General features: G+C 37.0%; 4 protein-coding genes across 13 annotated transcripts; 1 reads left to right on the top strand and 3 right to left on the bottom strand.

Annotated features, from left to right (window-relative positions):
* Positions 1-35,608: 35,608 nt before the first annotated feature.
* On the bottom strand, positions 35,609-46,399 carry atg4c (autophagy related 4C, cysteine peptidase). The gene is made up of 11 exons (XM_082136039.1): positions 46,263-46,399; positions 45,827-45,950; positions 45,644-45,727; positions 43,997-44,230; positions 42,266-42,590; positions 42,075-42,145; positions 39,637-39,803; positions 38,837-38,915; positions 38,081-38,157; positions 37,377-37,496; positions 35,609-37,042 (listed from the first exon to the last, which is right to left on the bottom strand). Exons 2-11 carry the CDS (start codon positions 45,936-45,938, stop codon positions 36,881-36,883), a joined length of 1,431 nt encoding a protein of 476 aa, XP_081992165.1. The 5' UTR covers positions 45,939-45,950; positions 46,263-46,399; the 3' UTR covers positions 35,609-36,880.
* Positions 46,400-47,466: 1,067 nt separating this feature from the next.
* dock7 (dedicator of cytokinesis 7) lies at positions 47,467-96,159 on the top strand. 9 transcript variants are annotated; one of them, XM_082135988.1, is made up of 51 exons: positions 47,467-47,589; positions 51,261-51,363; positions 51,454-51,629; positions 51,952-52,020; positions 53,082-53,211; positions 53,362-53,574; positions 53,687-53,772; positions 53,862-53,928; positions 58,807-58,956; positions 59,302-59,382; positions 59,483-59,645; positions 59,844-59,986; positions 60,134-60,227; positions 60,321-60,483; positions 68,229-68,346; positions 68,432-68,502; positions 68,732-68,870; positions 70,300-70,401; positions 70,783-70,869; positions 70,957-71,188; positions 71,737-71,901; positions 72,010-72,179; positions 75,235-75,324; positions 75,745-75,840; positions 75,956-76,096; positions 76,619-76,732; positions 76,819-76,986; positions 77,107-77,258; positions 78,174-78,343; positions 78,809-78,963; positions 79,351-79,533; positions 79,775-79,910; positions 80,034-80,130; positions 80,808-80,825; positions 81,941-81,994; positions 82,939-83,035; positions 83,125-83,259; positions 83,420-83,572; positions 83,907-84,065; positions 84,143-84,243; positions 84,689-84,881; positions 84,972-85,115; positions 85,573-85,704; positions 87,435-87,449; positions 91,878-92,003; positions 92,096-92,185; positions 92,282-92,518; positions 93,777-93,920; positions 94,618-94,724; positions 95,048-95,215; positions 95,706-96,159. In XM_082135988.1, exons 1-51 carry the CDS (start codon positions 47,552-47,554, stop codon positions 95,746-95,748), a joined length of 6,378 nt encoding a protein of 2,125 aa, XP_081992114.1. In that variant the 5' UTR covers positions 47,467-47,551; the 3' UTR covers positions 95,749-96,159. The 9 variants fall into 9 exon arrangements, with proteins under 9 accessions (XP_081992114.1, XP_081992121.1, XP_081992116.1 ...); XM_082135995.1 differs by lacking the exon at positions 87,435-87,449 and adding an exon at positions 74,286-74,378 and having other exon boundaries at positions 91,869-92,003; XM_082135990.1 differs by lacking the exon at positions 95,706-96,159 and adding an exon at positions 95,560-95,674.
* angptl3 (angiopoietin-like 3) lies at positions 61,554-65,385 on the bottom strand. 2 transcript variants are annotated; one of them, XM_082136038.1, is made up of 7 exons: positions 64,621-65,385; positions 64,277-64,387; positions 63,839-63,956; positions 63,641-63,754; positions 63,348-63,443; positions 62,832-63,104; positions 61,554-62,747 (listed from the first exon to the last, which is right to left on the bottom strand). In XM_082136038.1, the coding sequence occupies exons 1-7, from the start codon at positions 65,131-65,133 to the stop codon at positions 62,572-62,574; spliced, it is 1,401 nt and encodes a 466-aa protein (XP_081992164.1). In that variant the 5' UTR covers positions 65,134-65,385; the 3' UTR covers positions 61,554-62,571. The 2 variants fall into 2 exon arrangements, with proteins under 2 accessions (XP_081992164.1, XP_081992163.1); XM_082136037.1 differs by having other exon boundaries at positions 63,641-63,956.
* A 40-nt stretch (positions 96,160-96,199) lies between the features above and the next one.
* On the bottom strand, positions 96,200-104,208 carry usp1 (ubiquitin specific peptidase 1). The gene is made up of 9 exons (XM_082136029.1): positions 104,052-104,208; positions 103,483-103,664; positions 103,266-103,392; positions 102,260-102,358; positions 101,302-101,468; positions 100,506-101,176; positions 99,102-99,266; positions 98,789-98,990; positions 96,200-97,877 (listed from the first exon to the last, which is right to left on the bottom strand). Exons 2-9 carry the CDS (start codon positions 103,659-103,661, stop codon positions 97,118-97,120), a joined length of 2,370 nt encoding a protein of 789 aa, XP_081992155.1. The 5' UTR covers positions 103,662-103,664; positions 104,052-104,208; the 3' UTR covers positions 96,200-97,117.
* Positions 104,209-106,859: the final 2,651 nt, after the last annotated feature.

Below are 106,859 nucleotides of genomic sequence, written 5' to 3'. Positions count from 1 at the left end.
TCAGATGACCTTTTGCTGTCATCGCTTCCCTCATTTTTGCTAGCTGGCCAGCAAATCTTCTGCCCCTTGTCCCTCTGATGGCTGAAAATCAAATTATACAGTCGGTGTGCATGCAGAGACAGGGAATGGGACAGCCAGGCAGCCATAATGACATGGCCAATTGCATTGTATCAGGCAACACGGGGTCAAGAGGGGTCTGTGCGTGCAGCGGATAGGGGGCTTTGTTCACCATGACGGCATTAAGAGAGAATTACACGCAGGGTCGAGTGACCGCAAAGACTGGGGGCTGAATCGGGCCCACCCAATCATCAGTTTGGGAGATGAGAGTGACACGGAAACTGACATTATCCAGAGAGGAAAGCAGAGGGGGTTCAGAGATCCAAATCTGCAGAACCCCCCTCTCATAGCCCGAAACGCCCAACATCTCACCCTCTGATAGGCAACAGTGACCCTTCCAAATCCCATTTTAAGAAGGGCAGGAAAAGTACTATTCTCATCCACAACTTAACCCCCCCACCACTGAGCCTCTATTCAGAGAAGACGCTCTCATATGTATACAGATACACTAGCCATCATTTATTTATTTATCTACCGAGCGGATGTCGCTGAAGATAGCAATACTCACTGGCTGATCCTCCTTAAGCCCTCTGGATCTCCAGCAGATAAAGTCCCTGTGCGGCTTCCAATGATTTATCAATTTGCAATGTTTGTTAAGATGGCTTTGAGCTTTAATTCGGGCTGGGATTGGCCAACTGACTGCACCTGTTGAGAGCAAGCGGCCTACTCAAAGGGTCAGTCAATGGAAGACTCGGACAAAGTGCAGACGAGGGTCTGACCCACAACTTCTCCAGTGGAGTCCATAGATCTGGGGTTAAGTTGACTGCCCTGGTCACTCTTCCTTACCTACCCTAATTACTGGACCCGCATTATATACCTCTCATTGCCCTGTGCCTGAGGACATATTGGCCTTTTCCATTGGTTTAGAGAGCAGTTTCCTGATCATCAAGGTACAAATATGGAGTATTTAACTTTTTTATTTTTTTTATTGTGTTTACAGATGTTGTGAATAGGTGCAACTTTGCAAACACTTTAGATTAACATTAACCATCCATTCTATCTAAACAATTATGTATGTATGTCATGTATTTTACTGTAATGTAATACATTTATTTCATATTTAACATATACTTATTTATATATTTAATACATTATATATTAATGTATATATTATATATACATTTTACATATATAATGTAATGCATGTAATGTATATAATGTGTATACTGCTGTTATGTATGTATGAGCTCATGAAAAACTATTATTACAAATAAAATATACATGAAAAATATGTGTAAAATCACTATATTTTTATATATGAAAAACGACATTATATATATATATAGACTACATATTATATTCTCACACACACACACACACACACACACACACACACACACACACACACACACACACACACACACACACACACACACACACACACACACACACACACACACACACACACACACACACACATATATATATATATATAATGTCGTTTTTCATATATAAAAATATAGTGATTTTACACATATTTTTCATGTATAAATAGTTTTTCATGTATATACAAAAAATGTAATACATTTATGTGTATATATAGTTATATATTATATTGAGAAAATTACTTTTTATCAAATTATTACTCTGGGATACCACAACAAAAATGTTCTAAATATTTTTTCTACTTTTTAATAAAAACACATAACAAATATGGTTCATTTACAATTCAAACACGTGAATATTTATAAGGAGCGATCCAGAAAGGCCGTTGATAGACAGTCATTAGATGTTCTATTAGATCCATCAGACGGGCTCTTCAGTGAAACAGACCTGAGGTAGTGACAAGCTGATGATCTGGTGTGTGTTGAAGAGGGCAGACTGTCAGGCCTCAGTGTGAGGTGGCTGTCAAAGCCCTCTCCATGATTATACACCTGACCCCATCATCGCTGCCCGTTACCCGCCACAGACATTTCTGTCACTACGCCTGCCATTTTGCTTTCCAAGGTGCTAGGCGGGGCAAGCGCAGCCACGTTTTAGTGTTGTTTATTGATTTCTGACCCCACGCTTAATAGTTTTCCCAGGCCCCCCAAATGGCTTTTGTAAGCAATAGGGTTTGTACATCTCGCCGATCAATACCTTTTATATTTACAATAAAATTGAAACGGCCCGCGAGCAGACTGCTGGCCCGGCATTTGTCATCCCTCTGCAAGGGAAAACTATGTCATTATCTGAATTAAAACATTTATTTCTGATTAAGAGCGTGTCCTATCTCATTAATTTTTCCCCTTCCAATACAAGGGGAATGGAATCGTATTGATTTTCGCACTTTTTACACATCTCCACTACTGGGAAGATAATTGAGAAGTTAGCCAGAATAAATGAAGTTTCTAGTCTAGCACAGCAAGCCAATACCTTGGAAATGTAAGGTGTTTTTGCAGCACAGGGTTTTTAATTTTGCTGCGGGTATGGACAAGGGGACCGAACAAATTGGATTAAGGTTTGGGACGTGGCGCTGGGGAATAGGGGCCGATTCCACCAGGCGATGGGGGTAATAAGACAAGCCTCAGATTGTCCCCAACTCCAAAAAAGCACTATCACAAAAGGAAGTCTAGATTAAAGAACCCAAAGCCTATTAATGCCAAGTTGCGCTCAATCTATCCCTCCCACAAAGCTTATTGTTGAAGCGGAATTGAGAGATGGTGATCGATGGCTGAACTAGACCCTTCAATGTTGCTTGGCCATTGATTAGGCATTACTAAATGAATGAGATTATAGAGGCTGTTTAGTCTTCATTTTGGGTAAGTGATTTCTAAGCTTTTTGTCTTGCCAAATAGAGACTTTACAGAGAAAACGTATAGGTCCTTTCTATTTATACCAAAGCATGGAGGGATATCTTAATTTGCCTTTTAAAAATTCTTGAACAAAATATCATTATTAAAGGTAAACAAAAATTTGTTGCAGAAAGATTTTTTATGGTGCTGTTTGAGTAATTTACTCAAATGCTTACCTTTAAACTGCTATAGCTGGTAACACTTTAGAATACTGTTCCTTCATTAATGAATAACTACACAGGAACAAATGAGTAACGCACTATTAACATTCTAGTAACTACTATAACATGAAACTCTGATTAACGAATTAGTAGGTAATAGCGCTCAGTTGAATGTGGTAGTTCACTATTAGCTAATCAGTAATTACTATTTTTCATATCTCACTGAGGATTACTAAGGACTACTTTATACAGGTTCATAATGAATATTAATGTTAATAATGTATAATATAAGGTAATGGTAACGCATTAGTAATGAATCAAGTGTTACATCCTTCTAAAGGAACTACTAATCATCAGTATCAGTATTCTAAAGTGAAAAGCTTGATAACTACCTAATATTGACTGAAGTCATTGCAAGATTTTGAGGTTTTTGTAAGGTTTCGGATAGTGATGACTCAAGTGTTACTACATCTTTCTAAAGGAACTACTAATTATTTGGATCAGTATTTTAAAGTGAAGATCATAGGAACACACTAGTAATGACTAAAGTGTTACCAAATTCATCGGAAGGAATTACTATTCAAAATCGTACAAAAATATCAAAAGCTTACAATGACTTCAGTCAATATTAGGTAGTTCACTTCAGAATACTGATCCAAATAATTAATAGTTTCTTTAGAAGGATGTAGTAACACTTGAGTCATTACTAGTGGGTTACCGTTACCTTTTATTATAAATTATGCATTATTCATGATAATTATGAACCTGTATATAGTAGTTATATGGGAGATATGAAAAAATAGTAGTTACTGATTAGCTAATAGTGAACTATTCAACTGAGCGCTATTACTTACTAGGTTACACTTTATTTTAAAGTGTCATTGTTGCAGTGTGATTCTATATTTAAGTACTAAGTAATATTAAGCAACTACATGTACTTACTATATGGTTAGGGTGGGATTGGGATTTGGTTGAGGGTTAGTTGTATGTAATTATGTATAATTTACTGTTATTACTATGGTAAGTACATGTAACATATGTAACAAGGACACTGTAAAATAAAGTGTTACCCTAGTTTGTTAATCAGAGTTTCTTGTTAGTTAATAGTAGTTTGTTAATAGTGCGTTACTCATTTGTTCCTGTGTAGTCATTCATTAATTTAGGAACAGTATTCTAAAGTGTTACCCTATAGCTTGAATGATCAGAAGCTTGCAGTACACAGAGCCTTACGGATACCTGGCCACAGCTCTGGGACGGAGAGAAAATGTTGTCTGACTTTGAAAGGGCATCGTCCATCATGACTTTTTTCAGCCTGTCAGCGAACGGATAGACGAATGGATCTGTGGGAACCCCCCACGTCTTATCTCCCATTTCCCCTTTCTCTGTCCACTGACCGGCTCACTGGCCAGCAGGCTAGACACCTCTGCTGCAGGCGAGTAGCTGATCAGCCAAGGATCAGGAAAGCTGCCAGCTAGCTGCCTCCGAAACAGGCCTGACAGCACATTAATTCAACCTGCGGAAATCACTGCAAATAGGCAGGAGACATTGTGTCCACTGAGAGCGAGGGAAATGGAGAGAAAGAGGAAGAGAGGGAGAGTTTGGAAGGGAGAGATAGGAAGAGAGTGAGAGGAGCCTTTTAATGAGCTGCTATAAGTTACTCTGTCTGACTTGACCATTAGAAGACTGTAATGCGCAATTGGTTGAGAAAATGTGTTGCAACTGTGATATGCGCCCATGCCAAAGGTGGTTTAAATCACGAGGGACATGTTGAGTGTTTCGCTGAGGTGAATTACATTCCTGGGCTGTTTTATTGCTGTATTTAAGGTTCTGTTGAGAGTTAGACTGATTGATTTGACACCTCAGAATTTGCATCCCTTTACCAGAACCATAAAAATGGTAAAAGATCAGTCTGATAAAACAAGATGCAGTGAGTGATCAGGGCTTGTATGTAATGGGAAAGTTAGTGGGTCCTTTACCTGTAATATCAGGAGCATTGTTTCGGAGAGAAAGCATTTACTTTATGTATTTCTTTATAACTGGTAAGACAAAGTCTGTGCATTTAGTTTCTTCCATTTAAGCAAATCCTTTAGAGGTCACACACAGCAGTGTCCATGTTGTGGTGCTATAAGAAACTATCTATCTATCTATCTATCTATCTATCTATCTATCTATCTATCTATCTATCTATCTATCTATCTATCTATCTATCTATCTATCTATCTATCTGTCTATCTGTCTGTCTGTCTGTCTGTCTGTCTGTCTGTCTGTATACTGTTCTATCTATCGTTCTATCATTCTATCTGTCTGTCTGTCTGTCTGTCTGTCTGTCTGTCTATCTATCTATCTATCTGTCTGTCTGTCTGTCTGTCTGTCTGTATACTGTTCTATCTATCGTTCTATCATTCTATCTATCTGTCTGTCTGTCTGTCTATCTATCTATCTATCTATCTATCTATCTATCTATCTATCTGTCTGTCTGTCTGTACACTGTTCTGTCTGTCTATCGTTCTACCATTCAATCTCTCTATCTATCTGTCTGTCGGTCTGTCTGTCTCTCAGTCTGTCTGTCTGTCTATCGGTCTGTCTATCTATCTATCTACCTGTCTGTCTGTATACTGTTCTATCTATCCTTCTATCATTCTATCTATCTGTCTGTCTGTCTGTCTGTCTGTCTGTCTGTCTGTCTGTCTGTCTGTCTGTCTGTCTATCTATCTATCTATCTATCTATCTATCTATCTATCTATCTATCTATCTATCTATCTATCTATCTATCTATCTATCTATCTATCTATCTATCTATCTATCTATCTATCTGTTTTACCATTATATAATAAACAGATGAACACGATGGATATATAAACTATTTTCAATAGCATTTGATATCTCTCTGTCTGTCTGTTTTGCTCTTCTCTTTAGACATGGCTTTATTTCAGCCAGAGTTTAAATACTTCAAAGTCAAAGCCCCTGTTTGTGATACTCATTTACAGTTTTGACTTGGAAATGAGCATTACAATTAGACATACATTGCACAATGTTGTTGTTGTTGTTGTTTTAAACATAAAACTCCAGCCTGACAGTTCCTCTGTATTATAAGACTTCCTGGTGCAAGCTGGGGTTTTTTATTGTAAATTATGCCTGTGTGGCACACATCATGCTAATTCACCTTTGAACAACTTGTTTCTTAAATAGCTTTATACCACTATAGCACTTGTCAAACAATCAATGCATTGAATCATGTTCAGAAGGCGGCATTGAATATTATAATGAGAAGCTCTCTTTTTTTTTGCCTAACCTGTGAGATGACAAATCTCATTTGTTCATTTACTAATACATCCTCAGTGGAGAAAAACAACGGGGAGCCAACAGCTTTATTTGCTGTTGCGTTTCTATGCTTGGAGTAATCTGAGGAGGAATACTCTAAAGGCTGAGAACATTCATCACAAGCAAATCCAAACATAGATGAAAAATTACAGGATTAGCAATGACCTTCCAACCAATCAGCCACCGTAATTACACTCGTTTATTATGGCCTGCAGAGACAGAGCAATACAGAGATGACCCTTCACCAAAACAAAATGTTTATAAATGTACAAGCCAAAAAGGAATGCTAATAGGGACTCATTTTATAGGGCATCAGTGCACAGCCATACATTTATGTGTGCATTTCATTTATAAAGGTTTAGATTAAGTGTCTAACCAAATTATTATAATTCCATATACCATGTGCAGTGAACAAGTGGAGATTATAATGCTTGCAATCTTTAATCATATATATTAAACGATATATCAACAGATGAAATTGCAAATAAATTTTGTAAGCTTTAAGCAGGACTTGTATCTCATTAGGTATTTGTTTTTGAACTTTTGCATATGTTTTGCTTAACACTTTTGCTTAGCCATTATGTATAAGACACAGAGCCTTGAATCTGGCCCTATCTTTCACTGTAATTTCCTGTCCTCTCCTATTTTGTTAATTATTATTATTATGAAAATTGATGTAATAAATAGCTGACATATATAATTAATGTAATATTTTTATTTGGAACTTTTAAATAATCGATTATTAATATCAAATTTTTCTAAGATTTCAGATCTTTATTATTTTGAATTGGGACCTTTCTTTAAATAGTGGTCATAGTCATGACCTGCTATTTATAACATGTATTATTTTTTGTTTAGTTTTTAGTTTTTTGCCATACTCTGAAGATGCATTTAATAAAAAAATAATATTCCTGCATTTGTGCACTTTTCTTTCTTTCTTTTTTTAATACGATCAGCCCTGCCATACATATGGATGTTTGTATTTGCACTGTAAATGAGTTGCTCTCACTCTTGCTTTAGGGACAGAATACAGATCAATCCCATTTTCAAATACAGCCCAAACCTCAGTGGTTGGTAAATCGCTTTTCTACAGGTAGCGGAATAGGCTTTTGTTGTGCATGAATGTGTGTGGGTGAATGTGTGTGTGCTAGACCCCACATCCCCTCCCTCGGCTGTCATTATTCCATGTTCATCGACAGAGAAGTTATAGTTGGCCAGAAAGCTATCAGATGGGCTGGACAGCGGATAATTGAGGTGATGATCGGAGCTGTTCAAAGACAATTGATAGTGATGGAGTCAGGGTTAGCCACGCTCAAGGATCCCAGCCTGCGGAGTCCCCCTTGCCCCGGGAGCGGCACACAGAATATGGAATAACATATACGCTGCTAACGTGTGTCAGGCAGTCACTGGAACACGCCGGGCTTTAGCGCCGTCCGGCCAAACTAAGTCCTCAATCAGCCGACAGGGATATTGCGCCGATCCCTGCGAGCGTGAGAGAAATGACCCCGACTCCATATATCTGTCTGATCCATCCATTTGACAAGTTGCCAAACTTTTCAAATACCCCCCTAAGCCGTTAAGGCAAAGCAAGCTGGGGAGTGATATTTCATAAGCACATGGTTAGGTGAGGTGGGACATGCAGGAAGTCATTACTTTTTTTGCCTCCCAGTGAAGCCTTTGTCTGGATTGGATATGTCAAACTGAGATATCTTAATGGCTTCGACATACAACTCCATTTCTTTTGTTTTATCCTACAATTGCACGCCGCAACCTTATTTCCTTAAGAGAATTAATGCAGCCGAATGTGAGTCTGCGCGGGTAAACCCATGTAGCTCTTCTAGTATGCATGTACTGTAGTGTGATGTCTGCGCTGGGATCAATGAAGCTCTTTGAGGAGTATATCAATAACTCAATAGTCCAAGCATCAATAAGCAAGATGCCATGCCCTCTGGGCTCGGCAATAGGATCAGGTTGGCAGTATGGGATACGGACGGGAAAGAATGAAAGGAACGTGACACCCTTCCATACCTCAGCATCTTGTCATGGGCCTGACAGCGGCAGGTTGGACCGGTGACCGGGGTGGCTACAGGTTGCCACTGTCAGCAAGTAGCAACAACACTGTCGGCCCACGATAATCCTCTTCTCTTCAACTCCTTCAGCAGAAAAAGACTGCCAATGTCTTGTCAACCACCCTTAATCCTCAGCATCCTGAGTTCAAGCCTCTGAACGAGGCCCCCGGGGCTTTGCCTTGGCCACCTTCTTGCCCCTGGTATTGACCTGAACTGTCATCCTGGCCCAGCGTCGACCCCGGTGCACGGGCCAATCTATTGTGGATCATGAGTTCAAATGATTTTCCTCCCCTCTCCCGCCCCTGTTTTCCTAGTGAGCTGATTGCTAATGACAACATTAGAAAGGGCAGAATGGAGATTCCACAAACAATTTGCACCTTGGATTTGCAAATCTAATATCTGAAGATGTTCAAAAACAAGCCTCTCTTACTGATATGAATTAAAATAGAGAGTAATGTTTGTTGTTCAGTGATCATGTACTGTAGGAAATGACTCTTAGATCAAATAAATAATGCTGAATATATATGTGATTTGTAAAAAAAAATATTCTTATTATCTTACACTGCTTCAATTCTTGTAATTTTAAGTACTTTTATATTGTTTTAATTTTTTTTTTAGATATGTTTGAAAACATGATCAATTACTGATACAAAAAAAAAAAAATGTCAGTGCATTAAAAATGAAATACATGGTTTGATCATTTTATTACTGTTGTTGTTCATTGTGTCATGTTTAATAACTTATTGCCTTTTATTACTTAAAATGATCGAGTAGGCAGTGAGCGATCATGATGTTATTGTCAATTGGTTAAGACAAGCACTTTACTTGTACATTGCTTAAAGAAAACATTAGATGATGCACATAATATTTAACATTTTAAAGCCATGTCAATAAAGGGAACAATCTGCTTAGGTTTTTTTTTGATAGATATAGAGCTTAAGATATCTTCTTAGGCTTAATATGAATAGTTAATTTGAATACATTTACTTAATTAATAAAATAATTAAGTAGGTCAATTCAACAACAAAAAAAGAAGAAAAAAAGGCCATGCAAACTGTAAACAGTGAGTGATTTCATTAGTCAAGAGGGAAAATGCTTATGATGATGAAGCCTTGCTACATTTCATACAGCAGCTGGATTGCATTACAGTTTACGGTGACATTCTGCAGTTTTCTTAACATGTCGCCTTATTGATGAACATTGTTTTTTTTCTGTTCCAGGGACAGATTATTTATATTTGGCTCATAGCACGATGGTTGAAATTCTTCAATGCGAGCTTCATAAAGCCCTGTGCTTTCTACATCCCAAGACTGATTACTTTTCATTTGCCGGCTGAAAATACCTTACAGGGATGTACATATTTGTATGCCACGATATAACAAAAGGTAAAAGAGCTGCATGAATCAGCTGAGTGGCTATACGGCAATTGGGAACATGATCTTGATGATGATGATGATGATGAAGATGAAGATGAAGAAGATGAGATAAATCTTACCTAGGTTATTCATCTAACCCAAAATCATACTGTATGTTAGCAAATTGGTTTGCCACAACAGAGCATCTTGTGTTGAGCTCCATGGCCCATTCCCATACTACATTTAAATGGAAATTTTGGGGTTAACCCCCAAGTCCACCTCATGCCTTCCTCTTTCTCAAGCGGGCCCATGGTAAATATTTCATTAATCAAAAGTTACAAACAGACTTTGTACTGTCATAACTCTTTGCCATGGCTTTCCTGTTGATTGATTCCTATACACACATACTGTCTGATTACCATAATGTGCTCTTGTGGTGAAAATTCCAGTTGGGGTTCGGGGGGCAGGGAGCATGGCGGAGCGCCGGGGGAAGTACATAATAAATGGTGGTGGCTCCTCCTCATCGGGAGTGATTTTAATCCAATGCTCCATCACTGCTCATGGTGAGTAGAGTCTTCGGGGTTTAGGCTATCAGTTATGAGCCTATGTTTGCAGGCAGACACAATCATTTCGCTGATTGTCACAAGTCCCAAGCAGTGACACCAGGAAGTGATCCATCAGTCAATTTCCTGTGACATGAGGAGAAAGATGACGCGGGGACCATTGACTTATGCAGAGAACCTCCGTTCTCTTCTCCATGACTCTTTTTACATGCTCCAGGGAACATATTTTATTTCGAACACTTAACCTTCCCTGTTTCACCATTTTTCTGCAAGCCTATTGATTTATTCATTCTGACTGGGCCCAAACAGGTGCTTATGTTGAACTTTTTGCTACCTTCTTTTTATTTTCAGGTCTTGTGAGGAGACCCATGCAAAATAAACTTATACTATTATTTCATTAAGTTAAAAGATAATTTTTTTTACATAAGGTTTACAATATACTATACAAACATTTAAATGGTTTAGTAATTCCAATGTCAATCAGCAATGAGTAATTCTCATTAAGTAATGGGTATTTATACGTATTTACATTTTCATATGTTTGCATAGAAACTGATCATGCATTATGAACATATGGACATCATCTAAAACGTAAACCTTTTTACGTATAAGCAACTTTATGTACAAATGTGTACAAATCCATCCTCATACAGTAGGTTCATATAATACTGAATGCAGGAATTAAAAAGTTGATTTTATTTTATTTAATCAACGTGATTAGTTAAATTCATTTATTAGATCACAAGTCTATATATAATAGTACATTGTAGCTAAAGTGATTGTCACTTACATTTACATTTATCTGCTATGTTTATTATGTTGTTTAGGTTTAGTGACTAGAACACTGAATATTGCTGTAAAACAACATCCTGGGAAGGATGTATTTTTATGCAAACATAAAAGTATTAAAATGATTACTTTCATACTTAAATTTTTTCATTTCAATGATTACTCCCCCCCGCCCCACAAACACCCCCCCCACACACACCCCATATATGCTTCTACAAAGCTTTAATTTCATATTTTGCTAAGGAAAGTAAACTGAAGTCACCTCTCTACAATCTGTGAGTGTTGGACGGTAACTCTATCAATCTAGAGGTGTTTAGAAGATTGCCTTCTGTGCCGGTCGAGGCGGTGTAATCTGTCTGGCCCTCATTGTGCACCTGACCAGCCAAGGGCTCATTACCACCACAATCGCTGGTGTAGCTCACCCTAACATTAGTCCACCTCATCTGTAAACGGCCTCATCCATCACACACATGTGTTCTGCTTATCCAAACAGATACGGAGTGTGTTCTAATAATTGTCTCATCTCTAGGAACGAGGGCGATGATGATCATGTACATGATACTCCCGATGTACAATTGTGTCCTCCCCTTGCTACCTCTCACTCATTCTCTCGCTCGTGTAACTCTGCCTTTCTGGTTATAATATAGTCTTGATGTTGGTTTATTAATCATGTACTAGTCTGATATGACACAAGCCAAGTGGGAAATGGATTGTAATGAGATCAGTTCATTCAAATGCTGGGCTGCAACAGATTGTGCAAGATAAATATTGTAATTCAAGATCGCGATAAAAATCATGATATTGCCTTCTGTTTACCTGATGTAATCAAAAGTCCACCATTATGCTGGTTGAGAAAATCAAGTGTGGGTCATAGAGACTCTAATGGGGTCTTTGTGGTGTTTATTTTGTGTGTGCTTATGTACTTATGCATCTTATGCTCAGCAAGGCTGTGTTTATTTGTGACCCTGGATCACAAAACCAGTGACAAGTCGCACGGGTATATTTGTGGCAATAGCCAACAATACATTGTATGGGTCAAAATTATCGATTTTTCTTTTATGCCAAAAATCATTAGGATATTAAGTAAAGATCATGTTTCATGAAGATATTTTGTCAATTTCCTACCGTAAATATATAAAACATTTATTTTTGTGAGTGAATACAGCACAATCGCGAACATAAATGGACAACTTTAAAAGACAATTTTGTCAATGTTTCGTTTTTTTTTTTTTGCACCCTCAGATTCCAGATTTTCAAATAGTCGTGTCTCGACCAAATATTGTCCTATCATAATAAACCATACATCAATGGAAAGTTTATTTATCCAGCTTTCAGATTATATAAACCTCAATTTCGAAAAATGTACCCATGTGACTGGTTTTGTGGTCCAGGGTCACATTTGATTAAAAATGAAGTAAAAACAGTGATATTGTGAAATATTATTATAATTTAAAATAACTGTTTTCTATCAAATTTTCAGCAGACTTTACTCCAGTCTTCAGTGTCACATGATCCTTCAGAAATCATGTTTAAAAAAAAGTTGCTTAATATTTTTTTGTGGAAACCATGATCAGTTTTATTCAGGATTCTTTAATGAAGAAAGTTCAAAAGAACAGAATTTATTTGAAAGAGATCTTTTGTAACATTATAAATGTCTTCACTGTCACTTTTGATCAATTTAATGCATCCTTGCTGGATAAAAATATTGATAAAAAATCTTATTGACACGACATTTTGAGTAGTGTATTTCGCTTGTTTTTTGGGGCATGTTTTTGCTGTTTGGAGCAATTTATTCACTGATTCTAAACATAATCATTTAAATGTTATGACACCCAATTGAACAGAGTGCTTAGTAATTTTATATTGTCAATGTAATTGAAGGGATAGATCATACAAAAATGTCAATTGTCATCATCTATTCACTGTTATGTTGTTACAAAGCTTTATGACTTTATTCCACAGAACACAAGGAAATATTTGAAGAATTTTTAAATGTTTTCAAAAATATATATATTATATAAAATGTTTCAAAGTATCTTTTTTTGTGGCCCACATAATAAAGAAATTCTTGCATGAGAGTACGTAAATGATGACATAATCTTCTTTTTTTGGGTGAACCATACCTTTAAGTCACTGCTATGTTGAAGTGTACAAAGGGAAAGTTCACAACAGTAGGACTTTTTTTTTTTCTCCTCTGAAAAGAAAATCAATTTATAACTAATTGAATAAACATTAGGCCGTGGTGTCATTGCACAAGGAACCTGATGTGATCTCTGCCACCATAGTCCTCAACCTCAAACTTGTCCAAACAGCAACATCGCATTGGCAAAGTAAAGGTTGCGCTCGAAATATTGAATTGTTTCAGTCAAGAGAAAATGCAAGATGTGCCAAGAACTTGCAAACAACAACATTTACATCTTGTAGAATAGCAGAAAGCGAGAGGGTCAGAAGTCTCACTCTTGAAAGGCTTGCAATTAGTGGTGCTTAAAAACAAAAGGTTGGTTGTGTTTTTAATTGCGATGAAATTATTGATGAAATTATAATATTATAACGTTATGTTTTGCTGACATTACAGGTGCTACCATCATTCATTGGACCTCATGTACAAATAATTGCATTCAATCTTGAAATTTGTAAATATGTTAATGGAGATTTAGTTAGTTTGTTAGTTGGGTAGGTATACCAGTTCACCACAAAAGCACCACCCCTATTCAAAAGAGGTCGTAAAAAAAGTTTCGATATTATTATGCCCCAAACTGCCCAGCACATCTCCATATTAATATGGACCCATTAACAAGGGGTGCTAATTAAAATTTCTTTTATAAATATGTATGTGCCCAAGTCACAACATTATAGAGGAGAGGAGAAAAACACAGGAGACAATGCTGAACGATGAAGATGAAGCCCTGAAGAAAAGAGTGTTCCCAGCAGAAAATTGGTTTAATTAATAGCACATTTTACATAATGATTACAGTGTAATTGCGCCGACTAGCAGAGTGTCATTAAATATATCCTTGCTCCTTTACAACACCCTCTGGCGAAAAATAATGAGTTACATTGGAAATCACTATGCAACAGGTTCATAAATAACATTTAAGCCCATACAAGGCAAGTACTTATAAATAATAAATATTTGCCTTCTGTAATTGAACGAAAAATGACTGCCTCCCTCACTCCTCTTTTTTTCCCGGGCATGCTGCTTTGTCCTGTTATGGCTGTAGAAAGGAGAATTTTCTCATTTTTTCTCCCCTTGTAAGTGGTGAATAATTTATTTCCCGGCTAATAGTCAACACTGTCAACGCAGGGTGTTTAAAATATACCTGTGTCCAGATAAATGTCACGGCGGCTGGGGAAGTGATTATTCCCTGCTTCCAGATATTTTGTTGGATGCAGGCCCTGTATACACTGTAGTAAATCACCCTCTTCCAATTACCTGCCTCCATAAAACAAGCCTGTATTCAAATCAGGTCTAAACCGGAGCCCAGAGACGAGGTTCAGTGCGGTTATAACTGTCAAGGGAGGTTGAAAGAGGGGTGCAGCCTGAGGGGTTGTCTGATGTCGGGATGCCGTGAAGGGCTGAGGGGTCTGGGACGGATGTTTTAGGCGGATGGGTGGAGGTTTTGACGTTGTCTCTGGTTATGATGTTCAGCTTTGGAGTGACACTTTCTTCGGGACCTTAAAGAATCTTATAGGAAGCTTTCATATTCTTATGTTAAAGGGATAGTTCACCCAAAAATGAAAATTCTGTCATCATTTACTCACCTGTTTGGAAGTTATTCCAAACCTGTATGGATTTCTTTCCTCTGTTGAACTCAAAAGATGATATTATGAAGAAAATTAGTTACTAAACAGTTTCTGGTCCCCATTGACTTCCATAGTAGGGAAAAAATACTATGGTGGCCCACAACTGTTTGGTCACCGACATTTTTCAAAATATCTTCTTTTGTGTTCAACAGAAGAAACAAATTCATATAGGTTTGGAACAACTTGACGGCGAGTAAATGATGACCGAATTTTCATTTTTGGGTGACCTATCCCTTTAACATTACATAGTGAATCAGTAAAAAAAAAAAAGAGTTAAAACAAGAGGCTGATTATAGTCTATTTGAGCCGATCACACTCACACTCATTGAATTTATTGATTAAATAGGAATTTAACAAAAGATGATGTGTACATTTGATAAGGTTAGAAACATTTGCCCTTATAAAGGTAAAAATGCCCATTGGAAATCAATTAAAGGGGACAAAAAGGGGTACACCTGTGAAGATGTGCATGCTGATATGTTTATTTACTCAAATCCCCATGACCTGATTTGAGCACCATTATGAAGAACGCATGCATAGAAGAGTGTGAGATCCTTGCATCTGTGCATATGTTAGATGAAAACGTCATCTGTTTTCCCTCTCTCTCCCCTCCACCTTTCTTTTCTTCCATGTCTCATTCTCCCCTCATCTTTTCCAGCGATTCACTGAGCTGATAAATGCCTGACCGCGTTATTATCACACATGTAGATCTCATGTATGTGATTCTATTTTGATCAGCTCGTGGATGAAAACGCGATAGAATCTCTGCGATAGAATCCATTAAACTCTCTCCGCCAACCATAATCCCCATGCGGGTATTTTGCACGCAGACGTTCGCCACTTTTGCGTTGAGTGCATCAATAACAGAAGATGCTAAGAAGTCTTGTCAGGGATCAGATTGTCATCGAGTCAGGCAAAGCAGTCCATGCAGGACTCATTCCGGTCTGCAATCAGCCCTTAATCTGGGAATACATTTCCCGATACCTCCGCTTCCATCTGTGTAGATAGTAATCACTAAGAATGTGCTCAAGGTTCGCAGAAATGTATAAATAATTTTAATTCAAACATATTAACAGTCAAAATATGAGAATCCATCATGGCGTCGGTATGCGAGGGTTTCTCAAGAAGCAATCAGGACCGTCTGGCTGTGTGTTCTTTGTCTTTTGAGCCTGAGAGACAAGGTGCAGATTACTTGCGTGGCTCTCTTTTGCATAATGGCCTTCTTCCTCCCTCTACCACAGACCGATGGCGCATTTAAACTTTCTCTGGCAATCCATTACGTTTATCAAGCCCCTTGTTCTTTAATCTCATGCTTCCCTGGAAAGGGAACCTAGACGTGGGTTTAAAGACCTTTTTATGAAGGCAAGCATGCAGGGCTCAGTTCATCTTGACACATTTATGTTCCATGGACAGGTTATGTCCCGCCATCTTAAAGAGCAAAAACTTGCCATTTTTACCTGATTGGTAAAGAGGTGACAGGGAAAGAGAAGGGCCAACTGCCAAAGAGATGCTATCTGTGGGAAACTGACCAAGCGGAAGAACCGCTCTAGCGTAACTAATGTCATTTCTGAAGAGAAAACATTTAAGGTTTTCAGAATGTGTCAGATTCTGTCTATGAAGTCACATTGAAGCGTCATTCAACTCAGGGTGATTATGATGATCTTGTCATTCAGCTTTATTTAACTGCACATGAATATGGTCTTCTTTGCCCCGTAAGGTCGCAGGTGAGTAAGATAGGATAGCTATTCATATGTGGTAAATTAAATCTCTCCTGACTTGGAAAGCACCCAAGTATGACAGGACATGGACTGCAGTTTTATGTCACCTCGTTTATCTGCAGTTTATATTTTCTATGACCGCATTGTATCTTTCCAGAACCTTTGGAAAATACCCTTGCAGGGAAAACAGACAGTGTCAGACTGGCCCTGTTTTCCTATTTTGCACTGGCAAAAATGTACTTTCTTTTATTAAAATGTGCAGTCATACACTCGTTCAAAATACTAAGGAGGTTGAGTGATATAAATGTGCCCTTACATGCCCTTAACCATACTCATTACAGTTTTTCTCTATATTACATATTTACTAGGGCTGTCAATAATTTAAAGTTTTTCACAGTAACAGTAATTACTGAATATATATAAATATTTTCTGAGAAAAGCTCCGAAATGAAGATAATTTATAGCACTGCATTATTGTGGCAGACAAGTAAATAGTTTATAGATATTACAAAAAGTAGTTATTGAATATATACATAATATTATGTATCCAATTAATATCTCCCAAGTTTTTTTTCTTTTGGTCTATGTACACATGCAAAAAAAAAAATTCTGTGAACTACTGAAATTTTTTGTCAGGTTTAACAATACAAAGGTTGCTCAACAAAGATCCAGTATTTGTATATTCTCCTTGACATAAATTTGCTCTTTATGGTTTATGCTTGTGGTCTGTTAGCTCTAGCAGCGGGTTTGTATTCAAATGACCCTTTGTGTTATTTATTACTGTTCTTAATATGTACATTTAAATGGCCACTAATGTAGAGCACAGAGATTTTTTTTTTTTTTTTTAATAAACGTGTCTTGCAAGCAATGTTAGTTAGGCTAAAGGACTGAGGACACACATAAGCAGTGGAAAAAAGGCTGACTATAGGCCATTCTTTGAGTTTGAATGTTTTATTAAATTGCAAATCAAGACCAGAGCAAACGAAAAAAGAAAAAAAAACTTGTCATATCTGTTCTGTCCCTCTTGCTTTCCCTCGCTCCTGCCCTTCCAGTGTGTGAGGGCGCTTAGGAATTATTGCTCACTGAAGTGCAGTGGCAAAACCTGGGAGATTCATAGATGGCGAGAATGATAAAGTCCGGCCCAGAAGAAGTGCTACCAGTGCAATAACAGCCTGAGAGGGTCACAATAAAGTTTAGTTTAATGACAAGAACAAATAACTCCAACATTTGGCTGGAGTGCTGAACCCTGCACCGGGGAAGCTCACATCTGATATATCAGTGGGCAACTAGCCGTGACTCGCGGGCGATTGTGCAGGCCTGCGTTCACAAGGGCCCCCAGTGATACATGTGGCCGCCGTGGCAGGTGTCCATTTTATAGAGTTATTCAGTGAAAAAGGCTGGATGCTCGGTCCGGTGACCAGGCCTGCGATTATTGTTCCTGTGCAGCTGACACATTCAGCAAACCCCCATCTACCCCTCCCTCTGCCCTAGCCAGAACCTCTGACTTCTATTTAGCTACTGTTAGCATCCACGCCGCTAAGAGCCTGCACTATAGCAATAACAAACCTGCCATGGGCTAAAGGCTGGATTGAAGCCCAGTAGCTCTGGTGAATTTATTTCTAAGCTGCTGCAGCAATTGCTGTCTTGTCAAACGGCTGTACATCCATCAGTGCGCTTTACACTTTGGCTAACCAAACTTAATGGGCTAATATTAAATATTGCAGAACAAAATTATTTGATTCATCTAAACATGATACTGATTTTGTTTTTCTATAGTAAATGCAGAGCCTTATGAGTGTCTCAGCTCATGGTGTTTAGCAGGTTGAAGCAGCTGGCTCAGAATCAGACTTTTCTCTCCTTTGTGAAGATCAGCAGGAGTGGGATCTAATGAAAGAGGAGATGTAACATCGGTTTAGTCTCCCACACTTTAAGGGCCATTAAGATAATACACAATATAGGCCATTTCTTATATACACTGGATCTAGATAAAATAAAGAACTCTCGGGGATGCAGGGTTGAATCTGGCCATCGTGATATCATTCCCATCCATCCCTCTACTTTATGATCTGTCTGGTCTTGGCTGCCTTAGTCTGTTTTAATTGTCATATGCAACCAATTTTATGCCTGTAATATTATTTATTTAATATTTTTTTCTGTGACACTGGATATGTAACACAAATTGAGGGAATTGATTTGATTAGGGATGCACTGATATTCTGCACTGAAAGTTCTGGATGATAGCAATAAGCCGATAATTATCAAATTATATTGTTGTCTAAATTAAATAAAAATAAAAGACTTAGGGCCAGTGCTACCTATCAGATTGTACTGCTAACACTATATTTGCACTGCTTTAAGGGTATAAGTTTAGGGTTTTGGGTAGGTATGGGCGCTAATAAAGCCACAAACCACATTCACACCACATCAGTATTACTGTATGCTGGCATTTATATTATGCTGTGCATTTTAAATTATGTGTGAATTTATGCATTACAACATTATAATGTTCTGTATGAAACATCTATGTTCATTCATTTTGAGATTTGCTAAAATTATATTTATAGTTATTGAATATGTCTTATATTAAAATATTTAAATGGTAAAATTAACAAAATATTAGTGTTGTTATTCATAAAATTTGTCTTAGATGATGGCAAAGATAATCTAAATATATAAAAAAAAGGGGAATGCCTTCATAACTAATTATAAACGTATACTGATGAACTAAAAATAATTGATATTGGCTGACAAACAATATAATAATGAATCCCTATAGATTTTATATGAAGAATATAATGGATCTTAAAAAATGGGGATTACATATTAGAATGGAGCCCAGACCGAATGCGAATTTGCTAAAACAATGCAATGAAAGTATTTATTTGACTATTTGTAAACATTATTCAGGAAAAGGTAAAGTCAAGTCAGATAAAGAGTAAATTACTAAATTTTGATTAAATATTATGCAGCTCAACCTTTTTTTAATTTTTTTTTATTAAAATAACAATGAACTGATTAACCATTTACAATACCAGTAATGTGTATTAAGTGTAAATTAATGAGGCTTCATTTTGAATTCATGTTGACTAAAATAAGCACAACTGTTTGTTTGTCTGTCTAGTCAAAACCAGCATGTTTTCAGCTAAATATCGAGACACCCCAAGTTTTCAGCTTCATTTGTCACCACTGTCGTTTTCAGTTTACACAGACTTCAGAGATCCATTCAGTCCCTCTATTGTCCAATATGGCCAGCATGCTAATCCTTTAGATAGTGTATTGTTGGAAAAGAATAGTGAACACAAAAGAGAGACAAGTGGTGACAAATGATACACCCCCAGAACACAGTTGCCAATCGCACAATATAAGCAGCGAGAAGAGTTGGACACAAACAATGTATCAATCAGAACTGTCAAGACATTGTTAGCACAAAACATTAACATTCATGGTGCAGCGCTTTTAGCCTCAGCCGCTGATGACGCTACTTCAATTTAAGACTTGATGTTCCTGGGAGAAAAAAAGAAAGAACATTTGATATAAAATCAGTTAACCCGAAGAGACGCTTCCATTATTTGTGTATTCCAATGCAACAAACAAATTGGAGCACCGAGGGCAGTAGATAACCTTGGCGTATAAGTGCAGCTAAAATGTTATGCCTACTCTTGACAAGCCGAGGTAATGATATGCCTCAGGGGACTGTTCAACATACAGGCTGATTAGCGATCAGTGTTATAATTAAGAGTAGCTTTGACACAGGCAGTGTTCCAGAAAACCCTCTCAGTGTGTCCCCACCCTCTGCCAGTGTCCATTCATTCATTCCCCGTGCAGCTCTCCTCTGGAGGACCCTTGAGACCGTTTCACAAGGCTGTTTATGGCACCGTCCCATTATCCGACAACAAAAGGCGGCAGGGCCACACAGGCCCCTCGCCAGCTGCGTGGAGCGCCTCGGCACGAGCTTCCCGACACCGATAAAGAGCAACTTGAGTTTAAACAAAAAAAGTTACACCATATTTGCTCAGACTAACTATGATGAAAGGCAATGAAGACAAGGGCTACTCATATAGGAATCAATATAAATATTACTGGAAGGTCAATTAATATGTAAATTAACTCCTCCATTTAATTAGCTATTTAACTATTTTCCGAGGCATGGACATATTAAATCATGCTTAAAGACCCCTCTAACTAGCCTCTTGACAATAGTGTGAGGGAGTCACAGGCTCATAAACCACCGGCTTGACCTATAAAGAGCCCCGAGTCTGCTAATTCCATCCCGGGCTAATTTTATTACTTGCATAAAATAACCATAGTGCTGCTTTGTGGCTGTAAAGAGGATATGGGTGATAAAACTAGCTGGGAAAAGCATCTGAAAATCTCCTCTTTACTAGTGTCCTCATTTATTATTCTATTATTCTTTGCCAGGTGCCGAGCCCATGTGAAAGACAAATGACCTTATTATATTAAATAATTTGTGAGGATATTAACAGTTAATCACACATAAACATCATTTAAAAGGTATTGATTTTGCCACACTCTCAACAGCTTGTAAAATTTATGTCCAATAACAAGATAATAGATAATCAGCGAGACCGGGTCAGTCATGTAGGGGACGAGGGGAAGGTGAGTCCACATACCTGCAGTGACCTCTGTCCGTGACCTCACGTGTCTCTCTCTAGCAGTAAACAAAGGCACATCCTCACCGGTTGAATATTTCAGAAGTGTTTATTTGTGTTTAGCACTGCTAAATTAGATTTTGTAATATTTATGTACATTTATATTGGGTGTGTGCATGCCTATATTTGCTGAGAAGTGCTGTGAGGATGCTGTTGAGAGATCCTCCTCTTCACAATAATGCATTAACAGCAGGGAGCAGCAGAGGACACCACTAGAGATGCAAATCTGTCTTGTGTCCCTTTGGGGCCAGCACTGAATAGAGAGAATGCAAGTTTGCTGCTGGTCTCAGGAGTTAATGTACTAGACTCTATACCTGAGGAGGTATCAAGAATGATGGACATAGAAAATAGACTATTTGTTATACGGCATAGTATTTGATTCCCTTTAGTTGTGTGTGTGTGATTTTAATTTTATTAAAAAAATGTATATTATTATAGTTTTTATATTAATATTGTTTAAGGCAATGAGTAAAATGGTGAATTTGTAATATAGTAGTTCTATTGTCCCTTGTAGCATATTGTAGTGAAGCCTCAGTGTGAAGCCAGGTTCTTACCTATACAGTGTGTGTGTGTGTGTGTGTGTGTGTGTGTGTGTGCGTGTGTGTGTGTGTGTGTGTGTGTGTGTGTGTGTGTGTGTGTGAGAGAGAGAGAGAGAGAGAGAGTGTGCGAGGCTGACACTGGTCTGGCTGATTGATTATGACAGGGCTATCTTTTATTAGCCTTGTAGTTCTTATTAAAATTCTATCTTACCAGGGAAATGCTGGAGCTTTTGCTAGATTAATCCAGCAGATTTATTATTTTAACACATATAGATCGAGGTAATTAAGGCAGACACCCAACTTTTGACAGTTATGTTAAATAAGGTGCTGGATTCCATTTGGGTGTACTGTCAGTCTCTCAAATATCACTAAAGTTCACCATAGTCTTGCTTACCAAAAATACAAACCTCTACATTAGCATAATAATTTATATTTAGGTGCACACATACTGTACATAATAATTAATGGTGACACTTTACACAATAAGGTTCACAATAAGGTTCCGTTTGTTAACATTAGTTAACATGAACTAACAATTTATATTAATTGTTCTTATATGTGTGTGTGTGTGTGTGTGTGTGTGTGTGTGTGTGTGTGTGTGTGTGTGTGTGTGTGTGTGTGTGTATGTGTATGTGTATGTGTACGTGTAATAAACAGTATGCCATTAACGTTAAAGGGTTAGTTCACCCAAAAATGAAATTTCGGTAATTAATTACTCACCCTCATGTCGTTCCAAACCCGTAAGACCTTCGTTCATTTTGGGAACACAAATTAAGATATTTTTGATGAAATCCGAGAGCTTTCTGTCCCCATGTGACTACAGTGGTTCAACCTTAATGTTATGAAGTGAAGAGAATACTTTTTGTGCGAATTAAAAAAAAAATAATAACGACAATTTCTTCTCTTCTGTGTCAGTGTCTGACGTAGAACCCGGAAGCGCTGCACTGTGTTTACAATGTGAACAGCGTGAGAGACTGACAGGGAAGAGAAGAAATTGTTGAATAAATATGTTGTTTTTTTTTGCACACAAAAGGTTTTCTCGTCACTTCATGACATAAGGTTGAACCACTATAGTCAGACATGGACTATTTTAACAATGTCTGTACTACCTTTCTGGACCTTGAAAGGGGTTATGACATTGCTGTCTATAGGGGGTGTCAGAAAGCTCTCGGATTTCATCAAAAATATCTTAATTTGTGGTCCGGAAATGAACGAAGGTCTTTTTGGTTTGTTTGGAATGACATGGTGGGTGAGTAATTAATGACAGAAATTTCATTTTTGGGTGAACTAACCCTTTTTTTTTTAACAAAGATGAATAAATAGTGATTATTAACAGATTAACAAATGTATGCTCATTGGTATATGTTAGTTTATGCTTTATATATATTTGTTTTATTATATAATATGATAATCACTAATAAAAATATAAATTAAATTAAATTAAATAATAATAATACACAAAAAATACTAAAATACAGTTGTTGGTGTCGCAATTTGAAAAGACAAAATCAATAGGTGTGTATGGACAAAACAAATACATCAACAGAAGCTTTATTGTTTAGATATATCAGATACTTTTTAACTTAGTTTTCTTATTCTACAAAAAAGCAAGAAGATTGTGACCATTGTATGACATGTCTTATTATCATATATATAAATTATATAAATGACATAAAAATATGTTTAGAGATGAAAACCTGCAGAAATATTAATAGAGGTTAGCAGACAGCGTGATTGAGTACAGTTCTTCTATCAACAATGGGGAGGTTTTACTATCTTCTCAGGGCAGTGAACAGAAACTGCGCTAAATGAATTTGGAATTCACAGGGTTTGTTACAAGCTGGTCATAAAAAAATGAAATTTTATGAAATAATTTCAATATACTCTGTAATGGCAAGAAAGCAGAATATTACGGCAACATAAACTGCACTTTTAATTATGTAATTCGAGTTCAAACTAGAATTGAAGTTCCTGAACACAGCGCACTCCTGCGGATGTGTCAGTCGGTTTCCAGTGTGTCTGTTTTCTACACGCACTCTGCCGATCTGATCTCACGTTTCCTGTTTTTATGCCAGGCAACAGACAGGCCTTCTGAAGCCGTCGGTGGCAATTTCAGGGCTCGGACGAGTGTGAAGATGGCAAGTCTTTCTCTGCTCAGAGGCTGTGACCATCGCCAGAGCCCAGGAATCAATTCCTTCTGTTTACAGACCATTTCACAGCCCTTTACCTGCAACATCACTTGTGTCAGGCCCATAAATAGCCTTGGATATATAATGGTTGGATTAGCATAATGGTCCGAGCCGCAGCCTCTTGCCAGCACAAAAGGAAATGTCAACACATCCCCCTCTCCGCGAAAGCAATTAGAGGCCCATTATGCGGCCTCACTGGAAACATCATCAAGGTTAAAGACAAGTCCAACACCCCTCTGACCGCTCTTTTATTCCACTCTCTGATAGATGAGCCATAGAAACTGAAATGTTGGTAAACAGTGGCTTGGAGTGCTCTCTTTAAGATCAGCTCCAATCAGCCCATGTACTCAGCATTAGAGAGCTTGTGTTTGTGTGTGCGTGGGTGGGTGTGTGTAAGCGTTGGGTAGAAATGGGAGTATTTCCTTAACTACAGCCCGGGTTAGCCTGGGGATGCTGAATATATATGGAACTACGGACAGAGAGAGTGGAACGAGCACCTCATGTTGTTAGTCTTGATAAAAAGGCTAACGGGGCAACACTTCCACCTCATTGGACCTCAGTGCTGAATGTGAATTTTTAAAGTAGTTTGCAATGATGATTATGTTCCGCTGAACCACATCGTCTTTGTTTAATAGCTCGTTTCATGTGTCATGGAAAGTGGTTTGATTTTTCTTGCTCAGAAACATGCATTTAATTGTGATTAATTGTTATTTTTTATGGACACTGCTGTACTGTACTCGGCATTATAATATACTTAAGTCATGTATAATTTAATATAATATTATATAATATAATATTATATAATGTAATGTAATGTAATGTAATGTAGTGTAATATAATATAATGTTTCTGTGATAATTTACAAGGAGTCAAATTTCAAGTATCAACCTTTGAACAAAATTATTTTCATTTTATTTTTATTGTATGCTTAGGAAATATTAATATTTGAATATAATATAATATTATATAATATTATATAATGTAATGTAATGTAAAGTAACGTAACGTAACATAATATAATATAATATAACGTTTCTGTGATAATTTGCAAGGAGTCAAATTTCAAGTATTGACCTTTGAACAAAATTATTTTTATTTTATTTTTATTTTATGTTTAGGAAATCTTTACATTTGTGCATTGTTTGGCATAATTAAATGCAATTGTTCATTGTAATTCTTACTATGCGACTGATTATCTGATTGGTAATCTGTTCACACTCTGTATCACAATATTACTGTACATACTATGAAGGAAACAGAACCAAAAGTCAGCCCATGTGGAAATGTAAGGATAATATCGGAAAAAAAAATGTGCCAACCTTTCATTTTTCTTTTCTTTGTAATTTGTGGAGCAGTTTATAACAGCTGGCAAGGAAGAGTTAAGAATCAAAAGGCCTTGCAAGTATTGCCACAAAACTGCAAAGGCAAGCAAGGCCATAGAGCAATGGTTCATGACCACCTATCATTCTGTGTGTGTGTGTGTGTCTGAGAGAGTGTGGTCAGCTTAGGGGGCTGTAGTTAGCAACCTAAAGGTCACGGCCTTCAGCACTGAGAGAAAATAAAACTCTGCTGCACTGACCAAAGTTAGGAAGTGGAAAAGCACACAAATCATAATTCCCAGGCCTAAATAGTTTTGGATGTACTGCCTATGGTCCAAACAACAATCGCCAGTCCTATACTGTGCATGCTTTTCATAATTTATGTGATAGGAATTTAGTAGCGTTTGCTTTCTTAAAGGAATAGTTCACACCAGAATAATTTACTCACACTGAAATGAAAGTGACAGTGTTGTTATTGTTAACTACAACTATTACAAATAGATTTTGTTTATTTAAATAAAGCTTAAAAATGAAAAACAAAATATTAATATTAAACTTAAAAACTGACGAAAATTTGATAAACTTAATAAAACAAAATAAGTTGAAGTTCTACAATTACTACAACTAAACTGCACAAAAAAATGACAAAAGCACTTAAAATGACTAAAACTTAAACTAAAACTAAAATTAAAACTGAAAAAAATACAAATAAATCTAAGTCAATATAATATTAATAAATAATAGTATATAAATAATGCTAAAATAATACTGGAAATTGAACAGTGTCTACGACTCTTTCTGCTTCCTATTCACTTTCATTATATGGACAAACCGGCTTAGATATTCTTCTAAATATCTCCTTATGTGTTTTATGGAAGAAATAAAGTCGATCGGCTTTGGAACAATATGAATAATATTATTAATAATATATTTTCAAAAGGATTCTTTTTATTTTTATTTAGCTATAAACAATGATTTTACAGAAACAGTTAATGTTAATCTCTTTGTCTCACAAACAGTCACGTTTGTGTTATGATCCTAGTTCCTTAACCACTGGATTACCTCCACCCCACTGGTAATACATTATAACAAAACAGGTGTGGTTATGTCGCACAGAACAAGATGATAAGTCACTAGGCTGTGTAGTATTGATTGGGGTCCTGGGGACTTACCTAAAGAGGAGGCGGGGGTGAGTGATTGTGTTTTACAGAGGACATTATCAGTCCCTCAGTGGCATTAGAGTCCTGTTCACACATACAGATACACACAGGCTGACTTAGCCAAAGTACATCCGATCTTCAAGCCAAATTGTAGGCTGAAACCTAAATGCTTGCTGTCTGTCCAGGATGTTTTTCATTTCTATTCTTGACCACATATGCAATTGCTATGTCTTACATACCCAGTGGGGAAAATGAAGCGCTGTTATGTCCTATGCTTTTCTCTCAGCTTTATAAAAAAAATGCATCTTCTTTTGTTCCCAGAGTGTGTGTCTGGTTTTAATCTTGTTCACCTGTTCCTTTTATCTGCGAAGATGAAATAGGAAAGGATGACTTTGTCAAAGAGGCTGTGCAGAGCACTGACTGAGCACGGCACGCCGAGAGCACCAGGATGGATAAATCTGTCCATTAGGAGAATTTAAATAACTTTTACAGTTTTATCAGGGTCTATTTGTTAGGCAGGAGATTTATGGTCAGCCTGTGAGGGCGTCCGTGTTTCTGATCTGCCCAGTCTGGAGATTAAATCTGGATCAGCCCGAGGAGAGACCAGCTTGACTGCCACAATCCACAATTGGAGATGATCTTATCTCTTTAAAAATTGTCTCGAGTCGACGGTGGGGATGAGAAAGAGCCTCTCTCTCTCTCTTCGTCCTCTACTCGCAAACCGTATGTACGCCATCTTGCTTTAGCCCTCCCCGGACGCTCCACGTAAACTCCATGTAATCACAACTGATTCCTTGCACTGATAACACTCACGTAAAGCCTCTCTCAACAGCCAGGTGCAATCTGAGGCACGGGCCAGCCTAACAAGGAATTAAATATTTTTTCATGCTACTGCCACCCACTTTAATTGATTGATGCTAAAAGTTTAGCTAATAAAAAGCTAGCAGGTGATCAGAGGCAATCCTGGATGCGTCCTCGGAGGGGAACAGGCTGGATCGAAAGTGACAGCTTGCATTTTCGGCTTGAGCCGGTTCTGTCATCTCAGGGGCTGGATGTGTGGGTCTGCCTCTTCAGACCAGAGCCCGTCTGAAACACACATGTACTGCGAATCAGGGAATCAATAGAACACTTAATGAACAATTAGGGGAACAGCTGTAGACCTGTCAAAGACCCATCTGTACATAGCTGGGAGTGAAGAGAGGGGAAAGAGAGAGGCAGGATTTTTGGTGAGGATGGGGGTCCTAAATGATGATTATTGTGAATACTTGCACATATGTAGTAGGCGTATTGTTACTTAAACATGCTTATTTGAATTTCAAAAGAACATGAACAAATGTAGCTGTGAATAAAAGCTTCAATGCAAGCAAACTGGTGCCTAATTGAAGAAAACATAATGTTTTCAATGTTTAATTGCCTCTGGTAGCAACTTTAGCTCTAACCTAAATTAGCCTTTAGCTTTAGCCTGTATAGTAAATTATATTTAGGAGCTTAAGATAATAAAGCTAATACATGTAATCCATAAATTTGCCCCCAAAAATATTTTTTTTCTCAAAGTAACAATTTTAACCTACTAAAATAGCCTTTAGCTTTAGTATTTAGTAGCCTACAGCTAATAAAGCTAATAAATTGAATCCATAAATTTGTTTTCTAAACAATTAATTCCTAATTGAAGAAAAAGGTTTGTTTTCAGTGAGCTTTAATTAGCCTTTAGCTTTAGCCAAATAGTAGATAATAGGAGGTTGACGCTAATAAAGGCTAATTTAAGGTGGTAATAGATAAATACTAAAATAATTCCAAATCAAATATTTCTCCTAGAGGGGTCAGAACCACAATATCACAATCTGCCACAATATTGAATAATATCTCTCGCCCATTTTCTGTCTTGACTCTCAAGCTATTCATGATGCATAGAGATATATTCCCCTAAGCTGACAAGCACTGTAAATGATAGGGATGAAGTGAGCCTCTTTGTCCACTTGTTAACAGGAAATGTCGACCTTACGTGCCAATCAAAGGGAAAAATAGCCAACAGCGTACACACACACACACACACACACACACACACACACACACACACACACACACACACACACACACACACACACACACACACACACACACAGTAGTATGCATGCACTGACGTGCAAAAACATTTCTGTTAGATCGCTTCAGCCTTCGCTTGCCTCCTCAGACATTATGGATTACTGGTCTATGACTGACAGATATTATGCTTAACTAAGCACAAGTATCTGTACCTGGGGAAAGGAAGATTATAATTGACCTTGGACACCCTCGGTCGTGCTTTATTAAAACTTCATTTAAAAAAGACAAAACCTTGGTGAGGCAAGGAGCCACAGCCATAATGGATTAGATGGAAATCCATTATGCATCGCACACAAGAAAAAGTAGGGAAGGAGACCTGCTTTAAAAATATATTTTTAGTACAGAAAATTAATGCCCCCACACAGGGCCACTGAATCATTTTAAATGGCCTTTTTTAGTATATAGGTATATGTGTTGAGAAGGCCAATATTTCAGCAGCACAGATTAATGGATCATTAATAGATAAATGTTTTTTGGCTTTTTTTCCATTTTCGATGTAGGATGCTATTTTAGGAATTTTTGTGAATAAGTAAAGGGTATTTTGCATTTAACAGAATGTGTTCATCATGTATTTACATTCAGATTAAAAAATGCAAATAAAGTTTGTTAATGTTACTTTGTTGTCAACAATAACCTAATGCTCTTATATTGCATGCAAGCATTTGACTATGTCCATAATATAGCACAGCCTACCATTTTTTCTTGCTTATATAAAACTTCCGGTCCTCTGATTTCATTGCCCAAGCAATGTTCCAAGAAGGCTGATGTTTAGTCCAACAGCTGTCAGTCTGTGTATTATTGTTTTTTTTTTCCATGACCCTTTATACAGGTTACCTGTAGACGCAGTAGACGCAAGTCTTTTTGTGTATCATGAGCGAGTCATGTACGATTTGTTATTAACACTGGCTGTGTCCGAAATCGCCCCCATACCCTTAAATAGGGCACTATTTGAAGGGACGGCCATTTATAGTAGTGTCCGAAACCATAGAGGACATTATCGAGTGCACTCATTTAATCCCATAATGCACTGCAATAACGAGTGTACAACCGATGTACACTCAACGGCTAGAGAATACCCATAATACACATTTGACGGTCACGCCAAATTAATTCCTGCGTCTTGCCCATAGACTGTAAAAAATATGGACAAAGCGTCTGTGACGTCACCCATAGACTTTCTGAAGAACGGTTTTGAGGCCGTTTATGGGGGGGTATGGGCGGCGCCATCTTGTACGATATTTCAATACAATTGTTTAGAAAGGATACAGAGATGGTATGATGTGTTGTGTCAGATCATGGCCGAGACGTCAAATTTCAGGAATTTCACTCGGTGCAGCCTATGCTCATTATCAGCTGTCAATCAAGCTGTCAATCGCCCTTATTTGCCCTTATTTGTCATACATTTTATATCTAAATACGATCGAAACTAACGAGTTAGAAAAAAATTCACCCCCCTCACAGTTGTCAGGCACTCGGAACCTATCGAAAAATACAATAAAAGTCCATGGGACCAACCTGTAAAAACATGAATTTATGCTGTGAAAACGGACATTTTAACATGGGGGTCTATGGACATTTGCTCCCTTTTGGGACCTGCCCCTAGCGTATTTTCGATGTATTGCATTTTTTCGCACTTCCGGGTAGGCTTCATTTTTCAGATTAGAAAGTTGCCGCTTGGTCTTGCCAGAAAATTCATAATTCATAATGTCATTAGCGGCTGTCTCTATAGGCCACTATACAGTACGTAAGCCATCCGCCATATTGGAATGGTCAAAGCCGGTCCGTGAACGTTCAAGTGCAAAATGAGTGAGTGGTCGAATGCGGCATCTACGTATACATATCTATGGTGAACCATCCATCCATCCATCCATCCATCCATCCATCCATCCATCCATCCATCCATCCATCCATCCATCCATCCATCCATCCATCCATCCATCCATCCATCCATCCATCCATCCAAACCACTGGTTCAATGTGGGTACAGCATAATATCATACAGGTATAAATTCCTTTTTAATTGACTATTAAATTGTTTAATTAAGGTTTATACATGCTAATTTCCATGACAGGGTTCAAGATAAATCTTTTCATTACTACCGGAGCTGCCAGTGTGCTAAGTTTTAATTATTATTAAACAGCAAGCACAAAATAAGCAAAGCCGGCAGCCCTTCTGGCGCACTCAGTGTCCGAATTCACTCACTATTCTTCCATCAAGTGGACTATAGTGGAGAAACACAGGGAATAGTGAATGAGGGGGTGATTTCGAACACAGCTACTGATTTGCTCTGTGACGCAGATGGTTGATTCTGCTTTGTTTGGAACTATTTTCTTTGGCAGAGGAAAAGACGGCGAACGCATCGACGTGTGTGGAGCGGCATCTTCATGTATATATATATATATATATATATATATATATATATATATATATATATATATATATATATATATATATATATATATATATATATATGTCTGAATATTTGCATGCCAGATTTAAGTTCTCAACATTAACTTCTTGTTTATAGAACAAGTTGTATAAATCTTACAGTCTGTATATCGGCAAGAACAAAAACATTCTTGCTCTTTTGATTAAATGAAACGGTTACAAATTATTAGCATTTTAATTAAAATATTAAGCAAATTCATTATTAATTTTAAATTGCCATTCTATATAAGAAAGACTAAGATATAGTCTACGACATAAATAAAGATTAATAGTTGTTCTATTGCAGTGCTTATCAAACTTTTGGACCCCATGATTGTTCCAGTTGTTCGTGATTTACTGGATTTTTGCGCACAATTTTTACCAAATGAAATAATTTAGCTGGACATAAATAGAACATTTTGTTTTTATTATATTTAAAAAAAATGTCCATGGAGTTGAAAGGAGCTGAAAGTCTAGAAATAACACTTTAAAAAATGAACAGTATATATTATTTTTTCTTCAAAGAAATAAAATTAGATAAGAAAAATCTTGATATTTACAGTAGTTGTTTTAGCTTATTTTAATGTTTTTTTTATGTCATTATCTCTCTCTGTTTTCCCTTTATTACATTGTTTCATTGTGGCATAAAGCAGACATTTTGAAGACAGTGATTAAGTTTATTCACTGTTGCAATTGCGGTCATATCTCTGTTAATTAATGGGAGACTTTTACAGTGTCTTGTTTTCTTAGATAATGAGACAAGCAACATCATTTCATCTGTGCGCCTAGGAAAATTATTTCAGTCCTAACTTTGATTAAAATGCACACCTTGGATATGTTTTTATGACTGTAAAGGTACACTGGATGACAAAAGAGTGTCTGTGAGATAGATGTTGTGCCTCTCTGTGGTGTAAAGTGTCTCCTCTCATTGGAATGAATGTCTGTGTGTGCATTAGCAATACTCATCTCAACTGTGGAGCACACATAGCTGACTCGACAGGCTCAACAGCAGGCAATATCCCCAGCTTTCAAGCCTTTGCTCCCGCCAGCTCTGGATGGATTTGGTTAGTAAATCGTGACAGGGGGTCGGCCATGCCTGAGAGGAGAGGGGAATGAGGAAACATGTGTTTGCTCCGTATAGCCCAAGAGATGCAGGAAACAGCCCCTGTGATGTCCTGTCACCTGAAAGGCGTATGAAAACAGGCACACACATCTGTTATCTAAATGTTAACTCCGGGCGCCCTGTGTTGTCACGGTGGAGGGGGAACGGGTTTGTGGCTGGCTAAAGGCCCTCCTCAGGGGAGGCTTGGGTGCTCGGTAGTGGGGAAAAACAAAACGATAAACATTTCATTTAACATTTAAAAGTATACTTCACTAAAGTAAAAAGCCTGTCTTTGTTTTCATTCCAGACTTCCTTCTCCGTTAAAAAAAAAAAAAAAAAAATGTTTTCTGAACTTTCTTCTCCGTTTTTTAACAATAAAATAAAAATAATAATATATAAATATATAAATATATATATTTTATCTCCTTGGAGCGTGGTAATGTGGTCTTTTACATGCAAAGCTGCTCTAATCTTTAATTAGGGGCCAAGCGCTGAAAGTGCGTAGGCACCTATTGAAATCGTTGGCGTTCTTCTTCTGTTTCTTCTTCTTCTTCCGTATGGAAGTCCATGGCAGCCCATAGAACCGCTTGCGGGAAAGTTATCAAATTTGGCACATTGATAGAGGACAGTCTGAACAGTCACCATAGCAAATTTGGAGTCTCTAACTCAATCCCTCTAGCACCACCAACTGTCCAAAATTTCACTCATGTTTATGCTAATAACTTTTGAACCATAAGGGCTAGAAACAAAATTCAATTGCATCATGACGTCATTTTCCGTCATATAAATCTTTCCGCCATTTAGATTTTTTTTTAAACCCTACTTTTTTGAACTCGTCCTAGATGGTTGCTCCAATTTTCACAAAATTGTAACTAGATCATCTACAGACCAACAAAAAGTTATGGAATTCAAGTTGATTCGTCAAACCGTTCTTGAATCGTGCAAACTAATTTTATGTAGTGCTTGCAAAGACAGACTTAAGGCTGTATCTCCGCAACACTTTATCGTATTCAGACCAAACTTGGTATATGTCATCACAAGCATGGCTTGAGGCTACATGCTGCGTTTCGGCACAGCGCCACCTACTGGTCCGGAGATACAAAAGAATTATATAAAAGTGGTTTCGTTAGATTCAGGGCGTCATGCCGAGTCGACTGATATCCAATTTTTCCATATCGGCCATTTTGGGCAATTATTTACATGCTTGTAACTTTGGATTTGGTTGACTTATTTTCACGGGAGTCATCTCCTTACATTCCTGAATCCTTGCAGAGTCTAACAATATCAAACATTCTAGGTTTTGCCTTATGGTTAGCGCAATGTTGTATATTAGCGCTTAAAAAACATTTGCCAATATCTTCGAAACCGTTAGACTGATCAAGATGAAACCACCGTAGGAAGTTTGGAAACATAGGTTGTTGGTTTAACACTATTGGCCAAATGTCAACATTTTGATAGTAAGTGGCAAAAAAATCCAATCAAAGACGCCCATTGGTCATTTTTTTAAGCTCTCATACATATAAATGTCTATAACTCCAAAACAAAATGAGATATTTTCACCAAATTTGATACACACATGTATGGGCTCACTCTGAGAACACAAAAAAAGCGGTGGAACCAAGGGTGGCGCTATAATATAACAAAACAAGTACATTGCCATTAATTACAATATAATATCATGATATTAAATGCAACACTTTACAAATGCATTGGTGTACAATTACAAAACTCGGTATATGTCTTGATAATCCATTAAATCATATTTTTAGTTACTGTATATATGATTTTTCAGCCATTTTACCTAAAATAATCTTTAAATGTCTTTAATATCTCATTGTTGCAGTTGGTCTGACACTCCCAGCCATGTTGGCATGTCTTATTGTCTTTGCGCTTGGCCCCGATAATTGCTGCTTGCAGCTATATTTCTCTATACCTATATAAGCTCTATAGTTTCATTTTTGAAAAAATATATATATTTTTTAATAATCATTTTGTAAAATAAAATATTAATAATTTCAAAAAATATTATTATCATTAAATACTTTTTTTTTTTTTTTTTTACAGTAAAATACTATTAGTAATATATTTCTTTATTGGTTTGGTAATTCCAGTGTTGTTTTGAACCCCAGTGACATTCATTGCACAAAAACACATTTTATGAACCTGTTTGAAGAGTCTGTCTGTCTATCTATCTATGTCTATCTGTCTGTCTGACTACACAGACTTTCCTCAACATGGTGTAATAGCCTATGTGTAAATTCGTGTCTATTTCCATCTGGAGGAAACGATCAAGTGCATTGCCTAATTTTGCTTGGGTTTCGACAAGAGATGGTCTTAGAAACTAAAAGAAAGGCATTAAAAAAAAAAAAAACGGAATAAACACTGAACTGATTGTTGATAGTTCTTTCCGAATGAATGACTGCGCTTTCTCCATTACAGCCTGCAGCAAAAAAACTTATGTCATATCCTATCTTGTCAAAATGCATATCAAAAAGAGAGAGAAGAGAGAAAACTTTATTCAATCCAAATTGCCTGCAAAACGAAGCCTCTCAGAGAATTCCGCTTCTTTCATCTGTGGAATGCGCTCGCCGGAGCAGATTAGATTTTAAGGAATCTGCCGGAATCAATGCCTCTATTGGCAGCTGTGCTATAACAGAGAGATGAGGTCTGGTATGGTCCCGTAGCCGCTGCTGAGATACAGAGTTCCCCCCTCAGGAGACAATGATTCATTAATCAAATATTCATACAGGCAGCATCATAAATACGGCTAGAACACAAAGTCTTCTCAAAGCAGCCATGCCTCCCAGCACAAGCGACCTTTCATATAACACTGACGGAAAGGGCGGCATGTTGCCTCACCCCTAATGTCCCAAACTTCCCTTTTCCCGCTCTCCTCCATTCCTTGTTTCCTAAATACAGCCCAAAATGAATTTACTGATCACAGACATTGAGACGATGGGGCTATTGTGCTTCGCTGCTTCTGTCTTCACAACATGTAGTGGCGAGACAGACAGTGACTTATTCTGCTTGCTTGGTTCCACAGAAGGGCAACTTGTTCCCCCAACCAGACCCTATGGGCCATGACCTTATTAATATAAGAATTTGTATTTAACATGAAAATAGCAAAGCATTGCTCAAACGGAAAAGAAACAGAAGAATTAACCATGGCAACACTGAGTCCAACGCAAGGATTTTTACAATTACTTTGCCCTGGAAAATGACATAATCACCAGATACAGATTTGTTCCATGGATGGGTTATGAAAAGGAGTTAGTAAGTGCGGGTCATTTTCATTTGCAGTGTTTGTTGGGAAGATGAGTTAATAAACTGAAAACAGCTCAATAACAAATTTGCTGTTCAGTAAAGAACGGAAGTTGAGCTACTTCAAATAAATCATGTAGGTAATTACAGACCGAGTAGAAACACATTTTGATTATTTAACCATATTAGATTTATTTTTCATTTTTGAACAATTAAACCATTTTCAACAATTATAAAACTGAAACGTTCATTGCGCAAAATGATTTTGGCGATTAAAGTATGGTGTTACTACAAATACATGGTAGTAATTTACACAACTCTTAAAATTGACAAATGGTGGATTTAATAGGTTTGAATAAATAAAACAAAAAAACTAAGATGATGCCAGTTACCTATAATATATCAACATTGTATCAGAGCTATAGTGTTACAGTTTTGTTCAATGCCAAGTGCTTTGGTTCAAAGGTGTTTCTAACAAAAATTAAAGCTATTCATGGCAGTACAGTATCATCATATTTACAATTTTGTTAAAATGATACATCACCAAGAAAATAAAATTGAGGAGATATTTAAATAAGGCATAATTTAATAATAAATTACTCCTTGATTCATACTGGTTTATATCTTCCATTACACCTTAAAAATAACACAGAGAGCTCCCAAAGACTAACAAGATCTTTATAACGCTGAAATTCTGGTTTTTCATATTGGCTACTGTATTGTTGTTTATTGACATTAATTAATCTTATATTAAGCACAGTTTCAGTGCATATCAACGCACTACGACTAATATTTCTAAAAACGCTGGCAGCAGAGAGGGCTTTTCTAATCTAGCTACCACTATATTTAGTTATACGTGATACAGTGTTTTCTACTCACTTGTAAAGGCACATTATCGTTCCAGTTAACATAAAACATAAGTTTTGTGAAGTTAAATCACCATATAATGTAGAATCTTTCAAAAAAGTACACTAGATAGGTGTTTTAAGACATTGTTTTAAGAAATAATTAATGATATGTACCCAGAGAAAAGTAACATGATTCTAGAAAAAAATACATTCTTGTTAAAAAAATACATGTATTAACCACGCATGTCCATTGCATTTATATGAGCACACTGAAATGTTTCCTGGTTTAGCTAGTAAATAAAATTGCAATCAAAACAAATGTGGATGGCCCATGTGCATGAAACACTCCAGACTATGATCACCATCTCTGGATTAAACTTAGCTTTCAAGCGCATACTGACAGAATTATTGACATCAGTATGGGTTCAGTTAAATGTGAAGCTAGTGAATGCACTGACTGGTCTTTTTGTTTAATGGCTTTTTCTGAAATGACATGAGGGTTCTATAGTTTAGGCCCACAGTGTTATGTAAATACAGCCCTGATTTGTGGTGTATCACTTGGCTCTTGGTTAGAGGCTTGAAGGGTTCTCTCAGAGCAGCACAAAGTCTCCCGATGTTGTCCCTGCTTTTCTTGAGTCCCGGATGAAAGGCCATTCTCGCTTTTCTACATCCATCGAAAGTTCATAATCCTTCCCGTGTCCCTTCATGAAGGTGAATGCAGGGTACTTCTCTTTCGATGAGGGCTCCAATATCTAGCAAATTAACAAACAGTTTATCAACTGAAAATGTATAAAATAACATACAACATTTGCCCCTTTAGCCTCTGCTGGGAGCAGTGCCAATAGTTTCACAGTTGCCAATTACCTAGTTAAATGCTGCCACCTGCTGACTGAAACTTAAATAGCTGCCTTTCTACGGCTTAAAAGGGAAATATTTTTCTTGGACAGTTTGTGAATTTAGGCATAACATAATAGAACATTTTAAAATGAAAGTGAACATACCATTTATCATCAAAAACTATGGAACAATTTTTGCTATACTTCAATTTATTAAAACATGAACAAAAGTTTTGAAAGGTTTACCCACCTTTGAAAGTTCGTTGCAAATTCTTTCATAGTGTTCGACATTTTTTGAGTAGAATCCAATGGTACAGCTCGGGTCCATTTTACTGAAAGACATTTTCTTTGGTGATGGACAATGAAAGGACTTTAAAGAAGAAAAAAGATTAAATATCCATTAAAATTCCAGTCAAAAGCAGCAATTTGTTTTCCATGTTTGTGAAATCACAGTGATCCATATGCACATTTATTATACATACATAATATATACATTATACATTTTCGTCTGTAATATCCATCTACAGTCCAATAGGTGTGTTAAACTGTTCAATCCTGCGGTTCCAAATGATGGATGCGTGTTCATGTGAAACAATCAGATTGCAGAAATAAAAGATTTTACTTTTTGACACGTTTTTTGACAAATGTTGAATTCTGCCGGAGATCTGAAAGGCTTAGACAGCCGAGCAAAAAGTATGGCCCAATATTTCTGTCTTTCGCCAGGCCACTTTCTACAGCACGCAAAAAGCGTAAAAATAAGTTATGATGCTGAAATATAAAATCGTTGGAGCTATATAAAATGTTGGGGCTGATACAAAGACCAGAAAAATGTGTAAATCTCTAGTGTTCGGTAATTGAGTGTGGAGGTCTACTTTCAGATTCATACCCTTAAGTACAGAAACTATTAAATTCACATCACTGTGCGCCGGTCAGCTTTTTGTAATTCCACATTACCTGCAGAGGGAAATCGCTTGTGCTGACATCCACAAAAGACTGACAGTAATGAGGATCCATGTAAATCAAGCTGTCATCTGCAAGGACAAAACAAAAGACAAGTTATTCAAAAAACACAGTGATTATTATAATGCCTATCCTTGCCCAATTTCTATGCAGAGCAGCTCAAAGTCACCCACCTCAGTTGGGCTTCAAACAATCAAATGCGAGAATTTTTTTTGGTCCTTCTTAAACTCGGATGGATTAAACGCTGCATAATCGAATCTGGTTGTACAAGCACATTCTTTATGCAGCAAAGGGGGCTGTCATTTAATTTTGGTGTGGAGAAATTACTTTTACAAACATGCAATTATATTACATCATTTGCATATGATGAATGCAGACGACGGGCTGGGCCTGGCAGGGAGAATTTATTGCTTGTCATTTAGACATCATCGCGGAGTGTATTTCAAATTGTTAAAATGTAAATGGGTAAATATTGACTACCAACATGTCCAACTGAAGGTTTCCACTGGCTACTGAAGGTGATGGAGAGTGGGCTACTCTGGGTAGCTCTGAAATCTATGCAAGCTACTTATGTAAGTGGAGAAAGCCTGCTGTTTCAGATTGCCTCACATGATAAATGGTGTAGTATTTTTGATGGGTTCGGAAAAAATAAAATAAGCTTCTCTGATGCCGCTGGCCTTCTCTTTGCATGCATTCTTTTACTTTGTCTCTTGAAGAGTGTGCACAATGACTTCTGAATAAAAAACTAACCTTGAAATCCAACAAAATAGTAGGCCTGCTTAGGCTTTCCTCCAATGATGCCGATACAGTACTCTAAGCTTAATATGCTCTGGCGAGGAAAGAAAAAGAGAACAGTTAAGATCACTGTATTGTAAGTTGATAGCCACATCTTTAACAATTATTTCTCTTTTTTTGTCATTGCATGATCTAGTTTGTATTTGTGCAAAAGGGTGATCTCCAGTGTATGGAAGCTTGATTCCACCACAGAATAAAAATTAAAAAAGGTAATTGTGACTTTTTATCTCACAACTGCGAGTTTACATCTCGCAATTCTGACTTTTTAATCACATTAAAGTCGCAATTGCGTATTATAAAGTCAGAATTGCGAGAACTAAACTCGCAATTGTGAGAACTAAACTCGCAATTCTGACTTTTTTCTCAGAATTGCATGTTTATATCTCGCAATTCTGACTTTATAACACGCAACTGGGAGATATTAAGTCAGAATTGCATGATATAAAGTCGCAATTGCATGTTATGAAGTCAGAATTGTGAGATATAAACTTGCAATTCTGTGGAAAAAAAGTCAGTATTTTTTTCCTTAGAATTGGACTTTATAACTCGCAATTACGAGTTTATATTTCACAATTCTGAGAAAAGATGTCAGAATTGCGAGATATAAACTTGCAATTGCGACATCATTTTGCAATTGTGTGTTATAAAGTCAGAATTGCAAGATGTAAACTCGCAATTGTGAGATAAAAAGTTGCAATTATCTTTTAAAATGTTTTATTCTGTGGCGGAAACAAGCTTCCATACCAAAGCCTCACCTTGACAAAGCTTAAGTATTCTGGGTTGATCTTCTCTCCACCCAATCTCACAGGAATGAGGATGATGACAGCTCTACTATCAGGGGCAGCTCCAGTATTGAGTCCCTGAGGATCACAGTGGCTGCTCGTCCGTGCTGAATGGCTATCAATAACATCAGCACTGTACACTGCAGACAATCAACAACAGAGGTCAAAAACAGGTACATTTCTCTGTGAAGTGGGAAAAATATAGCTGTTACTGAATCTAAGGGTGCTTTCACACTAGCACTTTTGGTGCGCACCCAGTTTGATTGACATCAGACTTTGGTTTGTTTGGATGATGTGAACGCAGTTTCCCGCAAACCAAACCAAGTGTGAAGGCACCCTAATTGTACTTGTACTCTCACAATACACAATTCAGCTACAATTGTATTATGTCTGTGAGTTAGCTTAAAAATATTTGATGTGTGTTAGTTTAGTATTATCTATATCTATCTATATCTATATCTATATATATATAATACAAAATATCATACCTATATATATATTAGGGCTGTCCCCGACTATGGATTTTCATAGTCGAATCAGAATCGTCATGTCTTGCCTATAGTCGACTAATAGTCGAATCATGTGTATGGGGGTGGGGCTGGGGGCGGGGCTTTAACGTTTCAAAGCCGTGATGTACAGAAAATCACACAAAGATATAGAAGAAAATGTATAAAAACATTTTTGATCAATAAAACGAAGAAATAACATAAATAACTCCAGAAAGGCCACACTGCAGATTTGCATTTCACATGCAAATCAAATTAAATCGGCTAAATTACCTGTGCGAGCAGGCCAGCCTACAGCACAACATCGATGCACCGAAAAAATAAACAATTAATTTACTAAATTAAATTAGAACAGAATATACCTTTCTAATAAATAAAAATACAAAATGAAATAAATCAGAATCAAGTCACAGGATGAGGCGCAAATGTGTGCAAAATGCCTGAAAAGCAGGGGAAAATATACAAAACACAAGCCACAAATAGTTAGATTAGATAACCCTGACAGATTAATAAATAAAATAAAAATAAAGAAATTATTAAAATAACGATAGTAGCCAGAATTTTCAACTTTGTCTTTTTAACTGCAGAAACAACAATAAATGCTAAACTGGAGAGGCAGTCTTTTTAGCTAAAAATGTTCACAGCATCCAAAAATAAAATTAGAACCGGCTGAAAAGTTTTGAAATCACTTGTACCTGATCGAGAGAACAAATCCAGTCTTTCACTCTGTCTGTGTCCGAGTCTTTTGTGCGCGCGGATAAAATACATTCTAACGTGAAACCCAGTCTATGCGTGAAACATGTTAACGTTGGCCGGCAGAAGTGCGATCATGGTTTTCCTGATGCTAAATCCAGCCTTGGAGAATATCCTTTCTAATCGTGTACATCCACACTTTAGATTTTCTTATCCCAGACATTGTTAAAGATTTAAATCCTTGCCGCGAAGACGCTCCTCTGTCGGTCACGGATTGAAAGTGAAACTTAAATCTGTCACGGGGTGTTTGGATTTATTCACGCACGTTAAAAAATATTCATTAAAAGCTTCTTTCTTTGCACATTTTTATATAGGCCTACAGCATTATCATAATAGGCTGAATATTAACGTATTTATTACATAAAAGCTAGTTCTATGTGAAATCAGATATTGAGCGCCCTCATATAGCCAAAGTGGCATGATCCTCGTTTCATAACACCTCTGCGAAGATTCGACCGTGAGATCGGTAGTCGAATCAGGCTCCTCCTATCGAAGCATCGAATCTTCGACTAATATTTATACGATATTTTGTAATATATATATATATATATATATATATATATATATATATATATACACACATATATATACACACATATATATACACACATATATATACATATACATAGATAGATAGATAGATAGATAGAGATATAGGTATATACTGTACAGATATATATAGATCTATATCTATCTATCTATCTATCTATCTATCTATCTATAATACAAAATATCATATATATATATACGATTTTTAAGACTGCATTTATTTGATCAAAAATACAGTAAAAAAAAAGTATTTTCTAAAATATTTTAAAATGTTATTCATTCCTGTGATGGCAAAGATTTTTCAGCATCATTACTCCAGTCTTCAGTGTAACATGATCCTTCAGAAATCATTCTAATATGTTGATTTGGTGCTCAAGAAACATTTCTTACTATTATAAGAGCTGAGAATGGTTGTTTAATATTTTTTGTTGAAACCGTGTTGCACTTTTTGCTTATAAAACATTTTTGATGAAAATTTGTAATAAATAAAAAGACAAAGTATAAGCAATTTCACTAGTGGTTTTAAATGTCAGAAGTCTTCTTAATAATCATATTTGCCCTTTTGCTTTTCTGTGAAAGACTTTAGATCGAAATTTTCCATACCGGTGCAGTCCTGTGCTACATAAACACCGATCCCTTTCAGCATTGCATCTGCTGCCCCATCAACGGCTTTTCTGAGGGACACATAGGAAGAAAGAGTGACAGGGTGAGATATATTTGACATACTGAACATTATAATGAGGAATGGGTGACTTAAAAACTATAAAAACATGTATGTATTATGGACTCTTTACCTGAGTATGTGTGCCACCACTGCTGGGCCGTACCAATCTCCTGCCAGTTTTCCAGAAGTCATTCCTAGCTGTACTAGTCTGTGGATGCCCAGCTGGGCTGACGGTCCGTCCCCAAACCAGGACACAATGGTGCGATGATATGCCTCTTGTAGGTATGAGTCGGCCTCCTCAGCCCCTCCTTGAGCAGGACAGAGAGGCAGGGTGACCTGTGCTCTTTCTCCCTGAATGGAGGCCTCTAACGTGGCCACCAGTCTCCGTGCTGCACTGCTGGTCCATGTCTCTGCATCCAGCGGCTCCAAGGTCAGTGCTTCGGACCAGGTCCAGTCTGGTGACAGAAAATTATTAGAAAAAATGTATTAAAAAAAAGAAAAATACTTTTGTGCTTTTAAGGATGCAGCAAGTAAATACTTTTTCAGAGCTTGATTTGCATTTACTTTTAAAAATCATTTGTTAATAATATGCCACTCTCTTAATTCTAATTTCTATTTAATTACCTCATAAATTATATCCATATGGTGCACTAAGAAACAATGAAGCAAAAGTCTTTCAGAACTCCTGAAAGTTTGTCCTAGATTTCTCCAAATGTGACAGACATAAATTTGACTTTTAAATGGACAGTAGGGCTTGTGCAAGAACAAAAGTCCAATTATGATATTCAATGTAGTCAGTATTTCACTTTTACTACATTTTATCCTCACAAACAGAGTGGGTGTCTGAAATGGTGTAGGTAGAAGTGCTGAGGGTCATAAAGGTGCCGGACCTGGCTGTGGGGCCATTAGGTAATGACCTTGCTAAGTGTCAAGGCCTGTAATTGGCCAATAAGTATATTTTATTAGCCATTAGCCTCTTTATAGACAGATATTTCTATAATGACATATTTCATTATAGGCGTGGGATCTGGATGACGCTTCAATGTTGTTTTTTGAATGAAGGTATTAAACTGGCAAATGCCGTGGCCTGTTCAACATATTACACAAAACTGCCCTCCATTAATCATTTGAGAACTCATTCTTTAGAGAGTGACAACCTCTGACACTGAAGTACCCAACCTCTAAAATATTTTTTTTTATAAGAATTTCATTATGTAAATGAGAAAAATTGTGTCTAATTATATTTAAGCAACACATACACCCCAGAAATTTTTTTTTGTGAGCTCTCTCTCTCTCACACACATACATTTTTAATTGTTTTTAAAAGAAGTCTCTTATGCTCACCAAGGCTGCATTTATTTGATAAAAAAAAAAAAAAAGTGGTATTGTTAAATATTATGACAATTTAAAATAACAATTTTTCTGTTTGAATATATTTAAAAGTAAATTTATTCCTATGATGCAAAGCTGAATTTTCAGCATCATTACTCCAATCTTCAGTGTCACATGATTTTATCATTTAATCATTATGCTAATGTGATGCTCAAAATTTTTTTATTATTATTATTATCAATCTTGAAAACAGTTGTGTACAATTTTTTTAAAGAACCTTTTGTAACATTATACATGTCTTTACTGTAACTTTTGATCAATTTGATGCATCCTTGCTGAATAAAAGTATGGATGTTAATCAAATAAATGCAGCCTTGGTGATCATGAGAGACTTCTTTTAAAAATATAAATCTTACCAATCCCAAACTTTTGAATGGCAGTGTATATAAAAGAAAAGTGGCCAGACGCTGAATGCATCTACTCATTTCTCATCATCATCATAACCGATTCTCTCTCCACCCGATCTCACCTCTACCCAAGATGTGAAGCATGAGAGCCTGGGCCAATATCATCTGCCCTGCCCGGAGTGTACAACCCCATCCACAGTCTGAAGTGAGGGTGGAGCCTGGAAGGGCGGGAAACTCTTCTCGATAGGTCAGCCAAACTCGTGAGGTGAAGTCCCTTCGAAATCCATCAACATTGCCTGTGACAACATCGCCATCTAAAGCCTCAGCAGAATGACTCTCAGTAGGACTTTCATCATCTAAGGGCAACAGTTAGCAAACATTTCATGATAAACCCGGTGTGTCGGTGTGAGAAATTAGAGCCATCATTTTCATTTTAAAATGCCAGATATATTAAAGGGGTCATAAACTGCATTTATAAAATTATTTGATATTGTTTCCTGAGGTGCACTTATAAAAAAAAATTCATAATTTTGAAACAGAAAGCCATTTTCTACCCTGATTTAAGCCTCTGATTTGAACGCTCTGTTGGAAGGGGCGTGTCTGCTGTGAGACTTCAGAGTAAACGCCCACTGCTGTGATTGGCTAATATTTGCATATGAAATGACAAAGTATTACATTTGGAATTCTGTAGAAAACTTTTACTACATTTTTACTATTACAGCTGTCGAGATTAACAAATCGTGAAAAGTGTTGATTATTTTATTATATTTAATGTACTTCTGTCGCATGAAATGTTGCAGCGATGAGCATTGTAGCCGATGACAGACATGTCTGTTGAGTGCATGAATGCAGTGATCTCATCATCGCAACTCGATTTCTGCACTCTTACGAATGCTTTCATCATAACAAACACAACGTAAATAAGAGATTCATTGTGCAGTGTAGACAGCGCCATTGATTGGGCTATAACGGGAGTTTTGGCGAGAGTCCAGAACTCAGTCACTGATAAAATCGCGCTGTTTGATTGACAGCATCAGCGATTATAAAGGGATGGTTCTTAAATTGCTTACTGTATATTTTAAATAGATTATTTTCATGCTACTTAGAGAAGTAAAAGTGAAGTTGACCGTTTAGTCACTGGCTCGATTTACTGAAGCATAAACAGCGATTAACGGTTTTGAGACAAAGAATGTCTGACTGTACATGAACCATTACATTTCAGAAATTACTGATCACAGATTAGGCATTAGAACATGGTTACATACATGTTGTGGCATTACTGTCAGGTTCATATCCTGCACCAAAATTGCAACTGATTTATCAAAGAATCCACAGTGAAATGTACCGAACACACAAATAATGCTCTACTGAGATATTCATATAGTTATCTTCCTAGTTTTTTTGGCAGGTAATGCTATTTTAGTCCAGTGATCCTGTATCTCTCTTCTCTCTCTCATCTCACTAACGAGCCAGTAGGCGGGGCCAAATATGTGATGATGTGGAAGTAGGTGTTGATATTCTTCTGCAGAGGGGGTCTTTTGTCGCACTATTACATCATAATGTAACAATGCGATTATTTTTCTGAGCTTGGTTTCAATAAAAGCTGTTATTGGACTACTGAGGAAGTTTTGAGTTCTGAGATGTTTTTACAGTAACATTTTAACAGATTAAAGAAAATTAGATATTCATGACCCCTTTAAATAAAAATAGAATGTGAAGGATGACAGATTAAAGAAATTGGTGTAAAGGTTCTGTGTAAAACATCTTACCCACTGCCTTGAAGTGGTAGCATTTCCCCAACAAGAAAACAGGAGAATTACGGCTGAAGGCAGTTTTTGATTTAAGAGCCCAACCTTGAAGGGTTAAAGAAAATGCAAGATTAGTCACGTGCACAGGTATGCCACTTGTGAAAGACTGCAATTAACATCCACGTGAGATCTGTCATTACGTACTGTACTTCACATTGTGCCATGCGGACATAAACTTGGACTTCAGTTTCTCCACCTCGTCGGTCTCTTTAGTCTCCATTGTATTAGCCACGGAGCAGAACCCATCACAGCACATACGATGGAGTTTCTATTAAAAGTTTTCAGTATTACCAAAACAAGTTATGTCGTTGTGGAAAGATATCGTTAACTCATTTACTCACACAGATGACATTTCCACCACATTTCCATAATAACGCTGCATAGCAAAGAATCATCAGAATACGACCATATTAACACAAATGCAGCACAGAAAAGAGGCTAGCATGCTAATTAATCAGTGAGCGTAACGTTACACTTCAAAACGTTACAACGTTGTCTACAATAAATGTAAATGCAAACAAGCGGCGAACGGATTGTAAAATAAACAATTAAATATATAAAGATATACTTTAAAACATACCTGCTCACATGTCTTGTTATGCAGAAGAACTCACTGTGCAACTGCTCACTTCTGTTTACATTTTGAGGAAGTGGCTATTCTCGTTCGTTCTCGCGGTATTTTAAGATTCTCCCGTCTGACACATTCTTCTTCTTTTTTTTCTTTTTTCTTTTTTTTCTTGCAAACATTTCAAGTAAGTTACAATGCAACAAAAAACAAACAAAATGAATACAAGGCATTATAAATGCAGTCATATAAACCAAAGAATAACAACATGGCAGTCCGACTCATTTCTGCCAGCCGGTCCTTTTGAACCACTCGTTAAAATAATAATAATAAAAAAATAATAATCTGGTTAATAAACCTTTGTAGACACATATTGGTGCTTATTACGGGTTTACAATAAAGGATGGTCGTGGGTTTTGTGGACTTTTTTAAAAATACCTTAATAACTTATTCATGGGAGATACATAAATCCAAAATATAGCTTATCAAACATATCAAAACCTCCCTTGGATATGTTTTACTTTAGTGGAGATGTAGTACATAAAAAGTGACATGAATTCAATGATTTTTTGCTGATTATTTTCCACTCTTGCTTGTTAAGGGTTTAAATCTAGTTTTAATTATCTAATGAAATAAGTATCTATTCTTTAAGCTTTTCTGTAATTTATACACATTATTACTCTTTGCAATGTTATTATAGTATTAGTTATCGAATGCGCCAAAATTAAGCATACAATATTACAAAACTCATTCATGGTTATACACAAATAAAGCTGTCATTGACTACAGATTGCACTATCGGTGGAAGTGGAAACGGATGCATTTCACACTTTTTAGTTACACTGATAGCTTCCTGTAAAAGAGCCCTCTATTGTACGCACAGGATATGAATCATGTTGGGAAGATTCCAGCCCTCAATCCCAAAATACTGCACTGTTAATTCCCTATAAAATGTCATGCTGCTAAAGAGAAGTCTAAAAACCAAACAGACAAAAAAGGCATAATAATAATAATCTCATCTCATCTGTAAAAGATAATATGCGTTTGTTTTTCCAGTTTTACGGTACGTTCTCCTCTCTTGTGCGTTGTCATTTTTCCCAGCCGTAATCCGCAAGTCCCGCCCCTGAGCTCCTCCTCTCTGTTTATTATGGTTACTACGGTTTTATGAGTGACTTTGCAACTGTCCAATCACAGACGTCTTTTTGGAGTCAGGAGGTGGGGCTTAACGGAATTCGGGTACGGGTGGGGAAAGGAATATCGCGGCTGGAGCGCTGGAGTTACTCGAGCACTCAGCGGCTACAGTCATGGCTGAGCGCCGCGCCTTTGCCCAAAAAATCAGCAGGTAAGGATATCTAACGCATCTCCTGTTTATATATATGTTCTCCCCGAGTCGTGCGACCATTCTTTGTATGCTGCCTGATGCATTTGGCGAGTGTGCCAGTCTTTTCCAAATAAGGCCTAGGCGTTGAGTTAGCTGGATCAGACGCTGATTTTATAGGCTGTGTCTTAAAACCTAGTGAGCTGCCTACCCAGCCAGCACGTTTGAGTCGGATAAGCTCGTCTGGAATGCTGTCTAGGTAGACAGCTCTTTAGGTTTTGAGTCACAGCCATAGAGATGCCCGAGTGTGACCCACCCTAAGCTGCAAGACAGCAGTATGATGCCTTTGTGCTTCTGTGCATTAAAATCAGTCTTCATCGCTGGGTTTATGATCCACAAATGAGCCTTTGGTTGAGCCCATACAGGGAAATAACGATGCAGACTTGGAGTGAATCAATGGAATGCAGTGTTTGGGTTTTGTGAGACGATGGCTTTGGCATACTGACACATCTATAGGATCATGAGATGTTATGCTGTCAATATGCAATATATATATTAGTGTAGTAGTCAATATGCAATCAGATTGTAAATGTACAGTGCACTACGTCTTTGATTTCAAGAATATGATTCATTAAAAAGAAAATATATTTAAAAATAATGTAAACAATGACTTTACGCCTAGAGATCATGAGTAATATTAATGCATTTGCATTTCTTGTGTATCATAGAGAACACTATCAACTTCAAGTGACAAGTGTTCAGATTGCATGATGTAGCTATCATAAAGCCAATTTCAGAATAAGATCTAGAATAACCTGAAATACAATGTATGATTCAATTAAATTAGATACTTGGCTCTGTAATGACACTGTGATTGATGCTTAAGTTAAATCTGCTCAGATTTTGGCTAGTGGCCCGTACTTTGTGGAGCAGAGTCCCTGGGTTATTGTAATAGACTATAATTAAGTCTCATCATTGACTTTAGACATATATTTTCAGTTGAGATTTCTTTTGTGATGTTAAGTCACGGATTAGACCTCATATGGATCTAAAAAAGGAAGTGACCTTTTAGGCTCCCCGGTGGTTTCCACAGTCATGGCATATCCCAGATGCTTAAAAATGTTGTTGTCTTGTCAGTGTGTAATGTGATGATAAGATCATTCAATATAGACGTGGTGGCACCCGCTGTCCTGATTCCAATCTTCTTACCTAACCAAAAAGTAAAACATGTTTATTTATATGATCAAAAACTTTACTAGTTTTGTTTTATTAATAGAGGAATATGTCAGTAGATGTTTTATTATTACCCATAGTATATAGAGAATAAAAAGTCTCTGAAAAGTCAATGTATATCAAATTTTTTCACAGTCAAAACAAAACTGAAAGCTCTGAAAATCTTGGATTTCTCCCTTTTTTTCCATTTTATTTTTATTGAATGCAGTGCTAATTGGATCTGAAAGCTTTTCTCGTAAGTCACAGAAACTGTTTCTCATGGCTCTGTTAAGGCTTTTTCAGAGGTGTGTGAAATATGCACAGAAATTCATGGTTAGCCGGCTCCTCGGTAAACAACACATCCGTGGGCTAATCATCTGTTCCCTCTTCAGGAATGTCCAGCCTAAATAAAGGTCCCTCCAGAACCAACTGAGGGCGGGTTTTTGTTTTGGTGTACGTCATTCTACACATAGTAGAAGAGGATTCTGATTAGGGAGGGATATTGACTGGTACACTATGCTACAACAAAGACATTCTGATAATAATACTGTCAATTTGACTCTTACTGATGACCAGACACATTGCTTTGATTCAAACTTAAGTATATATTTTTTTCTGTTTGTACTTTACAGGCCTAGCTATAATTCAGTCTGTGAAAGCTAAAAGAAAAAAAAGTAATACATTACAGTCTTATGTTATACTCAATAGTAATTAACCTTTGTCAATAACCTATTGGCAGTCATAAGCACCATGCACTTGTGTGTGTGTGTGTGTGTATATAAATATATATATATATATATATATATGTGACCCTGGACCACAAAACCAGTCACATGGGTCAATTTTTTTAAATTTAGATGTATACATCACCTGAAAGCTGAAAGATAAGCTTCCCATTGATGTATGGTTTGTTAGGATATAACAATATTTGGCCGAGATACAAATATTTGAAAATCTGGAATCTGAGGTTGCAAAAAGAATCTAAACATTGAGAAAATCACCTTTAAACTTGTCCATTTATGTTCGCGATTGTGCTGCATTCACTCACAAAAAGAAATGTTTTATATATTTACGGTAGGAAATTTAATAAATATCTTCATGGAACATGATCTTTACTTAATATCCTAATGATTTTTGGCATAAAATAAAAATCGATAATTTTGACCCATACAATGTATTGTTGGCTATTGCCACAAATATACCTGTGCGACATGTGACTGGTTTTGTGATCCAGGGTCACATATATGAAGAGTTCAGATGCAAAAGCCTCTAAGTGCCATCTGAAATTTTGAGAGAGAGTGATCATTTTTTATCAAGCTCGCATATTTAAGTTCAATATTTTCACTTAAATGGCAATGCAAATGACCTATTAATTGTCATTTAAGTGAAATTACTTAACTGAAATATACAAGCTTTATACAAATTATCATTCTAGAAGAAAATTTCAGATGGCACTTAGAGGACTTTGCATCTGAACTCTTCATATATAGCATAACTAGGCTACTTGTTCCATTTTAGCAGGAATCAATTTGTATACTGTACACCGTATGCAAGATTACTGGAATACCTGGATGGTGTTTTACTGTACTGTACTGTACTGTTCTCTATCATGATGTGTGCTTGATTTCCAGTGGGATGGACAAGTCAGTAATATTTATCATGATTCTTTTGTTGGCTCACATTTTAAGAAAGACGCTTTAGTCTTAACATAAAAATGCAAAATAAGCATATTTATTTCCAAGGTGATAAGAATGGCATTGAATTAAACATGCATACCTAGCGAGGTCATGCGACAACTGTTGTGTTTTACACTTCCTTTCGAAAAAAATCTTGGGTTGGTAAGATCTTCTAATGTTTCAGAAGAAAGTCTCTTACGTTCACAAAGGCTGCATTTATTTAATAATAATAATAAAAAAACAGCAAAAATAAATAAAAATGTGAAATATTCTCACAATTTAAAATAACTATTTAAAAAAATATATATATATATTTTAAAATCTATCTAATAGTATACCTGTAATGAAAATGTCATTACTCCATTGCCACACGATTCTGCAGAATTAATTATAATATGTTGATTTGGTGCTAAAGGAACATTTCTTAATTATTATTATCAATGTTGAAAACAATTGAAAACAGCTGTTTTATTATTTTTGTGGGAACCGCAGTCTACAGTTCAAAAGAGCAGCATTTGAAACTGAAATCTTTTGTTACATTATAAACATCTTTACTATCGCTTCTGATCAATTTAATGCATCCTTGCTGAATTAAAGTATTAATTTCTTTCAACAACAAAAAATATATACAAAAAATATATATTATCTTACTAACCCCAAACTTCGAACAATAGTATATGCATACGTAGTAATTGAGTAGTCCACTCTAAACATAGCCTTTATTCTATGATTTGCTTAATGTGAGATGACTGGATTCTTTTGTGGTTTGTATTATAATACCATCTATGCTCTCTTGTTGTTGTCCAGGACTGTAGCAGCTGAGGTCAGGAAGCAGATTGCTGGTCAGTACGGAGGCTCGCCTCAACTTCTCAAAAACCTCAGTGTTGGTGGAAATGCCACTAGCAATGCTGTAAGTAAAACATGATACCGTCTTTCTTGGTGGATAGTGGCAACAGTTCTCACATTCTCTTTCTTTTCCTCTTTGGATTTCTCCCTTCAGATTCCTCTGACAGAGGCTGTAGAGCCAGTGGATTTTGAAGAGTATTTGATCACGCACCCTCCCATTATAGAGTCAGGACCTCTGAGAGATCTGATCGAATTTCCTCCAGATGACATTGAAGTGCTTTACACGCCAAGAGAGTGTCGAACTCTTGGTCAGGCTGTGCCTGAGGAGGGGTGAGTGTGTTTTGAGGAATTAAGGCAGACATTAGTATGCATCCTGAAAACTGAAATGTACACAATGAAAAAGTGTATAAATGTCATCGAATTGCCAATGTGAACAGTTTTAAAATCACATGCTATGATTATTTCAATAGTCATTTAGGACTAAAATGCTTATAAATTAATTTGTTCATATTTTTAATATTGAATAGCAGGTAACCAAATGTTTTTCATATTTCTTGATTGCTTTTTATTTTGTCAGCAGAGTTGTGAAACTCATCACTGTCATTCACTGATTTAAAATTTTAACTTGTTCCTATTTTAAATGATTTTACAGTGAGAATGATTCACACGTCAGAGACTGCATCCGCTCTTACACTGAGGACTGGGCTGTCGTTAACCGCAAGTACGATATTTATAAGTGCTAAATTTCAAGTGGTTTAGTTCCTAGTTTCCATTTTACATTGATGTTTTTGGAGGACAATCTGCAGAATTCTGCTACATGGATTTAAATATTGAAAATGTGTTCAATGGAGCTGAGAATGTAACGTTCTTGGTGCCGCGTCGTGATTGACGGATGTTTTAATCCTGCGGAAGTATCTGCAACACTATCTGTAGATTTCTGCAGGCATAATTTTTGTGTGGGCCTGTTCATAACTGACAAAAAGGAATTCAAGTGTATTTTGCCTGCAGTATTTTATAATACTGTAGACTGGGGCTTTTAACTAAATTTTAGGGCCTTAATAAGTTACTGTGAATCAGTTGCTTTGGTGATTCTTAATTGATAATCTCAAACTCTTATCCTGACTGAGATCATATAATGTTCTTAAAGTTAGTGAGCCAGACTTATGCCTGGTTTCACACACAAGGCTTAAGCGATTCCCAGACTAAAATGCATGCTTGAGCTGTTTTAACTGAAAGCCATTCAGTCATTGTGCTAGAGAAAACAGCGATATGTTGTTGAGAGGTAGAAGGGAATACTTTTTCATTTGTGTATAAAAGTGAAGTAATTACTGTCATTCAGAAGATTGGAAGTTTAGCTTGAGCCTACAAACTTTCACGTAATTATGTGGACTGAATTTCTGTAATTGTATCCATTAGTAACAAAGCACCACTGAACTGAATTGTAACATTACTATGCAAACTACTCATTGCAAAAGATAATGTGTGATGCTTTACTGACAAAATATAAAATGTAAAAATGTGATGCTTCGCATAATCTTGTTTTCTTGTTCATTACAATTTGAGTAGTGACACATTTTAATTAGAAATAAGATATATATTCACATTTTGTTATGATTAAACAACTAATGCTCTTAATCCCTAAAAAAAGTAAAATAATTGTTATAGAATTTGAGTTTTTATTTTTTAATTTGTAATCGTTTTACACACACACACACATATACACATTCCATTTTGCATGCTGATTAGCATTCAGGTAATAATCAATATATTTTGGATCCACAGGTATCACAAGTTGGGCACAGCGTTTAACCCCAACACTTTGGATAAGCAGAAGGAGAGGCAGAGAGGTTTACCCAAGCAGGTTTTTGAGTCTGATGAGTTGCCAGATCACAGCAGCTATCAGGATGATCAGGTAAATATGTCTTTGCTACTGTTGCGTGTTTTTTTTTTGTTTGTTGCTAAGCCCAGTAGAATAATACCCTTGCACAATTCCATTGTGTCCCTCTGCTGAGAGTTTCTCTCTAAATTCTGTGAATATAATCAGTGATTTTGCATGTTACAGGATGATCTGAAGCGAAGGTCCATGTCAATTGATGACACCCCACGGGGCAGCTGGGCTTGCAGTATTTTTGATCTGAAGAACTCTCAGCCTGATGCTCTGCTGGCTCACCTTCTGGATCGAGTACCTAACGAGGAGATCGACCGCCACAATGAGGACCAGCGCAAGTCAAACCGTCACCGAGAGCTCTTCGCACTGCATCCCGCTTTGGATGAGGTAGAGTATGACATTTTGTTTGATTCTCACAAGTCCAAAGACACAAATTTCATGTTCATTCTTTTCAGGATTCATTACATTTCTTGCATTCTTTTTCCCTTCCTTCATGTAGGAAGAACCCATTGAGCGCCACTGTGTGCCTGATGTTCCCAAAGAACATTTCGGTCAAAGGCTTCTTGTCAAGTGCTTATCCTTGAAGTAAGTGGGGAACAGCCTTTCCGGACTCAATTTTAACCTTACAACTACAATTACAATTTTGCTGATATGCTTCTCTTCTTACTTTTAAGGTTTGAGATAGAAATTGAGCCAATATTTGCAAGTTTGGCCTTATATGATATCAAAGAAAAGAAAAAGGTGAGCTGTTATGATTCCTTGTGTAATGTACAGTTTAAATGTGTGTGGAAATCTAAAGCCCAAATAATGAATATTAAGTAGTTTACTGTTAAACAGAGGTGGGGAGTAACAAAGTACATTTACTCTGTTACATTTACTTGAGTATTTTTTGGAAGATTAGATTTAATTGTGGGTACTTTCTATGGAAGTAAAATAATGTCAAATGTTTTTGAAATAAAAAGCCTGTTGAATTGCACTACTTGAAAAAAAATAGGCATTGCATTAACCATGCTTGCATTTTAATGCATTGTATTTTTAGTGCTTACATTTTTATGGGCTGAAATTCAACATGGTTGAATATTTAAGCTGTGAATATTTCAATTAAAAACATTTCAAACACCTTTTCATTATTAAAAATTCAATAATCCATATTCACCTTTAATATTTCACTTCCAAAATATTCAAACTGTTTAAAAATACAACCAATAATATTCAACAGGCAATTTTCGGTCCATTTTATTTCGCTTTGCAAATTCGCTTCCACAAATTCAGTGGTTCAAATTCGACAGTAAATTCAACATTGACGTCCAGGAACTGCAGGAAAATCAGTAGATTGCCGAGCATACTCTCCATCTGCTGTTAGTCGACCTCACCATCAGATGGTGCAAAAGCGCGTGTTGAAGACCAGCAACAGTTAGAACAAGTCATTCATTCATAAAACTCATTTACAGCAATGTAAGTGTATTTGTGATTATTATGACGGCTGTTTTATGTTAAATTCAGTGTCTTCACGGTTACTTTTCCTGTGTAGCCTACATGCATCTTTCTCTACCGTGAACGAGATTATAATGTTATTCCCCGATGCGGATATACAGATCCAATGTTACATTTTTGAGGTTGACATATATTTCTCTTGGTTGTTTAGTTGCCTTAACTTTATATTGTGGATGTGCTGCATGCAGGCTATTAGGGTTTCCCTCAATACTTCAGGATTCCCCTGCTGGACATATACAACGCTTAACGTAGCTTAATGGACTACAGTGATGTAAAAGACCAAACTCGCAGGCAAGCAGATGGACTCAGAATAACGCGCAAAGCTTAATGCTGAGCGTTTCCCAGTGATAGACTGGCATACAGATGGCTTGATGTTGGACATTCGAACATTTAGGGACCGTCTCTAAAGTGTATACGACTTTGGTATACACGTTTCTAACTCCGATAGCATTTGAATAGAACGACTTACAGTCATAAAACCTACTGTAAAGTGTTCATTTAGTGTCAGGCATAATGCGCACCCTTTGGATTTTTGATATTTATTCAAATAAATTTAAGTTTGCTATTGAAGTTAGAAACGTGTATGCCAATGTTGTATGAAACTTTAGAGACGGTCCCTAAATGTGCGAATGTCCAATGTCAAGCCAATTTTTACATTTAGTCATTTAGCAGAAGCTTTTATCCAAAGCGATTTACAGTTAAACTAACAATAGGAGGACAATATGCAAGTGCTGTGACAGTTTAAGCTAATGCAATACACGTATGCATACTATATAGGCCTATGTATGTGTTGATTTTATGCCAGTATATCACGAAACGCTCAGCATGAAACTTTGCGCGTTAAATTCATATTCTGAGTCCATCTTCTTGCCTGTAGCCTATATAATAGCCTACAGCCTACTTCCCTAATAAGGTGCAAGATTGGTCTTTCATATCACTGTATCAACGGAAGGGAAATCCTTGAGTATGAGGTATTGAGGGAAACCGATTATAATCCTGTTCATGGTAGAGAAAGCTGATGACATGTAGAATACACAGGGAAAGTAACAATGAAGTTATTGAATGAAACATAAACACAGCTTTTGTGTGTTTATCATCTTTTCCGCATATACTGACACAGATAATCATTTTCATTTTATGAATGAATGTCTTCGTCAACAACAAGCGCTTTTGCACCATCTGATGGTGAGGTCGACTAACAGCAGATGGAGAGTATGCTCGGCAATCTACTGCTTTTCCTGCAGTTCCTGGACGTCAATGTTGAATTTACTGTCGAATTTGAACCACTGAATTTGTGGAAGCGAATTTGCAAAGCGAAATAAAATGGACCGAAAATTGCCTGTTGAATATTATTGGTTGTATTTTTAAACAGTTTGAATATTTTGGAAGTGAAATATGAAAGGTGAATATGGATTATTGAATTTTTAATAATGAAAAGGTGTTTGAAATGTTTTTAATTGAAATATTCACAGCTTAAATATTCAACCATGTTGAATTTCAGCCCATAAAAATGTAAGCACTAAAAATACAATGCATTAAAATGCAAGCATGGTTAATGCAATGCCTATTTTTTTTCAAGTAGTGCAATTCAACAGGCTTTTTATTTCAAAAACATTTGACATTATTCTACTTCCATAACTTTCACTTTAACTCGAGTACATTTCTAATGAAAACTGTACTTTTACTTTGTTACGCTGGGCGACGTTCCTCTCCTTACTTTATTTTAATGCAATACATGTTAAGAAATGCATAGTTTATTCCAAGCGCGCTGTCTATTTTTTCCCGCTTTTTTCACAAATGAATCACTTTTTTGAGTCAATTCTGTTCAAAGACTTAAGTTGGCAAAACTGTCTAAATTGGTTTTGCAATTCTGTTTGAATTATATTACTACAAAGTATGACATTAACAGTTTTTTTTTATATATACCTTAATATATACATTAAATAAGCTGCCATTGTTCATAGTCAAGTCAAGTCAAGTATATTTGTATAGCGCTTTTCACAATACAGATTGTATCAAAGCAGCTTCACAGTATTAAATTAAAATAATACAACAAGGTTTGTTTCAAGTGGAATTTATTGATTGATAAAATTAAATTAAATTAAATATCCCCAAAATATCCCCAACTGAGCAAGCCAAAGGCAACAGTGGCAAGGAACCGAAAAACTCCATCAAGTGACCTAATGGTGTCCTAAAACTCCATCAGGTGACCTAATGGAGAAAAAAAACCTTGGGAGAACCCAGGCTCAGTCGGGGGCCAGTTCTCCTCTGGCATTTATGAGCTAGAGGCCGGATTGTAGTTTGAACTGTAAGATTAAAAAATATTATATGAATGCCTGACTGAAGAGATGCGACTTTAATCTAGTTTTAAACTGGGAGAGCGAGTCTGAGCAACGAACAGTATCAGGAAGACTATTCCAGAGTTTTGGAGCCAAATGTGAAAATGCTCTCCCTCCTTTGGTGGTTCTGGATATCCTAGGTATGACCAAAAGCCTTGAATTTTGTGATCTTAAAGAGCGCGATGGATTATAGGGCGATAGAAGATCCGTTAAATAGACTGGAGCTAAGCCGTTTAGGGCTTTATAAGTCAGTAGCAATACCTTGTAATTAAAGCTGCCGTCGGCAACATTTTTTTGATCATTTTCAGTGTAATCGACACTATAATCCGACAGAACAACATAAATAAGGTGGTTTTAGAAAAAAACCCGAGCTTCTAACTCCACCTGGAGCGTGTTATTTGTTTTGCAAAAATCCAGCGCTCCCGCTTCATCAGGTCCAATCAGCGCAGGGGGGTGTGAGATCTGACTGTCAATCACAGGTCGTGCACACGCCACAGATCCCCCTCACTCGCGCACGTTAATATCACATGCACACGCCACGCCTGAAGTTCGCCTGGAGATTGCATGAAGCGTGATGGCGGAGAGAAAATCTACTAACAAGCTTCCAATTCCTCGGTTATTGCTATCTATGGCTAGATTAGCCAGGGCAGCCTACCTCCGAGTCCATGGTGTTGATAGATGCTGAAGAGACGGACGCGTTCACAGAAAATCAGGTACACACGCACAGTGACGCACTGACGAGCACGACCTCGATGGGAGGGTGCTCGCTGGTAGTGGGGAGGGGCATGAGAGTTGTAAACATTCAAAATTTTGGCTAATCGACCCAATCTGCCAGACTTGCCGACGGCAGCTTTAATACGGAACTTTATAGGTAACCAATGCAGTGATGATAAAATCGGTGTTATATGATCATATTTTCTTGATCTCGTAAGAACTCTAGCGGCGGCATTTTGGACTAACTGTAGCTTGTTTATTGAGGATGCAGGACAACCAGCTAATAAAGCATTACAGTAATCCAGTCTCGAGGTCATGAATGCATGAACTAACTTTTCTGCATCAGAAACTGATAGCATATTACGTAGCTTAGCAATGTTTCTAAGGTGGAAAAAGGCTGTTTTTGTAACATATGAATTATGATTATCAAAAGACAGGTTGCAATCGAGTATAACACCCAGGTTCATATAGTATGAAATGAACACCTGCCAACCTGCAATTTGTGTGTATTGCGCATTGGCTGCGAACTGTTCGTTTTGAAAAGGAATGCCTGTGCTTCAACACAGTTAACCACTTTACATGCGCCTGCAGACATTACATTTTGGAGAACAGACGGAAGAAGATTCGTCAATGCGCATTTGATCATTGTTTGTGTTCAGATGTTCATTGTGGTCATGAGTGCGAGCACGTGAAGAATGTTTTTTCTTCTCTTTTTTTCTATGTGTCAGTGGTCCCCTTTACATGCATTTGAATGCAAAACTCTGCCGGCATTTATGATCTGAAGAAACTATTAACTTGCTACTTGAGTATTTTTTTCATTGGATACTTTTTTACTCTTACTCAAGTAGCTATTAAAATTATGACTTTTTTACTTTGAGTAAATATTTTACTTTTTGGATACTCTACCCACCTCTGCTGTTAAATAAAATAGAAGTTACATTTGTTTGTACATGACATTGCTAACTGATTTCAACACTAGAGGGTAGTAGTCACCTGTTCAAAGATTACAGTTGTTCCTAGAGACTCCCACAGACATTAATGTATCCTATCATTTTCCTGTCTTAATCCTCAGATATCAGAGAACTTTTACTTTGACTTGAACTCTGAGCAAACGAAGGCCATGCTCCGACCACACATCCCATCTGCTGCTATCTCCACTCTGGCACGCTCTGCCGTTTTTTCAATCACCTACCCTTCCCAAGATGTCTTCCTTGTTATCAAGGTTGGTTACATACATATGTATACATATACACACACATATATATATCTCTTATGCACCAGTTCATCATATTAGAATGATTTCTAAAGGATCTGATTTGATATTGAAGACTGGAGCCGTGTAATAATATAATTAATTTATGTTTGTGCTTTTTAACATTCTAGCATAAATTTATATTTTCAAGCCAATTATTTTTAAGTATGAATGGAGTAAGAAATGTATAGTTTTCTTTTTGTAGTTGCATATTTGATGATTATTCCAATGATTTTAATATTGCATTAATGTTTATTTAGTGTTCACTGAAAGTAGTACATTATCAGTGCTCATCTGCTCTGTGTTTGCTTTCAGCTTGAGAAGGTGCTACAGCAGGGAGACATTGGAGAGTGTGCAGAGCCTTACATGGTCTTTAAAGAGTCTGATGCTGCCAAAGTAAGCATTTTATTATAGTTTGTACATTATACACCAACTCCTGGTGGAATTCTTTTTAATATGGTGGCTGGTATTTCTTTTCTTTTCCTGGGTACCACAGAATAAGGAAAAGATTGAGAAGTTGCGCAGTCAGTCCGAACAGTTCTGTCAGCGACTAGGGCGTTATCGGATGCCCTTTGCCTGGACGGCCATACACCTCATGAATATAGTGAACAGTGCAGGCAGTCTGGAGAGAGACACAGAGCTGGAGATGGGGCTTTCAGGTGAGTCTACAAATGACACCGATGGTTGTGCATATTAATCCTGTACTTGGACTTGCACAGTTTGAGGTTAGTGTTCCGAACAACATTTGAATGGGTGACGAAACCCATTGAAATAGGACCTTCCGCATCTCATTTTGTCTTTCACTTTTGCTCTTTATCGGATCTCTTTCTAACTCTTGACTCTGCACCATCACACAGAGAGGAAAGGCTCGTGGTCCGAACGGAGGAACTCTAGTATTGTGGGGCGTCGTTCGTTGGAGAGAACCACCAGCGGAGATGAGTCATGCAGTCTGACTAGCTTCAGGCCTGCCACCCTGACCGTCACCAACTTCTTCAAACAGGTTACGCTGTTATTCTAAAAGAAAAAAAATTCATTGGACGTTGACTGTCCAGTTACCCGTCATTGCATAGGTCAGACTGCAAAAGCTAATGAATGAAAGCTTTTCACATTTTATATGTTATTTATATAATATTATATATCATATTAGGAAGGAGATCGACTAAGTGATGAAGATCTCTACAAGTTCCTAGCCGACATGCGGCGTCCATCATCTGTGTTGCGTAGATTGAGGCCCATCACAGGTAGAGCTCTCTTGGCATGTTTTTGCAATGTATTTTGACCCCATGAACCATTTATGCATTGAGTTATGTAACTCATTTACTTTATGCCCTTAGCCCAGCTGAAGATCGACATCTCTCCAGCCCCTGAGAGCCCTCACTATTGCCTGACGCCTGAGCTGCTCCAATTGAAGCCTTACCCTGACAGTCGAGTGCGGCCAACAAAAGATATCCTGGAGTTCCCTGCCAGGGACGTATATGTACCCAACACCACTTACAGGTATAACCAACTTTTAAATGTCTAGATCAGTGATTCTAAACATTTTTGACTCCAACACCACAATAATATTCAAAGGCCACCAGTTTTGTTTTTAATCTATGGGCACTCCTAGTTGTAAATTTAAAAAAGTAACACAAATAATAACATTTTTAAATAATTACATTTCAGGATTCCAGAATTTTTAGGAACTGAATGTTCTTCTGGGATTCTACACTTTTAAAACCAGTGAATTTACATGGATTAAAAACAAATATTTGGCTTAAAAGCGTGGCATAACTAGTAAAATATATATTTTTTATAAAAATGCCGTAGCTGTTTATTAATTTACATGACTTTTCAAGGTCTAGAAATCACCATTTAAAAATTAGGCAACCTCCTATATCCATGTTTTCCAAGACTGGAAATCCTGTTTCTTCAAAGGGAATGAACAGTTGTTGAGGGGGTGAATTAAAATAAGAAATGTCTTGTTTTTAGTTGTTTTAGCTTATTTTGTCTTATTTTAAACATTTTGTTGGCTTGAGGATTTTTCCCTGGATGTTTGCTGAGGCCCTGCCCCCTATATGAGAACTTCTGGTCTGGATTAAGTTTAGAATTGGCCTCACTTTTAGCCTTGTCTCACTTTTTCTTATTGTTAAATAGCCAACTGCGCTCTGTGTAAGCAGTCGGCCTTACTGTATGGTCTAACCCTGCTATTTAAGCTTACTAATTTAGTCAAGGTTGGTCAGACAAAGATGCTTATCTTCTGCATATGTTGACATAACCTGTCATTCAGAGGACATGTTTGTCCACTCTCAGCCTGTGCCAACTTTGTTATCTTTTTTTTCAAAGACGATCCGTGTAGTCAGCCTTGATTTGAGTTGAGCTGAATAGGCAGATTGGGACAAGAGTTTACTGCAGACAAATTTCATGCTCTAGATTTATCGCACGTGTCACGTCTGTCGTATATGCCGGTCGTATAACATGTTATTAATGAAGGGTTGATTTCCCACTTAGGTTAAGCTTGATTCTCCTGCTGGATTGTTTAGTATCAGTTAAATAATTGTTTTTCTCCTCCACAAACTAACAGTAGCTTTAAACTGTGTGGAAACTGGTTTATTTCAGTTATGTGAGCCCCCAATGAAATTGCTCATACATTGTATTCTCTGCTGAGAAGATATTGCTGAAATTTGTTTTCATTATGCAGTGGTTTACAGTTATTACCAGTAAAAAAAAAAAGCTTGCTGTGTGAGTCCAAGTATAGTTTGAGTGATAGTCTCACTCGAGTGCTGTAAGTGGCTAATTTAAAGAAATATGTTTTATTTTATTTCTTTATCTTATTGTCTAAATGTGTTGCTATAAATATGATGCACCCAACCATCACTGAGAAACATTCTGTAAACTAAATATACACAATACAGCTGAGTATGTACAAAGCATAACCAGGAGTCAATATGACTCAGTAACAGAAAATGACATGCAGACCATAACGATACATTTCTTGGTAACACTTTGTAATAATTTTCAACATCAAAAATACAAGAGCATATATATATTGCATTTTTTGTATATAATATAATATAAATGTGTTCTTAAGCGTTATGGTTATGAATTAATGAAAGTTATTATAAAGTGTTACCCATTGCTTTTCTACTGTTGCACATTTGTGTAAATTGCTTAAATACATTATTTAAGTAAACATGCAATATGTGAAATAATGTTGAGTAGCTCTATAGTTGAATGCAGTGCAGTTCTGTAATATTATCCATACAAACGTATTGTTGATTCCTGTTGACTCTTGATAATAACATGCACCAGATCCTGTTTCAGAGGTCTGATCTTGCCATTTTAACTTTTTCAGTTTTAGGATTTTTTTTTTTTCAACAACTCTTCTTGGTCAGTAAGCTACAAGTGTGTTATCTGGTGACCTGTGAAGATTTTGAACGAACATGTTGCAATAACCAATAAGTCATTGACCTGTTGCAGTTGCATCATTCAGTTTCGGCTGTCTGTAGAGAAAGGGAAAAGCTTTGTTGGCCAGTGTCTACTGCCAGTGTGACACCTCTAATTGATTCTGAATTACCTAATAGAGAGTGGGTATAGGGTCAGGGATTATTGAAACTGGGTTGATGGTCTGATGGTGATCTTTGTGGATTTGAGAGTGAAGGAGCTTCCTTTGGCTGGCCTCCAGTAGATTCCTTTCCTGCGCTGGTGGCGAGTCCTCATCCTCACCCAGGCGTATCTCCCGTTTAAGTTGGTGTCCCCACATGCATCAAACCACCAACCACCTGAAACCAGCGGACAATTATTATTCAAGGGATTTTCAATTATGTATTGTATGATAATAAATATTTAATTTGTCCGTTTGATACCTGTGTAGTTGCGGGCACAGTTGGACTCGTCATGATTATCGTTGTCTCTGTCTTTGGTTGAGAACTTCATGCCCGTGTGGTTGCTCATGGCATCAGGCAGGTCTCCGGACAAAGGTGCCACGTGAAGGGCGTAATCAGATGCAGGGCCTTCTAGGGTGAACATGTACTCTATGAATCTCTTTTCCTCCTTCCAGTCTTCCAGTTCAATGTGTAAAATGTATTCTCCTTGTTGAGCAATGGAATGGATCTTCGCCAAGCCAAGCCAAAACTCTTCTGTAACACACAGACATTTGTGCTTAGTTAAAAGCTGAAGTTTCCATTTCTAGTGGTCATGCCTTGAATAATTTATAATGCTCATGCCAGGAAGAGACATGTGATTTAGAATCAATTTGACTCTTCAGCTAGAGATGAATCTGAATCATACTACAGAAGCTTAAGCTGTTCATATTTTATCAAGCATCTATAGTAGGAGTAGTAGAGAAGGAAACGTGACATGACACAAAAGGGCATACTTACTTTCCAATTTGCCAAAGCCATGTTCATATTTTTCCCACGACTGGTCAAAATCAACAGAACCATCCTCCCTCCTCTGAATGACTGTTGCTGCTCCATCTTAAAATACAGAGTTAAAGAAAACTGTAAAAAGAGAATCCTAGTTCGATAAGAATGGTGATAAAGGCACAACCTTCTTAGTTAGGGTTGTAACCACCTAGGTAGGGTTTCTTGTGCCCTTTGTGATGTACCTGTCACAGTTTTTGTAACATATATCAGTAGGAAGTCTGATTAGAAGTGCATTATTGGTCTCTTACCAGAACTTATCTCGCAGTAAACATAGAAAGGTTCAGATTGATTGGGTTTGATTGGGTAAATTCCACTGGTCCTCTGGCCTCTTTTGAACACATCACTGCAGTCTATTGGAAAGTCTGTGCAGCAAAACACACAGTTGATGGTGTTGGTTTTAATAAAGCAACAATTTATATCACTAATTGATTTAATGCTCTTCTTACCATTTATTTCTGTAGTTCCATTGGTGGAGTTGATTGTTAGGTACCGAAAAGGGTCTGGCGTTTCTGGGTTTAAATCCAAAGGTTTTTCAGCTGTGTCTTGAAAAGTGTCATAGTTCACCTGAAAATAAACGAATATATTTAATCTCAGTAAATGCAAATAAAGCCAGGAGAGTTAAAGTGATGATAATTTTAAATTCAGTAAATATTCTTTATTTTATATTCTGTAGGATTTCTAATCACTTGACTTTGAATTTTTATATTTATATAAATATAAATATAAATAAAATATATAAATATAAATAAAATATGCAACACATTTCGATAGCCTGAAAATGTTCTTTTGTGAGTACAATAAGTGTAGGGACCCTTTTTATTAAAAATACATTGAATGATAAATTTAAAATGCATAATCTGAATTTTGTAATGAAAATAACATACCTTATCCTCAAGACTCTTAATTTTGTTCTTCTGGTAATTTAGCTGTTCGTGTTGCTCTTTAACAGATTTAAGCAGGTCTGTAATGGTCCTTTCTTGTGTTTCAATCACATCCTGCAACAGATACAAGTTGTCAATGGAGTAAATGCATAACTGGATTCAGCTGACCTGTACAGCTATATTATCAGTACATTTGATCTGAACTTTTATTGATATACATTTTTTTTTTTTTTTGCTCTTGCCATCAAGTATGATTCACATGCATTTTGGTAAATTTTGAAAATTGGAATTGCGAAGCTCTATAGTTATGCGAATTTGGACCTTTTTAATTTGAAATTCTGACTCACCTTCAAAGCAGTGATCTCTTGAAGTTGCTCCAGAGGCATCATGCTCTGAGACAAGCCCTTCAGCTTCTCTTCCAGTCCTCCAACCTTGCTGTGCAACTGGTTTCGCTCTTGGAGAATATTGTTAATTTTTGAGTTGATCTCCAGTGACAAGTTTCTGATCTCCTCATTATTGGCCTTCAGAAATATGGTCGTCTCCTTCAACTTCTCTTCTTCCTCTTTGATCTCACTGGTGACCACTGAGAGCTGGTAGAAGGAGCGATCAAAGATGTTGAGCTTCTGGAAGATGTCGTTGATCTGAGACTTGGTTTTGTGCACAAACTCTCGGAGACTCTGGCCGAGCTGGAGCAAACCGTTAGCCAGGAGTCTTACGTCATCTAACATGGCAAAGCGGGATCTAGCCTCAGTTGGCGGCGCGGTTATTAGGATAGGTGCCTCGGTGGGTGCTTTTTTCAGGTTAGAGGCTGCGCTTGTTGTGGACAAGCTTAGCCAGAAAAGCAGGAAAATCAACATCATTTTAGGCGGTTTGTTCAGTGCGTCAGTCCGTTGCCAATGCCTGTCTGTGTGCTAGTCTCTTTTAACCTCCCTTTCTCGCTACTCTTCTCATCTCCTACTCTGAGAACAAAAATAGCAGAGATTCCTCAAATATATACCGCTACACTGAGAGGGGAGGGAGCATTTGGTAATTATTAATCTGGCTTTGCTTGAGCCTCCTCCTCCAAATCTGTGGAAAGTTTACTCTGTGCAGACAATTTACAGTATCACACACACACACACACACACACACACACACACACACACACACACACACACACACACACACACACACACACACACACACACACACACACACACACACACACACACACACACACACACACACACACACACACACACACACACACACACACACACACACACATTTCCCCCACTCACCACACATCCATAACCTGGTCCCTGGTTGCATCTGATAAGCAAAGATGAACGATGCTGATGAATCATCCTGCCAATCGATCACATCATAACCGCGGCCACTTGGTGCTCTGTGCATGCACCGCTTGATGGGAATTAATTATAAAAGCATGCGATTTATGGTTCTGGCTTTGATTTAATGGTCTCCTGAATCAGCGGAGCATCACTCTCAGGTGCCACTGAGAGGCTCTGCATGTACAAGCAGGATCGTCGCTGGATCTCAGAATGGTTCGGCTCAGGCGGTAATAGAAATGAGTGATGACTGAAGTTGGGGGAGTTTGTGCCATTTGCACTGATATGAACAGGCTTTTTATTTACTGCTGCTTCATATTAATCTCCCTTCAGGGTTCAGCAGTGCTTTTTTTTTTTCTTCTGTTGGCCTGGTCAGGCCAGTAGTTTAAATTTTAATCTAGCAAATATTTTATAATATATTTGAATAATTTGAATAAATTCTATGTTTACCTTTACTACTAGGTTTTTAATTTTCAATACATTATACAGCATTAAATGCACGTATTCATAGCTGTATTCACTCTTGCAATACACATAATTTAATACACACACACACACACACACACAAAATCTCATCTCATGTCAACCACTTAGATACCATTGGTAAAATGTTGCATAATGTTACATATTGTGAATTTTAATTGTCAGAATTTTCAGCAACAATTTTTAGTAAAGATGTTTTAGCCTTGGTTTACTTTGTTCACATGTGCTGTTTTTAAAATATTTAATCTTAGCAGCTTGTAATGGGGATGAGTTAAGGTGATGATACACAGGGCAACTTTTTGAGCAATGTTGCTGGGCAATGTTGCTGTCAACGTGCAACCAGACAGGGCCCAATTATCCAGATAGAAATGTATTGCTCATTTTCAATGGAAAAGTGCCCAAGCAACAATCGCTTGGCAAGATTGCCCTGCAACATTGCTGAAAAAGTTGTCCTGTGTATCATCACCTTTAGTCTTGACCAAATGTTTGCAAACACCCTAAATTTGGACCCTACTGATAAACTATTCAACCTGTTACTATTTTTGAACTACTGAATCGTTGTGGTTTTTCCAGATGTTTTAATTGTGGAATAATCTCCTCTATTCAACACATTTGAATTTTACAAAAAAAATATATCAACTATAGGAATATTCCTGTATACAAGATAATGAACATATTCTGATTAAACATGAACATTATTTTCCATTAAGTTGAGTTGTTGTCATTGAGCTTGCTTCTGCTTCAGCATATGACCAAACTCAAATATCGGCATATTCTTGCACATGTAAATGCAGACATTGAAAATATTTTGATATACTAATATGTTATGACTGAAATGTCAAGTATTTTGGATGTAGTTTAAATAACATGTATAGCAAAATATATGGTTGTTTGAAACTGTTCTGTAAATGTTAGGGTGAAACAAACTTGATTGCATTTTTTGTGCCTGCCATATAACTTGTTTTATGTTTGCTGTGTTGCAGTGATGTGTAATCATTGCCCTGCTTGCAAGTACGTGCTAACTGGTTCTGTTCAGATAGGTGTGCAAAGTTTGGCTTCAATCCATATTTGTGGACACAGCAAACACGACCTGACTCCCATTGTGTACCCAGAGGCCATTCAGCTTGTGTGTCAGCATTGTGGATAGAAATTTAATCTCCAATGTCCTTTCTTACACCCTGTGCCAAATATATATATATATATATATTTTTTTTTTTTTCAGTTTTAGCTAAATCTAGATTTGCGGATTTTGCAGATCTAGATAGATCTAGTTTGCTGTTTGCAGATCTAGATAGATCTGAACTCAAGAACATTTTTTTTTGGCTGGAATTGCTCTAGTTTATTGAACCTCTTGGGTTTTTTTTGTATTTGAATGCAACTTATATGGGAATATTTTGAATTGCACAATGTACAAGCACTTATTCAATCCTCCCTTGCTCATTTTCTCCTTTTGAATTTGAACTAAAGATCACAGTATGAAATAAGTGATACATACACACCACATTAGAGAGGAGGTGATATTGAGAGTGCATGAGAGTTATGTGCTCCTGGGAAAGTCTGTGACCTTTGCGGACTGTGGGGTTTCCCAGGAGAGTATGTTCCACGTCACTGCAGTATTTCTGTCTGTTCCTGCAGCTACTGTAACCACAGAACGGAAACGGCTGTGCAAGAATGGAAAAGATAATGTTAATGCCCCAAATTTTATCCCGGGCTTTTTGCTTTAAGATGTTTTCACATGTGAACAGAAACTGTTTTTGAATTTCTGTTTTGTGCAACTTTTGTACTTTGTAATTTAATTTTGGTGTAATATTTTGAAATAACTTTTAACTTTCAAAGTTTCCATTTCCTGTTAGATTTAACCATGGGTTGTCATCATCTTTGTTTTTATTTCATGGACAGTGGACACATTTCTGTCTCATTTTCAAATAGTCTTATTTCAGTTAAGGAATCGGCTGAGAAACCAGAAGAACATTTCCAGAATTATTTACCTTTGAATATAAGATTTTCAAAACCTGCTTGAAAAACTTCTAAATATGTAACAAAATATATATATAAAAATGTCTATTTAATTGAATGGGAGCAGTAGGGATCAAAACATTTGATGTATAAACAACTTTCCTTCCTCTGTCTGCCTGCATTTGTAGGAACCTCCTGTACGTGAACTCACAGAGCCTGAACTTCGCAAATCGTCAAGGTTCTGCCCGTAACATTACAGTGAAAGTACAGTTCATGAATGGGGAAGATCCTAGCAACGCTATGCCTGTAAGTTCTGACAGATTCATTTACAAAGTCTCATTTAGCCAAGTGGAATCATATACTTACAGTTCTTTCTTCCATGGTCTCTTAGGTAATCTACGGGAAATCCAGCTGTGCAGAGTATTCAAAGGAGGCTTACACTTCTGTAGTCTATCATAATCGGTGAGTTCATGGCTGCAGCATCTGTTAAAAACTCATGCAGAAGTCTTAACATGAGATCAAACATCAGCTTAGGGAGTTACAGTCATAGTGTTAGTTGTACGTGATTTTGGAACAACAGTTGGTCAAGTTTTTGTTTGATTTGCGTAAGAAATGGATTGTTTACACTGACGGTTTTACAATATTTCTCTTTTTTTTTTTCTTTTTTTTTTTTCTAATGTTCTTTCCTCAGATCACCTGATTTCCACGATGAAGTTAAAATCAAGCTTCCAGCCTCGCTGACCGACCATCATCACATCCTTTTCACTTTCTACCACATCAGCTGTCAACAGAAACAGAACACTCCACTGGAGACGCCTGTTGGATACACGGTACATACAGTGCTCCACACACACACACACTATTATTCAAGAGTTTAGGATCAGTAAGATACATTTTTTTAAAGAATTAATACTTTTATTCTGCAAAGGTTCATTATTGACTAAAGAGTGACAGAACACTTTTACATTGTTACAAATAAAAAGTAAAATAAATGCTGTTTGACTTTTGACCTTGATTTCTTCTAATAAAAAAAAGTAATAAAAAATGGTATCCTGGTTTTCAAACCCTCTTTTGGCATTAGAAAAATATTACTGTCAGGATTTACTAAAGACACGCTGTAAAAAAAAATTGCGCTGAAAAAGGCGTTGACACCGGCTTACCTTATTGCATATGCATTTGTAGGAGTTTCCCTTTCAGACGCAAAATTTATTGGAGGAGAGTTTTTAGGATGAGTCATGCAAGGTGACTTACTAAGGATTGTGCTAGTCAATTTACTGGTATTTGTGCCATTATTTAACACCCAAAAGCATGTCTTAAACCAGACTTTGCGCTGCTCTTGGTAGATTATTGGTCGTTTTGGAAATTATCCGGCTGCATCTGTGTTCTTTAAATTTGCACGTCGTCAGTAGATCACGCGCTGAACTTTCCACTCCAATTGGCGCATTTTTGCCCTGTTTAGTAAATCTGGCCCTTGATGTAAACCCCTCAATCGATCCGAATGAGCTCAGTCCGAATTAAACTTCGATCAGACTGAAAGATGTGTAGGCCTGAAATAACCAGATCAGTGAAAAAAAAAAAAAAAAAATTAAGCATGTAAACAATTATACCCTACTATTTTCTCAATCAGATAAAAAAATATGTTGTGCAAATGCACGTATATTTACATACGTTTTGCATCATACAAACATGTTTAAGATGTCTTACGAACTGGTCAGTGGATGAGACTGAATATTTACTAAATAGTAAAAAAAAAAAAACCTCTTCTGACATAAATGTCAGCTTTCTTTTTAGATATGTCATCAAGGAAAAATACAACAATTATTCTTAACATTATTGAATATACAAATCATATTGGATTCATTCTGATTGACAAATTGACGATTAATGACAATTGATAATTGATGATTAATTTTCGATTGACAAAAATTAGTGCATGTGAACCTTCCTACTGAGGACTAGAGTAATGGCTGCTAAAACATTTATGTATTTTTGATCAAATAAATGCAGCTTTAGTGAGACTTGAACAGCACTGTTCACAAACACAAAATTAGCACTCGCACAGTGCTAATAGAGACCACATCTATCAGATTACACGTTTTGGCAACAAGCCAAATTTGATATCCTAGATTTGCTTTGTTGTGAGCTATTGAGATGCATTGAGAATTTTGGAATTGGAGTATGACTCCTTGAATCAAATCTAATCATGATGTGCCTGAAGGTTCCCACCTATAATAAATGTTGTGTCTCTGTCTCCCTCAGTGGATTCCCATGCTGCAGAATGGACGCTTGAGAACAGGTCACTTCTGTCTGCCCGTATCGCTGGAGAAACCGCCTCAGTCTTACTCTGTTCTCTCTCCTGATGTAAGACAGTTTCTGTCATACAACACACATAGATAAAGCTTAGAAGTTCTTTAATGAGATTTTGGTTATGTCAAGTACCTTTCATTTAATGCATTAGGTTAGAGTTTCCTCATTGGTCAACAACATTTTTTAACAATGTTAAAACAAACTGGAACATGCTTTTACAATTTTGTTTACAGACCAAGTACTTATTTTTTTCTGTATCGAGATGATACCATTATTGTTAGCAATGCTGTTATTTTTCAAAAACTGTGCAGTGGGATGATACAGTACAGATGATTGTTTTTGAGTGTTTGACAGCATTTTAGGGTAGCAATGTATAATAATAACCATTTATTGAAAGAAATTATACTGGAAGTTGATTCATGCATTTGTGTGTAGGTTCCTCTTCCTGGAATGAAATGGGTGGATAACCACAGAGGGGTGTTTAATGTAGAGGTTGTGGCTGCATCCACCATCCACACACAGGTAACTAGTAGTTAAACTGTCAAAATACTGATTCATTTAAAGCCCACAAACACATGCATTCTCTGATGTGTTTCTTTCTTTCCCCAGGACCAGTATTTAGATAAGTTCTTTGCTCTGGTGCATGCGCTGGATGAGCACATGTTCCCTGTGAGGATAGGAGACATGCGCATTATGGAGAATAATCTGGAGGCTGAGCTGAAGTCTAGTATCGCAGCTTTGAATTCATCTCAGCTGGAGCCTGTGGTGCGCTTCCTTCACCTACTGCTGGACAAACTGGTTCTGCTGATGGTGCGGCCTCCTGTTATAGCCGGGCAAATAGGTACTCCAACCTACACACTCTCAGAAAACACACAGAAAATATTCACAACTTTAAAGAAATACTGGGCTAATAGGATATTGTGCTCCATGGGTTCCAATGCAGGTTTAGAACATTGAATGATCACACAATTTTCATTTTGGCGTGATCCTTGCAAGTCATCTAAAATTATATTGCTAGTTCGGCCACAAATTAAAATTGTTATAATTTACTCCAAACGTGGTTGCTATTTCCAATTTAAAAACAAATTCTTTAAATTAGTTATTTTCAACCAGCTCACATATTAGACTGAAGGATTCGTTTGTGAATCAAATCAGAAGTTGGTCTGATTTAAAAATAAATTGGATTCCCTTTTTATAATCGCTAGGATCAAGTCATTTAAACATAAATCTGGATGAGAGACTCTAGTCTAGACTTTCTATTAAACACAAAAAAGTATATAACTTTGTTATTCATATATTTTATGAATTTATTTCAGAACTGCTTAAAATAGTTGCTAGTCTTCTGACGGTTTCCTAATTATCTTGCGTTTTATTTTCTATGTACTCTAGTGAATCTTGGTCAGGCCTCTTTTGAAGTGATGGCATCTATAGTGAACCGTCTACATAAGTACTTGGACACCAGTCAAGATATGCATGGGCGAAACAGCCTTCTCTCCTCATATATCCACTATGTCTTCCGCCTACCCAACATGGATCCCAACTCCCCCTCTCCAGGTCAGGTTTCAGCTTGATCTTTAAATCTGTGGCTTTCGGTGTTTAAGATTGGTTAAATTAGTTATTGCAATGTGTTTCTTTTTTAATGTATTCTGTTTTGCATATTAGGCCCAGGAGGATTGGGTGGTTCAGTGCATTATGCCACAATGGCTCGTTCTGCTGTTAGACCTGCAAGCCTCAACCTTAACCGCTCTCGTAGCCTTAGCAACAGCAACCCAGACATCTCTGGCACTCCCACTTCCCCAGATGATGAAGTACGCTCCATAATTGGCAGCAAGGTAAGTAGACACATTTTAGCTGCTCTGTTGGCTACTATACTTTTCTATTAATATTATAGACACGTCGTCATAGTTCATATACATATCAAAGTGTATTTTATTAGTGCTGTTGAGACATTTTTTGATTGCTCCAGCTGGATGTATTCATTATTCTTATGAGTGCTTTTATAGATCATTGAGTTTCTGTACTAGATTGCTTACTTAGCTGATCAGCATTTTCCAATGTTACAGGTCAACCTATAGCTCACCAGAAAGACAAACTTTAGCTGGAACATTCTATGGACTTAACCCATGTTACACAATCTTGCAAAAAGGAAAAACAAAAATTAACTGTAACAATGAATGTGTGGTTGAGAACGGTGTCCAAAATCCTTTCTACAGTTTGCCTTTGATGAATGTGTAGCTGATAGCTCAGTGATTTGTATGCGCTGACTTCTTTGCTGTAGTACCCAATTTACTGAATAAATTATGCAAATCAGGTCAAATGCGAAATTTAATAACGGATTTATTATTCCACCATAAATAAACTGAAATCTTTAAGTACATGGCTGTAAATAAACTTTATCTAAATAAACAAAGTCTAACGACACTACATTCAAAACTACATTTTACAGTATATTTATTAAAAATGTTTTACAAAAATAAATGTAATAATTTAAATCACTGTAGTTCTTTTCAAACTGCTCCAAACTTTGCCCAAAATGTTTACATTGCAAATGTGTTGAATGTTCTAAAATTTGTTGAATGTTCTAATGGAAACTCAAGAATTGACTACATACACTACCTATCAGAAGATTGGGGTCAGTAAGATTTTTTTTTTTTTTATGTTTTTGAAAAAAGTATATTATGCTCACCAATACTGCATTTATATGATTAAAAAATACAGTAAACTGTAATATTTAAAATATCTGTTTTCCATTGTAATGTATTTTGACATGCAATTTATTCCTGTGATGATAAAGCTGAATTTTCAGCATCATTACTCCAGTCTTATGTGTCACATGATTCTTCAGAAATCATTCTAAATGCTGATTTGGTGCTCAAGAAAAATTTCTTATTATCAGTGTTGGAAAGTTTGCTGCTTAATTTTTGTGGAAACTGAGACATTGTTTCCAGGATTATTTGATAGTCTATAACAGCTTTTATTTGAAATAATTGTCTTTAAATGCATCTTTGGTGAACAAAAGTATTGATTTCTTTAAAAAAAAAAATCTTGCTAAGCCCAAACTTTTAAGTTGTAGTGTGTATGATGTAGTTGACATGCTTTTAATAATGAACCACATTCTCTGAACAGTTTAAAAAAAAAAAAAAATTTAATTTATTTTTTTACTTGAGGTTCACTTAAGTATTATTGGTGCTAACCACTGATCTTTTTCTCCCCTGTTGTATGAATGAAATCAATCTGATTTCACAATATGCGCTCTGTGTTAACTGTGCCAAACTTAAGCCCAAAGTATACTTCAACCATCCGCGTTTCGCGACGGACCGCACACTGTCTGCAAGACATAATTGTCGTCATCAGGAGGGTCCGCCGACCTCCACACACACCACATACAAGATGAAAGTTGAGACAGAAGAGCCCACTAGTTGGCAATATGCAGTTGTGATATATTATGCAGTAGTCGTAAAAGAGTGCAGAGAGAGCGATACAGAACAACATGCTGTTCCAAGAACAGTAAACAAAGCAGCATTTCATTCTCCATCATTTATGTTTTGGGTCTTCTTCTAAACTTTGCATACAATGGCGAATGTCCTGCAAATGACTTAGTTCTGCTTAGAGTATAGAAAAGCAATTGTACTGCCCATGTGTGGAACTCGCGTATCTGCACTCATTGAGTATACTTTAAAAGCTGTGCAGACACGACTGTGCGCGAGACGGAGCGGAATGCGGAAAATGAAGTATACCCGGGCCTTAAGCCTTTTTTATTTTGTTACTTAAAGATGCTTGATACTCTAACCTGTTACTGTTCAGGAATGACAAATTAATATAAACTAACTTGCTCCCTTGCTCACTTGTTTCATTGACCTGTAACCTTTGACCTTTCACTGTTCCCTGGCTTGCTTGCATCTGCCTGTGATCCTTTTGATGCCACCCTTGGCTTGCAGGGCTTAGATCGCTCCAACTCCTGGGTGCATACCATGGGGTGCAAAAGCGCCCCCTGGGGGACCAGCCCTGGCTCAACATCCGATGCTAAGCAGGTCATTCTGACTATCCCAATCCCCAAATACTAAGCAGAATCCCCCTCTTCACACAGCCCTTCCCAGTAGCACTAAAACGACATTATCTAATAACTCCATGGCACATTTCTCCTTCACTGTATTTTCCTTTTTTTCATTCATCCTTCTTTTTATTTTATTTTTATTTTTTACTTTTTCCAACCCATCCACTCTTCTAAAACAGTTATTCTCAAAGCTGCCTCATTTTTCATATTCACCATTTCACTTTAAAAAGCATTGCATGGGCAGAACTAACCAATTTCCATTTTCTTTCTGCTTGGCATGTCATGATATGCTGCATGCACATGTATGCGTGTGTGTGTGTGAATGTTTTGTTTGTCTCGTGAAACTTTTATTTATTTAATTATTATTATTTTAATAACTGGCATCTGGTTAAGGCTAATCATTTTATTTTGTCATTACTCAGTGCCTGTAGTAGTCTGATTCATTAAAGCAAGCATACATGCATACATGAGCACATGCGTACATGCATAATTTATTTATCACACCAAAACACTTTTTACAAAAATCTCTTCAGTCTCCTTATTGAGTAGACTCTGTAAAGACACCATATCCCTCAGAATGGCTATTTGTCTGATGAAAACTATAATTGTTCAATTTAATAGGCAATTGTATATATATATTTTTTTTTACATCTATTGTGATATCACAGTTTTTGCAGTTTTGTTCTGTATTGTATTGTGTATGTTTGTGTGTGTGTGTGTGTGTGTGTGTGTGTTTATTTGTATAGGTATTGGTAGTGGTTGGTGAATGGCACCACATACTCCTGTCCTCCACACTAATCTATTGTCACCCTTCCATTCATCCCCACCCGTAGGCCATGGAGCGCAGTGGCAATCGCATGTCATCGCACACTGAGAGCGCCAGTTTCTTGCAAACATTAACAGGACGCTTGCCGACCAAAAAGGTAGAGACCCAATTCCTGGAGAGCAGGAGCCGACCCTCTCCTCACCTGCGCCTGTCTGTCTTGGGATGACTGGATGTTGTTGTTGTTGTTGTTGTTGTTTTGTTGCTGTGATTGTCATGTACTTGTGGATGCTGGGTACAAGATATTCTCTTTACTATGAATGCCACCTGAAGAGGGAATGATGTGTCACTTGTGGTCACTGTTGGTCTTGCCCCAGTAAAGGGTACTGTGTTGGATTGGGCTGTTTATTTGTTCAATGTTTGATCCATAGAATAATGAATCCTCCCCACTCTTGCAGCATCCCAATGGACATTATGTCAAAGGACCGTGTCATATCCCACACTAGAACTAAGACACAGTAACTGATATGCAGTGTATTTGGTGGTGAATGGTTCTTTGATGGTTCCTTCCTGTTCTCAGCTCTTTCATGAGGAGCTTGCCCTGCAGTGGGTGGTCAGCAGTGGCAGCGTGAGGGAGGGAGCCCTGCAACAGGCTTGGTTCTTCTTTGAGCTCATGGTAAGAGCTACCACACCCATACGTTTCCATTCTTCCTCCTTTATGATCAAATGTGTAGCATCTGCTGTTGAGGTTGTGAGAAGAACAGTGTGTTCTTGATCCTTTCTCGTTTCAGGTTAAGAGCATCATACACCACTTATACTTTACTGACCGACTGGAGTCTCCCAGGAAGAACCGCTTCCCTGAGCGCTTCATGGATGACATCACTGCTCTGGTTAGCACCATTGCTGGTGACATTGTGTCACGTTTCCAGAAGGTGAGAATTTTTTTTGGTATTTGTTAGTTTTGACCATTTTAATTTTGCTTTACATAATATAATTTATTGTGTTTAAAAAATATAGAGAGATATGTTCACAGAAACATGGGCACAAAAATAAACACACACACACACACATATATATTAGTGCTGTCAACGTTAACGTATGTGATTTTAAAAATATTTAACGCATTTAACGCAGCATCTGTTTAGTATTAGTATCAGTTATACTGGCCTTCATTCATAAAATGAAAATTGCCATTTAAACAAGTATTTAAAATAAAGGCTACTTAAAAAAAATAAAAAAAACTTTTATTTTATTTCTACATTAATTTGGAGATTAACTGTGAAATTATTAAAATATTACAACTTATAATAACTTATATTAAAAACGTAAGTGTTTTTTAACTGCGATTAATCACAATTAATTATAGAAAAATATATATACACTGTGCCCAGTTAAAGATTTTGAAGTGGGGAGTTTGAGGTTTCATGTTTGTCTTTTCTTTACTGTCTTTTCAGGATCTTGAGTTGGTGGAAAGGCTCAACACCAGCTTGGCCTTCTTCCTCAATGACCTCCTGTCAGTCATGGATAGAGGCTTTGTCTTCACTCTCGTCAAAACCTACTGGAAACAGGTACCTTGAAAATTGAGCTCCAAACAACATGCTATGCTTTTTACACATTGTCTTTTCTGATGATCTTCTATTCCTCCTATTCCCAGGTGTCCACCAAGCTCTATGCACTACAGAACCCCACTCTAGAGTCTCTGAGACTGGATTTCCTGAGGATAGTCTGTAGCCATGAACACTACGTCACTCTAAACCTGCCATTCAGTCTACTTACACCCCCAGCATCCCCTTCTCCTTCAGTCTCCTCTGCCACATCTCAGGTATAAACACAAACTGAGAAAGGTTAAACAGTGATAAATTCTAAATGACAACAAAATTGGATTATAAAGACTTTCTTCCCATTTTTTGTTTTGTTTTTCTTTCTCCTTGTCTCCCACCAGAGTTCTGGTTTCTCTACCCATGTGCAGGACCAAAAGATAGCCAACATGTTTGAGCTGTCTGTGCCCTTCAGAGAGCAGCATTACCTCGCCGGTCTCGTTCTGACAGAGCTGGCTGTGATTCTAGACCCTGAGGCTGATGGCTCAGTACCCTGGTGTGTGCCCTATTTTCATTCTTTTATGAATTTTTGTCATTTTAATATAAATTAAAGTATTTTAATTTAAAACAATTATGTATGTATGTATGTATGTATTAGGGCTGTCACTTTACGTTCGAAAATCGATTGCACAATCGATCGGATCAACCAACACAAGTTTCTAAAATGAAATTTTAACGGCTTCTCTCGGAGCGCGTCCAGCTCGTCGCGATACGCCCGCAGCGAACGCGCGTCACACAGCAACTGTAGGCTCTGACAAACACATATAACAGCAAATTATACTTATGCATAATTTGTGTCTTTGTACTACAAAACTGTGAATTCTGCCGGTATTCAGATAGTCTCAGGCATACAGATACAGATTCGGGCTATGGCCTACAATCGCCTACGTAGGCGAAATTTGTTTGACATTTCTAATCGTAAACACAGCCATGTTGAAGCCTGCAGTAATGCTTTTCATTGATGTTATGGCAGTCCACTCTGCTTATTGTTTTTCGAGAATGTTGCACTCCTGTTTGTCATTGTGCACTAAACTTCATGCCAATAAATCTTCTGGAATATTTCTGACTTGTGCGCGTCTCAAGCGCCCTCTTTACGTTCGTCCTAATGCCTGTTAGTTGTCCGTGGATTTGCCCATATTTGGCGTTTAAAATGGAAACGTCTTTAGACATGGAAAATCAATTTTACAATCGATTCAATGAACACTTATGTCTCAAAAATCGAACAGGATTTTTTCACAAAAGTGACAGCCCTAGTATGTATGTATATATGTATGTATGTATATGTATATTGTATTTTAATAGATTTATTATTATATAATTCGTTTTAATACAATTTAATTTAAATTGTAGGTTTTTTCCCAATCTGGATTTGACCAAATGTGTAATTTGACACTCTCTACTCTTGCTGTAGGATGTTTGGTCTCCATAAAAAGGTCATCAGCGTTGTTCATAATCTGCTGTCCAGTCATGACTCGGACCCACGTTATGCTGACCCTGAGGTCAAAGCCAGAGTCGCCCTGCTCTACCTACCACTCATAGGCATTGTCATGGAAACCCTTCCTCAGCTCCATGATTTTACTGGTATGTGTGTGCATATATATATGTATGTGTGTGTGTGTGTATATATATATATATATATATATATATATATATGTATGTGTGTGTATATGTATATGTGACATGCATATGTGTTTGTTTGAATGAATATATATATATATATATATATATATATAATGTATGTGTATGTGTGTGTGTGTATATGTATATGTGACATGCATATGTGTTTGTTTGAATGAATATATATATATATATATATATATATATTATGTGTGTGTGTATATGTATATGTGACATGCATATGTGTTTGTTTGAATGAATATATATATATATATATATATATATATATATATATATATATATATATTATGTGTGTGTGTATATGTATATGTGACATGCATATGTGTTTGTTTGAATGAATATATATATATATATTCACCCATGTTGTTGTTTTATTTTAGGATTTTAACCTTTCTTTTATCATCACAGAATCCCATAATCAGTGGGGGCGTCCTGTTGGTCCAGGTACCGAGGAGCAGGAAGCTGAGGGTAACAGTATGATCAGCCAAACGGTTGCCATGGCAATTGCAGGAACGTCTGTGCCACAGATGTCACGACCTAGTAGTTTTCTGCTCAATCCACAGGTATTGTGATCTCACTGTTCACAAACTGCTCAATTTTATATTTTATCAAAAAACTAAAAATGCCAACATGTTAAAATATTGAAATTACAATCTCTTTGTAAATATTTTAGACTTTAGCTGACAAAAAAAAAGTTTAGAAATCCATGCAGTAGAGGGACAAAAATGGCACCCTTTGCAAGTTTTTGTGAACATCCTTTTTTATTTTCGGAAATCTTAAGCAGCCATAACTTCTACTATAATAATTCTTCTGAATGAAAAGAAAAGATTACTTGGTGTTACAGACAATTAGACCAAAGCAAAGTTATACAACATGAAAGCTTCATCATGCAGTGTATGAAAAAGGAGAATACCAGTCCTTTCCTAAAATCTACACGCCTTGTTCTTCAGGCCACCCGTCAGCATGGCTCATTCTCGGCTGAGTCCAGTCGAAGTCTGCTCATCTGCCTGCTGTGGGTGCTGAAGAATGCAGATGAGATGGTACTTCAGAAATGGTTCACTGACCTGTCTGTCTCCCAGCTCAACCGTCTGTTGGACCTGCTCTACCTCTGTGTTTCCTGCTTTGAATACAAGGTTTGAATAAACTTCATATTTGAGGGAGTTTTAACCCTATGTATTAATCAGAAGTTGATCCACAGCACTTTTAGGTCTCTTGGTTGCAATATATCTGTTGTCTCATTTATGTCTGTTTATCTCTAAATAAATAACCACAATCTGCTCATCTATATCCTTACACCTGTTGAGTGAAATTAATCAGTGTTTGTGTGTTTCTACCCATCCATCTCATACAAAGGCCCATTTTTTATTCATGCAGGGCAAGAAAGCATTTGAACGTATGAACAGTCTAACCTTCAAGAAATCTAAAGACATGAAGGCCAAGTTGGAGGAAGCCATCCTAGGCAGTATTGGAGCCAGACAGGAGATGGTGCGGCGGAGCAGGGGGCAGCTTGGTTAGTTGGGGGGAAAAAAGGGTCAATATTCTGTTGGAAATAAGTTTCAAAACCTAATTGAAGGCAATTTGACACAGACCCGATTTGATGTATGTTGCCGTTTCTCTATCCTTTCCTATTCAGAGAGAAGTCCATCAGGCAGTGCTTTTGGTAGCCAGGAGAACCTGCGCTGGAGAAAAGACATGACCCACTGGCGTCAGACCAGCGAAAAGATGGACAAGTATGGTTTTATCATTATTATTTTTTATTTTTTTATTTATTTTTTTCAGTGTGTTTCAGAGGCAAAATTAAAGTATGTGAACTTTGACTTCCTTTTCAATTATGTAACTTGTACATAATTCTGTATGCTGATACAAGTACAAACATTGTAATCTGGTCATCATATAATGCCAGTAGTGAAAGAAAGAGAAAGAAAGAAAGAAGAGAAAGAAGAGAAAGAAAGAAAGAAAGAAAGAAAGAAAGAAAGAAAGAAAGAAAGAAAGAGAAAGAAAGAAAGAAGAGAAAAAGAGAAAGAAAGAAAGAAGAGAAAAAGAGAAAGAAAGAAAGAAAGAAAGAAAGAAAGAAAGAAAGAAAGAAAGAGAAAATATAATTTTAATAATACAATTTAATCATTTTTCATCTTTTTTAACAATGTTTTTAAATAAAGACATGCATTTATAAAAAAAATTATTGACATATTAATGATCTAAATTGTTGTAATTTATGGATTTCTTGTAGTGTCTATGTGTTCTATATGTTGATATTGAGAGAACTGATTTTTTTCCCCCTCCCATAAAACTATTAATTTGATCACATTCATAATAGTGTGACCCATATTTATTCAGAAACAACTATTAACCATTTGACCTCAAATAACCCCTTTATTTGACCTTGTTCTTTCATGTACTGTGTGTTTAGGGGCCAGAGATCAGTCAGGTATTGTACAGCTGAAGTGCTCTTTGCTTTCAGTGACCCTTGCTTTGCTTCAGACCTGAATTTAAAGTCCCTCCCCCTCTTGCTTTTGTCCTGCTCTCCTCTACTGGTGCTTGGATTGGTCTGGATGCAGTTGTTACTGACCACAATCTGATTCTGCCCCCAGACCAATATGTGTGTGTGTGTGTGTGTGTGTGTGTGTGTGTGTGTGTGTGTGTGTGTGTTTATTTGGGGTGGTGGTGTAGGATGTGGCTTGGATGACATGACCAGTGTGTTTATAACAAGAATGCAACATGGATCTTTAACCAGCCTCTCAGATTCAATATAGAGCTGTGTTACTTAACAATCTTAGCCTATGTTTTGCAATTGCAATGTTTGCTGGTGCCACTTGATAGTGTTTTGGCAAAGAATTGCATAAGCTATGTAATATAGTGAAAGCTTTTGATTAGTCATTTTGAGTGCTACATGATGAATATAGGGTTTCTATTTGTATGCTACAGTATATTAGTTCATCCATCTTCATATAAAGTATTTTGCTGCTATTTCTCATGCATCCGGTTAACATGCACACCCTGGAAGTTTTCTAAAGCCTCTTGGTGGGTTGCGTCCCCTCAGTTGAGAACCACTGGTCTTCATTAATTTCTCTGGTGGTTATTGTTTGATGTCATTGAATAACAGGTCTGACTTGGCTTACCCTTTTCAAAGGGACAAGCACCAGGCTTGTAAATAATTATACATTATAAATAATAATAAATAAAACTGTGAAGTCTAACTAAAGAAAGGACTATACTCAATTTATACTTTGCTAATGCAAGTTTTGTTTTTGTAGCATTTACATTTTAGATTTGGCTTGTAAAAAATATGAAGTATACTGATTAAAGCCTAATCACGGATTGCATGATACATGAACGTAGTGAACCTCCAGGTGCAGAGATGCAGTTTAACAATACGGTTTTATACCACATTTTCAAAAACCTTTTAACAACAGTCCACCCTCTCTGCTTCTAACAATAATCCGCCAGGGCCATGGCTCTCTCCTTCCTTAAAGCTTTGGTACAGGGCTACGATACAGACAAGTTTGTGTGTGGTCTCTATTGAATGAATCGTGTACCATACAGGTTTAAGGGAACCATACCACACAATGGGAGACGCCTGGAGCCCTTCTTAGTTAGGTTTGTAAGCTCACTAGTATATGCTTGCACATAGAATAAGGCAAAGTAAAAGCAAAGTGTAAAGATAAAGTAAAAAGTCTATTTTTTTATATTTAAATATTCCATTCCTTTCCGTTCCTTTCCGTTCCGTTCCGTTCCGTTCCTTTCCTTTCCTTTCCTTTCCTTTCCTTTCCTTTCCTTTCCTTTCCTTTCCTTTCCTTTCCTTTCCTTTCCTTTCCTTTCCTTTCCTTTCCTTTCCTTTCCTTTCCTTTCCTTTCCTTTCCTTTCCTTCTCATCTCTTCCCCTTCCTTCCTTCCTTCCTTCCTTCCTTCCTTCCTTCCTTCCTTCCTTCCTTCTCTTCCTTCCCTTATTTCTTCCCTCCCTCCCTTCCTCCCTCCTTTCCTTCCCTTCCCTTCCTTCCTTCCTTCCTTCCTTCCTGTCCTACCTTCCTTTCTTCCCTGCTTTCCTTCCTTCCTTCCTTCCTTCCCATCCCTTCCTCATTCCTCCCTCCTTCCCTTTCTTTCTTTCTTTCTTTCTTTCTTTCTTTCTTTCTTTCTTTCTTTCTTTCTTTCTTTCTTTCTTTCTTTCTTTTTCTCTCTCTCCCTCCCTCCCACACATCCTGCATCCCCCCCCCTCTCTCTCTCTCTCTCTCTCTTTCCATCCCTTTCTTTCTCCCTTCCTTCCTCCTTTATTATAAATATTCTAATAATAAATAAAGTCTATGTAAGGGAAAGTTTAGGTTATTATTGTACAGATTGTACAACACAGACTAGGACAAAAACGTACTCAAGTACAAATGTATTTGGTCTGTACCAATATTTGGTCTGTATGCAGAGGACATCCTTCCTCTGTATGCACTCACTTGAATGCTTGTGTGGAGATTGCGGTGGCATTCAAGGATACACTCCATGTTGTACCTGCCATGTTGCACCATTCTAAACATTCGTTACCTCATTGTTTGTCAGGACCAGGGCTGAACTGGAGCATGAAGCAATTATTGATGGCAACCTGGCAACTGAAGCTAATCTCATCATATTGGATACGCTAGAAATAATAGTTCAGGTAATGATCTCAACCACTATCAATAACTGTCAATATTTTAAAAGAAGACTTTTATTGTAACTATTATGGTCTCTCTATGTGCCATGTAGACCGTGTCAGTGACCGAGTCCAAAGAAAGCATTCTGGGAGGGGTTCTGAAGGTCCTGCTCCACAGCATGGCATGCAATCAAAGTGCCCTATATTTGCAACACTGCTTTGCTACACAGAGAGCTCTCGTGTCAAAGGTGAGTAAACGCTGATCAGGTCAAAGACCTGTTGAGTTTAGACCAGTTTAGCTCCTGCTAATCTATACAATTTTGTTTGGCGAATACTTTCTTTACCTTAAATGTTGTACCTTTTATTATGAAGTGTGACCTCTTGTGAAGTCTTAATGTGTGTGTTTAGTTTCCAGAGCTGCTGTTTGAGGAGGAGACAGAGCAGTGTGCTGACCTGTGCCTGCGTCTCCTGAGGAATTGTAGCAGTAGCATTGGCACCATCAGAGCCCATGCCAGCGCCTCCCTATACCTCCTCATGAGACAGAACTTTGAGATTGGAAATGTGAGAAACACACTCCCAACTACTGATTATGACTACTGTCATAATCCCAATAAATATTAGTATATTGTGTCTGTACAATTCTGTACCGCAGCACATTGTACATATAGCACATGTACATATAACCTGTATTAGCCTAAATATGCCATATCTCTACTGCTGAGTTGTTTATAGAATTTTTTTATACACTACCATTCAAAATGTGTTATTTGTATACTAAATTATTAAATGTATAATGTATAAACTGATATATGTTACTTTTTTTTGTCTATATTTATTCTCTTTGTTGACAGTATGTGAGGGGCTTTATCTTGTTTGTTCTTTCTCTTTCTTTCAGAACTTTGCACGAGTGAAAATGCAAGTGACCATGTCCCTTTCGTCTCTCGTGGGTACATCCCAGAACTTCAATGAGGAGTTTCTGCGGCGTTCTCTCAAGACCATCCTCACGTATGCAGAGGAGGACCTAGAGCTCAGAGAAACCACCTTCCCTGACCAGGTGAAGCTCACAAATCTGTTTCCATAATGTACTTACTAGTTCTTGACACAAAGCACTGATTTTTGCTTTGGTTTCAGGTTCAAGATCTGGTGTTTAACCTTCACATGATTCTATCGGACACAGTAAAAATGAAGGAACATCAAGAAGATCCAGAGATGCTTATTGATCTCATGTACAGGTACTATACATTAATATATTAGCTACACTATTATCTAACTTGATGTTAATCTAGCATGAAAAATTGTTTTTTAAATAGATTATATATATATATATATATATAATTTAAAAAACTATTTTTCAATATATATTTATATATATTTTATATATATATATATATATATATATATATATATAATAACTACAAACTAACTATTACTGTCAGTATTGATTGCATTTTTAAAAATTATTAATAAACTATACATTACTCTTCAAAAGTTTATTCTTTCAAGAATAAAAAACTTTTGGATGTTTGTGTATAGGAAAAAACATTCTTGTAATTTTCTAGAATAAAGTCATGTAGTTTTCATGATATAGCTTCAATTGCAGAAACATGCAAAAAAATTAAATTAATCACAATTTATTCCAGTATTTATCTAGACAAATGTCTCCTTTCTGTTATGTAGGATTGCTAAGGGCTACCAGACATCCCCAGACCTACGACTGACTTGGCTGCAAAATATGGCAGGGAAGCACTCAGAGAGGAATAACCATGCAGAGGCAGCCCAATGCTTAGTACACAGCGCCGCCCTGGTGGCAGAGTACCTCAGCATGCTGGAGGACCGCAAGTACCTGCCTGTGGGCTGTGTCACATTTCAGGTTCCTGCTGCACCATGTGACAAAGATAATGATGCATTAGTCATTTACTTTTTGATTGTAATATATTAATGAGGTTTTCTCACACCACAGAATATGTCCTCTAATGTGCTGGAAGAATCTGCTGTGTCAGATGATGTGGTGTCCCCAGATGAGGAGGGTATCTGCTCTGGGAAGTACTTCACTGAGGCAGGCTTAGTTGGGTTGCTTGAACAAGCTGCAGCCTCCTTTTCAATGGTGAGATATTTACTATGTTGTTTAAAAGACCGCTTATCATGATTTTGGCTACATTTCTATTTGTTTCATTGATTCACATGTATAATAATATTTAACTGGTTAAATAAAGTGTTTAGTATCATATTTACATTTTGGTAGATAATAATTTATTATAATGCATTGTTTTTTAAAATAAATGTTCTGATATTTACTGATAATTTAGAATTTTTGGTCCCACTTTTTTTTTTTGTGTGTATTAACTTACTATATACTAATATTTAAATTAATCTTTTGACCATACCACAAAACCCACCCTAACCTTATCTGTATATCTCATGCCTAAAGACTTTTCAAAATACTTTGAGTATATATTGTGCAAAAAAAAAAAAAAGGATTAACTTCAGCAATCATTTAACTGTATTACATCATATTGTTTTATATCGGGCATTAGCCACTTTTATCATTTATTTGTCTCCAGGCTGGTATGTACGAAGCAGTGAACGAAGTCTACAAAGTGCTCATTCCTATTCACGAGGCCAACAGGGATGCCAAGAAGCTAGCCACTATTCATGGTAAACTTCAGGAAGCCTTTGGCAAAATTGTGCATCAGGTAAATGCTTTAAAAAGGGAGTTTTCATTGTTTTGGATCCTAAAATAAAGACTGTTAGCCTCTTGATGCATGCTGTGAAGCAGTATAAAGGGGATTTCGCACCGTAGGATCCTTTTCACAGTTCCTAAAACTATTGGTGGAAGTAGCCGTTTTTTGGCGTGTTCGAACCACAGGAAATAGGAACGATTTTAGTTCTAGGAACTCCTTTTGGAGGAACTAATTTAGCTCTAGGAACTATCACTGACGTTAGTATACGCTGATCTGCCGAACACACGTGAAACACCAGCAGCTGCCATTTAAAAAAAAGCTGTGTAAACACACAGATTATAGCCTATATATTTACAGCTAGCGATATTGGGCATCAACCACACTGCAAACGCTAATACTTTTTCATATACTGTCTACTTTCTTTGTATAATAGTTCTATCTAATAACGTATTAGACAGATCGTAAACTAATGAACACAAAGAATGCGAGCACTATGTGCTCAGGCTCTAGCGTGGCTTACGTCACTTCAGAGTTCCTACTGGTGGTGAGAAGGCAACCAGGAAAATGTTTCTAGGGGAACCATTAGTTCTCGAGGAACCACCCTTGTGTCTAGTTCCTAGAACTACCCGGTGCGAAAACCCCTTAAGACAACAGGACTTTGTATTTTTGGCCTAGTAGTACAAAGCATCTGCCAGATGTCTAACTTGGCAATATTTTGCTTGTGTATACACACAGACGTGATTTATGTGTGACATGTCAAAGAGACTTTGCATTATCAAGATTGCATGTCTCTGTTTATCTCTTCTACATCAGAGTGACAGTGAGCATGTGGACTCTTTTCAGTGAGTTTTCCTGGGCATTATGAGTAGTATTCACACTAAGAATGAGAACAATAACTATATTAGAGTCCACACCAACTGACGATAATGTCTGCAGTTATGTCATCTTCCGCTTTAATTGTTCAAGCTCTTTCAAGTCAAATGGACTCTGACTAGCTGTTAATGTTTTATCATTCATCAGCTGCAAAAATGCTTTGAAAGGGATTCCAAGGTTATTGTTCCTGTGATGTTATAGTTGTGGTGTGGACTTTGCTATTGTTTGAATGCTTGAGAGTTTGAATGCTTGTTAAAACGTCATAGTTATAGTTATCATCGTTGGTGTGAATGGGCCTTGCTCATACTGTACATAGGGTTAATGATTTGAACAACTACTCTATCTGTGCTATCGATATAAATGATACCGTTGATGAGAAGTGTGTTATAAACTTTTGTGAAAAGTCAACACTTGAAGTTTACACAAAAAAATCCCAAAGACATAGATTGAAAGAGGTGACCAGAATATCATAGAGGCATGGGGTGACCCTTTTTACCTGGTAACCACACAGAATAACCTAGAAACTGCATAGCAACATGCTAAAAAACACGACATGCACCTTAGCGTCTGTATAGAAAATCCCTGGGAACCACCCAAAACACTGTTTTTTTTCTTTAAAAATAGTTTTTATATTATTCCATCTGGTATAAATGGATGAGTAGTCATGCATGGCGGATACAGTCTAACAAATATGCTACTTTTCAAAAGTTTGGGAAAAAAATCCTACTTTGTCCAAACTTTTGACCAGTAGTGTATGATTTTTCAAAACCGATTGTTTCCCACAATGCTTTGCAGTGAGTCTGGGCTTTTAAAGGGGGTGATTGTGACCTGTGTATGTTGATTTGTGCTGTATTCTCTCTGTTATACAGAGCACAGGCTGGGAGGTAGGTGCTAAACTTCATGGTTAATGCTTGGCCCTTACGTGCAAGCTGTGGGCATTTATCATGACTCTCTATGCTTTGAATTTGACCCATTAACATTTTTTATGGACGTTTTCATTTCTTCGTCCATCCCTCCATCTCTCTTTCCATGGGACTGCTGTCAGTGGTGTGTGGGCAGCAGCATCCCTCTTCTCATCTTCCTCTCTCTCTCTTTTTTTAAGGAAAAAGCGATGTTAACATTGTCAAATTTGACAGGCCATGCATGGGAGCCACTGTGAACACTAATAACAGATTTATTCACGAATGCCTCATTTCACTTCCTCATCCTCTCTCTCATCAGCATTGCCATCTATGTCTTGTCTCTCAAAAGCACAGGGTTCGATTTATGCGAGACATGTAGATAACCTTGAAGGATCGGTTTTCCCAGAAATGAAAATTCTGTCATAATTTTCTCACCCTCATGTCATTCCGAACCTGTATGACTTTATTTGTTCCCTGAAACATAAAAGGAGATATTCTGAATAATATAAGGGTTTCTTCATGCAACTGGAGTTGGAGCTATCAGACTTTAAATAGGACATAAAAGAACCATGAAAGTGGTCAATATGACTCGTGCTCTATATTCCAACTTTTCTGAAATTATAAAATGGCTTTGTGGGACCATGAAACAGACCATGCAAGCTTCGAAAGCTTAGAAAACGCTACCTTCGGGGGATGCATTCCAAGCTAGGAAAGCATCAAGGCACCAATCCACTTCCGAATCCAATGTAAGCTTCACTTCCTGTCTCCTGAGATACCTTCATCTGATTGAATTTTGAAGGCAGCTTAGATGTATCCTTCGCTGCCTTTTGACCACAATCCTGTTGGTTCCATTCTGTGACAGTTAAGCTAAAAAAATAAAGATGCCGTCTTAAAGTTGCGTTTTGGTGGTCAGTTTTTATGTAAATGTATGTTTTTGACCAACATTTTCCACTTTTGATGCCATTTCTAGTGAGAAATTACTATTTTAGTCATTAAATATTTGCTTATCACCAAAGCTTGCTTTTATTTTGCTGTAGATCATTAAACCGTTACAGCGCCTCAGAATCCTGTCCGATATCAGTTTCATGAGGTATGTTTGTGCACCAATGCTGCCTGCAAAGTCATTGCCTGACAGGGCAGTGAGGCAACAAGTCAGCTACCTAAGCTTTCAGACGTCGCCCAAATTTACGACCGGATCATCGAGTCAATAAGTTTAACTTGAACTTAATGAGTCAGATTCTTTAAGAAGTCATGTATATTGTGTGAACTGGATCAACTGATCCATCACAAAAATCACATCACACGTTTATTTTTGCTTTTGGATTGTTTGTGTGACTTCAGAAGACTTGGAATATAATCACTTTTATGACAATTTAATAGTGTTTTTTTCCAACAATTTGGAGTTTGACAGCAATATCAACAGACATTTATGTCCATTAGAGTGCAACAATCAGGTTCCAGAAGTACAATCCCATTCATTTTCTCCATAGGAAAATTGATTTGTTAATGATAACCTATACAACTTTAAAGACAAACCTACTCTGAACTCTGAGGTTGCAAATGGATGGCATATGCTTTTGTTGAAGTCATCAGGTCACACTTATTTTAAGAACTAATTGTGTTTAACAGCTGGATTCCTGTAATGCAATTCAACTTGTTGCTGGTTGGTTTAGTTCAGGGCTTATAACCGGAAACCATGGTTGCTGAAAAAGTGGGCAGGCACTGTTGTGCTTCGTATGAAAAATAGCAACCAGTGTTGTCTTCATCAAATCATCTTTAGTGTTCCAAGGAAGAAAGAACGTCATACAGGTTTGGAATAACATGAGGGTGGGTTAACAGTGACATGATTATCAACTTTGGGGTATGTCTTTAACAAATGAAGAATAGCATGAATTAGGGATAGAAGCTTCTTAGAAAATATCAGAACATTTTTGGTATCTTGGTAAATTATGCGTTTTTCTTCTTCTAAAGGGATTCGTCCTGGTGATCATCAGTTTAAAAATCTATATTCATGTGCTGAAAGTGACATCCAAGTGACCTTCTTTTTATATAAGCTTTTGTTTCATTGCAAACTAAATCGACCCCTGAGTTCTCATTTACACCAATATGTTTGTATACTAGTATTAATCTCACTTGATTATTTGCATGGCAGCGAGTCAACAAAACCTTCATATTTGCAGCATTACACCAGGAATGCACTGTCTCCTAATTGTCTATTTAATAAAGACCCTTTAGTGCACTTTTCACTGCCTGCTTCTTCCTCATTGCATGTTTATTGTTGGGTTTTAGTCTTTGTGTGTTTGTGTGTGTGTTTCTTTGTAAAGTATTGATTTGGTAGTATTGCTGTTTGTTTTGTGTTCGTGTTTTGTTTAGCTTTCAAAGAGTTTCTTGGTTTCCTGATTAAAATATGTTCTGTTCTCTCCTTTTTTATTTCCCTGGTTGCTGACCCCTCCTCTTCCCACTTTAATTATTGTGTCTTGTGGTAAGTTCATAGTTTGAGGGTTTATTTCTGTAGCTTTTATGACAATCACAATGAACCAGAGACGGGCTGAACCATCTCAGAACACCTGGTAACCAGGCCCACACAGAATCTGCACCCCAAAACTCGATTTCTACAGAATTGGAACATCAATCATCCACACAGTTTTATTACATGTTTGTTTATACATTATTTTGGCTAATTTTTAAATGCTTAGCTCTCTTTAACTAATGTTTCCATCTAGGCTTACTGATTACTTATGATTTAATGTGTTTATAACCATTTTGAACAGCTCGTTATTATCTGAACCAAAGAACGCAGTTATGGTAGTATTTTTATTATGTTACTTCTTCAGGAACTTATAATATATGGGATAAATTACACAAATTAACATTGGAATTTCATGTCTTGCTAGACATTGACCAAAGTCTATTCAGGCTTTTTGTTCTATTGTTTTATAACCACAATCTGAGAATTGGCTGTATGTTTGGTCTGCTTTGGTTCAGCCCTTATCTGCACCTTATTGATACTTCACTTCCTGTGTGTAGAGCACTCAGACATGTTCCCGGCTTTGTACAAATACAAACACCATTCTTTTTCTTTTCTTTTCTTTTCTTTCTGTCCTATTATGGCCTACCCTGTTACTCAAGTACACTAATTCTGCCATTCTATTTCTATTATCATAACTATTTCAGTCTGGCGTTGTGTATTAGGCTACAGAAGCACGTTTACTTTCTCACGAGGAGCTTGCTTCAACCTAAATGTTCTCTTTTGTTCCATTCTTTCTCTTCTTCGGAGTACAGTTGCTTACTGTTTAAGGGCATGAGGTTTTCTCTGGTCTTCCTCCTGTTATGTCCACCTTTGCTTATACAGTTGTCAGAGAAAGGTCCCACTTTGTTTTGAACTGCTGCTTGCACCACTATCCACAAGCTTGGCTCAAACTCTCATGTATTTTAGTTAGATTTTGTGTCTGATATGGATATCTCACTTTCTTCTCAGCTACTACTTCCTAAAAAGATCAAATAAATAATGCATACATACATATACTGTTCAAAAGTTTGGGGTTGGCAAGCTTTTTTATGTTTTTGAAAGAAGTCTCTTATGCTCACCAAGGCTGTGTTTATTTAATTGAAAATACAGTAAAAACAGTAATATTGTTTCAATTTAAAATAACTGTTTTCTATTTAACATATTTTATTATGTAACTTATTCCTGTAATAGCAAAGCTGAATTTTCCACATCATTACTCCAGTCTTCAGTGTCACTTGTCAGCCTTCAAAAATCATTCTAATATGCTGATTTTGGGCTCAAGAAACATGAAATAGACATATTTTATTAAGATGACAATGTCTTTACTGTCTTTAATGCATCCTTGCTGAATAAAAGCATGAATTTCTTTTTAAAAAACCTCTCTGACCTCAAACATTTGAATGGTTGTGTAAAATTGTGAAACTATGCAATATTTGTAAAAAAAAAACCATCTGTCATAACACACGACCACTTAGTAGTGATGGTAAAAGGGGATAGAAGCTAACCTTTTACTTCTCTTTATTGGAGGTTGCAAAATATCCTAAAATATGGTAGATGTTTGTACTATAACGATACTGTATTAGTGTCTGTGCTTTCCTGTATTTCTCTGTTATATGATTGCATAATCATTGCCAGAGTTGAATGCAGGTTATTCATGTAAACATGTTCCAGACAATGTTTCCATTGCTGTTGTCACTTGATAACTTGCTGCCAAGAGAAAATGTTGTGTTTGCCTCATTGCACTTTAACTTTCTTTATGAGTAACTGTTTTAGTAAAGCCATGCACATCAACATGAGTATCAACAGACTTTATATTTCCATGTTATCTAGCATTTTGAAATGGTAGCTTCAACTGACAGCAAATTAGTAACTGACACATTTGTTTGTTTCAGGATGGAAAGCGAATGTTTGGCACCTATTTCAGAGTTGGATTTTACGGTTCTAAATTTGGTGACTTGGATGAGCAGGAGTTTGTATACAAAGAGCCAGCCATCACCAAGCTAGCAGAAATCTCACATCGACTTGAGGTACAAGACACTGGAATTGTTTGCATGGGTGCATTTTCTGTTTCACATGCTTTAGTAGAGAGTGATTTGACCGTTATTGTCTTAATTCTCAGAGTTTCTATGGTGAAAGGTTTGGTGAGGATCAAGTAGAAGTCATTAAAGATTCCAATCCAGTCGACAAGTGTAAATTGGACCCAAATAAGGTGTGTTTTCGTGCTGCGTTATGGTGCAAAATGTGTGTATGGAAATCAAACGATAATACTTTGCACAGAGAATAATATCTCTTTTCTCCATCACAGGCCTTTATTCAGATCACTTATGTTGAACCATATTTTGACACTTATGAAATGAAGGACCGCATCACTTACTTTGATAAGAACTACAACCTGCGGCGCTTCGTGTACTGCACGCCATTCACACTCGATGGAAGAGCTCACGGTGACCTGCATGAACAGTTTAAACGAAAGACCATCCTCACCACCTCCCACGCTTTCCCTTACATCAAGACCCGCATCAACATCATCCACAAAGAGGAGGTAAGTCAAACACGCATGCTTTGTGAAAGCTTCTATAGGGATTCACGCTAGACTGAAATTATATGAAAACTATGAAAACATTGTTTTGGTTGTGTTTCGGCTCTGCGTGACTGTGCTGATGAATAAAGTTAACCCTACTGCTCATAAAACATTCTCTACAACACATAAGAGATATAACCAGTTTAGATGGAAAGGATCTCAAGCTGACTAGCTGAAGACGTTACTGTACCTTTTAATAGACACTGGACTTCCTTTAAAATAAATTCCAGCTCAGGTCTACAACAACCATAATGAAATGACCCTTCACAATAGATAATGCTTAACAATGAACTCTGTTAAAGGGCTAAATATGGCAATTTATTTGTTCAACAAAATGCCTTACCTGTTGAGTAATAAATAAATCAAAATGTTGTAATAAAATTCTTTTTTTACAACATTTTAAATCCCTTAGTTGATTCCCCAATGTTGATTCTTGTTTTATTACGAGCGCTGTCGTATTCTCTTTTTGCCAGCAGGCTCTCCTCTGTTTGGCTTTTTTTTTTAAACCGGTCATTTCCCCAGAGGTTCAAGATTTAGTATGCTCCATATTAACCTTTCTTTTTGTCACAACAATGTTATGTAAACGGAGCAATTTGTCTGTATTTGTGGATATGACAAGACACGCACGGGTGAATGACGTATTTGCACAAATTTCCCGCAAAAAACTGGCCTGGCTCCGCCCTCCTACGTACTTCAGCTCAATTTTCATTTTCCTTCAGTACTCCGTCTGGGTTTGCGGTATATTCGTGGGTTTTCTCCTACAAAATTTTTACCGGTCCAATCAGCGAACAGAGGGAGTGGCTGAGAACGATGACATTGAGGTCGTGCGCTGGTTTGAGTTGTAGGGTTACGTCACGACCAAACGTTAGCGATTGGTCATGGCAGATCCAGAGTTGCTCTGGGCAGATCCAATAGTTTTAAACTTCAACAGAGCACTTCAAGGAAGTTAACGCTTGTCAATGGAGAGTGGCCAGATGCTCTGTACAAATGAAATGTACGATAGTCCGGTAGGACCAGGCTAGCAAAAAACATCCCGTCAGGTCTAAAATATAAACACTTATAACAGGCTTACCATTGTGAATCAGGGTAAGACAAAAACACACTTTGGAAGAAAGATTGATGATGTATTGACTCGTTATTTAAATGTGGCTAATTTTGAAAAAAAAGGTTACTGTGTACCTTAAGGAAAGATTTTAAGACATTAATATTTTCTTTTCAGATCATCTCCACACCCATTGAAGTAGCCATTGAGGACATGCAGAAGAAGACACAGGAACTGGCCTTTGCCACTCATCAGGACCCATCTGATGCCAAAATGCTGCAGATGGTTCTGCAGGGGTCTGTTGGCACCACTGTTAACCAGGTGACTCCTTGGGCCTATTCACTAAATAGTACATATGCAATATCACTGTCATCGTTTTCTGGATTAATTTGTGCAATTTGGGCCTGGTTTCACAGAAAGGGCTTAGATTAAGCCAGGATTAGGCCTTAGTTTAATTAGGACACTTATGTAGCTTTTATAAATGTCCCTTAGGAAAAAGAAAACATTACTGATGACCATCTTGAGACAAAACAGTGGCACTGACATATTTTAAGATATGCAAGTGCTAGTTGCTTTCAGTTAAAACAGCTCAAGCATGCATTTTAGTCTGGGACTATCTTAAGCCTCATCTGTGAAACCAGGGGTTTATGACACAGTAACAGTATACATAACCATACAATTAATTGCTGGAAATTCAACCTCCAGAATTTGTAATATATTGCATTACTATGGAGCAGTGCTAACTATTTGATCAATGTAGTTACTTAAATACTTTAAGAATGAAAGACTTATTTTCATATTTATATTAGTTTGGAACTTGATGGACATGAACTTTAAAAAAAAATATACACAACAAATTAATTATAAATGAATAATAATAATAGTTTTTCAGTTGTTTGTATCAAATGTCCATTATTGCACAGCCAAGTATCAGTGCAAACTTTGTGATGGTCAGTGGTCAAGTGAGAAAATAATTTGAAATATTTCTAACCAACGTATGTATTGTATTTCTCTTCAGGGCCCTCTTGAGGTGGCCCAGGTGTTTCTGTCCGAGATCCCAAGCGATCCTAAACTCTACCGGCACCATAATAAACTACGACTGTGCTTCAAAGACTTTACTAAGAGGTTTGATTCCAGATGCTCTAACACTACATGTACATGGACTGCAGTAGTCCAACTACTGACCCCAAGTATTTCAGTATATTGAAGACATTGAAGACAAACTTTTTTTGTATCACATAAATCATGAAATACAGCATAGTATGTAAATGGGATGATGTTTACATTCTATACTATAGATGATGCCATTCAGTGTAATGTAATTATTATTCTAAAAATAGCTGGATAATTGCAGTCTGTGTATGGTTATATGGACGATGATAAGACAAATGCATTATTTTAATTGTTAAATGAAATTGCCTACAATCAACCTTCAATAACCTCTCCAGGTGTGAAGATTCCCTTCGCAAAAATAAGAGTCTGATTGGTCCAGACCAGAAAGAGTATCAGAGAGAGCTGGAGAGGAACTATCACAGACTGAAAGAAGCTCTGCAGCCTCTCATTAACAGGAAGATCCCACAACTCTACAAACCTGTGTTACAGGTCAACTCACACAGGTCAGACAATACAAATGATGTCAAAAGCTGTTAAGAATGCATATTGCAGCTGATAAACTAGCTTACTGCAGAAACTTGGTTTACCAAACTATGTTGTTTGAATGAATAACGGTGGGAGCTTGTACATCAAATATTGTGAAATGAATATGAATTCAGTTATTGTGAATCAAAATCAAAATGGACTCTAATACCAAGTTCTATTTAGTGAAATGTAAATGCGTATCTTTCTTCAGGCCACATTTACCCGGTCAATATTTGGTTAATCATAAGCGATGACATGATTGTCCAGAAAGCTGTGGGTGTTTTGAATGCATTTAACCTCTTTTTTCCGCTTTAACAAGCAGCAAAAGGACGGCTTGACAAGGTAGCCAAGTTGTTTGAAAGGATGTTTTTTAAACATTTTTGTTTACCATTAATATAACTTTTGATTCCTCATGAAATAGTTTTACTCCTCTTCTTTCATAACATTAAGCTTTTCTTTTTCTTTCAGAGACTCTTTTAGCAGAATGAGCCTTCGCAAGCTAGACGTGTGAAGACTGAAGAAATAAAAAGAACATGCAATTTTATTTATTTGTATATATCAATCTTCCTCACCACATCAGTGTTTTTGCCATAAAGAAAAAAGTTAAGTGTTAAGGCGTTTGGTACATCATTCTAATTTTGTATTTGTTTACAAAATGGCCTGTTACATGATCATAAGAACTGATGGTGAATTTAGCATACAATGTGTCAAACCTATATTCAATTCCTGTGTGCACTTTTTTTAATTTAAGTTTTTTTTACTTCATCCCAGTGTATTTTTAATAGTCACGGTACAATTTAAGAGTTTATTTAATCCTTATGGAAAAAGCAAAAAAGGTGATGAATTTTTTTCAGCATTATGTAGTTTTATGTACCTTTTGTTTACTTTAAATATTTTACTAAATAAACAACTCTAATAGCCATTCCAGTGTGGTTGTGTTAAAGAAACTGTGCACCAAAAGACAATTTTATATGCTGGTGTTTTAATGTGGTAAATAAAAATCTACATAACCAGTAATATAAAATATTTTCATTTCCCCTCCCTTCTCAAATACACAACAGAATGCCATGTAGTAATAGAGATTCTCCATGAAATGTTTTATTTATTGCTCATAGAGATCTAACTAATGTCTGGGCCTGCTCACAACATGGAAAAAAGGAGAAAAGCTTCTTAGACTGGACTGAGGTATGGCTGATAAACTATAAAAATAGAAAAATAGGTCACTTATCCCTGTGGTCATTTATAGGCAATCAATAATCTGTACTTTCAAAGTCAACCACATTTTTAAACTAAATTTGATTCTCTGTGTGCAAACAGCCAAATAATAGATCATAACTGCAGCGGGGAACTAAACATTGCCTGTGCCTTCCAATTTTAAATTAAGAGACTAACATGAAATCTACTAAGGATTAACAATAGCCTCCAAAAGAGGAATGTCAAAATTTGAATTCATACTCAAGACAAAACCCAAACAAGCAAGAATAATTGATCTTTAAAAAAATATATAAAATATCAGTGCACAAGAAAATCATTTTGTGTTATTCATTACAGCTTCAAGGGAATGCTTGAATGTACAGGGAAACTGTCACATGCACTACTGTAAGTGCCAAGGTGCATTTGAAAAGCAAATGACATGGACTCGCTGAACAAGAGAAAGGAGCAAAGTACAAAAACAGTAAAAGAGAGGAGGGGGAAAAAAAGTGGCAACAAATGTCATAGCCTTGAAAGTTTCACATTTGTTTTCCACTGACACTTGTTACACAAACGTATGTATAAACTATTAACATATCCTGACTTGCTTTTCCATTTACCTGCAAATGTACTTTCATAGTCCATGTCTTAACAGTAAAACTTCATAACTGAGGAGTGTCCATATCCAATCACTGAGAGACTCTCTTGTAGAACAGCAGGTAGGGTGTAGAGGTGGAGCACGTCTCAGGAGAACAGGCTCGGAGGAAGTCCTCTTCTTCAAAGAGTCTTACTTCGGAATCATCGAACAGCATCCACTTTCCCTCAAAGTCCAAAAGGTTTCGCAGAGCGAGGTCAAAACTCACCTGGGTCTCGTCGCCCATAGCATCGGCTCCCTCTTCCTCAGTCTCTTTCCTCACAGTGTTCTGAAGCGGAGTACCGGTGGCACGACTGGCCAAGCTGGAAGCCTTCTCTGGATTGGTTTGCTTGCCGTTGCTGAGCTCATAACTGGTGACGGTCCTCTGTCCCCCTAAAAGCCCAACACCCTCGGAGCTCCTCTTGCCTCCTGCTTTGCCGGACATGCTGCTTGTTGAACTGGCTCTTGCCACATTGCGGCTCCTGCCGGACAAGCTGAAAGACACCTCACCGTCATCGTAATCTGTTTGAGGTGCCTCCTCTTTCTTCTGTTTCGGGTCTTCCTCTGTGTCTCGGTCTTGCTCTTCATCCTGAGACTGAGGCCTGAGATTGGTGCGATGGAGATCCATCATGCGGATGTAAGTGGTGTAGTGACCACTGCTGATGGTTACTCCGCTGTGCATGACCACGGCGAAGAGCTCGTAGTGATGGCTCTGGTCAGGAGAATCAGGTTGAGTGCACCACTCGTGCAGTGAAAGTTTGAGAGGGGTCTGCAGAGGTGTGTTCACCTTGGAAAGGCCAGCATAAGGGTCCATCCTGTTAAATAGTGAAGAATTAATTAACTTTAACATGACTGAATACAATTATTTTGTTTTAAATGTCTACTTCTGACTTTTTTTTAGTGATGTGTAACAAAAAAAGGCAATAAAAATGTTTGCACATTGTTCATGCCCATTGATTTTTTTTCCCTTTTTTTTTCTTGTATGCAATCATTAGCTGTTTCCATCCAAAGTTGTGAATTTAACTTGTGCGCAAAATTGGAATATTGCATAAAACATTTACGAATAAAGCACCGTTTCCATCCAGTGAGTCAACGAGAACAAAATGGTCACATCCTGATAAACTGGTGCTAAAAATAACTAAGAAATGTAGGACAAGCTTTTGTATATACAAATGTTTGTATAACAAGTTACTTGTTTGGTATAATTCCCTCCCAGAACTCTTACATGACTGTTCCCTAACAGCAGCATCTGCCTCCGAACGCAAGATGACATTTCAGAACAACCAAAACAGCATTTCAAAAAGATTATTCCGCTGGCTAGTCCAGTTATGCTGACCCATCGCACAAAGTCCCATGATTTTTTTTGATGCGCACTGAGGAATTTATTTGTTAAATGTGTATCCATCATAGTTTGTGCGCGCATGTTTTCTTATTGGATAAAAAATTATCCGACTCAAATGAGCACATAAGTCTTGTATGCGCATGTTTAGAATTTATGCACATCTTGGTGTTTTCATCCAGCAGTTTTTGATGCAGGATCCCAAAATGCGCATAAAAATAGGTGGATGGAAACATAGCTATTAAAGACAAGGTGACACTTTTTCCAAATGTTTACATGCTGAAACAGCAACAAAAAAAAGTTTTAAACAATTACTCATGGGAGCTCTTCACTGTTCAGTAGTTAAAAGAAAGGAATTAAGCTCTAAAATCAAACAAGAGTACATACTCAGAGCCATTGGCAGCAAAGCATTTCAGGTGGATTGTTACGACTTCTGGTGTTTTGTCAAACAGAAGACTTCTCTCAGCTTCTGTGTAGTGATGACAGGTCTCACAGAAATATTTATCTTGACCCACAATCCGCTCAACAGATGCAAATTGAGATATGGCCCATTTGAGAGTTTTCAGCTCAGGCTTGGGATCTGGAGAAACTGAAAAGGAAGTATAAAGTTATGAAAATATGAAATGTTTTAACCAGCATCAGGATGTATTGACTGATGGACACAAACAAAGATGGATTTAAATGCTTTCAATGTACTCACTCTCAGAACTGGAGTCAGGGGAGCTGGTCTCATCCTCTTGCACAGGTACGCTGATATCTTGAAAGTCCTCTCTCCTCTCTGTGAAACACTCACATTCCAGGCAGCGTGTCCGCAGCACCAGCTGACCCTGGAACATCCACTTCAGCACATCCAGGCCTGATAGATCTAATCATACAAAGCAATGCTTGTAGTTATTGATCACAAAGACATATACATATATATATATTTATACCATGGGCTGTTTAAATACTCGATTCTGATTGGCTGGAAGGTGTGCAGTAAAACCCTTTAATGCACAGGTAGTTCCAGTCAGTTTGATTACAGTTACAGTTCGAAATGAATCCGCTACTATAAACATTGGTAACCATAGTAACAGTTACACTTGCAAGCAGAGTGAGAGACTCATATGAAAACGTTTATTTAGGTAGGCTCAATGGATGATTTTTGCATATCGTTTAATTTGTATGGTGAATATGGCAATTTTGAGAAATGGGCCCAGGCACAAGACGAAAAAGAAGACTTGTTGAATGACAAAAAGCGGCACAAAGAATTAACAATAAATAAATGACATGATTAGTTCAAATAAAGATTGCCTTGTCACTGTCAGTGTTGCCTGTCATTCATAAATAATTTTAATAAATCCATTAAAGAATCATTAAGTTAGCTATATGCTTAAGCAACGAGGGGACTGTAGCTGCTAGACTTTAAAGAGACGCACACAGGTAACGTTAACTCGCGCACGCATCTCTCTCTCTCTCTGTTCCTTCTCTTTCAGTTCTCTGTCTCTCTCTTTTAATAATGAATTTAAATAAATGTGATGATTCATTCAAATAAAAGCAATCCGATGGCTCTACTTTATTTAAAGTGGACGGAGTGCTAGAACTAACGAGCCGTAACTTAAGAAAATAACCGTCATTTTTACACGTCTGTTAAAAAATTACACTGTGAACATCAGTTACAGCTTTAACTTGTTTTTAACTTGGCAAATAACCAAGGTATAAGCGGGATAATCCACAGCTAGCCATGCATTAAAGAATTTTAATGCACTTCGTAGAGGCAACCACCCTCCGCTTCGCGTCGGGCGGTTCTTCGCCTCTACGTCGTGCATTAAAATCCTTTAATGCATGGCTAGCTGTGGATTATCCCTTACATATATATATATATATATATATATATATACACACATACAGTGCTATATCTAAAGTTACATTTCATGGCAGCTCTTCAAAACATTTTTATAATTTCGGTTTATAAATTATCATCATTATTTTTCTCTCAACTGAAATGTCCAGCTCAAATGTAGAAACAATTAATTTGTCAGTGAATAGTACAGATTTTCTGTTTCTAAAAAAAATCTGGATAGAAGATGATATTTGATTGCAAAACTTTGACAAATATATTTACCTTCACTCTTTCCCAGACTCTGTTTAACACCTTGAGTTCTGCTCTCGTTCTCAGATGTATCCTTCTCCTGCTTCTCTTCGGCACTACAATCGGATTTCTTCTTGATTTCCCCTCTCCCTCCTATGTGTGAAGTAATACGTCCCATGCTGCGGAACTTCGAGAAGATGCTAGGCTGCTTCCCAGACGGTTTCAACCAGCCAAGCTTCCCTCTCCTTGTCCTCTTCCCCACCTCTTTAGGAGAACTGTCATTCTTCTCTTCCTCTGTGGTGCTCCCTCTGTCCTTCTCTTGCTCTTTTTCCTCTTGCTCCTCTGCTCCATTCTTGTGGTTAGTTTCCGAACTCTCTGTGGTTATGTCACTGAAGGACTTGCGTTTAGAGCGGGTCATAGGCGCATTTTCCTCATTTTTCTTTGCCTTGCATTGAGATTTTGGCTTCTTCTTAGCGTTGCCTGCTTCTGTGTCGCTCTTTCTCTTTCCACTCAGCTGGCCGTCTGAGCTCCCATCATCCTCGTGTGTGGTCTCCCCCGTTCCATTGCTCATTGTGCTCTCCTTCTGGTTGTCTGTTTGCTCTTTTTTGATAGTGTCACAGGCCTCCTGGATACTTGCTAGGATGCACTGCAGTACCTCCTGTGCATCATGTTGCAAGTAACCCTCATACATTGGATTGAGCTGCCTGTAGAGGAGAAATCGAACAGGTTAGTCTAGAAACTCATTAAAGCCAAGGTGACTGTGGCAAGAAAAACTCAATGAGATGTTTAAATCTCTTTTCAATGTTGTTGAACGACACTCTGGCATTACCTGAGCGTGTTAAGTAGCTTGCGGGGTGGTGTGGCAAGCTCTCCGTCGCTGTATTTTTCAGGGTTAAGCAGGAAGCTGGATTGCAGCTGTTCCACAGAGGAGATGAGGCTGTGGAAACTGCCCAGAAGCTCCATGGGAACAGGTAGGGCATTCTCTCCAGAGTCCCCCTGATAACATCAAACATGCAATGTTAATTGCAATCAACTATAGTCAAGGCAGCAATATTAATATATTCTGTACATGTATCCAATTAGCTAATTCAGTACATTTATCAATGTAACAAATGTAGATCTTTTTTTCTAAATTTGGGCTGTGCCGGTAAACTTGACAACCGCACCACCGCGGTGGCTGAGTAGCACCTGAATATTATGACACGAGTGAAGCACAAAGGTTTGTTTACAAAATAAATAATAGGTTAGCAATTAAATGTTACATCGCAGCCATGGAAACATTTGGATTCATGACGAATGAGAGAGTTGTGCGTGAGCCCATACATTTTAGCTTTGAATTCTGGTTTGCGATCCGGTCACTCGATTATCAGCGAATTTAACATTATTCCATTAGTTATTCCACTGGACATGGAATCTCTTGTTTCTTTTCCCAAATCTTCACTCACGTCTCACCCATTTTCTAAGGGGATTATAAACATCTCTTCCTTGGTTCACTTTTAATTAGGCCTATTATATTTGTACTCTTTTAGTTTCGCTTTCTCTTGCAGCGCAAAATCAAACATAGCCTAAATGTCTTGCCCGTGTGGAAGATAAAATTCACTCTTCAGACCTTTTACAACAAGTAGAAAACCTGAAGATATCAGAAAAGAGATTGATGGTCTTATTCCTGCTCGTGTCCCACATCCCTCTATATGGCTATATGATGCGTCTTTGTGTGGAAATATAAAACAAATGTTTTGTTTATTTTTATATTTTAAAACAACCCCCCACCTCTTTTTAAGACCCACCTCATTTTTGGCACCATCTTCTTGCTGTTGGTCTTTCAGCTTAGCCAAATGACACAAAGATCTGATGGCCTCTTTAAAACCAGGACAGTAATGTAAGACCTGAAATTTGTAAGAAGGGTAAACTCTGTTTAATTAGTCCAGTTTAATTGTCCAGACTACTATAATATTAATATGCAGATATTTAAGGCAAAACACTACAGGCAAAATAGCCGGTCAATTTTGAGGTTTCAGGCCATTTTGCTTCTTTCAGACTAGTGAAACCAAAACATCCAAAATACACATTTAAGTGTTTATTTTATTACACTTTATCTACACGCATTTATTTTTAAATGCTGCCTTCTCATTTTTTGGGGGGGAACTGAGGCAGAAATCTCCACTACAGTAGCACTTACATACACTTAAATAAACTTTACAAATTTATTCCTAATCTATATTTTTACATAGGGGTTCAATTATAATAATTGATCATTATATGGATCAGATAATGGATCATTTGCATATTTAAACATAACAATTTAGAAAACTTGCCATGCAAAACAATCATCTTAAAGGGATAGTTCACCCAAAAATGAAAATGTTGTCATTACTTACTCACCCCTCAAGGTGTTCCAAACCTATATGAGTTTCCTTCTTTTGCTAAACACAAAAGAAAATATTTTAAATAATTTTGGTAACCAGACAGTTGATGGTAGCCATTGACTTCCATAGTAGGAAAAAAAAGAAGACTTCCATAGAAGTCAATGGCTACTGTCAACTGTCTGGATACCAACATTCTTGAAAATATCTTCTTTTGTCTTCAACAGAAGTTTGGAACAACATGAGGGTGAGGAAATAATGACAATCTTTTTTTGGGTTAACTATCCCTTTAATTGTACTGTGATGAATCAACGTGCAGAAGTATACTGATTTATAAGTCTGTTTTGTTTTTTGAAACCATATTCACCTGTGGTATCTTGCCTTAAGAACAGTGTTATGAATAAAACATAAACTAAGCTGAACTGCATACCTGAAGGATGCTATTCAGATAGCAGGTGTTCCCCAAATTATTAAACCCTACAAAGGGCACCAGGCTCTCGCGCTTCTCACCAGTAAGAGGAGATGAAGGGCAAGGCATTGGCACAACCTGGTCATGACTTGAGGGGGAAAAGTGGGAACAGTTAGGAAAAATAATATGGTACTTCAACATAATCCATATTTGATAGCACAATAACAACATGCCATACTTAGTAGTCTCTTCTGGTTCAGCGGCACTGCTATCTTCTGCTGGGGGCTCTGAGAAGTCCAGGGCTCGTTTGGTGTCCTTCTTCTGGAAGAACTTCAGAGAGAGTTTGCTTTTCTTCACAGGACTGCCCGCTGCAGCCACCACTCCACCTTCACTATGCAACCCGGGCATTTTAACCATTCACTAAAGAAGATAAAAGAGAAAGTAAAGCGAATGTCAAACACGTAACGTTAACGCACTCACTCAAAATATTGAAGACAAGCAACGAACCGCGTGAGAACCTTGGGCTCAGATGTGCCCTATGAAATACTTGAAGCTGATCTGCTATAAATAACTCCAACTATCAAACTTTTATTTATATATAATCGTTTAATGTTTAATATTCGCGTCATATTGTTTTGAAATCCGTAGTATGATCATTATTAATTCATATGTATGAAGGAACATAGCAGTGTGGCTAACTGTAACGTTAGCGGCCCAGCCCACACAACATGCACGTTCATTTCTGCAAGAGTAACGTTAGTTTCAGAATTACGTAATAAGAAATAGAAGTACATTTAATGGTCTTACCTAATGAGTCCTATTATTCATGCGTTACATTTTCGGAAAAGACGATCCAAAGTACGCAGTTTTGTTTTAAACATAAACAACTTGACATTATATTACGCGCGCCTGGCTGCTGTAAATGTAGAACTTGGCGCTTTTTCCACGATTGAGACTCCCTGCTACTGCCTGAACAAAATGAGATGGGTCGAAAAAATTGTGAGAGATTAAAGAATGAGCGCAGTCCGAATTTTGTTTTTGTTTTTGTTTGTGAAAAAATATATTTTTCAAAACCATGAATAAAAATCTAAATGAGTTTTCTGGCATCATTTTGGACTACCACATCGTGTTGCGTGCAGTCTATGGTTGTCTGACAAGCTTAAAGAATGCCATTTTAAGCCGATCTGAGATCAGTAACGCGCAGGTTTGTAATTGTGTTGCGGATGGAGTTTGTGAATAGGAGGCTAAATCTGGATCAGCTTTAAAGGGAGCTTCACAGGTAACCGTCTGCACGGTAAATAAATCAATTTATTTTTGTAAAATATTCTAAATTAAGTGTTTTTTTTGTTTTGTTTTTGTTTTAAAGATCATCCTAACTGCATGCTTTTGTATGTTCATTTGAATGTATTTAGGGCGCAGCCAACAATATAGGTTTCTGTTATTCGTACCGGTATGTCAAATTTAAAAACGTGAGTTGCAAGAAATTTAGGCAAAACATTAAATGAAAAACATTTTTAACAAAATAAATAAAATAAAACATCAGATTTCAATTTGCTTAAAAAAACAACAACTAAAATAACACGATTTTTGTCATACTAAATGTAGGCCTACAAAAAGTATTTTTTACCTTTCACCAGCAGATGGCCATCAAGAGTAAAGCATGAGGAAAGCTAACTGGGACATTCAAGTAGCTACAAACCATCTACATCTACTTCTTTATTTCTGGTTCCCATACTCAAACTGTAGCCTATTTTGACAACTAGCATGGGACATGAACTTTCCCCCCAACATTGAAATTGTATTTATAATTATGAATTTAATGAACTGTTTATATGAATTACATGGTAAAGTATAGGCATAATAGATGCTGTAGGGGAGAGCGGGGCACAAAGTAACGCTTTTTGACTTTCTCAGTTTGTGTAAATCTGCTTATGGTTCAGAGTATTTATTTTTTTCCCACATTAATTTCCCACATGTCTAGTACAATTATGTGGTTTTGTTTTATCAATACAGTATATACTTTTTTCTTGACATACCCCGAAAGAATGGAAGTGAAATGTGACAACATGCCCCATAGGTGGGGTACATTGTAACATGTGAGGGGCACATTGTAACATGACCATATGACAGCTTAAAATGTTATCTGATCTAATAAAAAAACAAAAAACAAGACAAACTAAAATATTTTCTAAATAAAATACAACTCATTTTGGAGTTTTGACTATGAACACAGGAAAACACAGCTATACAACATAGTTCAAAACAATGTTGTAATTTCTGAACATTGACTCTTAGTCTTTATTCACCCTTTTTTCATGTTTTCTCAATAGAATTAATAAAAGTATAGAATATAATAGCATATTTCTAATAGGGGCACATTGTAATGCAGTGTGACAACATGCCCCACCTGCACAACTGGGATTTAAACCCAGCTAGTGTCTTCTGCTAGTTAGCGAAGCATTAAAGAACTATCTCAACTGTCAAATAACATATTGGAGATTAAAATAATATCAGATTTGTCTAATTTTAAATAAACAAAAAATTAACTTAAGTAAGAAATTTACTTTTGCTATGGTTTAATAAATGTCTATGGATATCTTCCAATTTTTTTGTTATTTTGGCGCAATTTTTTCTCTATATAGTGTTGATATGGCAACTAGTAAATACACCAAGTTTCATCATACTAGCATGTGTGGAAGTATTTAAAACAAGTCTGTTACAACTAGCCCCGTGTTACGTTGTGCCCCGCGCTCCCCTAATTGGGCACTTATTTGGGTTTTTCATTATTTTAACGATAGTTTTGCAATACATGTGATGTGACAAATTAAATGTTAAACACTGCATGCAAGAAAATGCTGTGTAGAATAGTGTTATATGGAGCATATCACTTTACACATTATTTCACCTGCCAATCAACATATTATACAGAGGCATCAAATCACATCAGCATCTGCTTACTTAGAACTCCCTTGTCAGGAAAATGTATGAGGAAGACAAAAACAGAACATTATTTTCTTTTGTGTTAGTGCGTGTGAATGCACCTTTATGTAGAGGAGACTGAGGCTAGTTGTCAAAAGGGCTATATATCAGTAACCACACTGGCGTGCAAATGTCAATTGTGGTTGAACTGTTTTATGACAAGAATATTTGAGCTTGATGTTGTCACATGCATTATCTTGCAATTTTATGCAATATATTATTGTCTTAAAATTAATCTAATAATGATTATTATTTATCATAATAATATAATGTTATATAATTATTGTAATATAATCATTTATAATTAATTAAATTAATTTACTATATATTTACAATATTTGTTTGAATAATTTGAATAAAAAAAAAATCTGTTTAATAATTGTTTTTCCATTTCAATTTACAAACAGAAACTACCCCAATAACATAATGCGTTAATATAATGCATATGTATTATTACATATTAAGTGTGACAACTAGCCCTGGTCTCCCCCCATAATCCAAATATAAATTCTTGTATTAAAATTTATAATATCTGTGCTTACAAGAAATGCACCTCTTTTTATTCCCCTCTAGTGTTAACCATAAAGCCTTGTAGAATTCAGTTACTGTCGGAGGCAAAACAGCCCTGGGATGAAG

The sequence above is a fragment of the Leuciscus leuciscus genome (assembly GCF_965113295.1).
Source record: "Leuciscus leuciscus genome assembly, chromosome: 14".
Lineage (NCBI taxonomy): Eukaryota > Metazoa > Chordata > Actinopteri > Cypriniformes > Leuciscidae > Leuciscus > Leuciscus leuciscus.
This window is presented reverse-complemented; position numbering and strand designations above follow the sequence as displayed.

What these genes read in the sequence shown, in the direction of transcription:
- atg4c (XM_082136039.1), bottom strand. Translation starts at nt 45,938, where the DNA reads ATGTGCTGTGATGGGTTCTGCTCCGTGGCTAATACAATGGAGACTAAA. An exon ending in GTGGTGGCACACATACTCAG is followed by an intron (nt 42,146 to 42,265) that starts GTAAAGAGTCCA and finishes TGTGTCCCTCAG; the next exon opens with AAAAGCCGTTGATGGGGCAG. An exon ending in TGTAGCACAGGACTGCACCG is followed by an intron (nt 39,804 to 42,074) that starts GTATGGAAAATT and finishes GATTGTCTGCAG; the next exon opens with TGTACAGTGCTGATGTTATT.
- dock7 (XM_082135995.1), top strand. Translation starts at nt 47,552, where the DNA reads ATGGCTGAGCGCCGCGCCTTTGCCCAAAAAATCAGCAG. An exon ending in GCAGCTATCAGGATGATCAG is followed by an intron (nt 53,212 to 53,361) that starts GTAAATATGTCT and finishes TGCATGTTACAG; the next exon opens with GATGATCTGAAGCGAAGGTC. An exon ending in TTACAGGTCAACTCACACAG is followed by an intron (nt 95,216 to 95,705) that starts GTCAGACAATAC and finishes TTTTTCTTTCAG; the next exon opens with AGACTCTTTTAGCAGAATGA.
- angptl3 (XM_082136037.1), bottom strand. Translation starts at nt 65,133, where the DNA reads ATGATGTTGATTTTCCTGCTTTTCTGGCTAAGCTTGTCCACAACAAGC. An exon ending in TTAAGAGTCTTGAGGATAAG is followed by an intron (nt 63,957 to 64,276) that starts GTATGTTATTTT and finishes GTTTATTTTCAG; the next exon opens with GTGAACTATGACACTTTTCA. An exon ending in TTACTGCGAGATAAGTTCTG is followed by an intron (nt 63,444 to 63,640) that starts GTAAGAGACCAA and finishes CTGTATTTTAAG; the next exon opens with ATGGAGCAGCAACAGTCATT.
- usp1 (XM_082136029.1), bottom strand. Translation starts at nt 103,661, where the DNA reads ATGGTTAAAATGCCCGGGTTGCATAGTGAAGGTGGAGTGGTGGCTGCA. An exon ending in GAGTCTGGGAAAGAGTGAAG is followed by an intron (nt 99,267 to 100,505) that starts GTAAATATATTT and finishes TTGTATGATTAG; the next exon opens with ATCTATCAGGCCTGGATGTG. An exon ending in CCCTGACTCCAGTTCTGAGA is followed by an intron (nt 98,991 to 99,101) that starts GTGAGTACATTG and finishes CTTCCTTTTCAG; the next exon opens with TTTCTCCAGATCCCAAGCCT.